The following is a 144,179-nucleotide window of genomic DNA, read 5'->3' on the forward strand; positions in this document are numbered from 1 at the left end:
AGTCGAAGTCCCACATCACAGAGCAGTTTCTCAGAAAGCTTCTTTCCAGATTTCATCTGAGGATATTTCCTTTTTCACCATAGCCCTCTATGGGCTTCCAAATATCACTTTGCCAATTCCACAAGAACTGTCTTAGCGAAAGGCTTCTTGAGGGGAAAGCTGTAACTCTGTGAGATGATTACACAGAACGCAAAGAAGTTTCTCAGAATGCTTCTTTCTCATAGTTATCGGAGGATATTTCCTTTGGCCCTATAGTCTTCAAAGGGATCCGAAATATCTGTTCTCAGATTCCACAGAAATAAGGCTAGCAAAGAGATGCACGAAATACAGATGTAACTCTGTGAGATGAATTAACAGAACACTAAGCAGTTTCTCAGAAAGCTTCTTTCCAGATTTCATCTGAGGATATTTCCTTTTTCACCATAGCCCTCTATGGGCTTCCAAATATCACTTTGCCAAGTCCACAAGAACTGTCTTAGCGAAAGGCTTCTTGAGGGGAAAGCTGTAACTCTGTGAGATGATTTCACAGAACACAAAGAAGTTTCTCAGAAAGCTTCTTTCTCTTTGTTATCGGAGGATATTTCCTTTGGCCCTATAGTTTTCAAAGGGATCCGAAATATCTGTTCTCAGATTCCAAAGAAATAAGGCTAGCAAAGAGATCCACGAAATACAGATGTAACTCTGTGAGATGAATTAACAGAACACTAAGCAGTTTCTCAGAAAGCTTCTTTCCAGATTTCATCTGAGGATATTTCCTTTTTTACCATAGCCCTCTATGGGCTTCCAAATATCACTTTGCCAATTCCACAAGAACTGTCTTAGCGAAAGGCTTCTTGAGGGGAAAGCTGTAACTCTGTGAGATGATTTCACAGAACACAAAGAAGTTTCTCAGAAACCTTCTTTCTGTTTGTTATCGGAGGATATTTCCTTTGGCCCTATAGTCCTCAAAGGGATCCGAAATATCTGTTCTCAGATTCCACAGAAATAAGGCTAGCAAAGAGATCCACGAAATACAGATGTAAATCTGTGAGTGGAAGTCACACCTCACAGAGCAGTTTCTCAGAAAGCTTCTTTCCAGATTTCATCTGAGGATATTTCCTTTTTCACCATAGCCCTCTATGGGCTTACAAATATCACTTGGCCAATTCCACAAGAACTGTCTTAGCGAAAGTCTTCTTGAGGGGAAAGCTGTAACTCTGTGAGATGATTTCACAGAACACAAAGAAGTTTCTCAGAAAGCTTCTTTCTGTTTGTTATCGGAGGATATTTCCTTTGGCCCTATAGTCTTCAAAGGGATCCGAAATATCTGCTCTCAGATTCCACAGAAATAAGGCTAGCAAAGAGATCCACGAAATACAGATGTAACTCCGTGAGATGAATTAACAGAACACTAAGCAGTTTCTCAGAAAGCTTCTTTCCAGATTTCATCTGAGGATATTTCCTTTTTCACCATAGCCCTCTATGGGCTTCCAAATATCACTTTGCCAATTCCACAAGAACTGTCTTAGCGAAAGGCTTCTTTAGTGGAAAGGTGTAACTCTGTGAGATGATTTCACGGAACACAAAGAAGTTTCTCAGAAACCTTCTTTCTGTTTGTTATCGGAGGATATTTCCTTTGGCCCTATAGTCCTCAAAGGGATCCGAAATATCTGTTCTCAGATTCCACAGAAATAAGGCTAGCAAAGAGATCCACGAAATACAGATGTAAATCTGTGAGTGGAAGTCACACCTCACAGAGCAGTTTCTCAGAAAGCTTCTTTCCAGATTTCATCTGAGGATATTTCCTTTTTCACCATAGCCCTCTATGGGCTTACAAATATCACTTGGCCAATTCCACAAGAACTGTCTTAGCGAAAGTCTTCTTGAGGGGAAAGCTGTAACTCTGTGAGATGATTTCACAGAACACAAAGAAGTTTCTCAGAAAGCTTCTTTCTGTTTGTTATCGGAGGATATTTCCTTTGGCCCTATAGTCTTCAAAGGGATCCGAAATATCTGCTCTCAGATTCCACAGAAATAAGGCTAGCAAAGAGATCCACGAAATACAGATGTAACTCCGTGAGATGAATTAACAGAACACTAAGCAGTTTCTCAGAAAGCTTCTTTCCAGATTTCATCTGAGGATATTTCCTTTTTCACCATAGCCCTCTATGGGCTTCCAAATATCACTTTGCCAATTCCACAAGAACTGTCTTAGCGAAAGGCTTCTTTAGTGGAAAGGTGTAACTCTGTGAGATGATTTCACTGAACACAAAGAAGTTTCTCAGAAAGCTTCTTTCTCTTTGTTATCGGAGGATATTTCCTTTGGCCCTATAGTCTTCAAAGGGATCCGAAATATCTGTTCTCAGATTCCACAGAAATAAGGCTAGCAAAGAGGTGCACGAAATACAGATGTAACTCTGTGAGATGAATTAACAGTACACTAAGCAGTTTCTCGGAAAGCTTCTTTCCAGATTTCATCTGAGGATATTTCCTTTTTCACCATAGCCCTCTATGGGCTTCCAAATATCACTTTGCATTTCCAAAAGAACTGTCTTAGCGAAAGGCTTCTTTAGTGGGAAGGTGTAACTCTGTGAGATGATTTCACGGAACACAAAGAAGTTTCTCAGAAAGCTTCTTTCTCTTTGTTATCGGAGGATATTTCCTTTGGCCCTATAGTCTTCAAAGGGATCCGAAATATCTGTTCTCAGATTCCACAGAAATAAGGCTAGCAAAGAGATGCACGAAATACAGATGTAACTCTGTGAGATGAATTAACAGTACATTAAGCAGTTTCTCAGAAAGCTTCTTTCCAGATTTCATCTGAGGATATTTCCTTTTTCACCATAGCCCTCTATGGGCTTCCAAATATCACTTTCCCAATTCCACAAGAACTGTCTTAGCGAAAGGCTTCTTGAGGGGAAAGCTGTAACTCTGTGAGATGATTTCACAGAACACAAAGAAGTTTCTCAGAAAGCTTCTTTCTGTTTGTTATCGGAGGATATTTCCTTTGGCCGTATAGTCTTCAAAGGGTTCCGAAATATCTGTTCTCAGATTCCACAGAAATAAGGCTAGCAAAGAGATCCACGAAATACAGATGTAACTCTGTGAGTCGAAGTCCCACATCACAGAGCAGTTTCTCAGAAAGCTTCTTTCCAGATTTCATCTGAGGATATTTCCTTTTTCACCATAGCCCTCTATGGGCTTCCAAATATCACTTTGCCAATTCCACAAGAACTGTCTTAGCGAAAGGTTTCTTGAGGGGAAAGCTGTAACTCTGTGAGATGATTACACAGAACGCAAAGAAGTTTCTCAGAATGCTTCTTTCTCATTGTTATCGGAGGATATTTCCTTTGGCCCTATAGTCTTCAAAGGGATCCGAAATATCTGTTCTCAGATTCCACAGAAATAAGGCTAGCAAAGAGATGCACGAAATACAGATGTAAATCTGTGAGATGAATTAACAGAACACTAAGCAGTTTCTCAGAGCTTCTTTCCAGATTTCATCTGAGGATATTTCCTTTTTCACCATAGCCCTCTATGGGCTTACAAATATCACTTGGCCAATTCCACAAGAACTGTCTTAGCGAAAGTCTTCTTGAGGGGAAAGCTGTAACTCTGTGAGATGATTTCACAGAACACAAAGAAGTTTCTCAGAAAGCTTCTTTCTGTTTGTTATCGGAGGATATTTCCTTTGGCCCTATAGTCTTCAAAGGGATCCGAAATATCTGCTCTCAGATTCCACAGAAATAAGGCTAGCAAAGAGATCCACGAAATACAGATGTAACTCCGTGAGATGAATTAACAGAACACTAAGCAGTTTCTCCGAAAGCTTCTTTCCAGATTTCATCTGAGGATATTTCCTTTTTCACCATAGCCCTCTATGGGCTTACAAATATCACTTTGCCAATTCCACAAGAACTGTCTTAGCGAAAGGCTTCTTTAGTGGAAAGGTGTAACTCTGTGAGATGATTTCACGGAACCCAAAGAAGTTTCTCAGAAAGCTTCTTTCTCTTTGTTATCGGAGGATATTTCCTTTGGCCCTATAGTCTTCAAAGGGATCCGAAATATCTGTTCTCAGATTCCACAGAAATAAGGCTAGCAAAGAGGTGCACGAAATACAGATGTAACTCTGTGATATGAATTAACAGTACACTAAGCAGTTTCTCGGAAAGCTTCTTTCCAGATTTCATCTGAGGATATTTCCTTTTTCACCATAGCCCTCTATGGGCTTCCAAATATCACTTTCCCAATTCCACAAGAACTGTCTTAGCGAAAGGCTCCTTGAGGGGAAAGCTGTAACTCTGTGAGATGATTTCACAGAACACAAAGAAGTTTCTCAGAAAGGTTCTTTCTGTTTGTTATCGGAGGATATTTCCTTTGCCTCTATAGTCTTCAAAGGGATCCGAAATATCTGTTCTCAGATTCCACAGAAATAAGGCTAGCAAAGAGATGCACGAAATACAGATGTAACCCTGTGAGATGAATTAACAGAACACTAAGCAGTTTCTCAGAAAGCTTCTTTCCAGATTTCATCTGAGGATATTTCCTTTTTCACCATAGCCCTCTATGGGCTTCCAAATATCACTTTGCCAATTCCACAAGAACTGTCTTAGCGAAAGGCTTCTTGAGGGGAAAGCTGTAACTCTGTGAGATGATTTCACAGAACACAAAGAAGTTTCTCAGAAAGCATCTTTTTGTTTGTTATCGGAGGATATTTCCTTTGGCCCTATAGTCTTCAAAGGGATCCGAAATATCTGTTCTCAGATTCCACAGAAATAACGTTAGCAAAGAGATCCACGAAATACAGATGTAACTCTCTGAGTGGAAGTCACACATCACAGAGCAGTTTCTCAGAAAGCTTCTTTCCAGATTTCATCTGAGGATATTTCCTTTTTCACCATAGCCCTCTATGGGCTTCCAAATATCACTTTGCCAATTCCACAGGAACTGTCTTAGCGAAAGGCTTCTTGAGGGGAAAGCTGTAACTCTGTGAGATGATTTCACAGATCACAAAGAAGTTTCTCAGAAAGCTTCTTTCTCTTTGTTATCGGAGGATTTTTCCTTTGGCCCTATAGTCTTCAAAGGGATCCGAAATATCTGTTCTCAGATTCCACAGAAATAAGGCTAGCAAAGAGATGCACGAAATACAGATGTAACTCTGTGAGATGAATTAACAGAACACTAAGCAGTATCTCAGAAAGCTTCTTTCCAGATTTCATCTGAGGATATTTCCTTTTTCACCATAGCCCTCTATGGGCTTCCAAATATCACTTTGCCAATTCCACAAGAACTGTCTTAGCGAAAGGCTTCTTGAGGGGAAAGCTGTAACTCTGTGAGATGAATTCACAGAACACAAAGCAGTTTCTCAGAAAGCTTCTTTCTCATTGTTATCGGAGGATATTTCCTCTGGCCCTATAGTCTTCAAAGGGATCCGAAATATCTGTTCTCAGATTCCAAAGAAAAAAGTCTAGCAAAGAGATGCACGAAATACAGATGTAACTCTGTGAGATGAATTAACAGAACACTAAGCAGTTTCTCAGAAAGCTTCTTTCCAGATTTCATCTGAGGATATTTCCTTTTTCACAGTAGCCCTCTATGGGCTTCCAAATATCACTTTGCCAATTCCACAAGAACTGTCTTAGCGAAAGGCTTCTTGAGGGGAAAGCTGTAACTCTGTGAGATGATTTCACAGATCACAAATAAGTTTCTCAGAAAGCTTCTTTCTCTTTGTTATCGGAGGATATTTCCTTTGGCCCTATAGTCTTCAAAGGGATCCGAAATATCTGTTCTCAGATTCCACAGATATAAGGCTAGCAAAGAGATCCACGAAATACAGATGTAACTCCGTGAGATGAATTAACAGAACACTAAGCAGTTTCTCAGAAAGCTTCTTTCCTGATTTCATCTGAGGATATTTCCTTTTTCAGCATAGCCCTCTATGGGCTTCCAAATATCACTTTGCCAATTCCACAAGAACTGTCTTAGCAAAAGGCCTCTTTAGTGGAAAGGTGTAACTCTGTGAGATGATTTCACGGAACACAAAGAAGTTTCTCAGAAAGCTTCTTTCTCTTTGTTATCGGAGGATATTTCCTTTGGCCCTATAGTCTTCAAAGGGATCCGAAATATCTGTTCTCAGATTCCACAGAAATAAGGCTAGCATAGAGATCCACGAAATAGAGATGTAACTCTGTGAGTCGAAGTCACACATCACAGAGCAATTTCTCAGAAAGCTTCTTTCCACATTTCATCTGAGGATATTTCCTTTTTTACCATAGCCCTCTATGGGTTTCCAAATATCACTTTGCCAATTCCACAAGAACTGTCTTAGCGAAAGGCTTCTTGAGGAGAAAGCTGTAACTCTTTGAGATGAATTCACAGAACACAAAGAAGTTTCTCAGAAAGCTTCTTTCTCATTGTTATCGGAGGATATTTCCTTTGGCCCTATAGTATTCAAAGGGATCCGAAATATCTGTTCTCAGATTCCAAAGAAATAAGGCTAGCAAAGAGATGCACGAAATACAGATGTAACTCTGTGAGATGAATTAACAGAACACTAAGCAGTTTCTCAGAAAGCTTCTTTCCAGATTTCATCTGAGGATATTTCCTTTTTCACCATAGCCCTCTATGGGCTTCCAAATATCACTTTGCCAATTCCACAAGAACTGTCTTAGCGAAAGGCTTCTTGAGGGGAAAGCTGTAACTCTGTGAGATGATTTCACAGATCACAAAGAAGTTTCTCAGAAAGCTTCTTTCTGTTTGTTATCGGAGGATATTTCCTTTGGCCCTATAGTCTTCAAAGGTATCCGAAATATCTGTTCCCACATTCCACAGAAATAAGGCTAGCAAAGAGATCCACGAAATAAAGATGTAACTCCGTGAGATGAATTAACAGAACACTAAGCAGTTTCTCAGAAAGCTTCTTTCCAGATTTCATCTGAGGATATGTCCTTTTTCACCATAGCCCTCTATGGGCTTTCAAATATCACTTTGCCAATTCCACAAGAACTGTCTTAGCGAAAGGCTTCTTGAGGGGAAAGCTGTAACTCTGTGAGATGATTTCACAGATCACAAAGAAGTTTCTCAGAAAGCTTCTTTCTGTTTGTTATCGGAGGATATTTCCTTTGGCCCTATAGTCTTCAAAGGGATCCGAAATATCTGTTCTCAGATTCCACAGAAATAAGGCCGGCAAAGAGATCCACGAAATACAGATGTAACTCCGTGAGATGAATTAACAGAACACTAAGCAGTTTCTGAGAAAGCTTCTTTCCAGATTTCATCTGAGGATATTTCCTTTTTCACCATAGCCCTCTATGGGCTTCCAAATATCACTTTGCCAATTCCACAAGAACTGTCTTAGCGAAAGGCTTCCTTAGTGGAAAGGTTAACTCTGTGAGTTGATTTCACGGAACACAAAGAAGTTTCTCAGAAAGCTTCTTTCTGTTTGTTATCGGAGGATATTTCCTTTGGCCCTATAGTCTTCAAAGGGATCCGAAATATCTGTTCTCAGATTCCACAGAAATAAGACTAGCAAAGAGATCCACGAATTACAGATGTAACTCTGTGAGTCGAAGTCACACATCACAGAGCAGTTTCTCAGAAAGCTTCTTTCCACATTTCATCTGAGGATATTTCCTTTTTCGCCATAGCCCTCTATGTGCTTCCAAATATCACTTTGCCATTTCCACAAGAACTGTCTTAGCGAAAGGCTTCTTGAGGGGAAAGCTGTAACTCTGTGAGATGATTTCACAGAACACAAAGAAGTTTCTCAGAAAGCTTCTTTCTCTTTGTTATCGGAGGATATTTCCTTTGGCCCTATAGTCTTCAAAGGGATCCGAAATATCTGTTCTCAGATTCCACAGAAATAAGGCTACCAAAGAGATCCACGAAATACAGATGTAACTCTGTGAGATGAATTAACAGAACACTAAGTAGTTTCTCAGAAAGATTCTTTCCAGATTTCATCTGAGGATATTTCCTTTTTCACCATACCCCTCTATGGGCTTCCAAATATCACTTTGCCAATTCCACAAGAACTGTCTCAGCGAAAGGCTTCTTGAGGGGAAAGCTGTAACTCTGTGAGATGATTTCACAGAACACAAAGAAGTTTCTCAGAAAGCTTCTTTCTCTTTGTTATCGGAGGATACTTCCTTTGGCCCTATAGTCTTCAAAAGGATCCGAAATATCTGTTCTCAGATTCCACAGAAATAAGGCTAGCAAAGAGATCCACGAAATACAGATGTAACTCTGTGAGTCGAAGTCACACATCACAGAGCAGTTTCTCAGAAAGCTTCTTTCCAGATTTCATCTGAGGATATTTCCTTTTTCACCATAGCCCACTAAGGGCTTCCAAATATCACTTTGCCAATTCCACAAGAACTGCCTTAGCGAAAGGCTTCCTGACGGGAAAGCTGTAACTCTGTGAGATGATTTCACAGGTCACAAAGAAGTTTCTCAGAAGGCCTCTTTCTCATTGTTAAAGGAGGATATTTCCTTTTGCCCTATAGTCTTCAAAGGGTTCCGAAATATCTGTTCTCAGATTCCACAGAAATAAATTTAGCAAAGAGATGCACGAAATACAGATGTAACTCTGTGAGATGAATTAACAGAACACTAAGCAGTTTCTCAGAGGGCTTCTTTCCAGATTTCATCTGAGGATATTTCCTTTTTCACCATAGCCCTCTATGGGCTTCCAAATATCACCTTGCCAATTCCACAAGAACTGTCTTAGCGAAAGGCTTCTTGAGGGGAAAGCTGTAACTCTGTGAGATGATTTCACAGAACACAAAGAAGTTTCTCAGAAAGCTTCTTTCTGTTTGTTATCGGAGGATATTTCCTTTGGCCCTATAGTCTACAAAGGGATCCGAAATATCTGTTCTCAGATTCCACAGAAATAAGGCTAGCAAAGAGATCCACGAAATACAGATGTTACTCCGTGAGATGAATTAACAGAACACTAAGCAGTTTCTCAGAAAGCTTCTTTCCAGATTTCATCTGAGGATATTTCCTTTTTCACCATAGCCCTCTATGGGCTTCCAAATATCACTTTGCCAATTCCACAAGCACTGTCTTAGCGAAAGGCTTCTTTAGTGGAAAGGTGTAACTCTGTGAGATGATTTCACGGAACACAAAGAAGTTTCTCAGAAAGCTTCTTTCTCTTTGTTATCGGAGGATATTTCCTTTGGCCCTATAGTCTTTAAAGGGATCCGAAATATCTGTTCTCAGATTCCACAGAAATAAGGCTAGCAAAGAGATGCACGAAATACAGATGTAACTCTGTGAGATGAATTAACAGTACACTAACCAGTTTCTCAGAAAGCTTCTTTCCAGATTTCATCTGAGGATATTTCCTTTTTCACCATATCCCTCTATGGGCTTCCAAATATCACTTTCCCAATTCCACAAGAACTGTCTTAGCGAAAGGCTTCTTGAGGGGAAAGCTGTAACTCTGTGAGATGATTTCACAGAACACAAAGAAGTTTCTCAGAAAGCTTCTTTCTGTTTGTTATCGGAGGATATTTCCTTTGGCCCTATAGTCTTCAAAGGGATCCGAAATATCTGTTCTCGATTCACAGAAATAAGGCTAGCAAAGAGATCCACGAAATACAGATGTAACTCTGTGAGTCGAAGTCCCACATCACAGAGCAGTTTCTCAGAAAGCTTCTTTCCAGATTTCATCTGAGGATATTTCCTTTTTCACCATAGCCCTCTATGGGCTTCCAAATATCACTTTGCCAATTCCACAAGAACTGTCTTAGCGAAAGGCTTCTTGAGGGGAAAGCTGTAACTCTGTGAGATGATTACACAGAACGCAAAGAAGTTTCTCAGAATGCTTCTTTCTCATAGTTATCGGAGGATATTTCCTTTGGCCCTATAGTCTTCAAAGGGATCCGAAATATCTGTTCTCAGATTCCACAGAAATAAGGCTAGCAAAGAGATGCACGAAATACAGATGTAACTCTGTGAGATGAATTAACAGAACACTAAGCAGTTTCTCAGAAAGCTTCTTTCCAGATTTCATCTGAGGATATTTCCTTTTTCACCATAGCCCTCTATGGGCTTCCAAATATCACTTTGCCAAGTCCACAAGAACTGTCTTAGCGAAAGGCTTCTTGACGGGAAAGCTGTAACTCTGTGAGATGATTTCACAGAACACAAAGAAGTTTCTCAGAAAGCTTCTTTCTCTTTGTTATCGGAGGATATTTCCTTTGGCCCTATAGTTTTCAAAGGGATCCGAAATATCTGTTCTCAGATTCCAAAGAAATAAGGCTAGCAAAGAGATCCACGAAATACAGATGTAACTCTGTGAGATGAATTAACAGAACACTAAGCAGTTTCTCAGAAAGCTTCTTTCCAGATTTCATCTGAGGATATTTCCTTTTTTACCATAGCCCTCTATGGGCTTCCAAATATCACTTTGCCAATTCCACAAGAACTGTCTTAGCGAAAGGCTTCTTGAGGGGAAAGCTGTAACTCTGTGAGATGATTTCACAGAACACAAAGAAGTTTCTCAGAAACCTTCTTTCTGTTTGTTATCGGAGGATATTTCCTTTGGCCCTATAGTCTTCAAAGGGATCCGAAATATCTGTTCTCAGATTCCACAGAAATAAGGCTAGCAAAGAGATCCACGAAATACAGATGTAAATCTGTGAGTGGAAGTCACACCTCACAGAGCAGTTTCTCAGAAAGCTTCTTTCCAGATTTCATCTGAGGATATTTCCTTTTTCACCATAGCCCTCTATGGGCTTACAAATATCACTTCGCCAATTCCACAAGAACTGTCTTAGCGAAAGTCTTCTTGAGGGGAAAGCTGTAACTCTGTGAGATGATTTCACAGAACACAAAGAAGTTTCTCAGAAAGCTTCTTTCTGTTTGTTATCGGAGGATATTTCCTTTGGCCCTATAGTCTTCAAAGGGATCCGAAATATCTGCTCTCAGATTCCACAGAAATAAGGCTAGCAAAGAGATCCACGAAATACAGATGTAACTCCGTGAGATGAATTAACAGAACACTAAGCAGTTTCTCAGAAAGCTTCTTTCCAGATTTCATCTGAGGATATTTCCTTTTTCACCATAGCCCTCTATGGGCTTCCAAATATCACTTTGCCAATTCCACAAGAACTGTCTTAGCGAAAGGCTTCTTTAGTGGAAAGGTGTAACTCTGTGAGATGATTTCACGGAACACAAAGAAGTTTCTCAGAAAGCTTCTTTCTCTTTGTTATCGGAGGATATTTCCTTTGGCCCTATAGTCTTCAAAGGGATCCGAAATATCTGTTCTCAGATTCCACAGAAATAAGGCTAGCAAAGAGGTGCACGAAATACAGATGTAACTCTGTGAGATGAATTAACAGTACACTAAGCAGTTTCTCGGAAAGCTTCTTTCCAGATTTCATCTGAGGATATTTCCTTTTTCACCATAGCCCTCTGTGGGCTTCCAAATATCACTTTGCCATTTCCAAAAGAACTGTCTTAGCGAAAGGCTTCTTTAGTGGGAAGGTGTAACTCTGTGAGATGATTTCACGAAACACAAAGAAGTTTCTCAGAAAGCTTCTTTCTCTTTGTTATCGGAGGATATTTCCTTTGGCCCTATAGTCTTCAAAGGGATCCCAAATATCTGTTCTCAGATTCCACAGAAATAAGGCTAGCAAAGAGATGCACGAAATACAGATGTAACTCTGTGAGATGAATTAACAGTACACTAAGCAGTTTCTCAGAAAGCTTCTTTCCAGATTTCATCTGAGGATATTTCCTTTTTCACCATAGCCCTCTATGGGCTTCCAAATATCACTTTCCCAATTCCACAAGAACTGTCTTAGCGAAAGGCTTCTTGAGGGGAAAGCTGTAACTCTGTGAGATGATTTCACAGAACACAAAGAAGTTTCTCAGAAAGCTTCTTTCTGTTTGTTATCGGAGGATATTTCCTTTGGCCGTATAGTCTTCAAAGGGATCCGAAATATCTGTTCTCAGATTCCACAGAAATAAGGCTAGCAAAGAGATCCACGAAATACAGATGTAACTCTGTGAGTCGAAGTCCCACATCACAGAGCAGTTTCTCAGAAAGCTTCTTTCCAGATTTCATCTGAGGATATTTCCTTTTTCACCATAGCCCTCTATGGGCTTCCAAATATCACTTTGCCAAGTACACAAGAACTGTCTTAGCGAAAGGCTTCTTGAGGGGAAAGCTGTAACTCTGTGAGATGATTACACAGAACGCAAAGAAGTTTCTCAGAATGCTTCTTTCTCATTGTTATCGGAGGATATTTCCTTTGGCCCTATAGTCTTCAAAGGGATCCGAAATATCTCTTCTCAGATTCCACAGAAATAAGGCTAGCAAAGAGATGCACGAAATACAGATGTAACTCTGTGAGATGAATTAACAGAACACTAAGCAGTTTCTCAGAAAGCTTCTTTCCAGATTTCATCTGAGGATATTTCCTTTTTCACCATAGCCCTCTATGGGCTTCCAAATATCACTTTGCCAAGTCCACAAGAACTGTCTTAGCGAAAGGCTTCTTGAGGGGAAAGCTGTAACTCTGTGAGATGATTTCACAGAACACAAAGAAGTTTCTCAGAAAGCTTCTTTCTCTTTGTTATCGGAGGATATTTCCTTTGGCCCTATAGTTTTCAAAGGGATCCGAAATATCTGTTCTCAGATTCCAAAGAAATAAGGCTAGCAAAGAGATCCACGAAATACAGATGTAACTCTGTGAGATGAATTAACAGAACACTAAGCAGTTTCTCAGAAAGCTTCTTTCCAGATTTCATCTGAGGATATTTCCTTTTTTACCATAGCCCTCTATGGGCTTCCAAATATCACTTTGCCAATTCCACAAGAACTGTCTTAGCGAAAGGCTTCTTGAGGGGAAAGCTGTAACTCTGTGAGATGATTTCACAGAACACAAAGAAGTTTCTCAGAAAGCTTCTTTCTCTTTTTTATCGGAGGATATTTCCTTTGGCCCTATAGTCTTCAAAAGGATCCGAAATATCTGTTCTCAGATTCCACAGAAATAAGGCTAGCAAAGAGATCCACGAAATACAGATGTAACTCTGTGAGTCGACGTCACACATCGCAGAGCAGTTTCTCAGAAAGCTTCTTTCCAGATTTCATCTGAGGATATTTCCTTTTTCACCATAGCCCTCTATAGGCTTCCAAATATCACTTTGCGAATTCCACAAGAACTGTCTTAGCGAAAGGCTTCTTGAGGGGAAAGCTGTAACTCTGAGAGATGATTTCACAGAACACAAAGAAGTTTCTCAGTAAGCTTCTTTCTGTTTGTTATCGGAGGATATTTCCTTTGGCCCTATAGTCTTCAAAGGGATCCGAAATATCTGTTCTCAGATTCCACAGAAATAAGGCTAGCAAAGAGATCCACGAAATACAGATGTAACTCTGTGAGATGAATTAACAGAACACTAAGCAGTTTCTCAGAAAGCTTCTTTCCAGATTTCATCTGAGGATATTTCCTTTTTCACCATAGCCCTCTATGGGCTTCCAAATATCACTTTGCCAATTCCACAAGAAATGTCTCAGCGAAAGGCTTCTTGAGGGGAAAGCTGTAACTCTGTGAGATGATTTCACAGAACACAAAGAAGTTTCTCTGAAAGCTTCTTTCTCTTTGTTATCGGAGGATATTTCCTTTGGCCCTATAGTCTTCAAAGGGATCCGAAATATCTGTTCTCAGATTCCACAGAAATAAGGCTAGCAAAGAGATCCACGAAATACAGATGTAACTCTGTGAGATGAATTAACAGAACACTAAGCAGTTTCTCAGAAAGCTTCTTTCCAGATTTCATCAGAGGATATTTCCTTTTTCACCATAGCCCACTAAGGGCTTCCAAATATCACTTTGCCAATTCCACAAGAACTATCTTAGCGAAAGGCTTCTTGAGGGGAAAGCTGTAACTCTGTGAGATGATTTCTCAGGTCACAAAGAAGTTTCTCAAAAACCTTCTTTCTGTTTGTTATCGGAGGATATTTCCTTTGGCCCTATAGTCCTCAAAGGGATCCGAAATATCTGTTCTCAGATTCCACAGAAATAAGGCTAGCAAAGAGATCCACGAAATACAGATGTAAATCTGTGAGTGGAAGTCACACCTCACAGAGGAGTTTCTCAGAAAGCTTCTTTCCAGATTTCATCTGAGGATATTTCCTTTTTCACCATAGCCCTCTATGGGCTTCCAAATATCACTTGGCCAATTCCACAAGAACTGTCTTAGCGAAAGGCTTCTTGAGGGGAAAGCTGTAACTCTGTGAGATGATTTCTCAGGTCACAAAGAAGTTTCTCAGAAAGCCTCTTTCTCATTGTTAAAGGAGGATATTTCCCTTGGCCCTATAGTCTTCAAAGGGATCCGAAATATCTGCTCTCAGATTCCACAGAAATAAGGCTAGCAAAGAGATCCACGAAATACAGATGTAACTCCGTGAGATGAATTAACAGAACACTAAGCAGTTTCTCAGAAAGCTTCTTTCCAGATTTCATCTGAGGATATTTCCTTTTTCACCATAGCCCTCTATGGGCTTGCAAATATCACTTTGCCAATTCCACAAGAACTGTCTTAGCGAAAGGCTTCTTTAGTGGAAAGGTGTAACTCTGTGAGATGATTTCACGGAACCCTAAGAAGTTTCTCAGAAAGCTTCTTTCTCTTTGTTATCGGAGGATATTTCCTTTGGCCCTATAGTCTTCAAAGGGATCCGAAATATCTGTTCTCAGATTCCACAGAAATAAGGCTAGCAAAGAGGTGCACGAAATACAGATGTAACTCTGTGAGATGAATTAACAGTACACTAAGCAGTTTCTCGGAAAGCTTCTTTCCAGATTTCATCTGAGGATATTTCCTTTTTCACCATAGCCCTCTATGGGCTTCCAAATATCACTTTCCCAATTCCACAAGAACTGTCTTAGCGAAAGTCTTCTTGAGGGGAAAGCTGTAACTCTGTGAGATGATTTCACAGAACACAAAGAAGTTTCTCAGTAAGCTTCTTTCTTTTGTTATCGGAGGATATTTCCTTTGGCCCTATGGTCTTTAAAGGGATCCGAAATATCTGTTCTCAGATTCCACAGAAATAAGGCTAGCAAAGAGATGCACGAAATACAGTTGTAACTCTGGGAGATGAATTAACAGAACACTAAGCTGTTTCTCAGAAAGCTTCTTTCCAGATTTCATCTGAGGATATTTCCTTTTTCACCATAGCCCACTAAGGGCTTCCAAATATCACTTTGCCAATTCCACAAGAACTGCCTTAGCGAAAGGCTTCTTGACGGGAAAGCTGTAACTCTGTGAGATGATTTCACAGGTCACAAAGAAGTTTCTCAGAAAGCCTCTTTCTCATTGTTAAAGGAGGATATTTCCTTTGGCCCTATAGTCTTCAAAGGGATCCGAAATATCTGTTCTCAGATTCCACAGAAATAAATTTAGCAAAGAGATGCACGAAATACAGATGTAACTCTGTGAGATGAATTAACAGAACACTAAGCAGTTTCTCAGAGGGCTTCTTTCCATATTTCATCTGAGGATATTTTCTTTTTCACCATAGCCCTCTATGGGCTTCCAAATATCACTTTGCCAATTCCACAAGAACTGTCTTAGCGAAAGGCTTCTTGAGGGGAAAGCTGTAACTCTGTGAGATGATTTCACAGAACACAAAGAAGTTTCTCAGAAAGCTTCTTTCTGTTTGTTATCGGAGGATATTTCCTTTGGCCCTATAGTCTTCAAAGGGATCCGAAATATCTGTTCTCAGATTCCACAGAAATAAGGCTAGCAAAGAGATCCACGAAATACAGATGTAACACCGTGAGATGAATTAACAGAACACTAAGCAGTTTCTCAGAAAGCTTCTTTCCAGATTTCATCTGAGGATATTTCCTTTTTCACCATAGCCCTCTATGGGCTTCCAAATATCACTTTGCCAATTCCACAAGAACTGTCTTAGCGAAAGGCTTCTTTAGTGGAAAGGTGTAACTCTGTGAGATGATTTCACTGAACACAAAGAAGTTTCTCAGAAAGCTTCTTTCTCTTTGTTATCGGAGGATATTTCCTTTGGCCCTATAGTCTTCAAAGGGATCCGAAATATCTGTTCTCAGATTCCACAGAAATAAGGCTAGCAAAGAGATGCACGAAATACAGATGTAACTCTGTGAGATGAATTAACAGTACACTAAGCAGTTTCTCAGAAAGCTTCTTTCCAGATTTCATCTGAGGATATTTCCTTTTTCACCATAGCCCTCCATGGGCTTCCAAATATCACTTTCCCAATTCCACAAGAACTGTCTTAGCGAAAGGCTTCTTGAGGGGAAAGCTGTAACTCTGTGAGATGATTTCACAGAACACAAAGAAGTTTCTCAGAAAGCTTCTTTCTGTTTGTTATCGGAGGATATTTCCTTTGGCCCTATAGTCTTCAAAGGGATCCGAAATATCTGTTCTCAGATTCCACAGAAATAAGGCTAGCAAAGAGATCCACGAAATACAGATGTAACTCTGTGAGTCGAAGTCCCACATCACAGAGCAGTTTCTCAGAAAGCTTCTTTCCAGATTTCATCTAAGGATATTTCCTTTTTCACCATAGCCCTCTATGGGCTTCCAAATATCACTTTGCCAATTCCACAAGAACTGTCTTAGCGAAAGGCTTCTTGAGAGGAAAGCTGTAACTCTGTGAGATGATTTCACAGAACACAAAGAAGTTTCTCAGAATGCTTCTTTCTCATTGTTATCGGAGGGTATTTCCTTTGGCCCTATAGTCTTCAAAGGGATCCGAAATATCTCTTCTCAGATTCCACAGAAATAAGGCTAGCAAAGAGATGCACGAAATACAGATGTAACTCTGTGAGATGAATTAACAGAACACTAAGCAGTTTTTCAGAAAGCTTCTTTCCAGATTTCATCTGAGGATATTTCCTTTTTCACCATAGCCCTCTATGGGCTTCCAAATATCACTTTGCCAAGTCCACAAGAACTGTCTAAGCGAAAGGCTTCTTGAGGGGAAAGCTGTAACTCTGTGAGATGATTTCACAGAACACAAAGAAGTTTCTCAGAAAGCTTCTTTCTCTTTGTTATCGGAGGATATTTCCTTTGGCCTTATAGTTTTCAAAGGGATCCGAAATATCTGTTCTCAGATTCCAAAGAAATAAGGCTAGCAAAGAGATCCACGAAATACAGATGTAACTCTGTGAGATGAATTAACAGAACACTAAGCAGTTTCTCAGAAAGCTTCTTTCCAGATTTCATCTGAGCATATTTCCTTTTTTACCATAGCCCTCTATGGGCTTCCAAATATCACTTTGCCAATTCCACAAGAACTGTCTTAGCGAAAGGCTTCTTGAGGGGAAAGCTGTAACTCTGTGAGATGATTTCACAGAACACAAAGAAGTTTCTCAGAAACCTTCTTTCTGTTTGTTATCGGAGGATATTTCCTTTGGCCCTATAGTCCTCAAAGGGATCCGAAATATCTGTTCTCAGATTCCACAGAAATAAGGCTAGCAAAGAGATCCACGAAATACAGATGTAAATCTGTGAGTGGAAGTCACACCTCACAGAGCAGTTTCTCAGAAAGCTTCTTTCCAGATTTCATCTGAGGATATTTCCTTTTTCACCATAGCCCTCTATGGGCTTCCAAATATCACTTTGCCAATTCCACAAGAACTGTCTCAGCGAAAGGCTTCTTGAGGGGAAAGCTGTAACTCTGTGAGATGATTTCACAGAACACAAAGAAGTTTCTCTGAAAGCTTCTTTCTCTTTGTTATCGGAGGATATTTCCTTTGGCCCTATAGTCTTCAAAGGGATCCGAAATATCTGTTCTCAGATTCCACAGAAATAAGGCTAGCAAAGAGATCCACGAAATACAGATGTAACTCTCTGAGATGAATTAACAGAACACTAAGCAGTTTCTCAGAAAGCTTCTTTACAGATTTCATCTGAGGATATTTCCTTTTTCACCATAGCCCACTAAGGGCTTCCAAATATCACTTTGCCAATTCCACAAGAACTGTCTTAGCGAAAGGCTTCTTGAGGGGAAAGCTGTAACTCTGTGAGATGATTTCTCAGGTCACAAAGAAGTTTCTCAGAAAGCCTCTTTCTCATTGTTAAAGGAGGATATTTCCTTTGGCCCTATAGTCTTCAAAGGGATCCGAAATATCTGTTCTCAGATTCCACAGAAAAGAGGTTAGCAAAGAGATGCACGAAATACAGATGTAACTCTGTGAGATGAATTAACAGAACACTAAGCAGTTTCTCAGAGGGCCTCTTTCCAGATTTCATCTGGGGATATTTTCTTTTTCACCATAGCCCGCTATGGGCTTCCAAATATCACTTTGCCAATTCCACAAGAACTGTCTTAGCGAAAGGCTTCTTGAGGGTAAAGCTGTAACTCTGTGAGATGATTTCACAGAACACAAAGAAGTTTCTCAGAAAGCTTCTTTCTGTTTGTAATCGGAGGATATTTCCTTTGGCCCTATAGTCTTCAAAGGGATCCGAAATATCTGTTCTCAGATTCCAAAGAAATAAGGCTAGCAAAGAGATCCACGAAATACAGATGTAACACCGTGAGATGAATTAACAGAACACTAAGCAGTTTCTCAGAAAGCTTCTTTCCAGATTTCATCTGAGGATATTTCCTTTTTCACCATAGCCCTCTATGGGCTTCCAAATATCACTTTGCCAAGTCCACAAGAACTGTCTTAGCGAAAGGCTTCTTGAGGGGAAAGCTGTAACTCTGTGAGATGATTTCACAGAACACAAAGAAGTTTCTCATAAAGCTTCTTTCTCTTTGTTATCGGAGGATATTTCCTTTGGCCTTATAGTTTTCAAAGGGATCCGAAATATCTGTTCTCAGATTCCAAAGAAATAAGGCTAGCAAAGAGATCCACGAAATACAGATGTAACTCTGTGAGATGAATTAACAGAACACTAAGCAGTTTCTCAGAAAGCTTCTTTCCAGATTTCATCTGAGGATATTTCCTTTTTTACCATAGCCCTCTATGGTCTTCCAAATATCACTTTGCCAATTCCACAAGAACTGTCTTAGCGAAAGGCTTCTTGAGGGGAAAGCTGTAACTCTGAGAGATGATTTCACAGAACACAAAGAAGTTTCTCAGAAACCTTTCTGTTTGTTATCGGAGGATATTTCCTTTGGCCCTATAGTCCTCAAAGGGATCCGAAATATCTGTTCTCAGATTCCACAGAAATAAGGCTAGCAAAGAGATGCACGAAATACAGATGTAAATCTGTGAGTGGAAGTCACACCTCACAGAGCAGTTTCTCAGAAAGCTTCTTTCCAGATTTCATCTGAGGATATTTCCTTTTTCACCATAGCCCTCTATGGGCTTCCAAATATCACTTGGCCAATTCCACAAGAACTGTCTCAGCGAAAGGCTTCTTGAGGGGAAAGCTGTAACTCTGTGAGATGATTTCACAGAACACAAAGAAGTTTCTCTGAAAGCTTCTTTCTCTTTGTTATCGGAGGATATTTCCTTTGGCCCTATAGTCTTCAAAGGGATCCGAAATATCTGTTCTCAGATTCCACAGAAATAAGGCTAGCAAAGAGATGCACGAAATACAGATGTAACTCTGTGAGATGAATTAACAGTACACTAAGCAGTTTCTCAGAAAGCTTCTTTCCAGATTTCATCTGAGGATATTTCCTTTTTCACCATAGCCCTCCATGGGCTTCCAAATATCACTTTCCCAATTCCACAAGAACTGTCTTAGCGAAAGGCTTCTTGAGGGGAATGCTGTAACTCTGTGAGATGATTTCACAGAACACAAAGAAGTTTCTCAGAAAGCTTCTTTCTGTTTGTTATCGGAGGATATTTCCTTTGGCCCTATAGTCTTCAAAGGGATCCGAAATATCTGTTCTCAGATTCCACAGATATAAGGCTACCAAAGAGATCCACGAAATACAGATGTAACTCTGTGAGATGAATTAACAGAACACTAAGTAGTTTCTCAGAAAGATTCTTTCCAGATTTCATCTGAGGATATTTCCTTTTTCACCATAGCCCTCTATGGGCTTCCAAATATCACTTTGCCAATTCCACAAGAACTGTCTCAGCGAAAGGCTTCTTGAGGGGAAAGCTGTAACTCTGTGAGATGATTTCACAGAACACAAAGAAGTTTCTCAGAAAGCTTCTTTCTCTTTGTTATCGGAGGATATTTCCTTTGGCCCTATAGTCTTCAAAAGGATCCGAAATATCTGTTCTCAGATTCCACAGAAATAAGGCTAGCAAAGAGATCCACGAAATACAGATTTAACTCTGTGAGTCGAAGTCACACATCACAGAGCAGTTTCTCAGAAAGCTTCTTTCCAGATTTCATCTGAGGATATTTCCTTTTTCACTATAGCCCTCCATGGGCTTCCAAATATCACTTTCCCAATTCCACAAGAACTGTCTTAGCGAAAGGCTTCTTGAGGGGAAAGCTGTAACTCTGTGAGATGATTTCACAGAACACAAAGAAGTTTCTCAGAAAGCTTCTTTCTGTTTGTTATCGGAGGATATTTCCTTTGGCCCTATAGTCTTCAAAGGGATCCGAAATATCTGTTCTCAGATTCCACAGAAATAAGGCTAGCAAAGAGATCCACGAAATACAGATGTAACTCTGTGAGTCGAAGTCCCACATCACAGAGCAGTTTCTCAGAAAGCTTCTTTCCAGATTTCAACTAAGGATATTTCCTTTTTCACCATAGCCCTCTATGGGCTTCCAAATATCACTTTGCCAATTCCACAAGAACTGTCTTAGCGAAAGGCTTCTTGAGGGGAAAGCTGTAACTCTGTGAGATGATTTCACAGAACACAAAGAAGTTTCTCAGAATGCTTCTTTCTCATTGTTATCGGAGGGTATTTCCTTTGGCCCAATAGTCTTCAAAGGGATCCGAAATATCTCTTCTCAGATTCCACAGAAATAAGGCTAGCAAAGAGATGCACGAAATACAGATGTAACTCTGTGAGATGAATTAACAGAACACTAAGCAGTTTTTCAGAAAGCTTCTTTCCAGATTTCATCTGAGGATATTTCCTTTTTCACCATAGCCCTCTATGGGCTTCCAAATATCACTTTGCCAAGTCCACAAGAACTGTCTTAGCGAAAGGCTTCTTGAGGGGAAAGCTGTAACTCTGTGAGATGATTTCACAGAACACAAAAAAGTTTCTCAGAAACCTTTCTGTTTGTTATCGGAGGATATTTCCTTTGGCCCTATAGTCCTCAAAGGGATCCGAAATATCTGTTCTCAGATTCCACAGAAATAAGGCTAGCAAAGAGATGCACGAAATACAGATGTAAATCTGTGAGTGGAAGTCACACCTCACAGAGCAGTTTCTCAGAAAGCTTCTTTCCAGATTTCATCTGAGGATATTTCCTTTTTCACCATAGCCCTCTATGGGCTTCCAAATATCACTTTGCCAATTCCACAAGAACTGTCTCAGCGAAAGGCTTCTTGAGGGGAAAGCTGTAACTCTGTGAGAGGATTTCACAGAACACAAAGAAGTTTCTCTGAAAGCTTCTTTCTCTTTGTTATCGGAGGATATTTCCTTTGGCCCTATAGTCTTCAAAGGGATCCGAAATATCTGTTCTCCGATTCCACAGAAATAAGGCTAGCAAAGAGATCCACGAAATACAGATGTAACTCTGTGAGATGAATTAACAGAACACTAAGCAGTTTCTCAGAAAGCTTCTTTCCAGATTTCATCTGAGGATATTTCCTTTTTCACCATAGCCCACTAAGGGCTTCCAAATATCACTTGGCCAATTCCACAAGAACTGTCTTAGCGAAAGGCTTCTTGAGGGGAAAGCTGTAACTCTGTGAGATGATTTCTCAGGTCACAAAGAAGTTTCTCAGAAAGCCTCTTTCTCATTGTTAAAGGAGGATATTTCCTTTGGCCCTATAGTCTTCAAAGGGATCCGAAATATCTGTTCTCAGATTCCACAGAAATAAGGTTAGCAAAGAGATGCACGAAATACAGATGTAACTCTGTGAGATGAATTAACAGAACACTAAGCAGTTTCTCAGAGGGCCTCTTTCCAGATTTCATCTGGGGATATTTTCTTTTTCACCATAGCCCGCTATGGGCTTCCAAATATCACTTTGCCAATTCCACAAGAACTGTCTTAGCGAAAGGCTTCTTGAGGGTAAAGCTGTAACTCTGTGAGATGATTTCACAGAACAGAAAGAAGTTTCTCAGAAAGCTTCTTTCTGTTTGTTATCGGAGGATATTTCCTTTGGCCCTATAGTCTTCAAAGGGATCCGAAATATCTGTTCTCAGATTCCACAGAAATAAGGCTACCAAAGAGATCCACGAAATACAGATGTAACTCTGTGAGATGAATTAACAGAACACTAAGTAGTTTCTCAGAAAGATTCTTTCCAGATTTCATCTGAGGATATTTCCTTTTTCACCATAGCCCTCTATGGGCTTCCAAATATCACTTTGCCAATTCCACAAGAACTGTCTCAGCGAAAGGCTTCTTGAGGGGAAAGCTGTAACTCTGTGAGATGATTTCACAGAACACAAAGAAGTTTCTCAGAAAGCTTCTCTCTCTTTTTTATCGGAGGATATTTCCTTTGGCCCTATAGTCTTCAAAAGGATCGGAAATATCTGTTCTCAGATTCCACAGAAATAAGGCTAGCAAAGAGATCCACGAAATACAGATGTAACTCTGTGAGTGGAAGTCACACATCACAGAGCAGTTTCTCAGAAAGCTTCTTTCCAGATTTCATCTGAGGATATTTCCTTTTTCACCATAGCCCTCTATGGGCTTCCAAATATCACTTTGCGAATTCCACAAGAACTGTCTTAGCGAAAGTCTTCTTGAGGGGAAAGCTGTAACTCTGTGAGATGATTTCACAGAACACAAAGAAGTTTCTCAGTAAGCTTCTTTCTCTTTGTTATCGGAGGATATTTCCTTTGGCCCTATGGTCTTTAAAGGGATCCGAAATATCTGTTCTCAGATTCCACAGAAATAAGGCTAGCAAAGAGATGCACGAAATACAGTTGTAACTCTGTTAGATGAATTAACAGAACACTAAGCTGTTTCTCAGAAAGCTTCTTTCCAGATTTCATCTGAGGATATTTCCTTTTTCACCATAGCCCACTAAGGGCTTCCAAATATCACTTTGCCAATTCCACAAGAACTGACTTAGCGAAAGGCTTCTTGACGGGAAAGCTGTAACTCTGTGAGATGATTTCACAGGTCACAAAGAAGTTTCTCAGAAAGCCTCTTTCTCATTGTTAAAGGAGGATATTTCCTTTGGCCCTATAGTCTTCAAAGGGATCCGAAATATCTGTTCTCAGATTCCACAGAAATAAATTTAGCAAAGAGATGCACGAAATACAGATGTAACTCTGTGAGATGAATTAACAGAACACTAAGCAGTTTCTCAGAGGGCTTCTTTCCAGATTTCATCTGAGGATATTTTCTTTTACACCATAGCCCTCTATGGGCTTCCAAATATCACTTTGCCAATTCCACAAGAACTGTCTTAGCGAAAGGCTTCTTGAGGGGAAAGCTGTAACTCTGTGAGATGATTTCACAGAACACAAAGAAGTTTCTCAGAAAGCTTCTTTCTGTTTGTTATCGGAGGATATTTCCTTTGGCCCTATAGTCTTCAAAGGGATCCGAAATATCTGTTCTCAGATTCCACAGAAATAAGGCTAGCAAAGAGATCCACGAAATACAGATGTAACACCGTGAGATGAATTAACAGAACACTAAGCAGTTTCTCAGAAAGCTTCTTTCCAGATTTCATCTGAGGATATTTCCTTTTTCACCATAGCCCTCTATGGGATTCCAAATATCACTTTGCCAATTCCACAAGAACTGTCTTAGCGAAAGGCTTCTTTAGTGGAAAGGTGTAACTCTGTGAGATGATTTCACTGAACACAAAGAAGTTTCTCAGAAAGCTTCTTTCTCTTTGTTATCGGAGGATATTTCCTTTGGCCCTATAGTCTTCAAAGGGATCCGAAATATCTGTTCTCAGATTCCACAGAAATAAGGCTAGCAAAGAGATGCACGAAATACAGATGTAACTCTGTGAGATGAATTAACAGTACACTAAGCAGTTTCTCAGAAAGCTTCTTTCCAGATTTCATCTGAGGATATTTCCTTTTTCACCATAGCCCTCCATGGGCTTCCAAATATCACTTTCCCAATTCCACAAGAACTGTCTTAGCGAAAGGCTTCTTGAGGGGAAAGCTGTAACTCTGTGAGATGATTTCACAGAACACAAAGAAGTTTCTCAGAAAGCTTCTTTCTGTTTGTTATCGGAGGATATTTCCTTTGGCCCTATAGTCTTCAAAGGGATCCGAAATATCTGTTCTCAGATTCCACAGAAATAAGGCTAGCAAAGAGATCCACGAAATACAGATGTAACTCTGTGAGTCGAAGTCCCACATCACAGAGCAGTTTCTCAGAAAGCTTCTTTCCAGATTTCATCTAAGGATATTTCCTTTTTCACCATAGCCCTCTATGGGCTTCCAAATATCACTTTGCCAATTCCACAAGAACTGTCTTAGCGAAAGGCTTCTTGAGGGGAAAGCTGTAACTCTGTGAGATGATTTCACAGAACACAAAGAAGTTTCTCAGAATGCTTCTTTCTCATTGTTATCGGAGGGTATTTCCTTTGGCCCTATAGTCTTCAAAGGGATCCGAAATATCTCTTCTCAGATTCCACAGAAATAAGGCTAGCAAAGAGATGCACGAAATACAGATGTAACTCTGTGAGATGAATTAACAGAACACTAAGCAGTTTTTCAGAAAGCTTCTTTCCAGATTTCATCTGAGGATATTTCCTTTTTCACCATAGCCCTCTATGGGCTTCCAAATATCACTTTGCCAAGTCCACAAGAACTGTCTTAGCGAAAGGCTTCTTGAGGGGAAAGATGTAACTCTGTGAGATGATTTCACAGAACACAAAGAAGTTTCTCAGAAAGCTTCTTTCTCTTTGTTATCGGAGGATATTTCCTTTGGCCCTATAGTTTTCAAAGGGATCCGAAATATCTGTTCTCAGATTCCAAAGAAATAAGGCTAGCAAAGAGATCCACGAAATACAGATGTAACTCTGTGAGATGAATTAACAGAACACTAAGCAGTTTCTCAGAAAGCTTCTTTCCAGATTTCATCTGAGGATATTTCCTTTTTTACCATAGCCCTCTACGGGCTTCCAAATATCACTTTGCCAATTCCACAAGAACTGTCTTAGCGAAAGGCTTCTTGAGGGGAAAGCTGTAACTCTGTGAGATGATTTCACAGAACACAAAGAAGTTTCTCAGAAACCTTCTTTCTGTTTGTTATCGGAGGATATTTCCTTTGGCCCTATAGTCCTCAAAGGGATCCGAAATATCTGTTCTCAGATTCCACAGAAATAAGGCTAGCAAAGAGATCCACGAAATACAGATGTAAATCTGTGAGTGGAAGTCACACCTCACAGAGCAGTTTCTCAGAAAGCTTCTTTCCAGATTTCATCTGAGGATATTTCCTTTTTCATCATAGCCCTCTATGGGCTTCCAAATATCACTTGGCCAATTCCACAAGAACTGTCTTAGCGAAAGTCTTCTTGAGGGGAAAGCTGTAACTCTGTGAGATGATTTCACAGAACACAAAGAAGTTTCTCAGAAAGCTTCTTTCTGTTTGTTATCGGAGGATATTTCCTTTGGCCCTATAGTCTTCAAAGGGATCCGAAATATCTGCTCTCAGATTCCGCAGAAATAAGGCTAGCAAAGAGATCCACGAAATACAGATGTAACTCCGTGAGATGAATTAACAGAACACTAAGCAGTTTCTCAGAAAGCTCCTTTCCAGATTTCATCTGAGGATATTTCCTTTTTCACCATAGCCCTCTATGGGCTTCCAAATATCACTTTGCCAATTCCACAAGAACTGTCTTAGCGAAAGGCTTCTTTAGTGGAAAGGTGTAACTCTGTGAGTTGATTTCACGGAACACAAAGAAGTTTCTCAGAAAGCTTCTTTCTCTTTGTTATCGGAGGATATTTCCTTTGGCCCTATAGTCTTCAAAGGGATCCGAAATATCTGTTCTCAGATTCCACAGAAATAAGGCTAGCAAAGAGGTGCACTAAATACAGATGTAACTCTGTGAGATGAATTAACAGTACACTAAGCAGTTTCTCAGAAAGCTTCTTTCCAGATTTCATCTGAGGATATTTCCTTTTTCACCATAGCCCTCTATGGGCTTCCAAATATCACTTTGCCAATTCCACAAGAACTGTCTTAGCGAAAGGCTCCTTGAGGGGAAAGCTGTAACTCTGTGAGATGATTTCACAGAACACAAGGAAGTTTCTCAGAAAGGTTCTTTCTGTTTGTTATCAGAGGATATTTCCTTTGGCTCTATAGTCTTCAAAGGGATCCGAAATATCTGTTCTCAGATTCCACAGAAATAAGGCCAGCAAAGAGATGCACGAAATACAGATGTAACTCTGTGAGATGAATTAACAGAACACTAAGCAGTTTCTCAGAAAGCTTCTTTCCAGATTTCATCTGAGGATATTTCCTTTTTCACCATAGCCCTCTATGGGCTTCCAAATATCACTTTGCCAATTCCACAAGAACTGTCTTAGCGAAAGGCTTCTTGAGGGGAAAGCTGTAACTCTGTGAGATGATTTCACAGAACACAAAGAAGTTTCTCAGAAAGCATCTTTCTCTTTGTTATCGGAGGATATTTCCTTTGGCCCTATAGTCTTCAAAGGGATCCGAAATATCTGTTCTCAGATTCCACAGAAATAAGGCTAGCAAAGAGATCCACTAAATACAGATGTAACTCTGTGAGTCGAAGTCCCACATCACAGAGCAGTTTCTCGGAAAGCTTCTTTCTAGATTTCATCTGAGGATATTTCCTTTTTCACCATAGCCCTCTATGGGCTTCCAAATATCACTTGGCCAATTCCACAAGAACTGTCTCAGCGAAAGTCTTCTTGAGGGGAAAGCTGTAACTCTGTGAGATGATTTCACAGAACACAAAGAAGTTTCTCTGAAAGCTTCTTTCTCTTTGTTATCGGAGGATATTTCCTTTGGTCCTATAGTCTTCAAAGGGATCCGAAATATCTGTTCTCAGATTTCACAGAAATAAGGCTAGCAAAGAGATCCACGAAATACAGATGTAACTCTGTGAGATGAATTAACAGAACACTAAGCAGTTTCTCAGAAAGCTTCTTTCCAGATTTCATCTGAGGATATTTCCTTTTTCACCATAGCCCACTAAGGGCTTCCAAATATCACTTTGCCAATTCCACAAGAACTGTCTTAGCGAAAGGCTTCTTGAGGGGAAAGCTGTAACTCTCTGAGATGATTTCTCAGGTCACAAAGAAGTTTCTCAGAAAGCCTCTTTCTCATTGTTAAAGGAGGATATTTCCTTTGGCCCTATAGTCTTCAAAGGGATCCGAAATATCTGTTCTCAGATTCCACAGAAATAAGGTTAGCAAAGAGATGCACGAAATACAGATGTAACTCTGTGAGATGAATTAACAGAACACTAAGCAGTTTCTCAGAAAGCTTCTTTCCAGATTTCATCTGAGGATATTTTCTTTTTCACCATAGCCCTCTATGGGCTTCCAAATATCACTTTGCCAATTCCACAAGAACTGTCTTAGCGAAAGGCTTCTTGAGGGGAAAGCTGTAACTCTGTGAGATGATTTCACAGAACACAAAGAAGTTTCTCAGAAAGCTTCTTTCTGTTTGTTATCGGAGGATATTTCCTTTGGCCCTATAGTCTTCAAAGGGATCCGAAATATCTGTTCTCAGATTCCACAGAAATAAGGCTAGCAAAGAGATGCACGAAATACAGATGTAACTCTGTGAGATGAATTAACAGAACACTAGGCAGTTTCTCAGAAAGCTTCTTTCCAGATTTCATCTGAGGATATTTCCTTTTTCACCATAGCCCTCTATGGGCTTCCAAATATCACTTTGCCAATTCCACAAGAACTGTCTTAGCGAAAGGCTTCTTGAGGGGAAAGCTGTAACTCTGTGAGATGATTTCACAGAACACAAAGAAGTATCTCAGAAAGCTTCTTTCTCATTGTTATCGGAGGATATTTCCTTTGGCCCTATAGTCTTCAAAGGGATCCGAAATATCTGATCTCAGATTCCAAAGAAATAAGGCTAGCAAAGAGATGCACGAAATACAGATGTAACTCTGTGAGATGAATTAACAGAGCACTAAGCAGTTTCTCAGAAAGCTTCTTTCCAGATTTCATCTGAGGATATTTCCTTTTTCACCATAGCCCTCTATGGGCTTCCAAATATCACTTTGCCAAGTCCACAAGAACTGTCTTAGCGAAAGGCTTCTTGAGGGGAAAGCTGTAACCCTGTGAGATGATTTCACAGAACACAAAGAAGTTTCTCATTAACTTCTTTCTCTTTATTATCGGAGTATATTTCCTTTGGTCCTATAGTCTTCAAAGGGATCCGAAATATCTGTTCTCAGATTCCACAGCAATAAGGCTAGCAAAGAGATCCACGAAATACAGATGTAACTCTGTGAGTCGAAGTCACACATCACAGAGCAGTTTCTCAGAAAGCTTCTTTCCAGATTTCATCTGAGGATATTTCCTTTTTCACCATAGCCCTCTATGGGCTTCCAAATATCACTTTGCCAATTCCACAAGAACTGTCTTAGCGAAAGGCCTCTTGAGGGGAAAGCTGTAACTCTGTGAGATGATTTCACAGAACACAAAGAAGTTTCTCAGAAAGCTTCTTTCTGTTTGTTATCGGAGGATATTTCCTTTGGCCCTATAGTCTTCAAAGGGATCCGAAATATCTGTTCTCAGATTCCACAGAAATAAGGCTAGCAAAGAGATCCACGAAATACAGATGTAACTCTGTGAGTCGAAGTCCCACATCACAGAGCAGTTTCTCAGAAAGCTTCTTTCCAGATTTCATCTGAGGATATTTCCTTTTTCACCATAGCCCTTTATGGGCTTCCAAATATCCCTTTGCCAATTCCACAAGAACTGTCTTAGCGAAAGGCTTCTTGAGGGGAAAGCTGTAACTCTGTGAGATGATTTCACAGAACACAAAGAAGTTTCTCAGAAAGCTTCTTTCTCTTTGTTATCGGAGGATATTTCCTTTGGCCCTATAGTCTTCCAAGGGATCCGAAATATCTGTTCTCAGATTCCACAGAAATAAGGCTAGCAAAGAGATGCACGAAATACAGATGTAACTCTGGGAGATGAATTAACAGAACACTAAGCAGTTTCTCAGAAAGCTTCTTTCCAGATTTCATCTGAGGATATTTCCTTTTTCACCATAGCCCTCTATGGGCTTCCAAATATCACTTTGCCAATTCCACAAGAACTGTCTTAGCGAAAGGCTTCTTGAGGGGAAAGCTGTAACTCTGTGAGATGATTTCACAGAACACAAAGAAGTTTCTCAGAAAGCTTCTTTCTGTTTGTTATCGGAGGATATTTCCTCTGGCCCTATAGTCTTCAAAGGGATCCGAAATATCTGTTCTCAGATTCCACAGAAATAAGGCTAGCAAAGAGATCCACGAAATACAGATGTAACTCTGTGAGTCGAAGTCCCACATCACAGAGCAGTTTCTCAGAAAGCTTCTTTCCAGATTTCATCTGAGGATATTTCCTTTTTCACCGTAGACCTCTATGGGCTTCCAAATATCACTTTGCCAATTCCACAAGAACTGTCTTAGCGAAAGGCTTCTTGAGGGGAAAGCTGTAACTCTGTGAGATGATTTCACAGAACACAAAGAAGTTTCTCGGAAAGCTTCTTTCTCATTGTTATCGGAGGATATTTCCTTTGTCCCTATAGTCTTCAAAGGGATCCGAAATATCTGATCTCAGATTCCAAAGAAATAAGGCTAGCAAAGAGATGCACGAAATACAGATGTAACTCTGTGAGATGAATTAACAGAGCACTAAGCAGTTTCTCAGAAAGCTTCTTTCCAGATTTCATCTGAGGATATTTCCTTTTTCACCATAGCCCTCTATGGGCTTCCAAATATCACTTTGCCAAGTCCACAAGAACTGTCTTAGCGAAAGGGTTCTTGAGGGGAAAGCTGTAACTCTGTGAGATGATTTCACAGAACACAAAGAAGTTTCTCATTAACTTCTTTCTCTTTGTTATCGGAGGATATTTCCTTTGGTCCTATAGTCTTCAAAGGGATCCGAAATATCTGTTCTCAGATTCCACAGAAATAAGGCTAGCAAAGAGATGCACGAAATACAGATGTAACTCTGTGAGATGAATTAACAGAACACTAAGCAGTTTCTCAGAAAGATTCTTTCCAGATTTCATCTGAGGATATTTCCTTTTTCACCATAGCCGTCTATGGGCTTCCAAATATCACTTTGCCAATTCCACGAGAACTGTCTTAGCGAAAGGCTTCTTGAGGGGAAAGCTGTAACTCTGTGAGATGATTTCACAGAACACAAAGAAGTTTCTCAGAAAGCTTCTTTCTCTTTGTTATCGGAGGATATTTCCTTTGGCCCTATAGTCTTCAAAGGGACCCGAAATATCTGTTCTCAGATTCCAAAGAAATAAGGCTAGCAAAGAGATGCACGAAATACAGATGTAACTCTGTGAGATGAATTAACAGAACACTAAGCAGTTTCTCAGAAAGCTTCTTTCCAGATTTCATCTGAGGATATTTCCTTTTTCACCATAGCCCTCTATGGGCTTCCAAATATCACTTTGCCAATTCCACAAGAACTGTCTTAGCGAAAGGCTTCTTGAGGGGAAAGCTGTAACTCTGTGAGATGATTTCACAGAACACAAAGAAGTTTCTCAGAAAGCTTCTTTCTGTTTGTTAACATAGGATATTTCCTTTGGCCCTATAGTCCTCAAAGCGATCCGAAATATCTGTTCTCAGATTCCACAGAAATAAGGCTAGCAAAGAGATCCACGAAATACAGATGTAAATCTGTGAGTGGAAGTCACACCTCACAGAGCAGTTTCTCAGAAAGCTTCTTTCCAGATTTCATCTGAGGATATTTCCTTTTTCACCATAGCCCTCTATGGGCTTCCAAATATCACTTTTCCAATTCCACAAGAACTGTCTTAGCGAAAGGCTTCTTGAGGGGAAAGCTGTAACTCTGTGAGATGATTTCACAGAACACAAAGAAGTTTCTCAGAAAGCTTCTTTCTCATTGTTATCGGAGGATATTTCCTTTGGCCCTATAGTCTTCAAAGGGATCCGAAATATCTGCTCTCAGATTCCGCAGAAATAAGGCTAGCAAAGAGATCCACGAAATACAGATGTAACTCCGTGAGATGAATTAACAGAACACTAAGCAGTTTCTCAGAAAGCTTCTTTCCAGATTTCATCTGAGGATATTTCCTTTTTCACCATAGCCCTCTATGGGCTTCCACATATCACTTTGCCAATTCCACAAGAACTGTCTTAGCGAAAGGCTTCTTTAGTGGAAAGGTGTAACTCTGTGAGTTGATTTCACGGAACACAAAGAAGTTTCTCAGAAAGCTTCTTTCTCTTTGTTATCGGAGGATATTTCCTTTGGCCCTATAGTCTTCAAAGGGATCCGAAATATCTGTTCTCAGATTCCACAGAAATAAGGCTAGCATAGAGGTGCATGAAATACAGATGTAACTCTGTGAGATGAATTAACAGTACACTAAGCAGTTTCTCAGAAAGCTTCTTTCCAGATTTCATCTGAGGATATTTCCTTTTTCACCATAGCCCTCTATGGGCTTCCAAATATCACTTTGCCAATTCCACAAGAACTGTCTTAGCGAAAGGCTCCTTGAGGGGAAAGCTGTAACTCTGTGAGATGATTTCACAGAACACAAGGAAGTTTCTCAGAAAGGTTCTTTCTGTTTGTTATCGGAGGATATTTCCTTTGGCTCTATAGTCTTCAAAGGGATCCGAAATATCTGTTCTCAGATTCCACAGAAATAAGGCTAGCAAAGAGATGCACGAAATACAGATGTAACTCTGTGAGATGAATTAACAGAACACTAAGCAGTTTCTCAGAAAGCTTCTTTCCAGATTTCATCTGAGGATATTTCCTTTTTTACCATAGCCCTCTATGGGCTTCCAAATATCACTTTGCCAATTCCACAAGAACTGTCTTAGCGAAAGGCTTCTTGAGGGGATGCTGTAACTCTGTGAGATGATTTAACAGAACACAAAGAAGTTTCTCAGAAAGCTTCTTTCTGTTTGTTATCGGAGGATATTTCCTTTGGCCCTATAGTCCTCAAAGGGATCCGAAATATCTGTTCTCAGATTCCACAGAAATAAGGCTAGCAAAGAGGTGCACGAAATACAGATGTAACTCTGTGAGATGAATTAACAGTACACTAAGCAGTTTCTCAGAAAGCTTCTTTCCAGATTTCATCTGAGGATATTTCCTTTTTCACCATAGCCCTCTATGGGCTTCCAAATATCACTTTCCCAATTCCACAAGAACTGTCTTAGCGAAAGGCTTCTTGAGGGGAAAGCTGTAACTCTGTGAGATGATTTCACAGAACACAAAGTAGTTTCTCAGAAAGGTTCTTTCTGTTTGTTATCGGAGGATATTTCCTTTGGCTCTATAGTCTTCAAAGGGATCCGAAATATCTGTTCTCAGATTCCACAGAAATAAGGCTAGCAAAGAGATGCACGAAATACAGATGTAACTCTGGGAGATGAATTAACAGAACACTAAGCAGTTTCTCAGAAAGCTTCTTTCCAGATTTCATCTGAGGATATTTCCTTTTTCACCATAGCCCTCTATGGGCTTCCAAATATCACTTTGCCAATTCCACAAGAACTGTCTTAGCGAAAGGCTTCTTGAGGGGAAAGCTGTAACTCTGTGAGATGATTTCACAGAACACAAAGAAGTTTCTCCGAAAGCTTCTTTCTGTTTGTTATCGGAGGATATTTCCTTTGGCCCTATAGTCTTCAAAGGGATCCGAAATATCTGTTCTCAGATTCCACAGAAATAAGGCTAGCAAAGAGATCCACGAAATACAGATGTAACTCTGTGAGTCGAAGTCCCACATCACAGAGCAGTTTCTCAGAAAGCTTCTTTCCAGATTTCATCTGAGGATATTTCCTTTTTCACCGTAGACCTCTATGGGCTTCCAAATATCACTTTGCCAATTCCACAAGAAGTGTCTTAGCGAAAGGCTTCTTGAGGGGAAAGCTGTAACTCTGTGAGATGATTTCACAGAACACAAAGAAGTTTCTCGGAAAGCTTCTTTCTCATTGTTATCGGAGGATATTTCCTTTGTCCCTATAGTCTTCAAAGGGATCCGAAATATCTGATCTCAGATTCCAAAGAAATAAGGCTAGCAAAGAGATGCACGAAATACAGATGTAACTCTGTGAGATGAATTAACAGAGCACTAAGCAGTTTCTCAGAAAGCTTCTTTCCAGATTTCATCTGAGGATATTTCCTTTTTCACCATAGCCCTCTATGGGCTTCCAAATATCACTTTGCCAAGTCCACAAGAACTGTCTTAGCGAAAGGGTTCTTGAGGGGAAAGCTGTAACTCTGTGAGATGATTTCACAGAACACAAAGAAGTTTCTCATTAACTTCTTTCTCTTTGTTATCGGAGGATATTTCCTTTGGTCCTATAGTCTTCAAAGGGATCCGAAATATCTGTTCTCAGATTCCACAGAAATAAGGCTAGCAAAGAGATGCACGAAATACAGATGTAACTCTGTGAGATGAATTAACAGAACACTAAGCAGTTTCTCAGAAAGATTCTTTCCAGATTTCATCTGAGGATATTTCCTTTTTCACCATAGCCGTCTATGGGCTTCCAAATATCACTTTGCCAATTCCACGAGAACTGTCTTAGCGAAAGGCTTCTTGAGGGGAAAGCTGTAACTCTGTGAGATGATTTCACAGAACACAAAGAAGTTTCTCAGAAAGCTTCTTTCTCTTTGTTATCGGAGGATATTTCCTTTGGCCCTATAGTCTTCAAAGGGACCCGAAATATCTGTTCTCAGATTCCAAAGAAATAAGGCTAGCAAAGAGATGCACGAAATACAGATGTAACTCTGTGAGATGAATTAACAGAACACTAAGCAGTTTCTCAGAAAGCTTCTTTCCAGATTTCATCTGAGGATATTTCCTTTTTCACCATAGCCCTCTATGGGCTTCCAAATATCACTTTGCCAATTCCACAAGAACTGTCTTAGCGAAAGGCTTCTTGAGGGGAAAGCTGTAACTCTGTGAGATGATTTCACAGAACACAAAGAAGTTTCTCAGAAAGCTTCTTTCTGTTTGTTAACATAGGATATTTCCTTTGGCCCTATAGTCCTCAAAGCGATCCGAAATATCTGTTCTCAGATTCCACAGAAATAAGGCTAGCAAAGAGATCCACGAAATACAGATGTAAATCTGTGAGTGGAAGTCACACCTCACAGAGCAGTTTCTCAGAAAGCTTCTTTCCAGATTTCATCTGAGGATATTTCCTTTTTCACCATAGCCCTCTATGGGCTTCCAAATATCACTTTTCCAATTCCACAAGAACTGTCTTAGCGAAAGGCTTCTTGAGGGGAAAGCTGTAACTCTGTGAGATGATTTCACAGAACACAAAGAAGTTTCTCAGAAAGCTTCTTTCTCATTGTTATCGGAGGATATTTCCTTTGGCCCTATAGTCTTCAAAGGGATCCGAAATATCTGCTCTCAGATTCCGCAGAAATAAGGCTAGCAAAGAGATCCACGAAATACAGATGTAACTCCGTGAGATGAATTAACAGAACACTAAGCAGTTTCTCAGAAAGCTTCTTTCCAGATTTCATCTGAGGATATTTCCTTTTTCACCATAGCCCTCTATGGGCTTCCACATATCACTTTGCCAATTCCACAAGAACTGTCTTAGCGAAAGGCTTCTTTAGTGGAAAGGTGTAACTCTGTGAGTTGATTTCACGGAACACAAAGAAGTTTCTCAGAAAGCTTCTTTCTCTTTGTTATCGGAGGATATTTCCTTTGGCCCTATAGTCTTCAAAGGGATCCGAAATATCTGTTCTCAGATTCCACAGAAATAAGGCTAGCATAGAGGTGCATGAAATACAGATGTAACTCTGTGAGATGAATTAACAGTACACTAAGCAGTTTCTCAGAAAGCTTCTTTCCAGATTTCATCTGAGGATATTTCCTTTTTCACCATAGCCCTCTATGGGCTTCCAAATATCACTTTGCCAATTCCACAAGAACTGTCTTAGCGAAAGGCTCCTTGAGGGGAAAGCTGTAACTCTGTGAGATGATTTCACAGAACACAAGGAAGTTTCTCAGAAAGGTTCTTTCTGTTTGTTATCGGAGGATATTTCCTTTGGCTCTATAGTCTTCAAAGGGATCCGAAATATCTGTTCTCAGATTCCACAGAAATAAGGCTAGCAAAGAGATGCACGAAATACAGATGTAACTCTGTGAGATGAATTAACAGAACACTAAGCAGTTTCTCAGAAAGCTTCTTTCCAGATTTCATCTGAGGATATTTCCTTTTTCACCATAGCCCTCTATGGGCTTCCAAATATCACTTTGCCAATTCCACAAGAACTGTCTTAGCGAAAGGCTTCTTGAGGGGAAAGCTGTAACTCTGTGAGATGATTTCACAGAACACAAAGAAGTTTCTCAGAAAGCATCTTTCTCTTTGTTATCGGAGGATATTTCCTTTGGCCCTATAGTCTTCAAAGGGATCCGAAATATCTGTTCTCAGATTCCACAGAAATAAGGCTAGCAAAGAGATCCACTAAATACAGATGTAACGCTGTGAGTCGAAGTCCCACATCACAGAGCAGTTTCTCGGAAAGCTTCTTTCTAGATTTCATCTGAGGATATTTCTTTTTTCACCATAGCCCTCTATGGGCTTCCAAATATCACTTTGCCAATTCCACAAGAACTGACTCAGCGAAAGGCTTCTTGAGGGGAAAGCTGTAACTCTGTGAGATGATTTCACAGAACACAAAGAAGTTTCTCAGAAAGCTTGTTTCTCTTTGTTATCAGAGGATATTTCCTTTGGCCCTATAGTCTTCAAAAGGATCCGAAATATCTGTTCTCAGATTCCACAGAAATAAGGCTAGCAAAGAGATCCACGAAATACAGATGTAACTCTGTGAGATGAATTAACAGAACACTAAGCAGTTTCTCAGAAAGCTTCTTTCCAGATTTCATCTGAGGATATTTCCTTTTTCACCATAGCCCTCTATGGGCTTCCAAATATCACTTTGCCAATTCCACAAGAACTGTCTCAGCGAAAGGCTTCTTGAGGGGAAAGCTGTAACTCTGTGAGATGATTTCACAGAACACAAAGAAGTTTCTCTGAAAGCTTCTTTCTCTTTGTTATCGGAGGATATTTCCTTTGGCCCTATAGTCTTCAAAGGGATCCGAAATATCTGTTCTCAGATTCCACAGAAATAAGGCTAGCAAAGAGATCCACGAAATACAGATGTAACTCTGTGAGATGAATTAACAGAACACTAAGCAGTTTCTCAGAAAGCTTCTTTCCAGATTTCATCTGAGGATATTTCCTTTTTCACCATAGCCCACTAAGGGCTTCCAAATATCACTTTGCCAATTCCACAAGAACTGTCTTAGCGAAAGGCTTCTTGAGGGGAAAGCTGTAACTCTGTGAGATGATTTCTCAGGTCACAAAGAAGTTTCTCAGAAAGCCTCTTTCTCATTGTTAAAGGAGGATATTTCCTTTGGCCCTATAGTCTTCAAAGGGATCCGAAATATCTGTTCTCAGATTCCACAGAAATAAGGTTAGCAAAGAGATGCACGAAATACAGATGTAACTCTGTGAAATGAATTAACAGAACACTAAGCAGTTTCTCAGAGGGCTTCTTTCCAGATTTCATCTGAGGATATTTCCTTTTTCACCATAGCCCTCTATGGGCTTCCAAATATCACTTTGCCAATTCCACAAGAACTGTCTTAGCGAAAGGCTTCTTGAGGGTAAAGCTGTAACTCTGTGAGATGATTTCACAGAACACAAAGAAGTTTCTCAGAAAGCTTCTTTCTGTTTGTTATCGGAGGATATTTCCTTTGGCCCTATAGTCTTCAAAGGGATCCGAAATATCTGTTCTCAGATTCCACAGAAATAAGGCTACCAAAGAGATCCACGAAATACAGATGTAACTCTGTGAGATGAATTAACAGAACACTAAGTAGTTTCTCAGAAAGATTCTTTCCAGATTTCATCTGAGGATATTTCCTTTTTCACCATAGCCCTCTATGGGCTTCCAAATATCACTTTGCCAATTCCACAAGAACTGTCTCAGCGAAAGGCTTCTTGAGGGGAAAGCTGTAACTCTGTGAGATGATTTCACAGAACACAAAGAAGTTTCTCAGAAAGCTTCTTTCTCTTTGTTATCGGAGGATATTTCCTTTGGCCCTATAGTCTTCAAAAGGATCCGAAATATCTGTTCTCAGATTCCACAGAAATAAGGCTAGCAAAGAGATCCACGAAATACAGATGTAACTCTGTGAGTCGAAGTCACACATCACAGAGCAGTTTCTCAGAAAGCTTCTTTCCAGATTTCATCTGAGGATATTTCCTTTTTCACCATAGCCCTCTATGGGCTTCCAAATATCACTTTGCGAATTCCACAAGAACTGTCTTAGCGAAAGTCTTCTTGAGGGGAAAGCTGTAACTCTGTGAGATGATTTCACAGAACACAAAGAAGTTTCTCAGTAAGCTTCTTTCTCTTTGTTATCGGAGGATATTTCCTTTGGCCCTATGGTCTTTAAAGGGATCCGAAATATCTGTTCTCAGATTCCACAGAAATAAGGCTAGCAAAGAGATGCACGAAATACAGTTGTAACTCTGGGAGATGAATTAACAGAACACTAAGCTGTTTCTCAGAAAGCTTCTTTCCAGATTTCATCTGAGGATATTTCCTTTTTCACCAGAGCCCACTAAGGGCTTCCAAATATCACTTTGCCAATTCCACAAGAACTGCCTTAGCGAAAGGCTTCTTGACGGGAAAGCTGTAACTCTGTGAGATGATTTCACAGGTCACAAAGAAGTTTCTCAGAAAGCCTCTTTCTCATTGTTAAAGGAGGATATTTCCTTTGGCCCTATAGTCTTCAAAGGGATCCGAAATATCTGTTCTCAGATTCCACAGAAATAAATTTAGCAAAGAGATGCACGAAATACGGATGTAACTCTGTGAGATGAATTAACAGAACACTAAGCAGTTTCTCAGAGGGCTTCTTTCCAGATTTCATCTGAGGATATTTTCTTTTTCACCATAGCCCTCTATGGGCTTCCAAATATCACTTTGCCAATTCCACAAGAACTGTCTTAGCGAAAGGCTTCTTGAGGGGAAAGCTGTAACTCTGTGAGATGATTTCACAGAACACAAAGAAGTTTCTCAGAAAGCTTCTTTCTGTTTGTTATCGGAGGATATTTCCTTTGGCCCTATAGTCTTCAAAGGGATCCGAAATATCTGTTCTCAGATTCCACAGAAATAAGGCTAGCAAAGAGATCCACGAAATACAGATGTAACACCGTGAGATGAATTAACAGAACACTAAGCAGTTTCTCAGAAAGCTTCTTTCCAGATTTCATCTGAGGATATTTCCTTTTTCACCATAGCCCTCTATGGGCTTCCAAATATCACTTTGCCAATTCCACAAGAACTGTCTTAGCGAAAGGCTTCTTTAGTGGAAAGGTGTAACTCTGTGAGATGATTTCACTGAACACAAAGAAGTTTCTCAGAAAGCTTCTTTCTCTTTGTTATCGGAGGATATTTCCTTTGGCCCTATAGTCTTCAAAGGGATCCGAAATATCTGTTCTCAGATTCCACAGAAATAAGGCTAGCAAAGAGATGCACGAAATACAGATGTAACTCTGTGAGATGAATTAGCAGTACACTAAGCAGTTTCTCAGAAAGCTTCTTTCCAGATTTCATCTGAGGATATTTCCTTTTTCACCATAGCCCTCCATGGGCTTCCAAATATCACTTTCCCAATTCCACAAGAACTGTCTCAGCGAAAGGCTTCTTGAGGGGAAAGCTGTAACTCTGTGAGATGATTTCACAGAACACAAAGAAGTTTCTCAGAAAGCTTCTTTCTGTTTGTTATCGGAGGATATTTCCTTTGGCCCTATAGTCTTCAAAGGGATCCGAAATATCTGTTCTCAGATTCCACAGAAATAAGGCTAGCAAAGAGATCCACGAAATACAGATGTAACTCTGTGAGTCGAAGTCCCACATCACAGAGCAGTTTCTCAGAAAGCTTCTTTCCAGATTTCATCTAAGGATATTTCCTTTTTCACCATAGCCCTCTATGGGCTTCCAAATATCACTTTGCCAATTCCACAAGAACTGTCTTAGCGAAAGGCTTCTTGAGGGGAAAGCTGTAACTCTGTGAGATGATTTCACAGAACACAAAGAAGTTTCTCAGAATGCTTCTTTCTCATTGTTATCGGAGGGTATTTCCTTTGGCCCTATAGTCTTCAAAGGGATCCGAAATATCTCTTCTCAGATTCCACAGAAATAAGGCTAGCAAAGAGATGCACGAAATACAGATGTAACTCTGTGAGATGAATTAAGAGAACACTAAGCAGTTTTTCAGAAAGCTTCTTTCCAGATTTCATCTGAGGATATTTCCTTTTTCACCATAGCCCTCTATGGGCTTCCAAATATCACTTTGCCAAGTCCACAAGAACTGTCTTAGCGAAAGGCTTCTTGAGGGGAAAGCTGTAACTCTGTGAGATGATTTCACGGAACACAAAGAAGTTTCTCAGAAAGCTTCTTTCTCTTTGTTATCGGAGGATATTTCCTTTGGCTTTATAGTTTTCAAAGGGATCCGAAATATCTGTTCTCAGATTCCAAAGAAATAAGGCTAGCAAAGAGATCCACGAAATACAGATGTAACTCTGTGAGATGAATTAACAGAACACTAAGCAGTTTCTCAGAAAGCTTCTTTCCAGATTTCATCTGAGGATATTTCCTTTTTTACCATAGCCCTCTATGGGCTTCCAAATATCACTTTGCCAATTCCACAAGAACTGTCTTAGCGAAAGGCTTCTTGAGGGGAAAGCTGTAACTCTGTGAGATGATTTCACAGAACACAAAGAAGTTTCTCAGAAACCTTCTTTCTGTTTGTTATCGGAGGATATTTCCTTTGGCCCTATAGTCCTCAAAGGGATCCGAAATATCTGTTCTCAGATTCCACAGAAATAAGGCTAGCAAAGAGATCCACGAAATACAGATGTAAATCTGTGAGTGGAAGTCACACCTCACAGAGCAGTTTCTCAGAAAGCTTCTTTCCAGATTTCATCTGAGGATATTTCCTTTTTCACCATAGCCCTCTATGGGCTTCCAAATATCACTTTGCCAATTCCACAAGAACTGTCTCAGCGAAAGGCTTCTTGAGGGGAAAGCTGTAACTCTGTGAGATGATTTCACAGAACACAAAGAAGTTTCTCTGAAAGCTTCTTTCTCTTTGTCATCGGAGGATATTTCCTTTGGCCCTATAGTCTTCAAAGGGATCCGAAATATCTGTTCTCAGATTCCACAGAAATAAGGCTAGCAAAGAGATCCACGAAATACAGATGTAACTCTGTGAGATGAATTAACAGAACACTAAGCAGTTTCTCAGAAAGCTTCTTTCCAGATTTCATCTGAGGATATTTCCTTTTTCACCACAGCCCACTAAGGGCTTCCAAATATCACTTTGCCAATTCCACAAGAACTGTCTTAGCGAAAGGCTTCTTGAGGGGAAAGCTGTAACTCTGTGAGATGATTTCTCAGGTCACAAAGAAGTTTCTCAGAAAGCCTCTTTCTCATTGTTAAAGGAGGATATTTCCTTTGGCCCTATAGTCTTCAAAGGGATCCGAAATATCTGTTCTCAGATTCCACAGAAATAAGGTTAGCAAAGAGATGCACGAAATACAGATGTATCTCTGTGAGATGAATTAACAGAACACTAAGCAGTTTCTCAGAGGGCCTCTTTCCAGATTTCATCTGGGGATATTTTCTTTTTCACCATAGCCCTCTATGGGCTTCCAAATATCACTTTGCCAATTCCACAAGAACTGTCTTAGCGAAAGGCTTCTTGAGGGTAAAGCTGTAACTCTGTGAGATGATTTCACAGAACACAAAGAAGTTTCTCAGAAAGCTTCTTTCTGTTTGTTATCGGAGGATATTTCCTTTGGCCCTATAGTCTTCAAAGGGATCCGAAATATCTGTTCTCAGATTCCACAGAAATAAGGCTACCAAAGAGATCCACGAAATACAGATGTAACTCTGTGAGATGAATTAACAGAACACTAAGTAGTTTCTCAGAAAGATTCTTTCCAGATTTCATCTGAGGATATTTCCTTTTTCACCATAGCCCTCTATGGGCTTCCAAATATCACTTTGCCAATTCCACAAGAACTGTCTCAGCGAAAGGCTTCTTGAGGGGAAAGCTGTAACTCTGTGAGATGATTTCACAGAACACAAAGAAGTTTCTCAGAAAGCTTCTTTCTCTTTGTTATCGGAGGATATTTCCTTTGGCCCTATAGTCTTCAAAAGGATCCGAAATATCTGTTCTCAGATTCCACAGAAATAAGGCTAGCAAAGAGATCCACGAAATACAGATGTAACTCTGTGAGTCGAAGTCACACATCACAGAGCAGTTTCTCAGACAGCTTCTTTCCAGATTTCATCTGAGGATATTTCCTTTTTCACCATAGCCCTCTATGGGCTTCCAAATATCACTTTGCGAATTCCACAAGAACTGTCTTAGCGAAAGTCTTCTTGAGGGGAAAGCTGTAACTCTGTGAGATGATTTCACAGAACACAAAGAAGTTTCTCAGTAAGCTTCTTTCTCTTTGTTATCGGAGGATATTTCCTTTGGCCCTATGGTCTTTAAAGGGATCCGAAATATCTGTTCTCAGATTCCAAAGAAATAAGGCTAGCAAAGAGATCCACGAAATACAGATGTAACTCTGTGAGATGAATTAACAGAACACTAAGCAGTTTCTCAGAAAGCTTCTTTCCAGATTTCATCTGAGGATATTTCCTTTTTTACCATAGCCCTCTACGGGCTTCCAAATATCACTTTGCCAATTCCACAAGAACTGTCTTAGCGAAAGGCTTCTTGAGGGGAAAGCTGTAACTCTGTGAGATGATTTCACAGAACACAAAGAAGTTTCTCAGAAACCTTCTTTCTGTTTGTTATCGGAGGATATTTCCTTTGGCCCTATAGTCCTCAAAGGGATCCGAAATATCTGTTCTCAGATTCCACAGAAATAAGGCTAGCAAAGAGATCCACGAAATACAGATGTAAATCTGTGAGTGGAAGTCACACCTCACAGAGCAGTTTTTCAGAAAGCTTCTTTCAAGATTTCATCTGAGGATATTTCCTTTTTCACCATAGCCCTCTATGGGCTTCCAAATATCACTTGGCCAATTCCACAAGAACTGTCTTAGCGAAAGTCTTCTTGAGGGGAAAGCTGTAACTCTGTGAGATGATTTCACAGAACACAAAGAAGTTTCTCAGAAAGCTTCTTTCTGTTTGTTATCGGAGGATATTTCCTTTGTCCCTATAGTCTTCAAAGGGATCCGAAATATCTGCTCTCAGATTCCGCAGAAATAAGGCTAGCAAAGAGATCCACGAAATACAGATGTAACTCCGTGAGATGAATTAACAGAACACTAAGCAGTTTCTCAGAAAGATTCTTTCCAGATTTCATCTGAGGATATTTCCTTTTTCACCATAGCCCTCTATGGGCTTCCAAATATCACTTTGCCAATTCCACAAGAACTGTCTTAGCGAAAGGCTTCTTTAGTGGAAAGGTGTAACTCTGTGAGTTGATTTCACGGAACACAAAGAAGTTTCTCAGAAAGCTTCTTTCTCTTTGTTATCGGAGGATATTTCCTTTGGCCCTATAGTCTTCAAAGGGATCCGAAATATCTGTTCTCAGATTCCACAGAAATAAGGCTAGCAAAGAGGTGCACGAAATACAGATGTAACTCTGTGAGATGAATTAACAGTACACTAAGCAGTTTCTCAGAAAGCTTCTTTCCAGATTTCATCTGAGGATATTTCCTTTTTCACCATAGCCCTCTATGGGCTTCCAAATATCACTTTGCCAATTCCACAAGAACTGTCTTAGCGAAAGGCTCCTTGAGGGGAAAGCTGTAACTCTGTGAGATGATTTCACAGAACACAAGGAAGTTTCTCAGAAAGGTTCTTTCTGTTTGTTATCAGAGGATATTTCCTTTGGCTCTATAGTCTTCAAAGGGATCCGAAATATCTGTTCTCAGATTCCACAGAAATAAGGCTAGGAAAGAGATGCACGAAATACAGATGTAACTCTGTGAGATGAATTAACAGAACACTAAGCAGTTTCTCAGAAAGCTTCTTTCCAGATTTCATCTGAGGATATTTCCTTTTTCACCATAGCCCTCTATGGGCTTCCCAATATCACTTTGCCAATTCCACAAGAACTGTCTTAGCGAAAGGCTTCTTGAGGGGAAAGCTGTAACTCTGTGAGATGATTTCACAGAACACAAAGAAGTTTCTCAGAAAGCATCTTTCTCTTTGTTATCGGAGGATATTTCCTTTGGCCCTATAGTCTTCAAAGGGATCCGAAATATCTGTTCTCAGATTCCACAGAAATAAGGCTAGCAAAGAGATCCACTAAATACAGATGTAACTCTGTGAGTCGAAGTCCCACATCACAGAGCAGTTTCTCGGAAAGCTTCTTTCTAGATTTCATCTGAGGATATTTCCTTTTTCACCATAGCCCTCTATGGGCTTCCAAATATCACTTGGCCCATTCCACAAGAACTGTCTCAGCGAAAGTCTTCTTGAGGGGAAAGCTGTAACTCTGTGAGATGATTTCACAGAACACAAAGAAGTTTCTCTGAAAGCTTCTTTCTCTTTGTTATCGGAGGATATTTCCTTTGGTCCTATAGTCTTCAAAGGGATCCGAAATATCTGTTCTCAGATTTCACAGAAATAAGGCTAGCAAAGAGATCCACGAAATACAGATGTAACTCTGTGAGATGAATTAACAGAACACTAAGCAGTTTCTCAGAAAGCTTCTTTCCAGATTTCATCTGAGGACATTTCCTTTTTCACCATAGCCCACTAAGGGCTTCCAAATATCACTTTGCCAATTCCACAAGAACTGTCTTAGCGAAAGGCTTCTTGAGGGGAAAGCTGTAACTCGGTGAGATGATTTCTCAGGTCACAAAGAAGTTTCTCAGAAAGCCTCTTTCTCATTGCTAAAGGAGGATATTTCCTTTGGCCCTATAGTCTTCAAAGGGATCCGAAATATCTGTTCTCAGATTCCACAGAAATAAGGTTAGCAAAGAGATGCACGAAATACAGATGTAACTCTGTGAGATGAATTAACAGAACACTAAGCAGTTTCTCAGAGGGCTTCTTTCCAGATTTCATCTGAGGATATTTTCTTTTTCACCATAGCCCTCTATGGGCTTCCAAATATCACTTTGCCAATTCCACAAGAACTGTCTTAGCGAAAGGCTTCTTGAGGGGAAAGCTGTAACTCTGTGAGATGATTTCACAGAACACAAAGAAGTTTCTCAGAAAGCTTCTTTCTGTTTGTTATCGGAGGATATTTCCTTTGGCCCTATAGTCTTCAAAGGGATCCGAAATATCTGTTCTCAGATTCCACAGAAATAAGGCTAGCAAAGAGATGCACGAAATACAGATGTAACTCTGTGAGATGAATTAACAGAACACTAAGCAGTTTCTCAGAAAGCTTCTTTCCAGATTTCATCTGAGGATATTTCCTTTTTCACCATAGCCCTCTATGGGCTTCCAAATATCACTTTGCCAATTCCACAAGAACTGTCTTAGCGAAAGGCTTCTTGAGGGGAAAGCTGTAACTCTGTGAGATGATTTCACAGAACACAAAGAAGTTTCTCAGAAAGCTTCTTTCTGTTTGTTATCGGAGGATATTTCCTTTGGCCCTATAGTCTTCAAAGGGATCCGAAATATCTGTTCTCAGATTCCACAGAAATAAGGCTAGCAAAGAGATCCACGAAATACAGATGTAACTCCGTGAGATGAATTAACAGAACACTAAGCAGTTTCTCAGAAAGCTTCTTTCCAGATTTCATCTGAGGATATTTCCTTTTTCACCATAGCCCTCCATGGGCTTCCAAATATCACTTTCCCAATTCCACAAGAACTGTCTTAGCGAAAGGCTTCTTTAGTGGAAAGGTGTAACTCTGTGAGATGATTTCACGGAACACAAATAAGTTTCTCAGAAAGCTTCTTTCTCTTTGTTATCGGAGGATATTTCCTTTGGCCCTATAGTCTTCAAAGGGATCCGAAATATCTGTTCTCAGATTCCACAGAAATAAGGCTAGCAAAGAGATGCACGAAATACAGATGTAACTCTGTGAGATGAATTAACAGTACACTAAGCAGTTTCTCAGAAAGCTTCTTTCCAGATTTCATCTGAGGATATTTCCTTTTTCACCTTAGCCCTCTATGGGATTCCAAATATCACTTTCCCAATTCCACAAGAACTGTCTTAGCGAAAGACTTCTTGAGGGGAAAGCTGTAACTCTGTGAGATGATTTCACAGAACACAAAGAAGTTTCTCAGAAAGCTTCTTTCTGTTTGTTATCGGAGGATATTTCCTTTGGCTCTATAGTCTTCAAAGGGATCCGAAATATCTGTTCTCAGATTCCACAGAAATAAGGCTAGCAAAGAGATGCATGAAATACAGATGTAACTCTGGGAGATGAATTAACAGAACACTAAGCAGTTTCTCAGAAAGCTTCTTTCCAGATTTCATCTGAGGATATTTCCTTTTTCACGATAGCCCTCTATGGGCTTCCAAATATCACTTTGCCAATTCCACAAGAACTGTCTTAGCGAAAGGCTTCTTGAGGGGAAAGCTGTTACTCTGTGAGAAGATTTCACAGAACACAAAGAAGTTTCTCAGAAAGCTTCTTTCTCTTTGTTATCGGAGGATATTTCCTTTGGCCCTCTAGTCTTCAAAGGAATCCGAAATATCTGTTCTCAGATTCCAAAGAAATAAGGCTAGCAAAGAGATCCACGAAATACAGATATATCTCTGTGAGTTGAATTAACAGAACACTAAGCAGTTTCTCAGAAAGCTTCTTTCCAGATTTCATCTGAGGATATTTCCTTTTTCACCATAGCCCTCTATGGGCTTCCAAATATCACTTGGCCAATTCCACAAGAACTGTCTTAGCGAAAGGCTTCTTGAGGGGAAAGCTGTAACTCTGTGAGATGATTTCACAGAACACAAAGAAGTTTCTCAGAAAGCTTCTTTCTCTTTGTTATCGGAGGATATTTCCTTTGGCCCTATAGTCTTCTAAGGGATCCGAAATATCTGCTCTCAGATTCCACAGAAATAAGGCTAGCAAAGAGATCCACGAAATACAGATGTAACTCCGTGAGATGAATTAACAGAACACTAAGCAGTTTCTCAGAAAGCTTCTTTCCAGATTTCATCTGAGGATATTTCCTTTTTCACCATAGCCCTCTATGGGCTTCCAAATATCACTTTGCCAATTCCACAAGAACTGTCTTAGCGAAAGGCTTCTTTAGTGGAAAGGTGTAACTCTGTGAGATGATTTCACGGAACACAAATAAGTTTCTCAGAAAGCTTCTTTCTCTTTGTTATCGGAGGATATTTCCTTTGGCCCTATAGTCTTCAAAGGGATCCGAAATATCTGTTCTCAGATTCCACAGAAATAAGGCTAGCAAAGAGATGCACGAAATACAGATGTAACTCTGTGAGATGAATTAACAGTACACTAAGCAGTTTCTCAGAAAGCTTCTTTCCAGATTTCATCTGAGGATATTTCCTTTTTCACCTTAGCCCTCTATGGGATTCCAAATATCACTTTCCCAATTCCACAAGAACTGTCTTAGCGAAAGACTTCTTGAGGGGAAAGCTGTAACTCTGTGAGATGATTTCACAGAACACAAAGAAGTTTCTCAGAAAGCTTCTTTCTGTTTGTTATCGGAGGATATTTCCTTTGGCTCTATAGTCTTCAAAGGGATCCGAAATATCTGTTCTCAGATTCCACAGAAATAAGGCTAGCAAAGAGATGCATGAAATACAGATGTAACTCTGGGAGATGAATTAACAGAACACTAAGCAGTTTCTCAGAAAGCTTCTTTCCAGATTTCATCTGAGGATATTTCCTTTTTCACGATAGCCCTCTATGGGCTTCCAAATATCACTTTGCCAATTCCACAAGAACTGTCTTAGCGAAAGGCTTCTTGAGGGGAAAGCTGTAACTCTGTGAGATGATTTCACAGAACACAAAGAAGTTTCTCAGAAAGCTTCTTTCTCTTTGTTATCGGAGGATATTTCCTTTGGCCCTCTAGTCTTCAAAGGAATCCGAAATATCTGTTCTCAGATTCCAAAGAAATAAGGCTAGCAAAGAGATCCACGAAATACAGATATATCTCTGTGAGATGAATTAACAGAACACTAAGCAGTTTCTCAGAAAGCTTCTTTCCAGATTTCATCTGAGGATATTTCCTTTTTCACCATAGCCCTCTATGGGCTTCCAAATATCACTTGGCCAATTCCACAAGAACTGTCTTAGCGAAAGGCTTCTTGAGGGGAAAGCTGTAACTCTGTGAGATGATTTCACAGAACACAAAGAAGTTTCTCAGAAAGCTTCTTTCTCTTTGTTATCGGAGGATATTTCCTTTGGCCCTATAGTCTTCTAAGGGATCCGAAATATCTGCTCTCAGATTCCACAGAAATAAGGCTAGCAAAGAGATGCACGAAATACAGATGTAACTTTGGGAGATGAATTAACAGAACACTAAGCAGTTTCTCAGAAAGCTTCTTTCCAGATTTCATCTGAGGATATTTCCTTTTTCACGATAGCCCTCTATGGGCTTCCAAATATCACTTTGCCAATTCCACAAGAACTGTCTTAGCGAAAGGCTTCTTTAGTGGAAAGGTGTAACTCTGTGAGATGATTTCACGGAACACAAAGAAGTTTCTCAGAAAGCTTCTTTCTCTTTGTTATCGGAGGATATTTCCTTTGGCCCTATAGTCTTCAAAGGGATCCGAAATATCTGTTCTCAGATTCCACAGAAATAAGGCTAGCAATGAGGTGCACGAAATACAGATGTAACTCTGTGAGATGAATTAACAGTACACTAAGCAGTTTCTCAGAAAGCTTCTTTCCAGATTTCATCTGAGGATATTTCCTTTTTCACCATAGCCCTCTATGGGCTTCCAAATATCACTTTGCCAATTCCACAAGAACTGTCTTAGCGTAAGGCTTCTTGAGGGGAAAGCTGTAACTCTGTGAGATGATTTCACAGAACACAAAGAAGTTTCTCAGAAAGCTTCTTTCTGTTTGTTATCGGAGGATATTTCCTTTGGCCCTATAGTCTTCAAAGGGATCCAAAATATCTGTTCTCAGATTCCACAGAAATAAGGCTAGCAAAGAGATCCACGAAATACAGATGTAAATCTGTGAGTCGAAGTCCCACATCACAGAGCAGTTTCTCAGAAAGCTTCTTTCCAGATTTCATCTGAGGATATTTCCTTTTTCACCATAGCCCTCTATGGGCTTCCAAATATCACTTTGCCAATTCCACAAGAACTGTCTTAGCGAAAGGCTTCTTGAGGGGAAAGCTGTAACTCTGTGAGATGATTTCACAGAACACAAAGAAGTTTCTCAGAAAGCTTCTTTCTCATTGTTATCGGAGGATATTTCCTTTGGCCCTATAGTCTTCAAAGGGATCCGAAATATCTGATCTCAGATTCCAAAGAAATAAGGCTAGCAAAGAGATGCACGAAATACAGATGTAACTCTGTGAGATGAATTAACAGAGCACTAAGCAGTTTCTCAGAAAGCTTCTTTCCAGATTTCATCTGAGGATATTTCCTTTTTCACCATAGCCCTCTATGGGCTTCCAAATATCACTTTGCCAAGTACACAAGAACTGTCTTAGCGAAAGGCTTCTTGAGGGGAAAGCTGTAACTCTGTGAGATGATTTCACAGAACACAAAGAAGTTTCTCATTAACTTCTTTCTCTTTGTTATCGGAGGATATTTCCTTTGGTCCTATAGTCTTCAAAGGGATCCGAAATATCTGTTCTCAGATTCCACAGAAATAAGGCTAGCAAAGAGATGCACGAAATACAGATGTAACTCTGTGAGATGAATTAACAGAACACTAAGCAGTTTCTCAGAAAGATTCTTTCCAGATTTCATCTGAGGATATTTCCTTTTTCACCATAGCCCCCTATGGGCTTCCAAATATCACTTTGCCAATTCCACAAGAACTGTCTTAGCGAAAGGCTTCTTGAGGGGAAAGCTGTAACTCTGTGAGATGATTTCACAGAACACAAAGAAGTTTCTCAGAAAGCTTCTTTCTCTTTGTTATAGGAGGATATTTCCTTTGGCCCTATAGTCTTCAAAGGGATCCGAAATATCTGTTCTCAGATTCCAAAGAAATAAGGCTAGCAAAGAGATGCACGAAATAGAGATGTAACTCTGTGAGATGAATTAACAGAACACTAAGCAGTTTCTCAGAAAGCTTCTTTCCAGATTTCATCTGAGGATATTTCCTTTTTCACCATAGCCCTCTATGGGCTTCCAAATATCACTTTGCCAATTCCACAAGAACTGTCTTAGCGAAAGGCTTCTTGAGGTGAAAGCTGTAACTCTGTGAGATGATTTCACAGAACACAAAGAAGTTTCTCAGAAAGCTTCTTTCTGTTTGTTATCATAGGATATTTCCTTTGGCCCTATAGTCCTCAAAGCGATCCGAAATATCTGTTCTCAGATTCCACAGAAATAAGGCTAGAAAAGAGATCCACGAAATACAGATGTAAATCTGTGAGTGGAAGTCACACCTCACAGAGCAGTTTCTCAGAAAGCTTCTTTCTGGATTTCATCTGAGGATATTTCCTTTTTCACCACAGCCCTCTATGGGCTTCCAAATATCACTTTGCCAATTCCACAAGAACTGTCTTAGCGAAAGGCTTCTTGAGGGGAAGCTGTAACTCTGTGAGATGATTTAACAGAACACAAAGAAGTTTCTCAGAAAGCTTCTTTCTCTTTGTTATCGGAGGATATTTCCTTTGGCCCTCTAGTCTTCAAAGGGATCCGAAATATCTGTTCTCAGATTCCACAGAAATAAGGCTAGCAAAGAGATGCACGAAATACAGATGTAACTCTGTGAGATGAATTAACAGTACACTAAGCAGTTTCTCAGAAAGCTTCTTTCCAGATTTCATCTGAGGATATTTCCTTTTTCACCTTAGCCCTCTATGGACTTCCAAATATCACTTTCTCAATTCCACAAGAACTGTCTTAGCGAAAGGCTTCTTGAGGGGAAAGCTGTAACTCTGTGAGATGATTTCACAGAACACAAAGAAGTTTCTCAGAAAGCTTCTTTCTGTTTGTTATCGGAGGATATTTCCTTTGGCTCTATAGTCTTCAAAGGGATCCGAAATATCTGTTCTCAGATTCCACAGAAATAAGGCTAGCAAAGAGATGCACGAAATACAGATGTAACTTTGGGAGATGAATTAACAGAACACTAAGCAGTTTCTCAGAAAGCTTCTTTCCAGATTTCATCTGAGGATATTTCCTTTTTCACGATAGCCCTCTATGGGCTTCCAAATATCACTTTGCCAATTCCACAAGAACTGTCTTAGCGAAAGGCTTCTTGAGGGGAAAGCTGTAACTCTGTGAGATGATTTCACAGAACACAAAGAAGTTTCTCAGAAAGCTTCTTTCTCTTTGTTATCGGAGGATATTTCCTTTGGCCCTCTAGTCTTCAAAGGAATCCGAAATATCTGTTCTCAGATTCCAAAGAAATAAGGCTAGCAAAGAGATCCACGAAATACAGATGTAACTTTGGGAGATGAATTAACAGAACACTAAGCAGTTTCTCAGAAAGCTTCTTTCCAGATTTCATCTGAGGATATTTCCTTTTTCACCATAGCCCTCTATGGGCTTCCAAATATCACTTGGCCAATTCCACAAGAACTGTCTTAGCGAAAGGCTTCTTGAGGGGAAAGCTGTAACTCTGTGAGATGATTTCACAGAACAGAAAGAAGTTTCTCAGAAAGCTTCTTTCTCTTTGTTATCGGAGGATATTTCCTTTGGCCCTATAGTCTTCTAAGGGATCCGAAATATCTGCTCTCAGATTCCACAGAAATAAGGCTAGCAAAGAGATGCACGAAATACAGATGTAACTCCGTGAGATGAATTAACAGAACACTAAGCAGTTTCTCAGAAAGCTTCTTTCCAGATTTCATCTGAGGATATTTCCTTTTTCACCATAGCCCTCTATGGGCTTCCAAATATCACTTTGCCAATTCCACAAGAACTGTCTTAGCGAAAGGCTTCTTTAGTGGAAAGGTGTAACTCTGTGAGATGATTTCACGGAACACAAAGAAGTTTCTCAGAAAGCTTCTTTCTCTTTGTTATCGGAGGATATTTCCTTTGGCCCTATAGTCTTCAAAGGGATCCGAAATATCTGTTCTCAGATTCCACAGTAATAAGGCTAGCAAAGAGGTGCACGAAATACAGATGTAACTCTGTGAGATGAATTAACAGTACACTAAGCAGTTTCTCAGAAAGCTTCTTTCCAGATTTCATCTGAGGATATTTCCTTTTTCACCAGAGCCCTCTATGGGCTTCCAAATATCACTTTCCCAATTCCACAAGAACTGTCTTAGCGAAAGGCTTCTTGAGGGGAAAGCTGTAACTCTGTGAGATGATTTCACAGAACACAAAGAAGTTTCTCAGAAAGGTTCTTTCTGTTTGTTATCGGAGGATATTTCCTTTGGCCCTATAGTCTTCAAAGGGATCCAAAATATCTGTTCTCAGATTCCACAGAAATAAGGCTAGCAAAGAGATCCACGAAATACAGATGTAAATCTGTGAGTCGAAGTCCCACATCACAGAGCAGTTTCTCAGAAAGCTTCTTTCCAGATTTCATCTGAGGATATTTCCTTTTTCACCATAGCCCTCTATGGGCTTCCAAATATCACTTTGCCAATTCCACAAGAACTGTCTTAGCGAAAGGCTTCTTGAGGGGAAAGCTGTAACTCTGTGAGATGATTTCACAGAACACAAAGAAGTTTCTCAGAAAGCTTCTTTCTCATTGTTATCGGAGGATATTTCCTTTGGCCCTATAGTCTTCAAAGGGATCCGAAATATCTGATCTCAGATTCCAAAGAAATAAGGCTAGCAAAGAGATGCACGAAATACAGATGTAACTCTGTGAGATGAATTAACAGAACACTAAGCAGTTTCTCAGAAAGCTTCTTTCCAGATTTCATCTGAGAATATTTCCTTTTTCACCATAGCCCTCTATGGGCTTCCAAATATCACTTTGCCAAGTCCACAAGAACTGTCTTAGCGAAAGGCTTCTTGAGGGGAAAGCTGTAACTCTGTGAGATGATTTCACAGAACACAAAGAAGTTTCTCATTAACTTCTTTCTCTTTGTTATCGGAGTATATTTCCTTTGGTCCTATAGTCTTCAAAGGGATCCGAAATATCTGTTCTCAGATTCCACAGCAATAAGGCTAGCAAAGAGATCCACGAAATACAGATGTAACTCTGTGAGTCGAAGTCACACATCACAGAGCAGTTTCTCAGAAAGCTTCTTTCCAGATTTCATCTGAGGATATTTCCTTTTTCACCATAGCCCTCTATGGGCTTCCAAATATCACTTTGCCAATTCCACAAGAACTGTCTTAGCGAAAGGCCTCTTGAGGGGAAAGCTGTAACTCTGTGAGATGATTTCACAGAACACAAAGAAGTTTCTCAGAAAGCTTCTTTCTGTTTGTTATCGGAGGATATTTCCTTTGGCCCTATAGTCTTCAAAGGGATCCGAAATATCTGTTCTCAGATTCCACAGAAATAAGGCTAGCAAAGAGATCCACGAAATACAGATGTAACTCTGTGAGTCGAAGTCCCACATCACAGAGCAGTTTCTCAGAAAGCTTCTTTCCAGATTTCATCTGAGGATATTTCCTTTTTCACCATAGCCCTTTATGGGCTTCCAAATATCCCTTTGCCAATTCCACCAGAACTGTCTTAGCGAAAGGCTTCTTGAGGGGAAAGCTGTAACTCTGTGAGATGATTTCACAGAACACAAAGAAGTTTCTCAGAAAGCTTCTTTCTCTTTGTTATCGGAGGATATTTCCTTTGGCCCTATAGTCTTCAAAGGGATCCGAAATATCTGATCTCAGATTCCAATGAAATAAGGCTAGCAAAGAGATCCAGGAAATACAGATGTAACTCTGTGAGATGAATTAACAGAACACTAAGCAGTTTCTCAGAAAGCTTCTTTCCAGATTTCATCTGAGGATATTTCCTTTTTTACCATAGCCCTCTATGGGCTTCCAAATATCACTTTGCCAATTCCACAAGAACTGTCTTAGCGAAAGGCTTCTTGAGGGGATGCTGTAACTCTGTGAGATGATTTAACAGAACACAAAGAAGTTTCTCAGAAAGCTTCTTTCTGTTTGTTATCGGAGGATATTTCCTTTGGCCCTATAGTCCTCAAAGGGATCCGAAATATCTGTTCTCAGATTCCACAGAAATAAGGCTAGCAAAGAGATCCACGAAATACAGATGTAAATCTGTGAGTGGAAGTCACACCTCACAGAGCAGTTTCTCAGAAAGCTTCTTTCCAGATTTCATCTGAGGATATTTCCTTTTTCACCGTAGCCCTCTATGGGCTTCCAAATATCACTTGGCCAATTCCACAAGAACTGTCTTAGCGAAAGGCTTCTTGAGGGGAAAGCTGTAACTCTGTGAGATGATTTCACAGAACAGAAAGAAGTTTCTCAGAAAGCTTCTATCTCTTTGTTATCGGAGGATATTTCCTTTGGCCGTATAGTCTTCTAAGGGATCCGAAATATCTGCTCTCAGATTCCACAGAAATAAGGCTAGCAAAGAGATCCACGAAATACAGATGTAATTCCGTGAGATGAATTAACAGAACACTAAGCAGTTTCTCAGAAAGCTTCTTTCCAGATTTCATCTGAGGATATTTCCTTTTTCACCATAGCCCTCTATGGGCTTCCAAATATCACTTTGCCAATTCCACAAGAACTGTCTTAGCAAAAGGCTTCTTTAGTGGAAAGGTGTAACACTGTGAGATGATTTCACGGAACACAAAGAAGTTTCTCAGAAAGCTTCTTTCTCTTTGTTATCGGAGGATATTTCCTTTGGCCCTATAGTCTTCAAAGGGATCCGAAATATCTGTTCTCAGATTCCACAGAAATAAGGCTAGCAAAGAGGTGCACGAAATACAGATGTAACTCTGTGAGATGAATTAACAGTACACTAAGCAGTTTCTCAGAAAGCTTCTTTCCAGATTTCATCTGAGGATATTTCCTTTTTCACCATAGCCCTCTATGGGCTTCCAAATATCACTTTCCCAATTCCACAAGAACTGTCTTAGCGAAAGGCTTCTTGAGGGGAAAGCTGTAACTCTGTGAGATGATTTCACAGAACACAAAGTAGTTTTTCAGAAAGGTTCTTTCTGTTCGTTATCGGAGGATATTTCCTTTGGCTCTATAGTCTTCAAAGGGATCCGAAATATCTGTTCTCAGATTCCACAGAAATAAGGCTAGCAAAGAGATGCACGAAATACAGATGTAACTCTGGGAGATGAATTAACAGAACACTAAGCAGTTTCTCAGAAAGCTTCTTTCCAGATTTCATCAGAGGATATTTCCTTTTTCACCATAGCCCTCTATGGGCTTCCAAATATCACTTTGCCAATTCCACAAGAACTGTCTTAGCGAAAGGCTTCTTGAGGGGAAAGCTGTAACTCTGTGAGATGATTTCACAGAACACAAAGAAGTTTCTCAGAAAGCTTCTTTCTGTTTGTTATCGGAGGATATTTCCTTTGGCCCTATAGTCTTCAAAGGGATCCGAAATATCTGTTCTCAGATTCCACAGAAATAAGGCTAGCAAAGAGATCCACGAAATACAGATGTAACTCTGTGAGTCGAAGTCCCACATCACAGAGCAGTTTCTCAGAAAGCTTCTTTCCAGATTTCATCTGAGGATATTTCCTTTTTCACCATAGACCTCTATGGGCTTCCAAATATCACTTTGCCAATTCCACAAGAACTGTCTTAGCGAAAGGCTTCTTGAGGGGAAAGCTGTAACTCTGTGAGATGATTTCACAGAACACAAAGAAGTTTCTCGGAAAGCTTCTTTCTCATTGTTATCGGAGGATATTTCCTTTGGCCCTATAGTCTTCAAAGGGATCCGAAATATCTGATCTCAGATTCCAAAGAAATAAGGCTAGCAAAGAGATGCACGAAATACAGATGTAACTCTGTGAGATGAATTAACAGAGCACTAAGCAGTTTCTCAGAAAGCTTCTTTCCAGATTTCATCTGAGGATATTTCCTTTTTCACCATAGCCCTCTATGGGCTTCCAAATATCACTTTGCCAAGTCCACAAGAACTGTCTTAGCGAAAGGCTTCTTGAGGGGAAAGCTGTAACTCTGTGAGATGATTTCACAGAACACAAAGAAGTTTCTCATTAACTTCTTTCTCTTTGTTATCGGAGGATATTTCCTTTGGTCCTATAGTCTTCAAAGGGATCCGAAATATCTGTTCTGAGATTCCACAGAAATAAGGCTAGCAAAGAGATGCACGAAATAGAGATGTAACTCTGTGAGATGAATTAACAGAACACTAAGCAGTTTCTCAGAAAGATTCTTTCCAGATTTCATCTGAGGATATTTCCTTTTTCACCATAGCCGTCTATGGGCTTCCAAATATCACTTTGCCAATTCCACGAGAACTGTCTTAGCGAAAGGCTTCTTGAGGGGAAAGCTGTAACTGTGTGAGATGATTTCACAAAACACAAAGAAGTTTCTCAGTAAGCTTCTTTCTCTTTGTTATCGGAGGATATTTCCTTTGGCACTATAGTCTTCAAAGGGATCCGAAATATCTGTTCTCAGATTCCACAGAAATAAGGCTAGCAAAGAGATGCACGAAATACAGATGTAACTCTGTTAGATGAATTAACAGAACACTAAGCAGTTTCTCAGAAAGATTCTTTCCAGATTTCATCTGAGGATATTTCCTTTTTCACCATAGCCCCCTATGGGCTTCCAAATATCACTTTGCCAATTCCACAAGAACTGTCTTAGCGAAAGGCTTCTTGAGGGGAAAGCTGTAACTCTGTGAGATGATTTCACAGAACACAAAGAAGTTTCTCAGAAAGCTTCTTTCTCTTTGTTATCGGAGGATATTTCCTTTGGCCCTATAGTCTTCAAAGGGACCCGAAATATCTGTTCTCAGATTCCAAAGAAATAAGGCTAGCAAAGAGATGCACGAAATACAGATGTAACTCTGTGAGATGAATTAACAGAACAGTAAGGAGTTTCTCAGAAAGCTTCTTTCCAGATTTCATCTGAGGATATTTCCTTTTTCACCTTAGCCCTCTATGGGCTTCCAAATATCACTTTGCCAATTCCACAAGAACTGTCTTAGCGAAAGGCTTCTTGAGGGGAAAGCTGTAACTCTGTGAGATGATTTCACAGAACACAAAGAAGTTTCTCAGAAAGCTTCTTTCTGTTTGTTATCATAGGATATTTCCTTTGGCCCTATAGTCCTCAAAGCGATCCGAAATATCTGTTCTCAGATTCCACAGAAATAAGGCTAGCAAAGAGATCCACGAAATACAGATGTAAATCTGTGAGTGGAAGTCACACCTCACAGAGCAGTTTCTCAGAAAGCTTCTTTCCAGATTTCATCTGAGGATATTTCCTTTTTCACCATAGCCCTCTATGGGCTTCCAAATATCACTTTGCCAATTCCACAAGAACTGTCTTAGCGAAAGGCTTCTTGAGGGGAAAGCTGTAACTCTGTGAGATGATTTCACAGAACACAAAGAAGTTTCTCAGAAAGCTTCTTTCTCATTGTTATCGGAGGATATTTCCTTTGGCCCTATAGTCTTCAATGGGATCCGAAATATCTGCTCTCAGATTCCGCAGAAATAAGGCTAGCAAAGAGATCCACGAAATACAGATGTAACTCCGTGAGATGAATTAACAGAACACTAAGCAGTTTCTCAGAAAGCTTCTTTCCAGATTTCATCTGAGGATATTTCCTTTTTCACCATAGCCCTCTATGGGCTTCCAAATATCACTTTGCCAATTCCACAAGAACTGTCTTAGCGAAAGGCTTCTTTAGTGGAAAGGTGTAACTCTGTGAGTTGATTTCACGGAACACAAAGAAGTTTCTCAGAAAGCTTCTTTCTCTTTGTTATCGGAGGATATTTCCTTTGGCCCTATAGTCTTCAAAGGGATCCGAAATATCTGTTCTCAGATTCCACAGAAATAAGGCTAGCAAAGAGGTGCACGAAATACAGATGTAACTCTGTGAGATGAATTAACAGTACACTAAGCAGTTTCTCAGAAAGCTTCTTTCCAGATTTCATCTGAGGATATTTCCTTTTTCACCATAGCCCTCTATGGGCTTCCAAATATCACTTTGCCAATTCCACAAGAACTGTCTTAGAGAAAGGCTCCTTGAGGGGAAAGCTGTAACTCTGTGAGATGATTTCACAGAACACAAGGAAGTTTCTCAGAAAGGTTCTTTCTGTTTGTTATCGGAGGATATTTCCTTTGGCTCTATAGTCTTCAAAGGGATCCGAAATATCTGTTCTCAGGTTCCACAGAAATAAGGCTAGCAAAGAGATGCACGAAATACAGATGTAACTCTGTGAGATGAATTAACAGAACACTAAGCAGTTTCTCAGAAAGCTTCTTTCCAGATTTCATCTGAGGATATTTCCTTTTTCACCATAGCCCTCTATGGGCTTCCAAATATCACTTTGCCAATTCCACAAGAACTGTCTTAGCGAAAGGCTTCTTGAGGGGAAAGCTGTAACTCTGTGAGATGATTTCACAGAACACAAAGAAGTTTCTCAGAAAGCATCTTTCTCTTTGTTATCGGAGGATATTTCCTTTGGCCCTATAGTCTTCAAAGGGATCCGAAATATCTGTTCTCAGATTCCACAGAAATAAGGCTAGCAAAGAGATCCACTAAATACAGATGTAACTCTGTGAGTCGAAGTCCCACATCACAGAGCAGTTTCTCGGAAAGCTTCTTTCTAGATTTCATCTGAGGATATTTCCTTTTTCACCATAGCCCTCTATGGGCTTCCAAATATCACTTGGCCAATTCCACAAGAACTGTCTCAGCGAAAGTCTTCTTGAGGGGAAAGCTGTAACTCTGTGAGATGATTTCACAGAACACAAAGAAGTTTCTCTGAAAGCTTCTTTCTCTTTGTTATCGGAGGATATTTCCTTTGGTCCTATAGTCTTCAAAGAGATCCGAAATATCTGTTCTCAGATTCCACAGAAATAAGGCTAGCAAAGAGATCCACGAAATACAGATGTAACTCTGTGAGATGAATTAACAGAACACTAAGCAGTTTCTCAGAAAGCTTCTTTCCAGATTTCATCTGAGGATATTTCCTTTTTCACCATAGCCCACTAAGGGCTTCCAAATATCACTTTGCCAATTCCACAAGAACTGTCTTAGCGAAAGGCTTCTTGAGGGGAAAGCTGTAACTCTGTGAGATGATTTCTCAGGTCACAAAGAAGTTTCTCAGAAAGCCTCTTTCTCATTGTTAAAGGAGGATGTTTCCTTTGGCCCTATAGTCTTCAAAGGGATCCAAAATATCTGTTCTCAGATTCCACAGAAATAAGGTTAGCGAAGAGATGCACGAAATACAGATGTAACTCTGTGAGATGAATTAACAGAACACTAAGCAGTTTCTCAGAGGGCTTCTTTCCAGATTTCATCTGAGGATATTTTCTTTTTCACCATAGCCCTCTATGGGCTTCCAAATATCACTTTGCCAATTCCACAAGAACTGTCTTAGTGAAAGGCTTCTTGAGGGGAAAGCTGTAACTCTGTGAGATGATTTCACAGAACACAAAGAAGTTTCTCAGAAAGCTTCTTTCTGTTTGTTATCGGAGGATATTTCCTTTGGCCCTATAGTCTTCAAAGGGATCCGAAATATCTGTTCTCAGATTCCACAGAAATAAGGCTAGCAAAGAGATGCACGAAATACAGATGTAACTCTGTGAGATGAATTAACAGAACACTAAGCAGTTTCTCAGAAAGCTTCTTTCCAGATTTCATCTGAGGATATTTCCTTTTTCACCATAGCCCTCTATGGGCTTCCAAATATCACTTTGCCAATTCCACAAGAACTGTCTTAGCGAAAGGCTTCTTGAGGTGAAAGCTGTAACTCTGTGAGATGATTTCACAGAACACAAAGAAGTTTCTCAGAAAGCTTCTTTCTGTTTGTTATCATAGGATATTTCCTTTGGCCCTATAGTCCTCAAAGCGATCCGAAATATCTGTTCTCAGATTCCACAGAAATAAGGCTAGAAAAGAGATCCACGAAATACAGATGTAAATCTGTGAGTGGAAGTCACACCTCACAGAGCAGTTTCTCAGAAAGCTTCTTTCTGGATTTCATCTGAGGATATTTCCTTTTTCACCACAGCCCTCTATGGGCTTCCAAATATCACTTTGCCAATTCCACAAGAACTGTCTTAGCGAAAGGCTTCTTGAGGGGAAAGCTGTAACTCTGTGAGATGATTTCACAGAACACAAAGAAGTTTCTCAGAAAGCTTCTTTCTCTTTGTTATCGGAGGATATTTCCTTTGGCCCTCTAGTCTTCAAAGGTATCCGAAATATCTGTTCTCAGATTCCACAGAAATAAGGCTAGCAAAGAGATGCACGAAATACAGATGTAACTCTGTGAGATGAATTAACAGTACACTAAGCAGTTTCTCAGAAAGCTTCTTTCCAGATTTCATCTGAGGATATTTCCTTTTTCACCTTAGCCCTCTATGGACTTCCAAATATCACTTTCCCAATTCCACAAGAACTGTCTTAGCGAAAGGCTTCTTGAGGGGAAAGCTGTAACTCTGTGAGATGATTTCACAGAACACAAAGAAGTTTCTCAGAAAGCTTCTTTCTGTTTGTTATCGGAGGATATTTCCTTTGGCTCTATAGTCTTCAAAGGGATCCGAAATATCTGTTCTCAGATTCCACAGAAATAAGGCTAGCAAAGAGATGCACGAAATACAGATGTAACTTTGGGAGATGAATTAACAGAACACTAAGCAGTTTCTCAGAAAGCTTCTTTCCAGATTTCATCTGAGGATATTTCCTTTTTCACGATAGCCCTCTATGGGCTTCCAAATATCACTTTGCCAATTCCACAAGAACTGTCTTAGCGAAAGGCTTCTTGAGGGGAAAGCTGTAACTCTGTGAGATGATTTCACAGAACACAAAGAAGTTTCTCAGAAAGCTTCTTTCTCTTTGTTATCGGAGGATATTTCCTTTGGCCCTCTAGTCTTCAAAGGGATCCGAAATATCTGTTCTCAGATTCCAAAGAAATAAGGCTAGCAAAGAGATCCACGAAATACAGATATATCTCTGTGAGATGAATTAACAGAACACTAAGCAGTTTCTCAGAAAGCTTCTTTCCAGATTTCATCTGAGGATATTTCCTTTTTCACCATGGCCCTCTATGGGCTTCCAAATATCACTTGGCCAATTCCACAAGAACTGTCTTAGCGAAAGGCTTCTTGAGGGGAAAGCTGTAACTCTGTGAGATGATTTCACAGAACAGAAAGAAGTTTCTCAGAAAGCTTCTTTCTCTTTGTTATCGGAGGATATTTCCTTTGGCCCTATAGTCTTCTAAGGGATCCGAAATATCTGCTCTCAGATTCCACAGAAATAAGGCTAGCAAAGAGATGCACGAAATACAGATGTAACTCCGTGAGATGAATTAACAGAACACTAAGCAGTTTCTCAGAAAGCTTCTTTCCAGATTTCATCTGAGGATATTTCCTTTTTCACCATAGCCCTCTATGGGCTTCCAAATATCACTTTGCCAATTCCACAAGAACTGTCTTAGCGAAAGGCTTCTTTAGTGGAAAGGTGTAACTCTGTGAGATGATTTCACGGAACACAAAGAAGTTTCTCAGAAAGCTTCTTTCTCTTTGTTATCGGAGGATATTTCCTTTGGCCCTATAGTCTTCAAAGGGATCCGAAATATCTGTTCTCAGATTCCACAGTAATAAGGCTAGCAAAGAGGTGCACGAAATACAGATGTAACTCTGTGAGATGAATTAACAGTACACTAAGCAGTTTCTCAGAAAGCTTCTTTCCAGATTTCATCTGAGGATATTTCCTTTTTCACCATAGCCCTCTATGGGCTTCCAAATATCACTTTCCCAATTCCACAAGAACTGTCTTAGCGAAAGGCTTCTTGAGGGGAAAGCTGTAACTCTGTGAGATGATTTCACAGAACACAAAGAAGTTTCTCAGAAAGGTTCTTTCTGTTTGTTATCGGAGGATATTTCCTTTGGCCCTATAGTCTTCAAAGGGATCCAAAATATCTGTTCTCAGATTCCACAGAAATAAGGCTAGCAAAGAGATCCACGAAATACAGATGTAAATCTGTGAGTCGAAGTCCCACATCACAGAGCAGTTTCTCAGAAAGCTTCTTTCCAGATTTCATCTGAGGATATTTCCTTTTTCACCATAGCCCTCTATGGGCTTCCAAATATCACTTTGCCAATTCCACAAGAACTGTCTTAGCGAAAGGCTTCTTGAGGGGAAAGCTGTAACTCTGTGAGATGATTTCACAGAACACAAAGAAGTTTCTCAGAAAGCTTCTTTCTCATTGTTATCGGAGGATATTTCCTTTGGCCCTATAGTCTTCAAAGGGATCCGAAATATCTGATCTCAGATTCCAAAGAAATAAGGCTAGCAAAGAGATGCACGAAATACAGATGTAACTCTGTGAGATGAATTAACAGAGCACTAAGCAGTTTCTCAGAAAGCTTCTTTCCAGATTTCATCTGAGGATATTTCCTTTTTCACCATAGCCCTCTATGGGCTTCCAAATATCACTTTGCCAAGTCCACAAGAACTGTCTTAGCGAAAGGCTTCTTGAGGGGAAAGCTGTAACTCTGTGAGATGATTTCACAGAACACAAAGAAGTTTCTCATTAACTTCTTTCTCTTTGTTATCGGAGTATATTTCCTTTGGTCCTATAGTCTTCAAAGGGATCCGAAATATCTGTTCTCAGATTCCACGGCAATAAGGCTAGCAAAGAGATCCACGAAATACAGATGTAACTCTGTGAGTCGAAGTCACACATCACAGAGCAGTTTCTCAGAAAGCTTCTTTCCAGATTTCATCTGAGGATATTTCCTTTTTCACCATAGCCCTCTATGGGCTTCCAAATATCACTTTGCCAATTCCACAAGAACTGTCTTAGCGAAAGGCCTCTTGAGGGGAAAGCTGTAACTCTGTGAGATGATTTCACAGAACACAAAGAAGTTTCTCAGAAAGCTTCTTTCTGTTTGTTATCGGAGGATATTTCCTTTGGCCCTATAGTCTTCAAAGGGATCCGAAATATCTGTTCTCAGATTCCACAGAAATAAGGCTAGCAAAGAGATCCACGAAATACAGATGTAACTCTGTGAGTCGAAGTCCCACATCACAGAGCAGTTTCTCAGAAAGCTTCTTTCCAGATTTCATCTGAGGATATTTCCTTTTTCACCGTAGCCCTTTATGGGCTTCCAAATATCCCTTTGCCAATTCCACCAGAACTGTCTTAGCGAAAGGCTTCTTGAGGGGAAAGCTGTAACTCTGTGAGATGATTTCACAGAACACAAAGAAGTTTCTCAGAAAGCTTCTTTCTCTTTGTTATCGGAGGATATTTCCTTTGGCCCTATAGTCTTCAAAGGGATCGGAAATATCTGATCTCAGATTCCAATGAAATAAGGCTGGCAAAGAGATCCAGGAAATACAGATGTAACTCTGTGAGATGAATTAACAGAACACTAAGCAGTTTCTCAGAAAGCTTCTTTCCAGATTTCATCTGAGGATATTTCCTTTTTTACCATAGCCCTCTATGGGCTTCCAAATATCACTTTGCCAATTCCACAAGAACTGTCTTAGCGAAAGGCTTCTTGAGGGGATGCTGTAACTCTGTGAGATGATTTAACAGAACACAAAGAAGTTTCTCAGAAAGCTTCTTTCTGTTTGTTATCGGAGGATATTTCCTTTGGCCCTATAGTCCTCAAAGGGATCCGAAATATCTGTTCTCAGATTCCACAGAAATAAGGCTAGCAAAGAGATCCACGAAATACAGATGTAAATCTGTGAGTGGAAGTCACACCTCACAGAGCAGTTTCTCAGAAAGCTTCTTTCCAGATTTCATCTGAGGATATTTCCTTTTTCACCGTAGCCCTCTATGGGCTTCCAAATATCACTTGGCCAATTCCACAAGAACTGTCTTAGCGAAAGGCTTCTTGAGGGGAAAGCTGTATCTCTGTGAGATGATTTCACAGAACAGAAAGAAGTTTCTCAGAAAGCTTCTATCTCTTTGTTATCGGAGGATATTTCCTTTGGCCGTATAGTCTTCTAAGGGATCCGAAATATCTGCTCTCAGATTCCACAGAAATAAGGCTAGCAAAGAGATCCACGAAATACAGATGTAATTCCGTGAGATGAATTAACAGAACACTAAGCAGTTTCTCAGAAAGCTTCTTTCCAGATTTCATCTGAGGATATTTCCTTTTTCACCATAGCCCTCTATGGGCTTCCAAATATCACTTTGCCAATTCCACAAGAACTGTCTTAGCGAAAGGCTTCTTTAGTGGAAAGGTGTAACACTGTGAGATGATTTCACGGAACACAAAGAAGTTTCTCAGAAAGCTTCTTTCTCTTTGTTATCGGAGGATATTTCCTTTGGCCCTATAGTCTTCAAAGGGATCCGAAATATCTGTTCTCAGATTCCACAGAAATAAGGCTAGCAAAGAGGTGCACGAAATACAGATGTAACTCTGTGAGATGAATTAACAGTACACTAAGCAGTTTCTCAGAAATCTTCTTTCCAGATTTCATCTGAGGATATTTCCTTTTTCACCATAGCCCTCTATGGGCTTCCAAATATCACTTTCCCAATTCCACAAGAACTGTCTTAGCGAAAGGCTTCTTGAGGGGAAAGCTGTAACTCTGTGAGATGATTTCACAGAACACAAAGTAGTTTTTCAGAAAGGTTCTTTCTGTTCGTTATCGGAGGATATTTCCTTTGGCTCTATAGTCTTCAAAGGGATCCGAAATATCTGTTCTCAGATTCCACAGAAATAAGGCTAGCAAAGAGATGCACGAAATACAGATGTAACTCTGGGAGATGAATTAACAGAACACTAAGCAGTTTCTCAGAAAGCTTCTTTCCAGATTTCATCAGAGGATATTTCCTTTTTCACCATAGCCCTCTATGGGCTTCCAAATATCACTTTGCCAATTCCACAAGAACTGTCTTAGCGAAAGGCTTCTTGAGGGGAAAGCTGTAACTCTGTGAGATGATTTCACAGAACACAAAGAAGTTTCTCAGAAAGCTTCTTTCTGTTTGTTATCGGAGGATATTTCCTTTGGCCCTATAGTCTTCAAAGGGATCCGAAATATCTGTTCTCAGATTCCACAGAAATAAGGCTAGCAAAGAGATCCACGAAATACAGATGTAACTCTGTGAGTCGAAGTCCCACATCACAGAGCAGTTTCTCAGAAAGCTTCTTTCCAGATTTCATCTGAGGATATTTCCTTTTTCACCATAGACCTCTATGGGCTTCCAAATATCACTTTGCCAATTCCACAAGAACTGTCTTAGCGAAAGGCTTCTTGAGGGGAAAGCTGTAACTCTGTGAGATGATTTCACAGAACACAAAGAAGTTTCTCGGAAAGCTTCTTTCTCTTTGTTATCGGAGGATATTTCCTTTGGCCCTATAGTCTTCAAAGGGATCCGAAATATCTGATCTCAGATTCCAAAGAAATAAGGCTAGCAAAGAGATGCACGAAATACAGATGTAACTCTGTGAGATGAATTAACAGAGCACTAAGCAGTTTCTCAGAAAGCTTCTTTCCAGATTTCATCTGAGGATATTTCCTTTTTCACCATAGCCCTCTATGGGCTTCCAAATATCACTTTGCCAAGTCCACAAGAACTGTCTTAGCGAAAGGCTTCTTGAGGGGAAAGCTGTAACTCTGTGAGATGATTTCACAGAACACAAAGAAGTTTCTCATTAACTTCTTTCTCTTTGTTATCGGAGGATATTTCCTTTGGTCCTATAGTCTTCAAAGGGATCCGAAATATCTGTTCTCAGATTCCACAGAAATAAGGCTAGCAAAGAGATGCACGAAATAGAGATGTAACTCTGTGAGATGAATTAACAGAACACTAAGCAGTTTCTCAGAAAGATTCTTTCCAGATTTCATCTGAGGATATTTCCTTTTTCACCATAGCCGTCTATGGGCTTCCAAATATCACTTTGCCAATTCCACGAGAACTGTCTTAGCGAAAGGCTTCTTGAGGGGAAAGCTGTAACTGTGTGAGATGATTTCACAAAACACAAAGAAGTTTCTCAGTAAGCTTCTTTCTCTTTGTTATCGGAGGATATTTCCTTTGGCACTATAGTCTTCAAAGGGATCCGAAATATCTGTTCTCAGATTCCACAGAAATAAGGCTAGCAAAGAGATGCACGAAATACAGATGTAACTCTGTTAGATGAATTAACAGAACACTAAGCAGTTTCTCAGAAAGCTTCTTTCCAGATTTCATCTGAGGATATTTCCTTTTTCACCATAGCCCCCTATGGGCTTCCAAATATCACTTTGCCAATTCCACAAGAACTGTCTTAGCGAAAGGCTTCTTGAGGGGAAAGCTGTAACTCTGTGAGATGATTTCACAGAACACAAAGAAGTTTCTCAGAAAGCTTCTTTCTCTTTGTTATCGGAGGATATTTCCTTTGGCCCTATAGTCTTCAAAGGGACCCGAAATATCTGTTCTCAGATTCCAAAGAAATAAGGCTAGCAAAGAGATGCACGAAATACAGATGTAACTCTGTGAGATGAATTAACAGAACACTAAGCAGTTTCTCAGAAAGCTTCTTTCCAGATTTCATCTGAGGATATTTCCTTTTTCACCTTAGCCCTCTATGGGCTTCCAAATATCACTTTGCCAATTCCACAAGAACTGTCTTAGCGAAAGGCTTCTTGAGGGGAAAGCTGTAACTCTGTGAGATGATTTCACAGAACACAAAGAAGTTTGTCAGAAAGCTTCTTTCTGTTTGTTATCATAGGATATTTCCTTTGGCCCTATAGTCCTCAAAGCGATCCGAAATATCTGTTCTCAGATTCCACAGAAATAAGGCTAGCAAAGAGATCCACGAAATACAGATGTAAATCTGTGAGTGGAAGTCACACCTCACAGAGCAGTTTCTCAGAAAGCTTCTTTCCAGATTTCATCTGAGGATATTTCCTTTTTCACCATAGCCCTCTATGGGCTTCCAAATATCACTTTGCCAATTCCACAAGAACTGTCTTAGCGAAAGGCTTCTTGAGGGGAAAGCTGTAACTCTGTGAGATGATTTCACAGAACACAAAGAAGTTTCTCAGAAAGCTTCTTTCTCATTGTTATCGGAGGATATTTCCTTTGGCCCTATAGGCTTCAAAGGGATCCGAAATATCTGCTCTCAGATTCCGCAGAAATAAGGCTAGCAAAGAGATCCACGAAATACAGATGTAACTCCGTGAGATGAATTAACAGAACACTAAGCAGTTTCTCAGAAAGCTTCTTTCCAGATTTCATCTGAGGATATTTCCTTTTTCACCATAGCCCTCTATGGGCTTCCAAATATCACTTTGCCAATTCCACAAGAACTGTCTTAGCGAAAGGCTTCTTTAGTGGAAAGGTGTAACTCTGTGAGTTGATTTCACGGAACACAAAGAAGTTTCTCAGAAAGCTTCTTTCTCTTTGTTATCGGAGGATATTTCCTTTGGCCCTATAGTCTTCAAAGGGATCCGAAATATCTGTTCTCAGATTCCACAGAAATAAGGCTAGCAAAGAGGTGCACGAAATAGAGATGTAACTCTGTGAGATGAATTAACAGTACACTAAGCAGTTTCTCAGAAAGCTTCTTTCCAGATTTCATCTGAGGATATTTCCTTTTTCACCATAGCCCTCTATGGGCTTCCAAATATCACTTTGCCAATTCCACAAGAACTGTCTTAGCGAAAGGCTCCTTGAGGGGAAAGCTGTAACTCTGTGAGATGATTTCACAGAACACAAGGAAGTTTCTCAGAAAGGTTCTTTCTGTTTGTTATCGGAGGATATTTCCTTTGGCTCTATAGTCTTCAAAGGGATCCGAAATATCTGTTCTCAGATTCCACAGAAATAAGGCTAGCAAAGAGATGCACGAAATACAGATGTAACTCTGTGAGATGAATTAACAGAACACTAAGCAGTTTCTCAGAAAGCTTCTTTCCAGATTTCATCTGAGGATATTTCCTTTTTCACCATAGCCCTCTATGGGCTTCCAAATATCACTTTGCCAATTCCACAAGAACTGTCTTAGCGAAAGGCTTCTTGAGGGGAAAGCTGTAACTCTGTGAGATGATTTCACAGAACACAAAGAAGTTTCTCAGAAAGCATCTTTCTCTTTGTTATCGGAGGATATTTCCTTTGGCCCTATAGTCTTCAAAGGGATCCGAAATATCTGTTCTCAGATTCCACAGAAATAAGGCTAGCAAAGAGATCCACTAAATACAGATGTAACTCTGTGAGTCGAAGTCCCACATCACAGAGCAGTTTCTCGGAAAGCTTCTTTCTAGATTTCATCTGAGGATATTTCCTTTTTCACCATAGCCCTCTATGGGCTTCCAAATATCACTTGGCCAATTCCACAAGAACTGTCGCAGCGAAAGTCTTCTTGAGGGGAAAGCTGTAACTCTGTGAGATGATTTCACAGAACACAAAGAAGTTTCTCTGAAAGCTTCTTTCTCTTTGTTATCGGAGGATATTTCCTTTGGTCCTATAGTCTTCAAAGAGATCCGAAATATCTGTTCTCAGATTCCACAGAAATAAGGCTAGCAAAGAGATCCACGAAATACAGATGTAACTCTGTGAGATGAATTAACAGAACACTAAGCAGTTTCTCAGAAAGCTTCTTTCCAGATTTCATCTGAGGATATTTCCTTTTTCACCATAGCCCACTAAGGGCTTCCAAATATCACTTTGCCAATTCCACAAGAACTGTCTTAGCGAAAGGCTTCTTGAGGGGAAAGCTGTAACTCTGTGAGATGATTTCTCAGGTCACAAAGAAGTTTCTCAGAAAGCCTCTTTCTCATTGTTAAAGGAGGATGTTTCCTTTGGCCCTATAGTCTTCAAAGGGATCCGAAATATCTGTTCTCAGATTCCACAGAAATAAGGTTAGCGAAGAGATGCACGAAATACAGATGTAACTCTGTGAGATGAATTAACAGAACACTAAGCAGTTTCTCAGAGGGCTTCTTTCCAGATTTCATCTGAGGATATTCTCTTTTTCACCATAGCCCTCTATGGGCTTCCAAATATCACTTTGCCAATTCCACAAGAACTGTCTTAGTGAAAGGCTTCTTGAGGGGAAAGCTGTAACTCTGTGAGATGATTTCACAGAACACAAAGAAGTTTCTCAGAAAGCTTCTTTCTGTTTGTTATCGGAGGATATTTCCTTTGGCCCTATAGTCTTCAAAGGGATCCGAAATATCTGTTCTCAGATTCCACAGAAATAAGGCTAGCAAAGAGATGCACGAAATACAGATGTAACTCTGTGAGATGAATTAACAGAACACTAAGCAGTTTCTCAGAAAGCTTCTTTCCAGATTTCATCTGAGGATATTTCCTTTTTCACCATAGCCCTCTATGGGCTTCCAAATATCACTTTGCCAATTCCACAAGAACTGTCTTAGCGAAAGGCTTCTTGAGGTGAAAGCTGTAACTCTGTGAGATGATTTCACAGAACACAAAGAAGTTTCTCAGAAAGCTTCTTTCTGTTTGTTATCATAGGATATTTCCTTTGGCCCTATAGTCCTCAAAGCGATCCGAAATATCTGTTCTCAGATTCCACAGAAATAAGGCTAGAAAAGAGATCCACGAAATACAGATGTAAATCTGTGAGTGGAAGTCACACCTCACAGAGCAGTTTCTCAGAAAGCTTCTTTCTGGATTTCATCTGAGGATATTTCCTTTTTCACCACAGCCCTCTATGGGCTTCCAAATATCACTTTGCCAATTCCACAAGAACTGTCTTAGCGAAAGGCTTCTTGAGGGGAAAGCTGTAACTCTGTGAGATGATTTCACAGAACACAAAGAAGTTTCTCAGAAAGCTTCTTTCTCTTTGTTATCGGAGGATATTTCCTTTGGCCCTCTAGTCTTCAAAGGGATCCGAAATATCTGTTCTCAGATTCCACAGAAATAAGGCTAGCAAAGAGATGCACGAAATACAGATGTAACTCTGTGAGATGAATTAACAGTACACTAAGCAGTTTCTCAGAAAGCTTCTTTCCAGATTTCATCTGAGGATATTTCCTTTTTCACCTTACCCCTCTATGGACTTCCAAATATCACTTTCCCAATTCCACAAGAACTGTCTTAGCGAAAGGCTTCTTGAGGGGAAAGCTGTAACTCTGTGAGATGATTTCACAGAACACAAAGAAGTTTCTCAGAAAGCTTCTTTCTGTTTGTTATCGGAGGATATTTCCTTTGGCTCTATAGTCTTCAAAGGGATCCGAAATATCTGTTCTCAGATTCCACAGAAATAAGGCTAGCAAAGAGATGCACGAAATACAGATGTAACTTTGGGAGATGAATTAACAGAACACTAAGCAGTTTCTCAGAAAGCTTCTTTCCAGATTTCATCTGAGGATATTTCCTTTTTCACGATAGCCCTCTATGGGCTTCCAAATATCACTTTGCCAATTCCACAAGAACTGTCTTAGCGAAAGGCTTCTTGAGGGGAAAGCTGTAACTCTGTGAGATGATTTCACAGAACACAAAGAAGTTTCTCAGAAAGCTTCTTTCTCTTTGTTATCGGAGGATATTTCCTTTGGCCCTCTAGTCTTCAAAGGGATCCGAAATATCTGTTCTCAGATTCCAAAGAAATAAGGCTAGCAAAGAGATCCACGAAATACAGATATATCTCTGTGAGATGAATTAACAGAACACTAAGCAGTTTCTCAGAAAGCTTCTTTCCAGATTTCATCTGAGGATATTTCCTTTTTCACCATGGCCCTCTATGGGCTTCCAAATATCACTTGGCCAATTCCACAAGAACTGTCTTAGCGAAAGGCTTCTTGAGGGGAAAGCTGTAACTCTGTGAGATGATTTCACAGAACAGAAAGAAGTTTCTCAGAAAGCTTCTTTCTGTTTGTTATCGGAGGATATTTCCTTTGGCCCTATAGTCTTCTAAGGGATCCGAAATATCTGCTCTCAGATTCCACAGAAATAAGGCTAGCAAAGAGATCCACGAAATACAGATGTAACTCCGTGAGATGAATTAACAGAACACTAAGCAGTTTCTCAGAAAGCTTCTTTCCAGATTTCATCTGAGGATATTTCCTTTTTCACCATAGCCCTCTATGGGCTTCCAAATATCACTTTGCCAATTCCACAAGAACTGTCTTAGCGAAAGGCTTCTTTAGTGGAAAGGTGTAACTCTGTGAGATGATTTCACGGAACACAAAGAAGTTTCTCAGAAAGCTTCTTTCTCTTTGTTATCGGAGGATATTTCCTTTGGCCCTATAGTCTTCAAAGGGATCCGAAATATCTGTTCTCAGATTACACAGTAATAAGGCTAGCAAAGAGGTGCACGAAATACAGATGTAACTCTGTGAGATGAATTAACAGTACACTAAGCAGTTTCTCAGAAAGCTTCTTTCCAGATTTCATCTGAGGATATTTCCTTTTTCACCATAGCCCTCTATGGGCTTCCAAATATCACTTTCCCAATTCCACAAGAACTGTCTTAGCGAAAGGCTTCTTGAGGGGAAAGCTGTAACTCTGTGAGATGATTTCACAGAACACAAAGAAGTTTCTCAGAAAGGTTCTTTCTGTTTGTTATCGGAGGATATTTCCTTTGGCCCTATAGTCTTCAAAGGGATCCAAAATATCTGTTCTCAGATTCCACAGAAATAAGGCTAGCAAAGAGATCCAGGAAATACAGATGTAAATCTGTGAGTCGAAGTCCCACATCACAGAGCAGTTTCTCAGAAAGCTTCTTTCCAGATTTCATCTGAGGATATTTCCTTTTTCACCATAGCCCTCTATGGGCTTCCAAATATCACTTTGCCAATTCCACAAGAACTGTCTTAGCGAAAGGCTTCTTGAGGGGAAAGCTGTAACTCTGTGAGATGATTTCACAGAACACAAAGAAGTTTCTCAGAAAGCTTCTTTCTCATTGTTATCGGAGGATATTTCCTTTGGCCCTATAGTCTTCAAAGGGATCCGAAATATCTGATCTCAGATTCCAAAGAAATAAGGCTAGCAAAGAGATGCACGAAATACAGATGTAACTCTGTGAGATGAATTAACAGAGCACTAAGCAGTTTCTCAGAAAGCTTCTTTCCAGATTTCATCTGAGGATATTTCCTTTTTCACCATAGCCCTCTATGGGCTTCCAAATATCACTTTGCCAAGTCCACAAGAACTGTCTTAGCGAAAGGCTTCTTGAGGGGAAAGCTGTAACTCTGTGAGATGATTTCACAGAACACAAAGAAGTTTCTCATTAACTTCTTTCTCTTTGTTATCGGAGTATATTTCCTTTGGTCCTATAGTCTTCAAAGGGATCCGAAATATCTGTTCTCAGATTCCACAGCAATAAGGCTAGCAAAGAGATCCACGAAATACAGATGTAACTCTGTGAGTCGAAGTCACACATCACAGAGCAGTTTCTCAGAAAGCTTCTTTCCAGATTTCATCTGAGGATATTTCCTTTTTCACCATAGCCCTCTATGGGCTTCCAAATATCACTTTGCCAATTCCACAAGAACTGTCTTAGCGAAAGGCCTCTTGAGGGGAAAGCTGTAACTCTGTGAGATGATTTCACAGAACACAAAGAAGTTTCTCAGAAAGCTTCTTTCTGTTTGTTATCGGAGGATATTTCCTTTGGCCCTATAGTCTTCAAAGGGATCCGAAATATCTGTTCTCAGATTCCACAGAAATAAGGCTAGCAAAGAGATCCACGAAATACAGATGTAACTCTGTGAGTCGAAGTCCCACATCACAGAGCAGTTTCTCAGAAAGCTTCTTTCCAGATTTCATCTGAGGATATTTCCTTTTTCACCATAGCCCTTTATGGGCTTCCAAATATCCCTTTGCCAATTCCACCAGAACTGTCTTAGCGAAAGGCTTCTTGAGGGGAAAGCTGTAACTCTGTGAGATGATTTCACAGAACACAAAGAAGTTTCTCAGAAAGCTTCTTTCTCTTTGTTATCGGAGGATATTTCCTTTGGCCCTATAGTCTTCAAAGGGATCCGAAATATCTGATCTCAGATTCCAATGAAATAAGGCTGGCAAAGAGATCCAGGAAATACAGATGTAACTCTGTGAGATGAATTAACAGAACACTAAGCAGTTTCTCAGAAAGCTTCTTTCCAGATTTCATCTGAGGATATTTCCTTTTTTACCATAGCCCTCTATGGGCTTCCAAATATCACTTTGCCAATTCCACAAGAACTGTCTTAGCGAAAGGCTTCTTGAGGGGATGCTGTAACTCTGTGAGATGATTTAACAGAACACAAAGAAGTTTCTCAGAAAGCTTCTTTCTGTTTGTTATCGGAGGATATTTCCTTTGGCCCTATAGTCCTCAAAGGGATCCGAAATATCTGTTCTCAGATTCCACAGAAATAAGGCTAGCAAAGAGATCCACGAAATACAGATGTAAATCTGTGAGTGGAAGTCACACCTCACAGAGCAGTTTCTCAGAAAGCTTCTTTCCAGATTTCATCTGAGGATATTTCCTTTTTCACCGTAGCCCTCTATGGGCTTCCAAATATCACTTGGCCAATTCCACAAGAACTGTCTTAGCGAAAGGCTTCTTGAGGGGAAAGCTGTAACTCTGTGAGATGATTTCACAGAACAGAAAGAAGTTTCTCAGAAAGCTTCTATCTCTTTGTTATCGGAGGATATTTCCTTTGGCCGTATAGTCTTCTAAGGGATCCGAAATATCTGCTCTCAGATTCCACAGAAATAAGGCTAGCAAAGAGATCCACGAAATACAGATGTAATTCCGTGAGATGAATTAACAGAACACTAAGCAGTTTCTCAGAAAGCTTCTTTCCAGATTTCATCTGAGGATATTTCCTTTTTCACCATAGCCCTCTATGGGCTTCCAAATATCACTTTGCCAATTCCACAAGAACTGTCTTAGCGAAAGGCTTCTTTAGTGGAAAGGTGTAACACTGTGAGATGATTTCACGGAACACAAAGAAGTTTCTCAGAAAGCTTCTTTCTCTTTGTTATCGGAGGATATTTCCTTTGGCCCTATAGTCTTCAAAGGGATCCGAAATATCTGTTCTCAGATTCCACAGAAATAAGGCTAGCAAAGAGGTGCACGAAATACAGATGTAACTCTGTGAGATGAATTAACAGTACACTAAGCAGTTTCTCAGAAAGCTTCTTTCCAGATTTCATCTGAGGATATTTCCTTTTTCACCATAGCCCTCTATGGGCTTCCAAATATCACTTTCCCAATTCCACAAGAACTGTCTTAGCGAAAGGCTTCTTGAGGGGAAAGCTGTAACTCTGTGAGATGATTTCACAGAACACAAAGTAGTTTCTCAGAAAGGTTCTTTCTGTTCGTTATCGGAGGATATTTCCTTTGGCTCTATAGTCTTCAAAGGGATCCGAAATATCTGTTCTCAGATTCCACAGAAATAAGGCTAGCAAAGAGATGCACGAAATACAGATGTAACTCTGGGAGATGAATTAACAGAACACTAAGCAGTTTCTCAGAAAGCTTCTTTCCAGATTTCATCAGAGGATATTTCCTTTTTCACCATAGCCCTCTATGGGCTTCCAAATATCACTTTGCCAATTCCACAAGAACTGTCTTAGCGAAAGGCTTCTTGAGGGGAAAGCTGTAACTCTGTGAGATGATTTCACAGAACACAAAGAAGTTTCTCAGAAAGCTTCTTTCTGTTTGTTATCGGAGGATATTTCCTTTGGCCCTATAGTCTTCAAAGGGATCCGAAATATCTGTTCTCAGATTCCACAGAAATAAGGCTAGCAAAGAGATCCACGAAATACAGATGTAACTCTGTGAGTCGAAGTCCCACATCACAGAGCAGTTTCTCAGAAAGCTTCTTTCCAGATTTCATCTGAGGATATTTCCTTTTTCACCATAGACCTCTATGGGCTTCCAAATATCACTTTGCCAATTCCACAAGAACTGTCTTAGCGAAAGGCTTCTTGAGGGGAAAGCTGTAACTCTGTGAGATGATTTCACAGAACACAAAGAAGTTTCTCGGAAAGCTTCTTTCTCATTGTTATCGGAGGATATTTCCTTTGGCCCTATAGTCTTCAAAGGGATCCGAAATATCTGATCTCAGATTCCAAAGAAATAAGGTTAGCAAAGAGATGCACGAAATACAGATGTAACTCTGTGAGATGAATTAACAGAGCACTAAGCAGTTTCTCAGAAAGCTTCTTTCCAGATTTCATCTGAGGATATTTCCTTTTTCACCATAGCCCTCTATGGGCTTCCAAATATCACTTTGCCAAGTCCACAAGAACTGTCTTAGCGAAAGGCTTCTTGAGGGGAAAGCTGTAACTCTGTGAGATGATTTCACAGAACACAAAGAAGTTTCTCATTAACTTCTTTCTCTTTGTTATCGGAGGATATTTCCTTTGGTCCTATAGTCTTCAAAGGGATCCGAAATATCTGTTCTGAGATTCCACAGAAATAAGGCTAGCAAAGAGATGCACGAAATAGAGATGTAACTCTGTGAGATGAATTAACAGAACACTAAGCAGTTTCTCAGAAAGATTCTTTCCAGATTTCATCTGAGGATATTTCCTTTTTCACCATAGCCGTCTATGGGCTTCCAAATATCACTTTGCCAATTCCACGAGAACTGTCTTAGCGAAAGGCTTCTTGAGGGGAAAGCTGTAACTGTGTGAGATGATTTCACTAAACACAAAGAAGTTTCTCAGTAAGCTTCTTTCTCTTTGTTATCGGAGGATATTTCCTTTGGCACTATAGTCTTCAAAGGGATCCGAAATATCTGTTCTCAGATTCCACAGAAATAAGGCTAGCAAAGAGATGCACGAAATACAGATGTAACTCTGTTAGATGAATTAACAGAACACTAAGCAGTTTCTCAGAAAGATTCTTTCCAGATTTCATCTGAGGATATTTCCTTTTTCACCATAGCCCCCTATGGGCTTCCAAATATCACTTTGCCAATTCCACAAGAACTGTCTTAGCGAAAGGCTTCTTGAGGGGAAAGCTGTAACTCTGTGAGATGATTTCACAGAACACAAAGAAGTTTCTCAGAAAGCTTCTTTCTCTTTGTTATCGGAGGATATTTCCTTTGGCCCTATAGTCTTCAAAGGGACCCGAAATATCTGTTCTCAGATTCCAAAGAAATAAGGCTAGCAAAGAGATGCACGAAATACAGATGTAACTCTGTGAGATGAATTAACAGAACACTAAGCAGTTTCTCAGAAAGCTTCTTTCCAGATTTCATCTGAGGATATTTCCTTTTTCACCTTAGCCCTCTATGGGCTTCCAAATATCACTTTGCCAATTCCACAAGAACTGTCTTAGCGAAAGGCTTCTTGAGGGGAAAGCTGTAACTCTGTGAGATGATTTCACAGAACACAAAGAAGTTTCTCAGAAAGCTTCTTTCTGTTTGTTATCATAGGATATTTCCTTTGGCCCTATAGTCCTCAAAGCGATCCGAAATATCTGTTCTCAGATTCCACAGAAATAAGGCTAGCAAAGAGATCCACGAAATACAGATGTAAATCTGTGAGTGGAAGTCACACCTCACAGAGCAGTTTCTCAGAAAGCTTCTTTCCAGATTTCATCTGAGGATATTTCCTTTTTCACCATAGCCCTCTATGGGCTTCCAAATATCACTTTGCCAATTCCACAAGAACTGTCTTAGCGAAAGGCTTCTTGAGGGGAAAGCTGTAACTCTGTGAGATGATTTCACAGAACACAAAGAAGTTTCTCAGAAAGCTTCTTTCTCATTGTTATCGGAGGATATTTCCTTTGGCCCTATAGTCTTCAAAGGGATCCGAAATATCTGCTCTCAGATTCCGCAGAAATAAGGCTAGCAAAGAGATCCACGAAATACAGATGTAACTCCGTGAGATGAATTAACAGAACACTAAGCAGTTTCTCAGAAAGCTTCTTTCCAGATTTCATCTGAGGATATTTCCTTTTTCACCATAGCCCTCTATGGGCTTCCAAATATCACTTTGCCAATTCCACAAGAACTGTCTTAGCGAAAGGCTTCTTTAGTGGAAAGGTGTAACTCTGTGAGATGATTTCACGGAACACAAAGAAGTTTCTCAGAAAGCTTCTTTCTCTTTGTTATCGGAGGATATTTCCTTTGGCCCTATAGTCTTCAAAGGGATCCGAAATATCTGTTCTCAGATTCCACAGAAATAAGGCTAGCAAAGAGGTGCACGAAATACAGATGTAACTCTGGGAGATGAATTAACAGTACACTAAGCAGTTTCTCAGAAAGCTTCTTTCCAGATTTCATCTGAGGATATTTCCTTTTTCACCATAGCCCTCTATGGGCTTCCAAATATCACTTTGCCAATTCCACAAGAACTGTCTTAGCGAAAGGCTCCTTGAGGGGAAAGCTGTAACTCTGTGAGATGATTTCACAGAACACAAGGAAGTTTCTCAGAAAGGTTCTTTCTGTTTGTTATCGGAGGATATTTCCTTTGGCTCTATAGTCTTCAAAGGGATCCGAAATATCTGTTCTCAGATTCCACAGAAATAAGGCTAGCAAAGAGATGCACGAAATACAGATGTAACTCTGTGAGATGAATTAACAGAACACTAAGCAGTTTCTCAGAAAGCTTCTTTCCAGATTTCATCTGAGGATATTTCCTTTTTCACCATAGCCCTCTATGGGCTTCCAAATATCACTTTGCCAATTCCACAAGAACTGTCTTAGCGAAAGGCTTCTTGAGGGGAAAGCTGTAACTCTGTGAGATGATTTCACAGAACACAAGGAAGTTTCTCAGAAAGGTTCTTTCTGTTTGTTATCGGAGGATATTTCCTTTGGCTCTATAGTCTTCAAAGGGATCCGAAATATCTGTTCTCAGATTCCACAGAAATAAGGCTAGCAAAGAGATGCACGAAATACAGATGTAACTCTGTGAGATGAATTAACAGAACACTAAGCAGTTTCTCAGAAAGCTTCTTTCCAGATTTCATCTGAGGATATTTCCTTTTTCACCATAGCCCTCTATGGGCTTCCAAATATCACTTTGCCAATTCCACAAGAACTGTCTTAGCGAAAGGCTTCTTGAGGGGAAAGCTGTAACTCTGTGAGATGATTTCACAGAACACAAAGAAGTTTCTCAGAAAGCATCTTTCTCTTTGTTATCGGAGGATATTTCCTTTGGCCCTATAGTCTTCAAAGGGATCCGAAATATCTGTTCTCAGATTCCACAGAAATAAGGCTAGCAAAGAGATCCACTAAATACAGATGTAACTCTGTGAGTCGAAGTCCCACATCACAGAGCAGTTTCACGGAAAGCTTCTTTCTAGATTTCATCTGAGGATATTTCCTTTTTCACCATAGCCCTCTATGGGCTTCCAAATATCACTTGGCCAATTCCACAAGAACTGTCTCAGCGAAAGTCTTCTTGAGGGGAAAGCTGTAACTCTGTGAGATGATTTCACAGAACACAAAGAAGTTTCTCTGAAAGCTTCTTTCTCTTTGTTATCGGAGGATATTTCCTTTGGTCCTATAGTCTTCAAAGAGATCCGAAATATCTGTTCTCAGATTCCACAGAAATAAGGCTAGCAAAGAGATCCACGAAATACAGATGTAACTCTGTGAGATGAATTAACAGAACACTAAGCAGTTTCTCAGAAAGCTTCTTTCCAGATTTCATCTGAGGATATTTCCTTTTTCACCATAGCCCTCTATGGGCTTCCAAATATCACTTTGCCAATTCCACAAGAACTGTCTTAGCGAAAGGTTTCTTGAGGGGAAAGCTGTAACTCTGTGAGATGATTTCACAGAACACAAAGAAGTTTCTCAGAAAGCTTCTTTCTGTTTGTTATCGGAGGATATTTCCTTTGGCCCTATAGTCTTCAAAGGGATCCGAAATATCTGTTCTCAGATTCCACAGAAATAAGGCTAGCAAAGAGATCCACGAAATACAGATGTAACTCCGTGAGATGAATTAACAGAACACTAAGCAGTTTCTCAGAAAGCTTCTTTCCAGATTTCATCTGAGGATATTTCCTTTTTCACCATAGCCCTCCATGGGCTTCCAAATATCACTTTGCCAATTCCACAAGAACTGTCTTAGCGAAAGGCTTCTTTAGTGGAAAGGTGTAACTCTGTGAGATGATTTCACGGAACACAAATAAGTTTCTCAGAAAGCTTCTTTCTCTTTGTTATCGGAGGATATTTCCTTTGGCCCTATAGTCTTCAAAGGGATCCGAAATATCTGTTCTCAGATTCCAAAGAAATAAGGCTAGCAAAGAGATCCACGAAATACAGATATATCTCTGTGAGATGAATTAACAGAACACTAAGCAGTTTCTCAGAAAGCTTCTTTCCAGATTTCATCTGAGGATATTTCCTTTTTCACCATAGCCCTCTATGGGCTTCCAAATATCACTTTGCCAATTCCACAAGAACTGTCTTAGCGAAAGGCTTCTTGAGGGGAAAGCTGTAACTCTGTGAGATGATTTCACAGAACACAAAGAAGTTTCTCAGAAAGCTTCTTTCTCTTTGTTATCGGAGGATATTTCCTTTGGCCCTCTAGTCTTCAAAGGAATCCGAAATATCTGTTCTCAGATTCCAAAGAAATAAGGCTAGCAAAGAGATCCACGAAATACAGATATATCTCTGTGAGATGAATTAACAGAACACTAAGCAGTTTCTCAGAAAGCTTCTTTCCAGATTTCATCTGAGGATATTTCCTTTTTCACCATAGCCCTCTATGGGCTTCCAAATATCACTTGGCCAATTCCACAAGAACTGTCTTAGCGAAAGGCTTCTTGAGGGGAAAGCTGTAACTCTGTGAGATGATTTCACAGAACAGAAAGAAGTTTCTCAGAAAGCTTCTTTCTCTTTGTTATCGGAGGATATTTCCTTTGGCCCTATAGTCTTCTAAGGGATCCGAAATATCTGCTCTCAGATTCCACAGAAATAAGGCTAGCAAAGAGATCCACGAAATACAGATGTAAATCTGTGAGTCGAAGTCCCACATCACAGAGCAGTTTCTCAGAAAGCTTCTTTCCAGATTTCATCTGAGGATATTTCCTTTTTCACGATAGCCCTCTATGGGCTTCCAAATATCACTTTGCCAATTCCACAAGAACTGTCTTAGCGAAAGGCTTCTTGAGGGGAAAGCTGTAACTCTGTGAGATGATTTCACAGAACACAAAGAAGTTTCTCAGAAAGCTTCTTTCTCATTGTTATCGGAGGATATTTCCTTTGGCCCTATAGTCTTCAAAGGGATCCGAAATATCTGTTCTCAGATTCCACAGAAATAAGGCTAGCAAAGAGATGCACGAAATACAGATGTAACTCTGTGAGATGAATTAACAGAACACTAAGCAGTTTCTCAGAAAGATTCTTTCCAGATTTCATCTGAGGATATTTCCTTTTTCACCATAGCCGTCTATGGGCTTCCAAATATCACTTTGCCAATTCCACGAGAACTGTCTTAGCGAAAGGCTTCTTGAGTGGAAAGCTGTAACTGTGTGAGATGATTTCACAAAACACAAAGAAGTTTCTCAGTAAGCTTCTTTCTGTTTGTTATCATAGGATATTTCCTTTGGCCCTATAGTCCTCAAAGCGATCCGAAATATCTGTTCTCAGATTCCACAGAAATAAGGCTAGCAAAGAGATCCACGAAATACAGATGTAAATCTGTGAGTGGAAGTCACACCTCACAGAGCAGTTTCTCAGAAAGCTTCTTTCTGGATTTCATCTGTGGATATTTCCTTTTTCACCACAGCCCTCTATGGGCTTCCAAATATCACTTTGCCAATTCCACAAGAACTGTCTTAGCGAAAGGCTTCTTGAGGGGAAAGCTGTAACTCTGTGAGATGATTTCACAGAACACAAAGAAGTTTCTCAGAAAGCTTCTTTCTCTTTGTTATCGGAGGATATTTCCTTTGGCCCTCTAGTCTTCAAAGGGATCCGAAATATCTGTTCTCAGATTCCACAGAAATAAGGCTAGCAAAGAGATGCACGAAATACAGATGTAACTCTGGGAGATGAATTAACAGTACACTAAGCAGTTTCTCAGAAAGCTTCTTTCCAGATTTCATCTGAGGATATTTCCTTTTTCACCATAGCCCTCTATGGGCTTCCAAATATCACTTTCCCAATTCCACAAGAACTGTCTTAGCGAAAGGCTTCTTGAGGGGAAAGCTGTAACTCTGTGAGATGATTTCACAGAACACAAAGTAGTTTCTCAGAAAGGTTCTTTCTGTTCGTTATCGGAGGATATTTCCTTTGGCTCTATAGTCTTCAAAGGGATCCGAAATATCTGTTCTCAGATTCCACAGAAATAAGGCTAGCAAAGAGATGCACGAAATACAGATGTAACTCTGGGAGATGAATTAACAGAACACTAAGCAGTTTCTCAGAAAGCTTCTTTCCAGATTTCATCAGAGGATATTTCCTTTTTCACCATAGCCCTCTATGGGCTTCCAAATATCACTTTGCCAATTCCACAAGAACTGTCTTAGCGAAAGGCTTCTTGAGGGGAAAGCTGTAACTCTGTGAGATGATTTCACAGAACACAAAGAAGTTTCTCAGAAAGCTTCTTTCTGTTTGTTATCGGAGGATATTTCCTTTGGCCCTATAGTCTTCAAAGGGATCCGAAATATCTGTTCTCAGATTCCACAGAAATAAGGCTAGCAAAGAGATCCACGAAATACAGATGTAACTCTGTGAGTCGAAGTCCCACATCACAGAGCAGTTTCTCAGAAAGCTTCTTTCCAGATTTCATCTGAGGATATTTCCTTTTTCACCATAGACCTCTATGGGCTTCCAAATATCACTTTGCCAATTCCACAAGAACTGTCTTAGCGAAAGGCTTCTTGAGGGGAAAGCTGTAACTCTGTGAGATGATTTCACAGAACACAAAGAAGTTTCTCGGAAAGCTTCTTTCTCATTGTTATCGGAGGATATTTCCTTTGGCCCTATAGTCTTCAAAGGGATCCGAAATATCTGATCTCAGATTCCAAAGAAATAAGGCTAGCAAAGAGATGCACGAAATACAGATGTAACTCTGTGAGATGAATTAACAGAGCACTAAGCAGTTTCTCAGAAAGCTTCTTTCCAGATTTCATCTGAGGATATTTCCTTATTCACCATAGCCCTCTATGGGCTTCCAAATATCACTTTGCCAAGTCCACAAGAACTGTCTTAGCGAAAGGCTTCTTGAGGGGAAAGCTGTAACTCTGTGAGATGATTTCACAGAACACAAAGAAGTTTCTCATTAACTTCTTTCTCTTTGTTATCGGAGGATATTTCCTTTGGTCCTATAGTCTTCAAAGGGATCCGAAATATCTGTTCTGAGATTCCACAGAAATAAGGCTAGCAAAGAGATGCACGAAATAGAGATGTAACTCTGTGAGATGAATTAACAGAACACTAAGCAGTTTCTCAGAAAGATTCTTTCCAGATTTCATCTGAGGATATTTCCTTTTTCACCATAGCCGTCTATGGGCTTCCAAATATCACTTTGCCAATTCCACGAGAACTGTCTTAGCGAAAGGCTTCTTGAGGGGAAAGCTGTAACTGTGTGAGATGATTTCACAAAACACAAAGAAGTTTCTCAGTAAGCTTCTTTCTCTTTGTTATCGGAGGATATTTCCTTTGGCACTATAGTCTTCAAAGGGATCCGAAATATCTGTTCTCAGATTCCACAGAAATAAGGCTAGCAAAGAGATGCACGAAATACAGATGTAACTCTGTTAGATGAATTAACAGAACACTAAGCAGTTTCTCAGAAAGCTTCTTTCCAGATTTCATCTGAGGATATTTCCTTTTTCACCATAGCCCTCCATGGGCTTCCAAATATCACTTTGCCAATTCCACAAGAACTGTCTTAGCGAAAGGCTTCTTTAGTGGAAAGGTGTAACTCTGTGAGATGATTTCACGGAACACAAATAAGTTTCTCAGAAAGCTTCTTTCTCTTTGTTATCGGAGGATATTTCCTTTGGCCCTATAGTCTTCAAAGGGATCCGAAATATCTGTTCTCAGATTCCAAAGAAATAAGGCTAGCAAAGAGATCCACGAAATACAGATATATCTCTGTGAGATGAATTAACAGAACACTAAGCAGTTTCTCAGAAAGCTTCTTTCCAGATTTCATCTGAGGATATTTCCTTTTTCACCATAGCCCTCTATGGGCTTCCAAATATCACTTTGCCAATTCCACAAGAACTGTCTTAGCGAAAGGCTTCTTGAGGGGAAAGCTGTAACTCTGTGAGATGATTTCACAGAACACAAAGAAGTTTCTCAGAAAGCTTCTTTCTCTTTGTTATCGGAGGATATTTCCTTTGGCCCTCTAGTCTTCAAAGGAATCCGAAATATCTGTTCTCAGATTCCAAAGAAATAAGGCTAGCAAAGAGATCCACGAAATACAGATATATCTCTGTGAGATGAATTAACAGAACACTAAGCAGTTTCTCAGAAAGCTTCTTTCCAGATTTCATCTGAGGATATTTCCTTTTTCACCATAGCCCTCTATGGGCTTCCAAATATCACTTGGCCAATTCCACAAGAACTGTCTTAGCGAAAGGCTTCTTGAGGGGAAAGCTGTAACTCTGTGAGATGATTTCACAGAACAGAAAGAAGTTTCTCAGAAAGCTTCTTTCTCTTTGTTATCGGAGGATATTTCCTTTGGCCCTATAGTCTTCTAAGGGATCCGAAATATCTGCTCTCAGATTCCACAGAAATAAGGCTAGCAAAGAGATCCACGAAATACAGATGTAAATCTGTGAGTCGAAGTCCCACATCACAGAGCAGTTTCTCAGAAAGCTTCTTTCCAGATTTCATCTGAGGATATTTCCTTTTTCACCATAGCCCTCTATGGGCTTCCAAATATCACTTTGCCAATTCCACAAGAACTGTCTTAGCGAAAGGCTTCTTGAGGGGAAAGCTGTAACTCTGTGAGATGATTTCACAGAACACAAAGAAGTTTCTCAGAAAGCTTCTTTCTCATTGTTATCGGAGGATATTTCCTTTGGCCCTATAGTCTTCAAAGGGATCCGAAATATCTGATCTCAGATTCCAAAGAAATAAGGCTAGCAAAGAGATGCACGAAATACAGATGTAACTCTGTGAGATGAATTAACAGAGCACTAAGCAGTTTCTCAGAAAGCTTCTTTCCAGATTTCATCTGAGGATATTTCCTTTTTCACCATAGCCCTCTATGGGCTTCCAAATATCACTTTGCCAAGTCCACAAGAACTGTCTTAGCGAAAGGCTTCTTGAGGGGAAAGCTGTAACTCTGTGAGATGATTTCACAGAACACAAAGAAGTTTCTCATTAACTTCTTTCTCTTTGTTATCGGATGATATTTCCTTTGGTCCTATAGTCTTCAAAGGGATCCGAAATATCTGTTCTCAGATTCCACAGAAATAAGGCTAGCAAAGAGATGCACGAAATACAGATGTAACTCTGTGAGATGAATTAACAGAACACTAAGCAGTTTCTCAGAAAGATTCTTTCCAGATTTCATCTGAGGATATTTCCTTTTTCACCATAGCCGTCTATGGGCTTCCAAATATCACTTTGCCAATTCCACGAGAACTGTCTTAGCGAAAGGCTTCTTGAGGGGAAAGCTGTAACTGTGTGAGATGATTTCACAAAACACAAAGAAGTTTCTCAGTAAGCTTCTTTCTGTTTGTTATCATAGGATATTTCCTTTGGCCCTATAGTCCTCAAAGCGATCCGAAATATCTGTTCTCAGATTCCACAGAAATAAGGCTAGCAAAGAGATCCACGAAATACAGATGTAAATCTGTGAGTGGAAGTCACACCTCACAGAGCAGTTTCTCAGAAAGCTTCTTTCTGGATTTCATCTGTGGATATTTCCTTTTTCACCACAGCCCTCTATGGGCTTCCAAATATCACTTTGCCAATTCCACAAGAACTGTCTTAGCGAAAGGCTTCTTGAGGGGAAAGCTGTAACTCTGTGAGATGATTTCACAGAACACAAAGAAGTTTCTCATTAACTTCTTTCTCTTTGTTATCGGAGGATATTTCCTTTGGTCCTATAGTCTTCAAAGGGATCCGAAATATCTGTTCTGAGATTCCACAGAAATAAGGCTAGCAAAGAGATGCACGAAATAGAGATGTAACTCTGTGAGATGAATTAACAGAACACTAAGCAGTTTCTCAGAAAGATTCTTTCCAGATTTCATCTGAGGATATTTCCTTTTTCACCATAGCCGTCTATGGGCTTCCAAATATCACTTTGCCAATTCCACGAGAACTGTCTTAGCGAAAGGCTTCTTGAGGGGAAAGCTGTAACTGTGTGAGATGATTTCACAAAACACAAAGAAGTTTCTCAGTAAGCTTCTTTCTCTTTGTTATCGGAGGATATTTCCTTTGGCACTATAGTCTTCAAAGGGATCCGAAATATCTGTTCTCAGATTCCACAGAAATAAGGCTAGCAAAGAGATGCACGAAATACAGATGTAACTCTGTTAGATGAATTAACAGAACACTAAGCAGTTTCTCAGAAAGCTTCTTTCCAGATTTCATCTGAGGATATTTCCTTTTTCACCATAGCCCTCCATGGGCTTCCAAATATCACTTTGCCAATTCCACAAGAACTGTCTTAGCGAAAGGCTTCTTTAGTGGAAAGGTGTAACTCTGTGAGATGATTTCACGGAACACAAATAAGTTTCTCAGAAAGCTTCTTTCTCTTTGTTATCGGAGGATATTTCCTTTGGCCCTATAGTCTTCAAAGGGATCCGAAATATCTGTTCTCAGATTCCAAAGAAATAAGGCTAGCAAAGAGATCCACGAAATACAGATATATCTCTGTGAGATGAATTAACAGAACACTAAGCAGTTTCTCAGAAAGCTTCTTTCCAGATTTCATCTGAGGATATTTCCTTTTTCACCATAGCCCTCTATGGGCTTCCAAATATCACTTTGCCAATTCCACAAGAACTGTCTTAGCGAAAGGCTTCTTGAGGGGAAAGCTGTAACTCTGTGAGATGATTTCACAGAACACAAAGAAGTTTCTCAGAAAGCTTCTTTCTCTTTGTTATCGGAGGATATTTCCTTTGGCCCTCTAGTCTTCAAAGGAATCCGAAATATCTGTTCTCAGATTCCAAAGAAATAAGGCTAGCAAAGAGATCCACGAAATACAGATATATCTCTGTGAGATGAATTAACAGAACACTAAGCAGTTTCTCAGAAAGCTTCTTTCCAGATTTCATCTGAGGATATTTCCTTTTTCACCATAGCCCTCTATGGGCTTCCAAATATCACTTGGCCAATTCCACAAGAACTGTCTTAGCGAAAGGCTTCTTGAGGGGAAAGCTGTAACTCTGTGAGATGATTTCACAGAACAGAAAGAAGTTTCTCAGAAAGCTTCTTTCTCTTTGTTATCGGAGGATATTTCCTTTGGCCCTATAGTCTTCTAAGGGATCCGAAATATCTGCTCTCAGATTCCACAGAAATAAGGCTAGCAAAGAGATCCACGAAATACAGATGTAAATCTGTGAGTCGAAGTCCCACATCACAGAGCAGTTTCTCAGAAAGCTTCTTTCCAGATTTCATCTGAGGATATTTCCTTTTTCACCATAGCCCTCTATGGGCTTCCAAATATCACTTTGCCAATTCCACAAGAACTGTCTTAGCGAAAGGCTTCTTGAGGGGAAAGCTGTAACTCTGTGAGATGATTTCACAGAACACAAAGAAGTTTCTCAGAAAGCTTCTTTCTCATTGTTATCGGAGGATATTTCCTTTGGCCCTATAGTCTTCAAAGGGATCCGAAATATCTGATCTCAGATTCCAAAGAAATAAGGCTAGCAAAGAGATGCACGAAATACAGATGTAACTCTGTGAGATGAATTAACAGAGCACTAAGCAGTTTCTCAGAAAGCTTCTTTCCAGATTTCATCTGAGGATATTTCCTTTTTCACCATAGCCCTCTATGGGCTTCCAAATATCACTTTGCCAAGTCCACAAGAACTGTCTTAGCGAAAGGCTTCTTGAGGGGAAAGCTGTAACTCTGTGAGATGATTTCACAGAACACAAAGAAGTTTCTCATTAACTTCTTTCTCTTTGTTATCGGATGATATTTCCTTTGGTCCTATAGTCTTCAAAGGGATCCGAAATATCTGTTCTCAGATTCCACAGAAATAAGGCTAGCAAAGAGATGCACGAAATACAGATGTAACTCTGTGAGATGAATTAACAGAACACTAAGCAGTTTCTCAGAAAGATTCTTTCCAGATTTCATCTGAGGATATTTCCTTTTTCACCATAGCCGTCTATGGGCTTCCAAATATCACTTTGCCAATTCCACGAGAACTGTCTTAGCGAAAGGCTTCTTGAGGGGAAAGCTGTAACTGTGTGAGATGATTTCACAAAACACAAAGAAGTTTCTCAGTAAGCTTCTTTCTGTTTGTTATCATAGGATATTTCCTTTGGCCCTATAGTCCTCAAAGCGATCCGAAATATCTGTTCTCAGATTCCACAGAAATAAGGCTAGCAAAGAGATCCACGAAATACAGATGTAAATCTGTGAGTGGAAGTCACACCTCACAGAGCAGTTTCTCAGAAAGCTTCTTTCTGGATTTCATCTGTGGATATTTCCTTTTTCACCACAGCCCTCTATGGGCTTCCAAATATCACTTTGCCAATTCCACAAGAACTGTCTTAGCGAAAGGCTTCTTGAGGGGAAAGCTGTAACTCTGTGAGATGATTTCACAGAACACAAAGAAGTTTCTCAGAAAGCTTCTTTCTCTTTGTTATCGGAGGATATTTCCTTTGGCCCTCTAGTCTTCAAAGGGATCCGAAATATCTGTTCTCAGATTCCACAGAAATAAGGCTAGCAAAGAGATGCACGAAATACAGATGTAACTCTGGGAGATGAATTAACAGAACACTAAGCAGTTTCTCAGAAAGCTTCTTTCCAGATTTCATCTGAGGATATTTCCTTTTTCACGATAGCCCTCTATGGGCTTCCAAATATCACTTTGCCAATTCCACAAGAACTGTCTTAGCGAAAGGCTTCTTGAGGGGAAAGCTGTAACTCTGTGAGATGATTTCACAGAACACAAAGAAGTTTCTCAGAAAGCTTCTTTCTCTTTGTTATCGGAGGATATTTCCTTTGGCCCTCTAGTCTTCAAAGGAATCCGAAATATCTGTTCTCAGATTCCAAAGAAGTAAGGCTAGCAAAGAGATCCACGAAATACAGATATATCTCTGTGAGATGAATTAACAGAACACTAAGCAGTTTCTCAGAAAGCTTCTTTCCGGATTTCATGTGAGGATACTTCCTTTGTCACCATAGCCCTCTATGGGCTTCCAAATATCACTTTGCCAATTCCACAAGAACTGTCTTAGCGAAAGGCTTCTTGAGGGGAAAGCTGTAACTCTGTGAGATGATTTCACAGAACACAAAGAAGTTTCTCAGAAAGCTTCTTTCTCTTTGTTATCGGAGGATATTTCCTTTGGCCCTATAGTCTTCAAAGGGATCCGAAATATCTGTTCTCAGATTCCACAGAAATAAGGCTAGCAAAGAGGTGCACGAAATACAGATGTAACTCTGTGAGATGAATTAACAGTACACTAAGCAGTTTCTCAGAAAACTTCTTTCCAGATTTCATCTGAGGATATTTCCTTTTTCACCATAGCCCTCTATGGGCTTCCAAATATCACTTTCCCAATTCCACAAGAACTGTCTTAGCGAAAGGCTTCTTGAGGGGAAAGCTGTAACTCTGTGAGATGATTTCACAGAACACAAAGTAGTTTCTCAGAAAGGTTCTTTCTGTTTGTTATCGGAGGATATTTCCTTCGGCTCTATAGTCTTCAAAGGGATCCGAAATATCTGTTCTCAGATTCCACAGAAATAAGGCTAGCAAAGAGATGCACGAAATACAGATGTAACTCTGTGAGATGAATTAACAGAACACTAAGCAGTTTCTCAGAAAGCTTCTTTCCAGATTTCATCTGAGGATATTTCCTTTTTCACCATAGCCCTCTATGGGCTTCCAAATATCACTTTGCCAATTCCACAAGAACTGTCTTAGCGAAAGACTTCTTGAGGGGAAAGCTGTAACTCTGTGAGATGATTTCACAGAACACAAAGAAGTTTCTCAGAAAGCTTCTTTCTGTTTGTTATCGGAGGATATTTCCTTTGGCCCTATAGTCTTCAAAGGGATCCGAAATATCTGTTCTCAGATTCCACAGAAATAAGGCTAGCAAAGAGATCCACGAAATACAGATGTAACTCTGTGAGTCGAAGTCCCACATCACAGAGCAGTTTCTCAGAAAGCTTCTTTCCAGATTTCATCTGAGGATATTTCCTTTTTCACCATAGACCTCTATGGGCTTCCAAATATCACTTTGCCAATTCCACAAGAACTGTCTTAGCGAAAGGCTTCTTGAGGGGAAAGCTGTAACTCTGTGAGACGATTTCACAGAACACAAAGAAGTTTCTCGGAAAGCTTCTTTCTCATTGTTATCGGAGGATATTTCCTTTGGCCCTATAGTCTTCAAAGGGATCCGAAATATCTGATCTCAGATTCCAAAGAAATAAGGCTAGCAAAGAGATGCACGAAATACAGATGTAACTCTGTGAGATGAATTAACAGAGCACTAATCAGTTTCTCAGAAAGCTTCTTTCCAGATTTCATCTGAGGATATTTCCTTTTTCACCATAGCCCTCTATGGGCTTCCAAATATCACTTTGCCAAGTCCACAAGAACTGTCTTAGCGAAAGGCTTCTTGAGGGGAAAGCTGTAACTCTGTGAGATGATTTCACAGAACACAAAGAAGTTTCTCATTAACTTCTTTCTCTTTGTTATCGGAGGATATTTCCTTTGGTCCTATAGTCTTCAAAGGGATCCGAAATATCTGTTCTGAGATTCCACAGAAATAAGGCTAGCAAAGAGATGCACGAAATAGAGATGTAACTCTGTGAGATGAATTAACAGAACACTAAGCAGTTTCTCAGAAAGATTCTTTCCAGATTTCATCTGAGGATATTTCCTTTTTCACCATAGCCGTCTATGGGCTTCCAAATATCACTTTGCCAATTCCACGAGAACTGTCTTAGCGAAAGGCTTCTTGAGGGGAAAGCTGTAACTGTGTGAGATGATTTCACAAAACACAAAGAAGTTTCTCAGTAAGCTTCTTTCTCTTTGTTATCGGAGGATATTTCCTTTGGCACTATAGTCTTCAAAGGGATCCGAAATATCTGTTCTCAGATTCCACAGAAATAAGGCTAGCAAAGAGATGCACGAAATACAGATGTAACTCTGTGAGATGAATTAACAGAACACTAAGCAGTTTCTCAGAAAGATTCTTTCCAGATTTCATCTGAGGATATTTCCTTTTTCACCATAGCCCCCTATGGGCTTCCAAATATCACTTTGCCAATTCCACAAGAACTGTCTTAGCGAAAGGCTTCTTGAGGGGAAAGCTGTAACTCTGTGAGATGATTTCACAGAACACAAAGAAGTTTCTCAGAAAGCTTCTTTCTCTTTGTTATCGGAGGATATTTCCTTTGGCCCTATAGTCTTCAAAGGGACCCGAAATATCTCTTCTCAGATTCCAAAGAAATAAGGCTAGCAAAGAGATGCCCGAAATACAGATGTAACTCTGTGAGATGAATTAACAGAACACTAAGCAGTTTCTCAGAAAGCTTCTTTCCAGATTTCATCTGAGGATATTTCCTTTTTCACCATAGCCCTCTATGGGCTTCCAAATATCACTTTGCCAATTCCACAAGAACTGTCTTAGCGAAAGGCTTCTTGAGGGGAAAGCTGTAACTCTGTGAGATGATTTCACAGAACACAAAGAAGTTTCTCAGAAAGCTTCTTTCTGTTTGTTATCATAGGATATTTCCTTTGGCCCTATAGTCCTCAAAGCGATCCGAAATATCTGTTCTCAGATTCCACAGAAATAAGGCTAGCAAAGAGATCCACGAAATACAGATGAAAATCTGTGAGTGGAAGTCACACCTCACAGAGCAGTTTCTCAGAAAGCTTCTTTCCAGATTTCATCTGAGGATATTTCCTTTTTCACCATAGCCCTCTATGGGCTTCCAAATATCACTTTTCCAATTCCACAAGAACTGTCTTAGCGAAAGGCTTCTTGAGGGGAAAGCTGTAACTCTGTGAGATGATTTCACAGAACACAAAGAAGTTTCTCAGAAAGCTTCTTTCTCATTGTTATCGGAGGATATTTCCTTTGGCCCTATAGTCTTCAAAGGGATCCGAAATATCTGTTCTCAGATTCCACAGAAATAAGGCTAGCAAAGAGATGCACGAAATACAGATGTACCTCTTTGAGATGAATTAACAGAACACTAAGCAGTTTCTCAGAAAGCTTCTTTCCAGATTTCATCTGAGGATATTTCCTTTTTCACCATAGCCCTCTATGGGCTTCCAAATATCACTTTGCCAAGTCCACAAGAAGTGTCTTAGCGAAAGGCTTCTTGAGGGGAAAGCTGTAACTCTGTGAGATGATTTCACAGAACACGAAGAAGTTTCTCAGAAAGCTTCTTTCTGTTTGTTATCGGAGGATATTTCCTTTGGCTCTATACTCTTCAAAGGGATCCGAAATATCTGTTCTCAGATTCCACAGAAATAAGGCTAGCAAAGAGATCCACGAAATACAGATGTAACTCTGTGAGATGAATTAACAGAACACTAAGCAGTTTCTCAGAAAGCTTCTTTCCAGATTTCATCTGAGGATATTTCTTTTTTCACCATAGCCCTCTATGGGCTTCCAAATATCACTTTGCCAATTCCACAAGAACTGTCTTAGCGAAAGGCTTCTTGAGGTGAAAGCTGTACCTCTGTGAGATGATTTCACAGATCACAAAGAAGTTTCTCAGAACGCTTCTTTCTCTTTATTATCGGAGGATATTTCCTTTGGCCCTATAGTCTTCAAGGGGATCCGAAATATCTCTTCTCATATTCCACAGAAATAAGGCTAGCAAAGAGATCCAGGAAATACAGATGTAACTCATTGAGATGAATTAACAGAACACTATCCAGTTTCTCAGAAAGCTTCTTTCCAGATTTCATCTGAGGATATTTCCTTTTTCACCATAGCCCTCTATGGGCTTCCAAATATCACTTTGCCAATTCCACAAGAACTGTCTTAGCGAAAGGCTTCTTGAGTGGAAAGGTGTAACTCTGTGAGATGATTTCACGGAACACAAAGAAGTTTCTCAGAAAGCTTCTTTCTCTTTGTTATCGGAGGATATTTCCTTTGGCCCTATAGTCTTCAAAGGGATCCGAAATATCTGTTCTCAGATTCCACAGAAATAAGGCTAGCAAAGAGATGCACGAAATACAGATGTAACTCGGTGAGATGTATTAACAGTACACTAAGCAGTTTCTCAGAAAGCTTCTTTCCAGATTTCATCTGAGGATATTTACTTTTTCACTATAGCCCTCTATGGGCTTCCAAATATCACTTTGCCAATTCCACAAGAACTGTCTTAGCGAAAGGCTCCTTGAGGGGAAAGCTGTAACTCTGTGAGATGATTTCACAGAACACAAAGAAGTTTCCCAGAAAGCTTCTTTCTGTTTGTTATCGGAGGATATTTCCTTTGGCTCTATAGTCTTCAAAGGGATCCGAAATATCTGTTCTCAGATTCCACAGAAATAAGGCTAGCAAAGAGATCCACGAAATACAGATGTAACTCTGTGAGATGAATTAACAGAACACTAAGCAGTTTCTCAGAAAGCTTCTTTCCAGATTTCATCTGAGGATATTTCCTTTTTCACCATAGCCCTCTATGGGCTTCCAAATATCACTTTGCCAATTCCACAAGAACTGTCTTAGCGAAAGACTTCTTGAGGGGAAAGCTGTAACTCTGTGAGATGATTTCACAGAACACAAAGAAGTTTCTCAGAAAGCTTCTTTCTGTTTGTTATCGGAGGATATTTCCTTTGGCCCTATAGTCTTCAAAGGGATCCGAAATATCTGTTCTCAGATTCCACAGAAATAAGGCTAGCAAAGAGATCCACGAAATACAGATGTAACTCTGTGAGTCGAAGTCCCACATCACAGAGCAGTTTCTCAGAAAGCTTCTTTCCAGATTTCATCTGAGGATATTTCCTTTTTCACCATAGACCTCTATGGGCTTCCAAATATCACTTTGCCAATTCCACAAGAACTGTCTTAGCGAAAGGCTTCTTGAGGGGAAAGCTGTAACTCTGTGAGATGATTTCACAGAACACAAAGAAGTTTCTCGGAAAGCTTCTTTCTCATTGTTATCGGAGGATATTTCCTTTGGCCCTATAGTCTTCAAAGGGATCCGAAATATCTGATCTCAGATTCCAAAGAAATAAGGCTAGCAAAGAGATGCACGAAATACAGATGTAACTCTGTGAGATGAATTAACAGAACACTAAGCAGTTTCTCAGAAAGATTCTTTCCAGATTTCATCTGAGGATATTTCCTTTTTCACCATAGCCCCCTATGGGCTTCCAAATATCACTTTGCCAAGTCCACAAGAACTGTCTTAGCGAAAGGCTTCTTGAGGGGAAAGCTGTAACTCTGTGAGATGATTTCACAGAACACAAAGAAGTTTCTCAGAAAGCTTCTTTCTCTTTGTTATCGGAGGATATTTCCTTTGGCCCTATAGTCTTCAAAGGGATCCGAAATATCTGTTCTCAGATTCCACAGAAATAAGGCTAGCAAAGAGATGCACGAAATACAGATGTAACTCTGTGAGATGAATTAACAGAACACTAAGCAGTTTCTCAGAAAGATTCTTTCCAGATTTCATCTGAGGATATTTCCTTTTTCACCATAGCCCCCTATGGGCTTCCAAATATCACTTTGCCAATTCCACAAGAACTGTCTTAGCGAAAGGCTTCTTGAGGGGAAAGCTGTAACTCTGTGAGATGATTTCACAGAACACAAAGAAGTTTCTCAGAAAGCTTCTTTCTCTTTGTTATCGGAGGATATTTCCTTTGGCCCTATAGTCTTCAAAGGGATCCGAAATATCTGTTCTCAGATTCCACAGAAATAAGGCTAGCAAAGAGATGCACGAAATACAGATGTAACTCTGTGAGATGAATTAACAGAACACTAAGCAGTTTCTCAGAAAGATTCTTTCCAGATTTCATCTGAGGATATTTCCTTTTTCACCATAGCCGTCTATGGGCTTCCAAATATCACTTTGCCAATTCCACGAGAACTGTCTTAGCGAAAGGCTTCTTGAGGGGAAAGCTGTAACTGTGTGAGATGATTTCACAAAACACAAAGAAGTTTCTCAGTAAGCTTCTTTCTGTTTGTTATCATAGGATATTTCCTTTGGCCCTATAGTCCTCAAAGCGATCCGAAATATCTGTTCTCAGATTCCACAGAAATAAGGCTAGCAAAGAGATCCACGAAATACAGATGTAAATCTGTGAGTGGAAGTCACACCTCACAGAGCAGTTTCTCAGAAAGCTTCTTTCCATATTTCATCTGAGGATATTTCCTTTTTCACCATAGCCCTCTATGGGCTTCCAAATATCACTTTGCCAATTCCACAAGAACTGTCTTAGCGAAAGGCTTCTTGAGGTGAAAGCTGTACCTCTGTGAGATGATTTCACAGATCACAAAGAAGTTTCTCAGAACGCTTCTTTCTCTTTATTATCGGAGGATATTTCCTTTGGCCCTATAGTCTTCAAGGGGATCCGAAATATCTCTTCTCATATTCCACAGAAATAAGGCTAGCAAAGAGATCCAGGAAATACAGATGTAACTCATTGAGATGAATTAACAGAACACTATCCAGTTTCTCAGAAAGCTTCTTTCCAGATTTCATCTGAGGATATTTCCTTTTTCACCATAGCCCTCTATGGGCTTCCAAATATCACTTTGCCAATTCCACAAGAACTGTCTTAGCGAAAGGCTTCTTGAGTGGAAAGGTGTAACTCTGTGAGATGATTTCACGGAACACAAAGAAGTTTCTCAGAAAGCTTCTTTCTCTTTGTTATCGGAGGATATTTCCTTTGGCCCTATAGTCTTCAAAGGGATCCGAAATATCTGTTCTCAGATTCCACAGAAATAAGGCTAGCAAAGAGATGCACGAAATACAGATGTAACTCGGTGAGATGTATTAACAGTACACTAAGCAGTTTCTCAGAAAGCTTCTTTCCGGATTTCATCTGAGGATATTTACTTTTTCACTATAGCCCTCTATGGGCTTCCAAATATCACTTTGCCAATTCCACAAGAACTGTCTTAGCGAAAGGCTCCTTGAGGGGAAAGCTGTAACTCTGTGAGATGATTTCACAGAACACAAAGAAGTTTCCCAGAAAGCTTCTTTCTGTTTGTTATCGGAGGATATTTCCTTTGGCTCTATAGTCTTCAAAGGGATCCGAAATATCTGTTCTCAGATTCCACAGAAATAAGGCTAGCAAAGAGATCCACGAAATACAGATGTAACTCTGTGAGATGAATTAACAGAACACTAAGCAGTTTCTCAGAAAGCTTCTTTCCAGATTTCATCTGAGGATATTTCCTTTTTCACCATAGCCCTCTATGGGCTTCCAAATATCACTTTGCCAATTCCACAAGAACTGTCTTAGCGAAAGACTTCTTGAGGGGAAAGCTGTAACTCTGTGAGATGATTTCACAGAACACAAAGAAGTTTCTCAGAAAGCTTCTTTCTGTTTGTTATCGGAGGATATTTCCTTTGGCCCTATAGTCTTCAAAGGGATCCGAAATATCTGTTCTCAGATTCCACAGAAATAAGGCTAGCAAAGAGATCCAAGAAATACAGATGTAACTCTGTGAGTCGAAGTCCCACATCACAGAGCAGTTTCTCAGAAAGCTTCTTTCCAGATTTCATCTGAGGATATTTCCTTTTTCACCATAGACCTCTATGGGCTTCCAAATATCACTTTGCCAATTCCACAAGAACTGTCTTAGCGAAAGGCTTCTTGAGGGGAAAGCTGTAACTCTGTGAGATGATTTCACAGAACACAAAGAAGTTTCTCGGAAAGCTTCTTTCTCATTGTTATCGGAGGATATTTCCTTTGGCCCTATAGTCTTCAAAGGGATCCGAAATATCTGATCTCAGATTCCAAAGAAATAAGGCTAGCAAAGAGATGCACGAAATACAGATGTAACTCTGTGAGATGAATTAACAGAACACTAAGCAGTTTCTCAGAAAGATTCTTTCCAGATTTCATCTGAGGATATTTCCTTTTTCACCATAGCCCCCTATGGGCTTCCAAATATCACTTTGCCAAGTCCACAAGAACTGTCTTAGCGAAAGGCTTCTTGAGGGGAAAGCTGTAACTCTGTGAGATGATTTCACAGAACACAAAGAAGTTTCTCAGAAAGCTTCTTTCTCTTTGTTATCGGAGGATATTTCCTTTGGCCCTATAGTCTTCAAAGGGATCCGAAATATCTGTTCTCAGATTCCACAGAAATAAGGCTAGCAAAGAGATGCACGAAATACAGATGTAACTCTGTGAGATGAATTAACAGAACACTAAGCAGTTTCTCAGAAAGATTCTTTCCAGATTTCATCTGAGGATATTTCCTTTTTCACCATAGCCCCCTATGGGCTTCCAAATATCACTTTGCCAATTCCACAAGAACTGTCTTAGCGAAAGGCTTCTTGAGGGGAAAGCTGTAACTCTGTGAGATGATTTCACAGAACACAAAGAAGTTTCTCAGAAAGCTTCTTTCTCTTTGTTATCGGAGGATATTTCCTTTGGCCCTATAGTCTTCAAAGGGATCCGAAATATCTGTTCTCAGATTCCACAGAAATAAGGCTAGCAAAGAGATGCACGAAATACAGATGTAACTCTGTGAGATGAATTAACAGAACACTAAGCAGTTTCTCAGAAAGATTCTTTCCAGATTTCATCTGAGGATATTTCCTTTTTCACCATAGCCGTCTATGGGCTTCCAAATATCACTTTGCCAATTCCACGAGAACTGTCTTAGCGAAAGGCTTCTTGAGGGGAAAGCTGTAACTGTGTGAGATGATTTCACAAAACACAAAGAAGTTTCTCAGTAAGCTTCTTTCTGTTTGTTATCATAGGATATTTCCTTTGGCCCTATAGTCCTCAAAGCGATCCGAAATATCTGTTCTCAGATTCCACAGAAATAAGGCTAGCAAAGAGATCCACGAAATACAGATGTAAATCTGTGAGTGGAAGTCACACCTCACAGAGCAGTTTCTCAGAAAGCTTCTTTCTGGATTTCATCTGTGGATATTTCCTTTTTCACCACAGCCCTCTATGGGCTTCCAAATATCACTTTGCCAATTCCACAAGAACTGTCTTAGCGAAAGGCTTCTTGAGGGGAAAGCTGTAACTCTGTGAGATGATTTCACAGAACACAAAGAAGTTTCTCAGAAAGCTTCTTTCTCTTTGTTATCGGAGGATATTTCCTTTGGCCCTCTAGTCTTCAAAGGGATCCGAAATATCTGTTCTCAGATTCCACAGAAATAAGGCTAGCAAAGAGATGCACGAAATACAGATGTAACTCTGGGAGATGAATTAACAGAACACTAAGCAGTTTCTCAGAAAGCTTCTTTCCAGATTTCATCTGAGGATATTTCCTTTTTCACGATAGCCCTCTATGGGCTTCCAAATATCACTTTGCCAATTCCACAAGAACTGTCTTAGCGAAAGGCTTCTTGAGGGGAAAGCTGTAACTCTGTGAGATGATTTCACAGAACACAAAGAAGTTTCTCAGAAAGCTTCTTTCTCTTTGTTATCGGAGGATATTTCCTTTGGCCCTCTAGTCTTCAAAGGAATCCGAAATATCTGTTCTCAGATTCCAAAGAAGTAAGGCTAGCAAAGAGATCCACGAAATACAGATATATCTCTGTGAGATGAATTAACAGAACACTAAGCAGTTTCTCAGAAAGCTTCTTTCCGGATTTCATGTGAGGATACTTCCTTTGTCACCATAGCCCTCTATGGGCTTCCAAATATCACTTTGCCAATTCCACAAGAACTGTCTTAGCGAAAGGCTTCTTGAGGGGAAAGCTGTAACTCTGTGAGATGATTTCACAGAACACAAAGAAGTTTCTCAGAAAGCTTCTTTCTCTTTGTTATCGGAGGATATTTCCTTTGGCCCTATAGTCTTCAAAGGGATCCGAAATATCTGTTCTCAGATTCCAAAGAAATAAGGCTAGCAAAGAGGTGCACGAAATACAGATGTAACTCTGTGAGATGAATTAACAGTACACTAAGCAGTTTCTCAGAAAACTTCTTTCCAGATTTCATCTGAGGATATTTCCTTTTTCACCATAGCCCTCTATGGGCTTCCAAATATCACTTTCCCAATTCCACAAGAACTGTCTTAGCGAAAGGCTTCTTGAGGGGAAAGCTGTAACTCTGTGAGATGATTTCACAGAACACAAAGTAGTTTCTCAGAAAGGTTCTTTCTGTTTGTTATCGGAGGATATTTCCTTTGGCTCTATAGTCTTCAAAGGGATCCGAAATATCTGTTCTCAGATTCCACAGAAATAAGGCTAGCAAAGAGATGCACGAAATACAGATGTAACTCTGTGAGATGAATTAACAGAACACTAAGCAGTTTCTCAGAAAGCTTCTTTCCAGATTTCATCTGAGGATATTTCCTTTTTCACCATAGCCCTCTATGGGCTTCCAAATATCACTTTGCCAATTCCACAAGAACTGTCTTAGCGAAAGACTTCTTGAGGGGAAAGCTGTAACTCTGTGAGATGATTTCACAGAACACAAAGAAGTTTCTCAGAAAGCTTCTTTCTGTTTGTTATCGGAGGATATTTCCTTTGGCCCTATAGTCTTCAAAGGGATCCGAAATATCTGTTCTCAGATTCCACAGAAATAAGGCTAGCAAAGAGATCCACGAAATACAGATGTAACTCTGTGAGTCGAAGTCCCACATCACAGAGCAGTTTCTCAGAAAGCTTCTTTCCAGATTTCATCTGAGGATATTTCCTTTTTCACCATAGACCTCTATGGGCTTCCAAATATCACTTTGCCAATTCCACAAGAACTGTCTTAGCGAAAGGCTTCTTGAGGGGAAAGCTGTAACTCTGTGAGATGATTTCACAGAACACAAAGAAGTTTCTCGGAAAGCTTCTTTCTCATTGTTATCGGAGGATATTTCCTTTGGCCCTATAGTCTTCAAAGGGATCCGAAATATCTGATCTCAGATTCCAAAGAAATAAGGCTAGCAAAGAGATGCACGAAATACAGATGTAACTCTGTGAGATGAATTAACAGAGCACTAATCAGTTTCTCAGAAAGCTTCTTTCCAGATTTCATCTGAGGATATTTCCTTTTTCACCATAGCCCTCTATGGGCTTCCAAATATCACTTTGCCAAGTCCACAAGAACTGTCTTAGCGAAAGGCTTCTTGAGGGGAAAGCTGTAACTCTGTGAGATGATTTCACAGAACACAAAGAAGTTTCTCATTAACTTCTTTCTCTTTGTTATCGGAGGATATTTCCTTTGGTCCTATAGTCTTCAAAGGGATCCGAAATATCTGTTCTGAGATTCCACAGAAATAAGGCTAGCAAAGAGATGCACGAAATAGAGATGTAACTCTGTGAGATGAATTAACAGAACACTAAGCAGTTTCTCAGAAAGATTCTTTCCAGATTTCATCTGAGGATATTTCCTTTTTCACCATAGCCGTCTATGGGCTTCCAAATATCACTTTGCCAATTCCACGAGAACTGTCTTAGCGAAAGGCTTCTTGAGGGGAAAGCTGTAACTGTGTGAGATGATTTCACAAAACACAAAGAAGTTTCTCAGTAAGCTTCTTTCTCTTTGTTATCGGAGGATATTTCCTTTGGCACTATAGTCTTCAAAGGGATCCGAAATATCTGTTCTCAGATTCCACAGAAATAAGGCTAGCAAAGAGATGCACGAAATACAGATGTAACTCTGTGAGATGAATTAACAGAACACTAAGCAGTTTCTCAGAAAGATTCTTTCCAGATTTCATCTGAGGATATTTCCTTTTTCACCATAGCCCCCTATGGGCTTCCAAATATCACTTTGCCAATTCCACAAGAACTGTCTTAGCGAAAGGCTTCTTGAGGGGAAAGCTGTAACTCTGTGAGATGATTTCACAGAACACAAAGAAGTTTCTCAGAAAGCTTCTTTCTCTTTGTTATCGGAGGATATTTCCTTTGGCCCTATAGTCTTCAAAGGGACCCGAAATATCTCTTCTCAGATTCCAAAGAAATAAGGCTAGCAAAGAGATGCACGAAATACAGATGTAACTCTGTGAGATGAATTAACAGAACACTAAGCAGTTTCTCAGAAAGCTTCTTTCCAGATTTCATCTGAGGATATTTCCTTTTTCACCATAGCCCTCTATGGGCTTCCAAATATCACTTTGCCAATTCCACAAGAACTGTCTTAGCGAAAGGCTTCTTGAGGGGAAAGCTGTAACTCTGTGAGATGATTTCACAGAACACAAAGAAGTTTCTCAGAAAGCTTCTTTCTGTTTGTTATCATAGGATATTTCCTTTGGCCCTATAGTCCTCAAAGCGATCCGAAATATCTGTTCTCAGATTCCACAGAAATAAGGCTAGCAAAGAGATCCACGAAATACAGATGAAAAGCTGTGAGTGGAAGTCACACCTCACAGAGCAGTTTCTCAGAAAGCTTCTTTCCAGATTTCATCTGAGGATATTTCCTTTTTCACCATAGCCCTCTATGGGCTTCCAAATATCACTTTTCCAATTCCACAAGAACTGTCTTAGCGAAAGGCTTCTTGAGGGGAAAGCTGTAACTCTGTGAGATGATTTCACAGAACACAAAGAAGTTTCTCAGAAAGCTTCTTTCTCATTGTTATCGGAGGATATTTCCTTTGGCCCTATAGTCTTCAAAGGGATCCGAAATATCTGTTCTCAGATTCCACAGAAATAAGGCTAGCAAAGAGATGCACGAAATACAGATGTACCTCTTTGAGATGAATTAACAGAACACTAAGCAGTTTCTCAGAAAGCTTCTTTCCAGATTTCATCTGAGGATATTTCCTTTTTCACCATAGCCCTCTATGGGCTTCCAAATATCACTTTGCCAAGTCCACAAGAAGTGTCTTAGCGAAAGGCTTCTTGAGGGGAAAGCTGTAACTCTGTGAGATGATTTCACAGAACACGAAGAAGTTTCTCAGAAAGCTTCTTTCTGTTTGTTATCGGAGGATATTTCCTTTGGCTCTATACTCTTCAAAGGGATCCGAAATATCTGTTCTCAGATTCCACAGAAATAAGGCTAGCAAAGAGATCCACGAAATACAGATGTAACTCTGTGAGATGAATTAACAGAACACTAAGCAGTTTCTCAGAAAGCTTCTTTCCAGATTTCATCTGAGGATATTTCTTTTTTCACCATAGCCCTCTATGGGCTTCCAAATATCACTTTGCCAATTCCACAAGAACTGTCTTAGCGAAAGGCTTCTTGAGGTGAAAGCTGTACCTCTGTGAGATGATTTCACAGATCACAAAGAAGTTTCTCAGAACGCTTCTTTCTCTTTATTATCGGAGGATATTTCCTTTGGCCCTATAGTCTTCAAGGGGATCCGAAATATCTCTTCTCATATTCCACAGAAATAAGGCTAGCAAAGAGATCCAGGAAATACAGATGTAACTCCTTGAGATGAATTAACAGAACACTATCCAGTTTCTCAGAAAGCTTCTTTCCAGATTTCATCTGAGGATATTTCCTTTTTCACCATAGCCCTCTATGGGCTTCCAAATATCACTTTGCCAATTCCACAAGAACTGTCTTAGCGAAAGGCTTCTTGAGTGGAAAGGTGTAACTCTGTGAGATGATTTCACGGAACACAAAGAAGTTTCTCAGAAAGCTTCTTTCTCTTTGTTATCGGAGGATATTTCCTTTGGCCCTATAGTCTTCAAAGGGATCCGAAATATCTGTTCTCAGATTCCACAGAAATAAGGCTAGCAAAGAGATGCACGAAATACAGATGTAACTCGGTGAGATGTATTAACAGTACACTAAGCAGTTTCTCAGAAAGCTTCTTTCCGGATTTCATCTGAGGATATTTACTTTTTCACTATAGCCCTCTATGGGCTTCCAAATATCACTTTGCCAATTCCACAAGAACTGTCTTAGCGAAAGGCTCCTTGAGGGGAAAGCTGTAACTCTGTGAGATGATTTCACAGAACACAAAGAAGTTTCCCAGAAAGCTTCTTTCTGTTTGTTATCGGAGGATATTTCCTTTGGCTCTATAGTCTTCAAAGGGATCCGAAATATCTGTTCTCAGATTCCACAGAAATAAGGCTAGCAAAGAGATCCACGAAATACAGATGTAACTCTGTGAGATGAATTAACAGAACACTAAGCAGTTTCTCAGAAAGCTTCTTTCCAGATTTCATCTGAGGATATTTCCTTTTTCACCATAGCCCTCTATGGGCTTCCAAATATCACTTTGCCAATTCCACAAGAACTGTCTTAGCGAAAGACTTCTTGAGGGGAAAGCTGTAACTCTGTGAGATGATTTCACAGAACACAAAGAAGTTTCTCAGAAAGCTTCTTTCTGTTTGTTATCGGAGGATATTTCCTTTGGCCCTATAGTCTTCAAAGGGATCCGAAATATCTGTTCTCAGATTCCACAGAAATAAGGCTAGCAAAGAGATCCACGAAATACAGATGTAACTCTGTGAGTCGAAGTCCCACATCACAGAGCAGTTTCTCAGAAAGCTTCTTTCCAGATTTCATCTGAGGATATTTCCTTTTTCACCATAGACCTCTATGGGCTTCCAAATATCACTTTGCCAATTCCACAAGAACTGTCTTAGCGAAAGGCTTCTTGAGGGGAAAGCTGTAACTCTGTGAGATGATTTCACAGAACACAAAGAAGTTTCTCGGAAAGCTTCTTTCTCATTGTTATCGGAGGATATTTCCTTTGGCCCTATAGTCTTCAAAGGGATCCGAAATATCTGATCTCAGATTCCAAAGAAATAAGGCTAGCAAAGAGATGCACGAAATACAGATGTAACTCTGTGAGATGAATTAACAGAGCACTAATCAGTTTCTCAGAAAGCTTCTTTCCAGATTTCATCTGAGGATATTTCCTTTTTCACCATAGCCCTCTATGGGCTTCCAAATATCACTTTGCCAAGTCCACAAGAACTGTCTTAGCGAAAGGCTTCTTGAGGGGAAAGCTGTAACTCTGTGAGATGATTTCACAGAACACAAAGAAGTTTCTCATTAACTTCTTTCTCTTTGTTATCGGAGGATATTTCCTTTGGTCCTATAGTCTTCAAAGGGATCCGAAATATCTGTTCTGAGATTCCACAGAAATAAGGCTAGCAAAGAGATGCACGAAATAGAGATGTAACTCTGTGAGATGAATTAACAGAACACTAAGCAGTTTCTCAGAAAGATTCTTTCCAGATTTCATCTGAGGATATTTCCTTTTTCACCATAGCCGTCTATGGGCTTCCAAATATCACTTTGCCAATTCCACGAGAACTGTCTTAGCGAAAGGCTTCTTGAGGGGAAAGCTGTAACTGTGTGAGATGATTTCACAAAACACAAAGAAGTTTCTCAGTAAGCTTCTTTCTCTTTGTTATCGGAGGATATTTCCTTTGGCACTATAGTCTTCAAAGGGATCCGAAATATCTGTTCTCAGATTCCACAGAAATAAGGCTAGCAAAGAGATGCACGAAATACAGATGTAACTCTGTGAGATGAATTAACAGAACACTAAGCAGTTTCTCAGAAAGATTCTTTCCAGATTTCATCTGAGGATATTTCCTTTTTCACCATAGCCCCCTATGGGCTTCCAAGTATCACTTTGCCAATTCCACAAGAACTGTCTTAGCGAAAGGCTTCTTGAGGGGAAAGCTGTAACTCTGTGAGATGATTTCACAGAACACAAAGAAGTATCTCAGAAAGCTTCTTTCTCTTTGTTATCGGAGGATATTTCCTTTGGCCCTATAGTCTTCAAAGGGACCCGAAATATCTCTTCTCAGATTCCAAAGAAATAAGGCTAGCAAAGAGATGCACGAAATACAGATGTAACTCTGTGAGATGAATTAACAGAACACTAAGCAGTTTCTCAGAAAGCTTCTTTCCAGATTTCATCTGAGGATATTTCCTTTTTCACCATAGCCCTCTATGGGCTTCCAAATATCACTTTGCCAATTCCACAAGAACTGTCTTAGCGAAAGGCTTCTTGAGGGGAAAGCTGTAACTCTGTGAGATGATTTCACAGAACACAAAGAAGTTTCTCAGAAAGCTTCTTTCTGTTTGTTATCATAGGATATTTCCTTTGGCCCTATAGTCCTCAAAGCGATCCGAAATATCTGTTCTCAGATTCCACAGAAATAAGGCTAGCAAAGAGATCCACGAAATACAGATGAAAATCTGTGAGTGGAAGTCACACCTCACAGAGCAGTTTCTCAGAAAGCTTCTTTCCAGATTTCATCTGAGGATATTTCCTTTTTCACCATAGCCCTCTATGGGCTTCCAAATATCACTTTTCCAATTCCACAAGAACTGTCTTAGCGAAAGGCTTCTTGAGGGGAAAGCTGTAACTCTGTGAGATGATTTCACAGAACACAAAGAAGTTTCTCAGAAAGCTTCTTTCTCATTGTTATCGGAGGATATTTCCTTTGGCCCTATAGTCTTCAAAGGGATCCGAAATATCTGTTCTCAGATTCCACAGAAATAAGGCTAGCAAAGAGATGCACGAAATACAGATGTACCTCTTTGAGATGAATTAACAGAACACTAAGCAGTTTCTCAGAAAGCTTCTTTCCAGATTTCATCTGAGGATATTTCCTTTTTCACCATAGCCCTCTATGGGCTTCCAAATATCACTTTGCCAAGTCCACAAGAAGTGTCTTAGCGAAAGGCTTCTTGAGGGGAAAGCTGTAACTCTGTGAGATGATTTCACAGAACACGAAGAAGTTTCTCAGAAAGCTTCTTTCTGTTTGTTATCGGAGGATATTTCCTTTGGCTCTATACTCTTCAAAGGGATCCGAAATATCTGTTCTCAGATTCCACAGAAATAAGGCTAGCAAAGAGATCCACGAAATACAGATGTAACTCTGTGAGATGAATTAACAGAACACTAAGCAGTTTCTCAGAAAGCTTCTTTCCAGATTTCATCTGAGGATATTTCTTTTTTCACCATAGCCCTCTATGGGCTTCCAAATATCACTTTGCCAATTCCACAAGAACTGTCTTAGCGAAAGGCTTCTTGAGGTGAAAGCTGTACCTCTGTGAGATGATTTCACAGATCACAAAGAAGTTTCTCAGAACGCTTCTTTCTCTTTATTATCGGAGGATATTTCCTTTGGCCCTATAGTCTTCAAGGGGATCCGAAATATCTCTTCTCATATTCCACAGAAATAAGGCTAGCAAAGAGATCCAGGAAATACAGATGTAACTCCTTGAGATGAATTAACAGAACACTATCCAGTTTCTCAGAAAGCTTCTTTCCAGATTTCATCTGAGGATATTTCCTTTTTCACCATAGCCCTCTATGGGCTTCCAAATATCACTTTGCCAATTCCACAAGAACTGTCTTAGCGAAAGGCTTCTTGAGTGGAAAGGTGTAACTCTGTGAGATGATTTCACGGAACACAAAGAAGTTTCTCAGAAAGCTTCTTTCTCTTTGTTATCGGAGGATATTTCCTTTGGCCCTATAGTCTTCAAAGGGATCCGAAATATCTGTTCTCAGATTCCACAGAAATAAGGCTAGCAAAGAGATGCACGAAATACAGATGTAACTCGGTGAGATGTATTAACAGTACACTAAGCAGTTTCTCAGAAAGCTTCTTTCCGGATTTCATCTGAGGATATTTACTTTTTCACTATAGCCCTCTATGGGCTTCCAAATATCACTTTGCCAATTCCACAAGAACTGTCTTAGCGAAAGGCTCCTTGAGGGGAAAGCTGTAACTCTGTGAGATGATTTCACAGAACACAAAGAAGTTTCCCAGAAAGCTTCTTTCTGTTTGTTATCGGAGGATATTTCCTTTGGCTCTATAGTCTTCAAAGGGATCCGAAATATCTGTTCTCAGATTCCACAGAAATAAGGCTAGCAAATAGATCCACGAAATACAGATGTAACTCTTTGAGATGAATTAACAGAACACTAAGCAGTTTCTCAGAAAGCTTCTTTCCAGATTTCATCTGAGGATATTTCCTTTTTCACCATAGCCCTCTAAGGGCTTCCAAATATCACTTTGCCAATTCCACAAGAACTGTCTTAGCGAAAGGCTTCTTGAGGGGAAAGCTGTAACTCTGTGAGATGATTTCACAGAATACAAAGAAGTTTCTCAGAAAGCTTCTTTCTCTTTGTTATCGGAGGATATTTCCTTTTGCCCTATAGTCTTCAAAGGAATCCGAAATATCTGTTCTCAGATTCCAAAGAAATAAGGCTAGCAAAGAAATCCACGAAATGCAGATATAACGCTGTGAGATGAATTAACAGAACACTAAGCAGTTTCTCAGAAAGCTTCTTTCCAGATTTCATCTGAGGATATTTCCTTTTTCACCATAGCCCTCTATGGGCTTCCAAATATCACTTTGCCAATTCCACAAGAACTGTTTTAGGGAAAGGCTTTTGAGGGGAAAGCGGTAACTCTGTGAGATGATTTCACAGATCACAAAGAAGTTTCTCAGAACGCTTCTTTCTATTTGTTATCGGAGGATATTTCCTTTGGCTCTATAGTCTTCAAAGGGATCCGAAATATCTGTTCTCAGATTCCACAGAAATAAGGCTAGCAAAGAGATCCACGAAATACAGATGTAACTCTGTGAGTGGAAGTCACACATCACAGAGCAGTTTCTCAGAAAGCTTCTTTCTAGATTTCATCTGAGGATATTTCCGTTTTCACCATAGCCCTCTATGGGCTTCCAAATATCACTTGGCCAATTCCACAAGAACTGTCTTAGCGAAAGGCTTCTTGAGGGGAAAGCTGTAACTCTGTGAGATGATTTCACAGAACACAAAGAAGTTTCTCAGAAAGCTTCTTTCTCTTTGTTATCGGAGGATATTTCCTTTGGCCGTATAGTCTTCAAAGGGATCCGAAATATCTGTTCTCAGATTCCAAAGAAACAAGGCTAGCAAAGAGATCCAGGAAATACAGATGTAACACTGTGAGATGAATTAACGGAACGCTAATCAGTTTCTCAGAAAGCTTCTTTCCAGATTTCATCTGAGGATATTTCCTTTTTCACCATAGCCCTCAATGGGCTTCCAAATATCACTTTGCCTATTCCACAAGAACTGTCTTAGCGAAAGGCTTCTTGAGGGGAAAGTTGTAACTCTGTGAGATGATTTCACAGAACACAAAGATGTTTCTCAGAAAGCTTCTTTCTGTTTGTTATCGGAGGATATTTCCTTTGGCCCTATAGTCTTCAAAGGGATCCGAAATATCTGTTCTCAGATTCCACAGAAATAAGGCTTGCAAAGAGATCCACGAAGTACAGATGTAACTCTGTGAGTGGAAGTCACACATCACAGAGCAGTTTCTCAGAAAGCTTCTTTCCAGATTTCATCTGAGGATATTTCCTTTTTCACCATAGCCCTCTATGGGCTTCCAAATATCACTTTGCCAATTCCACAAGAACTGTCTTAGCGAAAGGCTTCTTGAGGGGAAAGCTGTAACTCTGTGAGATGATTTCACAGAACACAAAGAAGTTTCTCAGTAAGCTTCATTCTCTTTGTTATCGGAGGATATTTCCTTTGGCCCTATAGTCTTCAAAGGGATCCGAAATATCTGTTCTCAGATTCCACAGAAATAAGGCTAGCAAAGAGATGCACGAAATACAGATGTAACTCTGTGAGATGAATTAACAGAACACTAAGCAGTTTCTCAGAAAGTTTCTTTCCAGATTTCATCTGAGGATATTTCCTTTTTCACCATAGCCCTCTATGGGCTTCCAAATATCACTTTGCCAATTCCACAAGAACTGTCTTAGCGAAAGGCTTCTTGAGGGGAAAGCTGTAACTCTGTGAGATGATTTCACAGAACACAAAGAAGTTTCTCAGAAAGCTTCTTTCTCTTTGTTATCGGAGGATATTTCCTTTGGCCCTATAGTCTTCAAAGTGATCCGAAATATCTGTTCTCAGATTCCACAGAAATAAGGCTAGCAAAGAGATCCACGAAATACAGATGTAACTCTGTGAGTGGAAGTCACACATCACAGAGCAGTTTCTCAGAAAGCTTCTTTCCAGATTTCATCTGAGGATATTTCCTTTTTCACCATAGCCCTCTATGGGCTTCCAAATATCACTTTTCCAAGTCCACAAGAACTGTCTTAGCGAAAGGCTTCTTGAGGGGTAAGCTGTAACTCTGTGAGATGATTTCACGGAACACAAAGAAGTTTCTCAGTAAGCTTCATTCTCTTTGTTATCGGAGGATATTTCCTTTGGCCCTATAGTCTTCAAAGGGATCCGAAATATCTGTTCTCAGATTCCACAGAAATAAGGCTAGCAAAGAGATCCACAAAATACAGATGTAACTCTCTGAGATGAATTAAGAGAACACTAAGCAGTTTCTCAGAAAGCTTCTTTCCAGATTTCATCTGAGGATATTTCCATTTTCACCATAGCCCTCTATGGGCTTCCAAATATCACTTTGCCAATTCCACAAGAACTGTTTTACCGAAAGGCTTCTTGAGGTGAAAGCTGTAACTCTGTGAGATGATTTCACAGATCACAAAGAAGTTTCTCAGAAAGCTTCTTGCTTTTTGTTATCGGAGGATATTTCCTTTGGCCCTATAGTCTTCAAAGGGATCCGAAATATCTGTTCTCAGATTCCACAGAAATAAGGCTAGCAAAGAGATCCACGAAATACAGATGTAACTCTGTGAGTGGAAGTCACACATCACAGAGCAGTTTCTCAGAAAGCTTCTTTACAGATTTCATCTGAGGATATTTCCTTTTTCAACATAGCCCTCTATGGGCTTCCAAATATCACTTTGCCAATTCCACAAGAACTGTCGCAGCGAAAGGCTTCTTGAGGGGAAAGTTGTAACTCTGTGAGATGATTTCACAGATCACAAAGAAGTTTCTCAGAAAGCTTCTTTCTCTTTGTTATCGGAGGATGTTTCCTTTGGCCCTATAGTCTTCAAAGGGATCTGAAATATCTGTTCTCAGATTCCACAGAAATAAGGCTAGCAAATAGATGCACGAAATACAGATGTAACTCTGTGAGATGAATTAACAGAACCCTAAGCATTTTCTCAGAAAGCTTCTTTCCAGATTTCATCTGAGGATATTTCCTTTTTCACCATAGCCCTCTATGGGCTTCCAAATATCACTTTGCCAATTCCACAAGAACTGTCTTAGCGAAAGGCTTCTTGAGGGGAAAACTGTAGTTCTGTGATATGATTTCACAGAACACAAAGAAGTTTCTCAGAAATCTTCTTTCTCTTTGTTATCGGAGGATATTTCCTTTGGCCCTATAGTCTTCAAAGGGATCCGAAATATCTGCTCCCAGATTCCACAGAAATAAGGCTAGCAAAGAGATCCACGAAATACAGATGTAACTCTGTGAGTGGAAGTCACACATCACAGAGCAGTTTCTCAGAAAGCTTCTTTCCAGATTTCATCTGAGGATATTTCCTTTTTCACCATAGCCCTCTATGGGCTTCCAAATATCACTTTGCCAATTCCACAAGAACTGTCTTAGCGAAAGGCTTCTTGAGGGGAAAGCTGTAACTCTGTGAGATGATTTCACAGAACACAAAGAAGTTTCTCAGAAAGCTTCTTTCTGTTTGTTATCGGAGGATATTTCCTTTGGCTCTATAGTCTTCAAAGGGATCCGAAATATCTGTTCTCAGATTGCACAGAAATAAGGCTAGCAAAGAGATCCACGAAATACAGATGTAACTCTGTGAGATGGATTATCAGAACACTAAGCAGTTTCTCAGAAAGCTTCTTTCCAGATTTCATCTGAGGATATTTCCTTTTTCACCATAGCCCTCTATGGGCTTCCAAATATCACTTTGCCAATTCCACAAGAACTGTCTTAGCGAAAGGCGTCTTGAGAGGAAAGCTGTAACTCTGTGAGATGATTTCACAGATCACAAAGAAGTTTCTCAGAACGCTTCTTTCTCTTTGTTATCGGAGGATGTTTCCTTTGGCCCTATAGTCTTCAAAGGGATCCGAAATATCTCTTCTCAGATTCCACAGAAATAAGGCTAGCAAAGAGATCCACGAAATACAGATGTAACTCCTTGAGATGAATTAACAGAACACTAAGCAGTTTCTCAGAAAGCTTCTTTCCAGATTCCATCTGAGGATATTTCCTTTTTCACCAGCCCTCTATGGGCTTCCAAATATCACTTTGCCAATTCCACAAGAACTGTCTTAGCGAAAGGGTTCTTTAGTGGAAAGGTGTAACTCTGTGAGATGATTTCACGGAACACAAAGAAGTTTCTCAGAAAGCTTCTTTCTCTTTGTTATCGGAGGATATTTCCTTTGGCCCTATAGTCTTCCAAGGGATCCGAAATATCTGTTCTCAGATTCCACAGAAATAAGGCTAGCAAAGAGATGCACGAAATACAGATGTAACTCTGTGAGATGAATTAACAGTACACTAAGCAGTTTCTCAGAAAGCTTCTTTCCAGATTTCATCTGAGGATATTTCCTTTTTCACCATAGCCCTCTATGGGCTTCCAAATATCACTTTGCCAATTCCACAAGAACTGTCTTAGCGAAAGGCTTCTTGAGGGGAAAGATGTAACTCTTTGAGATGATTTCACAGATCACAAAGAAGTTTCTCAGAAAGCTTCTTTCTGTTTGTTATCGGAGGATATTTCTTTTGGCTCTATAGTCTTCAAAGGGATCCGAAATATCTGTTCTCAGATTCCACAGAAATAAGGCTAGGAAAGAGATCCACGAAATACATTTGTAACTATTTGAGATGAATTAACAGAACACTAAGCAGTTTCTCAGAAAGCTTCTTTCCAGATTTCATCTGAGGATATTTCCTTTTTCACCATAGCCCTCTATGGGCTTCCAAATATCACTTTGCCAATTCCACAAGAACTGCCTTACCGAAAGGCTTATTGAGGGGAAAGCTGTATCTCTGTGAGATGATTTCACAAAACACAAAGAAGTTTCTCAGTAAGCTTTTTTCTCTTTGCTATCGGAGGATATTTCCTTTGGCCCTATAGTCTTCAAAGGGATCCGAAATATCTGTTTTCAGATTCCACAGAAATAAGGCTAGCAAAGAGATGCACGAAATACAGATGTAACTCTGTGAGATGAATTAACAGAACACTAAGCAGTTTCTCAAAAAGCTTCTTTCCAGATTTCATCTGAGGATATTTCCTTTTTCACCATAGCCCTCTATGGGCTTCCAAATATCACTTTGCCAAGTCCACAAGAACTGTCTTAGCGAAAGGCTTTTTGAGGGGAAAGCTGTAACTCTGTGAGATGATTTCACAGAACACAAAGAAGTTTCTCAGAAAGCTTCTTTCTGTTTGTTATCGGAGGATATTTCCTTTGGCTCTATAGTCTTCAAAGGGATCCGAAATATCTGTTCTCAGATTCCACAGAAATAAGTCTAGCAAAGAGATCCACGAAATACAGATGTAACTCTCTGAGTGGAAGTCACACATCACAGAGCAATTTCTCAGAAAGCTTCTTTCTAGATTTCATCTGAGGATATTTCCGTTTTCACCATAGCCCTCTATGGGCTTCCAAATATCACTTTGCCAATTCCACAAGAACTGTTTTAGGGAAAGGCTTTTGAGGGGAAAGCGGTAACTCTGTGAGATGATTTCACAGATCACAAAGAAGTTTCTCAGAAAGCTTCTTTCTATTTGTTATCGGAGGATATTTCCTTTGGCTCTATAGTCTTCAAAGGGATCCGAAATATCTGTTCTCAGATTCCACAGAAATAAGGCTAGCAAAGAGATCCACGAAATACAGATGTAACTCTGTGAGATGAATTAACAGAACCCTAAGCAGTTTCTCAGAAAGCTTATTTCCAGATTTCATCTGAGGATATTTCCTTTTTCACCATAGCCCTCTATGGGCTTCCAAATATCACTTTGCCAATTCCCCAAGAACTGTCTTAGCGAAAGGCTTCTTGAGGGGAAAGTTGTAACTCTGTGAGATGATTTCACAGAACACAAAGAACTTTCTCAGAAAGCTTCTTTCTCTTTGTTATCGGAGGATATTTCCTTTGGCCCTATAGTCTTCAAAGGGATCCGAAATATCTCTTCTCAGATTCCACAGAAATAAGGCTAGCAAAGAGATGCACGAAATACAGATGTAACTCTGTGAGATGAATTAACAGAACACTAAGCAGTTTCTCAGAAAGCTTCTTTCCAGATTTCATCTGAGGATATTTCCTTTTTCACCATAGCCCTCTATGAGCTTCCAAATATCACTTTGCCAATTCCACAAGTACTGTCTTAGCGAAAGGCTTCTTGAGGGGAAAGCTGTAACTCTGTGAGATGATTTCACAGAACACAAACAAGTTTCTCAGAAGGCTTCTTTCTGTTTGTTGTCGGAGGATATTTCCTTTGGCCCTATAGTCTTCAAAGGGATCCGAAATATCTGTTCTCAGATTCCACAGAAATAAGGCTAGCAAAGAGATCCACGAAATACAGATGTAACTCCGTGAGATTAATTAACAGAACACTAAGCAGTTTCTCAGAAAGCTTCTTTCCAGATTTAATCTGAGGATATTTCCTTTTTCACCATAGCCCTCTATGGGCTTCCAAATATCACATGGCGAATTCCACAAGAACTGTCTTAGCGAAAGGCTTCTTGAGTGGAAAGGTGTAACTCTGTGAGATGATTTCACAGAACACAAATAAGTTTCTCAGAAAGCTTCTTTCTCTTTGTTATCGGAGGTTATTTCCTTTGGCCCTATAGTCTTCAAAGGGATCCGAAATATCTGTTCTCAGATTCCACAGAAATAAGTCTAGCAAAGAGATCCACGAAATACAGATGTAACTCTGTGAGTGGAAGTCACACATCACAGAGCAGTTTCTCAGAAAGCTTCTTTCTAGATTTCATCTGAGGATATTTCCGTTTTCACCATAGCCCTCTATGGGCTTCCAAATATCACTTAGCCAATTCCACAAGAACTGTCTTAGCGAAAGGCTTCTTGAGGGGAAAGCTGTAACTCTGTGAGATGATTTCTCAGATCACAAAGAAGTTTCTCAGAAAGCAACTTTCTCTTTGTTATCGGAGGATATTTCCTTTGGCCCTATAGTCTTCAAAGGGATCCGAAATATCTGTTCTCAGATACCACAGAAATAAGGCTAGCAAAGAGATGCACGATATACAGATGTAACTCTGTGAGATGAATTAACAGAACACTAAGCAGTTTCTCAGAGAGCTTCTTTCCAGATTTCATCTGAGGATATTTCCTTTTTCACCATAGCCCTCTATGGGCTTCCAAATATCACTTTGCCAATTCCACAAGAACTGTCTTACCGAAAGGCTTATTGAAGGGAAATCTGTATCTCTGTGAGATGATTTCACAAAACACAAAGAAGTTTCTCAGTAAGCTTTTTTCTCTTTGTTATCGGAGGATATTTCCTTTGGCCCTATAGTCTTCAAAGGGATCCGAAATATCTGTTCTCAGATTCCACAGAAATAAGGCTAGCAAAGATATGCACGAAATACAGATGTAACACTGTGAGATGAATTAACAGAATACTAAGCAGTTTCTCAGAAAGCTTCTTTCCAGATTTCATCTGAGGATATTTCCTTTTTCACCATAGCCCTCTATGGGCTTCCAAATATCACTTTGCCAATTCCACAAGAACTGTCTTAGCGAAAGGCTTCTTGAGGGGAAGGCTGTAACTCTGTGAGATGATTTCACAGAACACAAAGAAGTTTCGCAGAAAGCTTCTTTCTCTTTGTTATCGGAGGATATTTCCTTTGGCCCTATAGTCTTCAAAGGGATCCGAAATATCTGCTCTCAGATTCCACAGAAATAAGGCTAGCAAAGAGATGCACGAAATACAGATGTAACTCTGTGAGATGAATTAACAGAACACTAAGCAGTTTCTCAGAAAGCTTCTTTCCAGATTTCATCTGAGGATACTTTCTTTTTCACCATAGCCCTCTATGGGCTTCCAAATATCACTTTGCCAATTCCACAAGAACTGTCTTAGCGAAAGGCTTCTTAAGAGGAAAGCTGTAACTCTGTGAGATGATTTCACAGAACACAAAGAAGTTTCTCAGTAAGCTTCTTTCTCTTTGTTATCGGAGGATATTTCCTTTGACCCTATAGTCTTCAAAGGGATCCGACATATCTGTTCTCAGATTCCACAGAAATAAGGCTAGCAAAGAGATCCACGAAATACAGATGTAACTCTGTGAGTGGAAGTCACACATCACAGAGCAGTTTCTCAGAAAGCTTCTTTCCAGATTACATCTGAGCATATTTCCTTTTTCACCATAGCCCTATATGGGCTTCCAAATATCACTTTGCCAATTTCACAAGAACTGTCTTAGCGAAAGGCTTCTTGAGGGGAAAGCTGTAACTCTGTGAGATGATTTCACAGAACACATGGAAGTTTCTCAGTAAGCTTCTTTCTATTTGTTATCGGAGGATATTTCCTTTGGCCCTATAGTCTTCAAAGGGATCCGAAATATCTGTTCTCAGATTCCACGGAAATAAGGCTAGCAAAGAGATCCACGAAATACAGATGTAACTCTGTGAGTGGAAGTCACACTTCACAGAGCAGTTTCTCAGAAAGCTTCTTTCCGGATTTCATCTGAGGATATTTCCTTTTTCACCATAGCCCTCTATGGGCTTCCAAATATCACTTTGCCAATTCCACAAGAACTGCCTTACCGAAAGGCTTATTGAGGGGAAAGCTGTATCTCTGTGAGATGATTTCACAAAACACAAATAAGTTTCTCAGTAAGCTTTTTTCTCTTTGTTATCGGAGGATATTTCCTTTGGCCCTATAGTCTTCAAAGGGAACCGAAATATCTGTTCTCAGATTCCACAGAAATAAGGCTAGCAAAGAGATCCACGAAATACAGATGTAACTCTTTGAGATGAATTAACAGAACACTAAGCAGTTTCTCAGAAAGCTTCTTTCCAGATTTCATCTGAGGATATTTCCTTTTTCACCATAGCCCTCTATGGGCTTCCAAATATCACTTTGCCAATTCCACAAGAACTGTCTTAGCGAAAGGCTTCTTGAGGGGAAAGCTGTAACTCTGTGAGATGATTTCACAGAATACAAAGAAGTTTCTCAGAAAGCTTCTTTCTCTTTGTTATCGGAGGATATTTCCTTTGGCCCTATAGTCTTCAAAGGAATCCGAAATATCTGTTCTCAGATTCCAAAGAAATAAGGCTAGCAAAGAGATCCACGAAATACAGATATAACTCTGTGAGTGGAAGTCACACATCACAGAGCAGTTTCTCAGAAAGCTTCTTTACAGATTACATCTGAGGATATTTCCTTTTTCACCATAGCCCTCTATGGGCTTCCAAATATCACTTTGCCAATTCCAAAAGAACTGTCTTAGCAAAAGGCTTCTTGAGGGGAAAGCTGTAACTCTGTGAGATGATTTCACAGATCACAAAGAAGTTTCTCAGAAAGCTTCTTTCTCTTTGTTATCGGAGGATGTTTCCTTTGGCCCTATAGTCTTCAAAGGGATCCGAAATATCTGTTCTCAGATTCCACAGAAATAAGGCTAGCAAAGAGATGCAGGAAATACAGATGTAACTCTGTGAGATGAATTAACAGAACCCTAAGCAGTTTCTCAGAAAGCTTATTTCCAGATTTCATCTGAGGATATTTCCTTTTTCACCATAGCCCTCTATGGGCTTCCAAATATCACTTTGCCAATTCCACAACAACTGTCTTAGCGAAAGGCTTCTTGAGGGGAAAGCTGAAACTCTGTGAGATGATTTCACAGAACACAAAGAAGTTTCTCAGAAAGCTTCTTTCTCTTTGTTATCGGAGGATATTTCCTTTGGCCCTATAGTCTTCAAAGGGATCCGAAATATCTGTTCTCAGATTCCACAGAAATAAGGCCAGCAAAGAGATGCACGAAATACAGATGTAACTCTGTGAGATGAATTAACAGAACACTAAGCAGTTTCTCAGAAAGCTTCTTTCCAGATTTCATCTGAGGATATTTCCTTTTTCACCATAGCCCTCTATGGGCTTCCAAATATCACTTTGCAAATTCCACAAGTACTGTCTTAGCGAAAGGCTTCTTGAGGGGAAAGCTGTAACTCTGTGAGATGATTTCACAGAACACAAACAAGTTTCTCAGAAAGCTTCTTTCTGTTTGTTGTCGGCGGATATTTCCTTTGGCCCTATAGTCTTCAAAGGGATCCGAAATATCTGTTCTCAGATTCCACAGAAATAAGGCTAGCAAAGAGATGCACGATATACAGATGTAACTCTGTGAGATGAATTAACAGAACACTAAGCAGTTTCTCAGAGAGCTTCTTTCCAGATTTCATCTGAGGATATTTCCTTTTTCACCATAGCCCTCTATGGGCTTCCAAATATCACTTTGCCAATTCCACAAGAACTGTCTTACCAAAAGGCTTATTGAGGGGAAAGCTGTATCTCTGTGAGATGATTTCACAAAACACAAAGAAGTTTCTCAGTAAGCTTTTTTCTCTTTGTTATCGGAGGATATTTCCTTTGGCCCTTTAGTCTTCAAAGGGATCCGAAATATCTGTTCTGAGAATCCAAAGAAATAAGGCTAGCAAAGATATGCACGAAATACAGATGTAACTCTGTGAGATGAATTAACAGAATACTAAGCAGTTTCTCAGAAAGCTTCTTTCCAGATTTCATCTGAGGATATTTCCTTTTTCACCATAGCCCTCTATGGGCTTCCAAATATCACTTTGCCAATTCCACAAGAACTGTCTTAGCGAAAGGCTTCTTGAGGGGAAGGCTGTAACTCTGTGAGATGATTTCACAGAACACAAAGAAGTTTCGCAGAAAGCTTCTTTCTCTTTGTTATCGGAGGATATTTCCTTTGGCCCTATAGTCTTCAAAGGGATCCGAAATATCTGTTCTCAGATTCCACAGAAATAAGGCTAGCAAAGAGATGCACGAAATACAGATGTAACTCTGTGAGATGAATTAACAGAACACTAAGCAGTTTCTCAGAAAGCTTCTTTCCAGATTTCATCTGAGGATATTTTCTTTTTCACCATAGCCCTCTATGGGCTTCCAAATATCACTTTGCCAATTCCACAAGAACTGTCTTAGCGAAAGGCTTCTTAAGAGGAAAGCTGTAACTCTGTGAGATGATTTCACAGAACACAAACAAGTTTCTCAGTAAGCTTCTTTCTCTTTTTTATCGGAGGATATTTCCTTTGACCCTATAGTCTTCAAAGGGATCCGACATATCTGTTCTCAGATTCCACAGAAATAAGGCTAGCAAAGAGATCCACGAAATACAGATGTAACTCTGTGAGTGGAAGTCACACATCACAGAGCAGTTTCTCAGAAAGCTTCTTTCCAGATTACATCTGAGCATATTTCCGTTTTCACCATAGCCCTCTATGGGCTTCCAAATATCACTTTGCAAATTCCACAAGAACTGTCTTAGCGAAAGGCTTCTTGAGGGGAAAGCTGTAACTCTGTGAGATGATTTCACAGAACACATGGAAGTTTCTCAGTAAGCTTCTTTCTATTTGTTATCGGAGGATATTTCCTTTGGCCCTATAGTCTTCAAAGGGATCCGAAATATCTGTTCTCAGATTCCACGGAAATAAGGCTAGCAAAGAGATCCACGAAATACAGATGTAACTCTGTGAGTGGAAGTCACACTTCACAGAGCAGTTTCTCAGAAAGCTTCTTTCCAGATTTCATCTGAGGATATTTCCTTTTTCACCATAGCCCTCTATGGTCTTCCAAATATCACTTTGCCAATTCCACAAGAACTGTCTTAGGGAAAGGCTTCTTGAGGGGAAAGCTGTAACTCTGAGAGATGATTTCACAGAACACAAAGAAGTTTCTCAGAAAGCTTCTTTCTCTTTGTTATCGGAGGATATTTCCTTTGGCCCTATAGACTTCAAAGGGATCCGAAATATCTGTTCTCAGATTCCACAGATATAAGGCTTGCAAAGAGATCCACGAAATACAGATGTAACTCTGTGAGATGAATTAACAGAACAGTAAGCAGTTTCTCAGAAAGCTTCTTTCCAGATTTCATCTGAGGATATTTCCTATTTCACCATAGCCCTCTATGGGCTTCCACATATCACTTTGCCAATTCCACAAGAACTGTCTTAGCGAAAGGCTTCTTGAGAGGAAAGCTGTAACTCTGTGAGATGATTTCACAGAACACAAAGAAGTATCTCAGAAACCTTCTTTCTCTTTGTTATCAGAGGATATTTCCTTTGGCCCTATAGTCTTCAAAGGGATCCGAAATATCTGTTCTCAGATACCACAGAAATAAGGCTAGCAAAGAGATCCACGAAATACAGATGTAAATCTGTGAGTGGAAGTCACACATCACAGAGCAGTTTCTCAGAAAGCTTCTTTCCAGATTTCATCTGAGGATATTTCCTTTTTCACCATAGCCCTCTATGGGCTTCCAAATATCACTTTGCCAATTCCACAAGAACTGTCTTAGCGAAAGGCTTCTTGAGGGGAAAGCTGTAACTCTGTGAGATGATTTCACAGAACACAAAGAAGTTTCTCAGTAAGCTTCTTTCTATTTGTTATCGGAGGATATTTCCTTTGGCCCTATAGTCTTCAAAGGGATCCGAAATATCTGTTCTCAGTTTCCACAGAAATAAGGCTAGCAAAGAGATCCAAGAAATACAGATGTAACTCTGTGAGTGGAAGTCACACTTCACAGAGCAGTTTCTCAGAAAGCTTCTTTCCAGATTTCATCTGAGGATATTTCCTTTTTCACCATAGCCCTCTATGGGCTTCCAAATATCACTTTGCCAATTCCACAAGAACTGTCTTAGCGAAAGGCTTCTTGAGGGGAAAGCTGTAACTCTGTGAGATGATTTCACAGAACACAAAGAAGTTTCTCAGAAAGCTTCTTTCTGTTGTTATCGGAGGATATTTCCTTTGGCCCTATAGTCTTCAAAGGGATCCGAAATATCTGTTCTCAGATTCCACAGAAATAAGGCTAGCAAAGAGATCCACGAAATACAGATGTAACTCTGTAAGTGGAAGTCACACATCACAGAACAGTTTCTCAGAAAGCTTCTTTCCAGATTTCATCTGAGGATATTTCCTTTTTTAACCATAGCACTCTATGGGCTTCCAAATATCACTTTGCCAATTCCACAAGAACTGTCTTAGCGAAAGGCTTCTTGAGGGGAAAGGTGTAACTCTGAGAGATGATTTCACAGAACACAAAGAAGTTTCTCAGAAAGCTTCTTTCTCTTTGTTATCGGAGGATATTTCCTTTGGCCCTATAGTCTTCAAAGGGATCCGAAATATCTGTTCTCAGATTCCACAGAAATAAGGCTTGAAAAGAGATCCAGGAAATACAGATGTAACTCTGTGAGATGAATTAACAGAACAGTAAGCAGTTTCTCAGAAAGCTTGTTTCCAGATTTCATCTGAGGATATTTCCTTTTTCACCATAGCCCTCTATGGGCTTCCACATATCACTTTGCCAATTCCACAAGAACTGTCTTAGCGAAAGGCTTCTTGAGAGGAAAGCTGTAACTCTGTGAGATGATTTCACAGAACACAAAGAAGTATCTCAGAAAGCTTCTTTCTCTTTGTTATCGGAGGATATTTCCTTTGGCCCTATAGTCTTCAAAGGGATCCGAAATATCTGTTCTCAGATACCACAGAAATAAGGCTAGCAAAGAGATCCACGAAATACAGATGTAACTCTCTGAGTGGAAGTCACATCACAGAGCAGTTTCTCAGAAAGCTTCTTTCCAGATTTCATCTGAGGATATTACCTTTTTCACCATAGCCCTCTATGGGCTTCCAAATATCCCTTTGCCAATTCCACAAGAACTGTCTTAGCGAAAGGCTTCTTGAGGGGAAAGCTGTAACTCTGTGAGGTGATTTCACAGAAAACAAAGAAGTTTCTCAGAAAGCTTGTTTCTATTTGTTATCGGAGGATATTTCCTTTGGCCCTATAGACTTCAAAGGGATCCGAAATATCTGTTCTCAGATTCCACAGAAATAAGGCTAGCAAAGAGATGCACGAAATACAGATGTAACTCTGTGAGATGAATTAACAGAACACTAAGCAGTTTCTCAGAAAGCTTCTTTCCAGATTTCATCTGAGGATATTTCCTTTTTCACCATAGCCCTCTATGGGCTTCCAAATATCACTTTGCCAATTCCACAAGAACTGTCTTAGCGAAAGTCTTCTTGAGGGGAAAGCTGTAACTCTGAGAGATGATTTCACAGAACACAAAGAAGTTTCTCAGAAAGCTTCTTTCTCTTTGTTATCGGAGGATATTTCCTTTCGCCCTATAGTCTTCAAAGGGATCCGAAATATCTGTTCTCAGATTCCACAGAAATAAGGCTAGCAAAGAGATGCACGAAATACAGATGTAACTCTGTGAGATGAATTAACAGAACACTAAGCAGTTTCTCAGAAAGCTTCTTTCCAGATTTCATCTGAGGATATTTCCTTTTTCACCATAGCCCTCTATGGGCTTCCAAATATCACTTTGCCAATTCCACAAGAACTGTCTTAGCGAAAGGCTTCTTGAGGGGAAAGCTGTAACTCTGTGAGATGATTTCACAAAACACAAAGTAGTTTCTCAGTAAGCTTCTTTCTCTTTGTTATCGGAGGATATTTCCTTTGGCCCTTTAGTCTTTAAAGGGATCCGAAATATCTGTTCTCAGATTCCACAGAAATAAGGCTAGCAAAGAGATCCACGAAATACAGATGTAACTCTGTGAGTGGAAGTCACACATCACAGAGCAGTTTCTCAGAAAGCTTCTTTCCAGATTACATCTGAACATATTTCCTTTTTCACCATAGCCCTCTATGGGCTTCCAAATATCACTTTGCCAATTCCACAAGAACTGTCTTAGCGAAAGGCTTCTTGAGGGGAAAGCTGTAACTCTGTGAGATGATTTCACAGAACACAGAGAAGTTTCTCACTAAGCTTCTTTCTATTTGTTATCGGAGGATATTTCCTTTGGCCCTATAGTCTTCAAAGGGATCCGAAATATCTGTTCTCAAATTCCACGGAAATAAGGCTAGCAAAGAGATCCACGAAATACAGATGTAACTCTGTGAGTGGAAGTCACACTTCACAGAGCAGTTTCTCAGAAAGCTTCTTTCCAGATTTCATCTGAGGATATTTCCTTTTTCACCATAGCCCTCTAAGGGCTTCCAAATATCACTTTGCCAATTCCACAAGAACTGTCTTAGCGAAAGGCTTCTTGAGGGGAAAGCTGTAACTCTGTGAGATGATTTCACAGAACACAAAGAATTTTCTCAGAAAGCTTCTTTCTGTTTGTTATCGGAGGATATTTCCTTTGGCCCTATTGTCTTCAAAGGGATCCGAAATATCTGTTCTCAGATTCCACAGAAATAAAGCTAGCAAAGAGATCCACGAAATACAGATGTAACTCTGTGAGATGAATTAACAGAACACTAAGCAGTTTCTCAGAAAGCTTCTTTCCAGATTTCATCTGAGGATATTTCCTTTTTCACCATAGCCCTCTATGGGCTTCCAAATATCACTTTGCCAATTCCACAAGAACTGTCTTAGCGAAAGGCTTCTTGAGGGGAAAGCTGTAACTCTGAGAGATGATTTCACAGAACACAAAGAAGTTTCTCAGAAAGCTTCTTTCTCTTTGTTATCAGAGGATATTTCCTTTGGCCCTATAGTCTTCAAAGGGATCCGAAATATCTGTTCTCAGATTCCACAGATATAAGGCTTGCAAAGAGATGCACGAAATACAGATGTAACTCTGTGAGATGAATTAACAGAACAGTAAGGAGTTTCTCAGAAAGCTTCTTTCCAGATTTCATCTGAGGATATTTCCTTTTTCACCATAGCCCTCTATGGGCTTCCACATATCACTTTGCCAATTCCACAAGAACTGTCTTAGCGAAAGACTTCTTGCGAGGAAAGCTGTAACTCTGTGAGATGATTTCACAGAACACAAAGAAGTATCTCAGAAACCTTCTTTCTCTTTGTTATCGGAGGATATTTCCTTTGGCCCTATAGACTTCAAAGGGATCCGAAATATCTGTTCTCAGATACCACAGAAATAAGTCTAGCAAAGAGATCCACGAAATACAGATGTAAATCTGTGAGTGGAAGTCACACATCACAGAGCAGTTTCTCAGAAAGCTTCTTTCCAGATTTCATCTGAGGATATTTCCTTTTTCACCATAGCCCTCTATGGGCTTCCAAATATCACTTTGCCAATTCCACAAGAACTGTCTTAGCGAAAGGCTTCTTGAGGGGAAAGCTGTAACTCTGTGAGATGATTTCACAGAACACAAAGAAGTTTCTCAGTAAGCTTCTTTCTATTTGTTATCGGAGGATATTTCCTTTGGCCCTATAGTCTTCAAAGGGATCCGAAATATCTGTTCTCAGATTCCACAGAAATAAGGCTAACAAAGAGATCCACGAAATACAGATGTAACTCTATGAGTGGAAGTCACACTTCACAGAGCAGTTTCTCAGAAAGCTTCTTTCCAGATTTCATCTGAGGATATTTCCTTTTTCACCATAGCCCTCTATGGGCTTCCAAATATCACTTTGCCAATTCCACAAGAACTGTCTTAGCGAAAGGCTTCTTGAGGGGAAAGCTGTAACTCTGAGAGATGATTTCACAGAACACAAAGAAGTTTCTCAGAAAGCTTCTTTCTCTTTGTTATCGGAGGATATTTCCTTTGGCCCTATAGTCTTCAAAGGGATCTGAAATATCTGTTCTCAGATTCCACAGAAATAAGGTTTGCAAATAGATCCACGAAATACAGACGTAACTCTGTGAGATGAATTAACAGAACACTAAGCAGTTTCTCAGAAAGCTTCTTTCCAGATTTCATCTGAGGATATTTCCTTTTTCACCATAGCCCGCTATGGGCTTCCACATGTCACTTTGCCAATTCCACAAGAACAGTCTTAGCGAAAGGCTTCTCGAGAGGAAAGCTGTAACTCTGTGAGATGATTTCACAGAACACAAAGAAGTATCTCAGAAAGCTTCTTTCTCTTTGTTATCGGAGGATATTTCCTTTGGCCCTATAGTCGTCAAAGGGATCCGAAATATGTGTTCTCAAATACCACAGAAATAAGGCTAGCAAAGAGATCCACGAAATACAGATGTAACTCTGTGAGTGGAAGTCACACATCACAGAGCAGTTTCTCAGAAAGCTTCTTTCCAGATTTCATCTGAGGATATTTCCTTTTTCACCATAGCCTTCTATGGGCTTCCAAATATCACTTTGCCAATTCCACAAGAACTGTCTTAGCGAAAGGCTTCTTGAGGGGAAAGCTGTAACTCTGTGAGATGATTTCACAGAACACAAAGAAGTTTCTCAGTAAGCTTCTTTCTATTTGTTATCGGAGGATATTTCCTTTGGCCCTATAGTCTTCAAAGGGATCCTAAATATCTGTTCTCAGATTCCACAGAAATAAGGCTAGCAAAGAGATCCACGAAATACAGATGTAACTCTGTGAGTGGAAGTCACACTTCACAGAGCAATTTCTCAGAAAACTTCTTTCCAGATTTCATCTGAGGATATTTCCTTTTTCACCATAGCCCTCTATGGGCTTCCAAATATCACTTTGCCAATTCCACAAGAACTGTCTTAGCGAAAGGCTTCTTGAGGGGAGAGATGTAACTCTGTGAGATGATTTCACAGAACACAAAGAAGTTTCTCAGAAAGGTTCTTTCTGTTTGTTATCGGAGGATATTTCCTTTGGCCCTATAGTCTTCAAAGGGATCCGAAATATCTGTTCTCAGATTCCACAGAAATAAGGCTAGCAAAGAGATCCACGAAATACAGATGTAACTCTGTGAGATGAATTAACAGAACACTAAGCAGTTTCTCAGAAAGCTTCTTTCCAGATTTCATCTGAGGACATTTCCTTTTTCACCATAGCCTCTATGGGCTTCCAAATATCACTTTGCCAATTCCACAAGAACTGTCTTAGCGAAAGGCTTCTTGAGGGGAAAGCTGTAACTCTGAGAGATGATTTCACAGAACACAAAGAAGTTTCTCAGAAAGCTTCTTTCTCTTTGTTATCGGAGGATATTTCCTTTGGCCCTATAGTCTTCAAAGGGATCCGAAATATCTGTTCTCAGATTCCACAGAAAAAATGCTTGCAAAGAGATACACGAAATACAGATGTAACTCTGTGAGATGAATTAACAGAACACTAAGCAGTTTCTCAGAAAGCTTCTTTCCAGATTTCATCTGAGGATATTTCCTTTTTCACCATAGCCCTCTAGGGGGTTCCACATATCACTTTGCCAATTCCACAAGAACTGTCTTAGCGAAAGGCTTCTTGAGAGGAAAGCTGTAACTCTGTGAGATGATTTCACAGAACACAAAGAAGTATCTCAGAAAGCTTCTTTCTCTTTGTTATCGGAGGATATTTCCTTTGGCCCTATAGTCTTCAAAGGGATCCGAAATATCTGTTCTCAGATACCACAGAAATAAGGCTAGCAAAGACATCCACGAAATACAGATGTAACTCTGTGAGTGGAAGTCACACATCACAGAGCAGTTTCTCAGAAAGCTTCTTTCCAGATTTCATCTGAGGATATTTCCTTTTTCACCATAGCCCTCTATGGGCTTCCAAATATCACTTTGCCAATTCCACAAGAACTGTGTTAGCGAAAGGCTTCTTGAGGGGAAAGCTGTAACTCTGTGAGATGATTTCACAGAACACAAAGAAGTTTCTCAGTAAGCTTCTTTCTATTTGTTATCGGAGGATATTTCCTTTGGCCCTATAGTCTTCAAAGGGATCCGAAATATCTGTTCTCAGATTCCACAGAAATAAGGCTAGCAAAGAGATCCACGAAATACAGATGTAACTCTGTGAGTGGAAGTCACACTTCACAGAGCAGTTTCTCAGAAAGCTTCTTTCCAGATTTCATCTGATGATATTTCCTTTTTCACCATAGCCCTCTATGGGCTTCCAAATATCACTTTGCCAATTCCACAAGTACTGTCTTAGAGAAAGGCTTCTTGAGGGGAAAGCTGTAACTCTGTGAGATGATTTCACAGAACACAAAGAAGTTTCTCAGAAAGCTTCTTTCTCTTTGTTATCGGAGGATATTTCCTTTGGCCCTATAGTCTTCAAAGGGATCCGAAATATCTGTTCTCAGATTTCACAGAAATAAGGCTAGCAAAGAGATGCACGAAATACAGATGTAACTCTGTGTGATGAATTAACAGAACACTAAGCAGTTTCTCAGAAAGCTTCTTTCCAGATTTCATCTGAGGATATTTCCTTTTTCACCATAGCCCTCTATGGGCTTCCAAATATCACTTTGCCAATTCCACAAGAACTGTCTTAGCGAAAGGCTTCTTGAGGGGAAAGCTGTAACTCTGAGAGATGATTTCACAGAACACAAAGAAGTTTCTCAGAAAGCTTCTTTCTCTTTGTTATCGGAGGATATTTCCTTTGGCCCTATAGTCTTCAAAGGGATCTGAAATATCTGTTCTCAGATTCCACAGAAATAAGGCTTGCAAAGAGATCCACGAAATACAGATGTAACTCTGTGAGATGAATTAACATAACACTAAGCAGTTTCTCAGAAAGCTTCTTTCCAGATTTCATCTGAGGATATTTCCTTTTTCACCATAGCCCTCTATGGGCTTCCACATATCACTTTGCCAATTCCACAAGAACTGTCTTAGCGAAAGGCTTCTTGAGAGAAAAGCTGTAACTCTGTGAGATGATTTCACAGAACACAAAGAAGTATCTCAGAAAGCTTCTTTCTCTTTGTTATCGGAGGATATTTCCTTTGGCCCTATAGTCTTCAAAGGGATCCGAAATATCTGTTCTCAGATTCCACAGAAATAAGGCTAGCAAAGAGATCCACGAAATACAGATGTAACTCTGTGAGTGGAAGTCACACATCACAGAGCAGTTTCTCAGAAAGCTTCTCCAGATTTCATCTGAGGATATTTCCTTTTTCACCATTGCCCTCTATGGGCTTCCAAATATCTCTTTGCCAATTCCACAAGAACTATCTTAGCGAAAGGCTTCTTGAGGGGAAAGCTGTAACTCTGTGAGATGATTTCACAGAACACAAAGAAGTTTCTCAGTAAGCTTCTTTCTGTTTGTTATCGGAGGATATTTCCTTTGGCCCTATAGTCTTCAAAGGGATCCGAAATATCTGTTCTCAGATTCCACAGAAATAAGGCTAGCAAAGAGATCCATGAAATACAGATGTAACTCTGTGAGATGAATTAACAGAACACTAAGCAGTTTCTCAGAAAGCTTCTTTCCAGATTTCATCTGAGGATATTTCCGTTTTCACCATAGCCCTCTAAGGGCTTCCAAATATCACTTTGCCAATTCCACAAGAACTGTCTTAGCGAAAGGCTTCTTGAGGGGAAAGCTGTAACTCTGTGAGATGATATCACAGAACACAAAGAAGTTTCTCAGAAAGCTTCTTTCTGTTTGTTATCGGAGGATATTTCCTTTGGCCCTATAGTCTTCAAAGGGATCCGAAATATCTGTTCTCAGATTCCACAGAAATAAGGCTAGCAAAGAGATCCACGAAATACAGATGTAACTCTGTGAGATGAATTAACAGAACACCAAGCAGTTTCTCAGAAAGCTTCTTTCCAGATTTCATCTGAGGATATTTCCTTTTGCAATTTAGCCCTCTATGGGCTTCCAAATATCAGTTTGCCAATTCCACAAGAACTGTCTTAGCGAAAGGCTTCTGGAGGGGAAAGCTGTAACTCTCTGAGATGATTTCACAGATCACAAAGAAGTTTCTCAGAAAGATTCTTTCTGCTTGTTATTGGAGGATATTTCCTTTGGCCCTATAGTCTTCAAAGGGATCTGAAATATCTGTTCTCAGATTCCACAGAAATAAGACTTGCAAAGAGATCCACGAAATACAGATGTAACTCTGTGAGATGAATTAACAGAACACTAAGCAGTTTCTCAGAAAGCTTCTTTCCAGATTTCATCTGAGGATATTTCCTTTTTCACCATAGCCCTCTATGGGCTTCCACATATCACTTTGCCAATTCCACAAGAACTGTCTTAGCGAAAGGCTTCTTGAGAGGAAAGCTGTAACTCTGTGAGATGATTTCACAGAACACAAAGAAGTATCTCAGAAACCTTCTTTCTCTTTGTTATCAGAGGATATTTCCTTTGGCCCTATAGTCTTCAAAGGGATCCGAAATATCTGTTCTCAGATTCCACAGAAATAAGGCTAGCAAAGAGATCCACGAAACACAGATGTAACTCTGTGAGTGGAAGTCACACATCACAGAGTAGTTTCTCAGAAAGCTTCTTTCCAGATTTCATCTGAGGATATTTCCTTTTTCAACATAGCCCTCTATGGGCTTCCAAATATCACTTTGCCAATTCCACAAGAACTGTCTTAGCGAAAGGCTTCTTGAGGGGAAAGCTGTAACTCTGTGAGATGATTTCACAGAACACAAAGAAGTTTCTCAGTAAGCTTCTTTCTATTTGTTATCGGAGGATATTTCCTTTGGCCCTATAGTCTTCAAAGGGATCCGAAATATCTGTTCTCAGAATCCACAGAAATAAGGCTAGCAAAGAGATCCACGAAATACAGATGTAACTCTGTGAGTGGAAGTCACACTTCACAGAGCAGTTTCTCAGAAAGCTTCTTTCCAGATTTCATCTGAGGATATTTCCTTTTTCACCATAGCCCTCTATGGGCTTCCAAATATCACTTTGCCAATTCCACAAGAACTATCTTAGCGAAAGGCTTCTTGAGGTGAAAGCTGTAAATCTGAGAGATGATTTCACAGAACACAAAGAAGTTTCTCAGTAAGCTTCTTTCTCTTTGTTATCGGAGGATATTTCCTTTGGCCCTATAATCTTCAAAGGGATCTGAAATATCTGTTCTCAGATTCCACAGAAATAAGACTTGCAGAGAGATCCACGAAATACAGATGTAACTCTGTGAGATGAATTAACAGAACACTAAGCAGTTTCTCAGAAAGCTTCTTTCCAGATTTCATCTGAGGATATTTCCTTTTTCACCATAGCCCTCTAGGGGCTTCCACATATCACTTTGCCAATTCCACAAGAACTGTCTTAGCGAAAGGCTTCATGAGAGGAAAGCTGTAACTCTGCGAGATGATTTCACAGAACACAAAGAAGTTTCTCAGAAAGCTTCTTTCTGTTTGTTATCGGAGGATATTTTCTTTGGCCCCATAGTCTTCAAAGGGATCCGAAATATCTGTTTTCAGATTCCACAGAAATAAGGCTATCAAAGAGATCCACGAAATACAGATGTAACTCTGTGAGATGAATCAGCAGAACACTAAGCAGTTTCTCAGAAAGCTTCTTTCCAGATTTCATCTGAGGATATTTCCTTTTTCACCATAGCCCTCTAAGGGCTTCCAAATATCACTTTACTAATTCCACAAGAACTGTCTTAGCGAAAGGCTTCTTGAGGGGAAAGCTGTAACTCTGTGAGATGATTTCACAGAACACAAAGAAGTTTCTCAGAAAGCTTCTTTCTCTTTGTTATCGGAGGATATTTCCTTTGGCCCTATAGTCTTCAAAGGGATCCGAAATATCTGTTCTCAGATTTCACAGAAATAAGGCTAGCAAAGAGGTACACGAAATACAGATGTAACTCTGTGAGAAGAATTAACAGAACACTAAGCAGTTTCTCAGAAAGCTTCTTTCCAGATTTCACCTGAGGATATTTCCTTTGTCACCATAGCCCTGTATGGGCTTCCAAATATCACTTTGCCAATATCACAAGAACTGTCTTAGCGAAAGGCTTCTTGAGGGGAAAGCTGTAACTCTGAGAGATGATTTCACAGAACACAAAGAAGTTTCTCAGAAAGCTTCTTTCTCTTTGTTATCGGAGGATATTTCCTTTGGCCCTATAGTCTTCAAAGGGATCCGAAATATCTGTTCTCAGATACCACAGAAATAAGGCTAGCAAAGAGATGCACGAAATACAGATGTAACTCTGTGAGTGGAAGTCACACATCACAGAGCAGTTTCTCAGAAAGCTTCTTTCCAGATTTCATCTGAGGATATTTCCTTTTTCACCATAGCCCTCTATGGGCTTCCAAATATCACTTTGCCAATTCCACAAGAACTGTCTTAGCGAAAGGCTTCTTGAGTGGAAAGCTTTAACTCTGTGAGATGATTTCACAGAACACAAAGAAGTTTCTCAGTAAGCTTCTTTATATTTGTTATCGGAGGATATTTCCTTTGGTCCTATAGTCTTCAAAGGGATCCGAAATATCTGTTCTCAGATTCCACAGAAATAAGGCTAGCAAAGAGATCCACGAAATACAGATGTAACTCTGTGAGTGGAAGTCACAATTCACAGAGCAGTTTCTCAGAAAGCTTCTTTCCAGATTTCATCTGAGGATATTTCCTTTTTCACTATAGCCCTCTATGGGCTTCCAAATATCACTTTGCCAATTCCACAAGAACTGTCTTATCGAAAGGCTTCTTGAGGGGAAAGCTGTAACTCTGTGAGATGATTTCACAGAACACAAAGAAGTATCTCAGAAAGCTTCTATCTCTTTGTTATCGGAGGATATATCGTTTGGCCCTATAGTCTTCAAAAGGATCCAAAATATCTGTTCTCAGATTCCACAGAAATAAGGCTAGCAAAGAGATCCACGAAATACAGATGTTACTCTCTGAGATGAATTAACAGAACACTAAGCAGTTTCTCAGAAAGCTTCTTTCCAGATTTCATCTGAGGATATTTCCTTTTTCACCATAGCCCTCTATGGGCTTCCAAATATCACTTTGCCAATTCCACAAGAACTGTCTTAGCGAAAGGCTTCTTGAGGGGAAAGCTGTAACTCTGTGAGATGATTTCGCAGAACACTAAGAAGTTTCTCAGTAAGTTTCTTTCTATTTGTTATCGGAGGATATTTCCTTTGGCCCTATAGTCTTCAAAGGGATCCGAAATATCTGTTCTCAGATTCCACAGAAATAAGGCTAGCAAAGAGATCCACGAAATACAGATGTAACTCTGTGAGTGGAAGTCACACTTCACAGAGCAGTTTCTCAGAAATCTTCTTTCCAGATTTCATCTGAGGATATTTCCTTTTTCACCATAGACCTATAAGGGCTTCCAAATATCACTTTGCCAATTCCAGAAAAACTGTCTTAGGGAAAGGCTTCTTGAGGGGAAAGCTGTAACTCTGTGAGATGATTTCACAGAACACAAAGAAGTTTCTCAGAAAGCTTCTTTCTGTTTGTTATCGGAGGATATTTCTTTGGCCCTATAGTCTTCAAAGGGATCCGAAATATCTGTTCTCAGATCCCACAGATATAAGGCTTGAAAAGAGATCCACGAAATACAGATGTAACTCTGTGAGTGGAAGTCACACATCACAGAGCAGTTTCTCAGAAAGCTTCTTTCCAGATTTCATCTGAGGATATTTCCTTTTTCACCATAGCCCTCTATGGGCTTCCAAATATCACTTTGCCAATTCCACAAGAACTGTCTTAGCGAAAGGCTTCTTGAGGGGAAAGCTGTAACTCTGTGAGATGATTTCACAGAACACAAAGAAGTTTCTCAGAAAGCTTCTTTCTGTTTGTTATCGGAGGATATTTCCTTTGGCCCTATAGTTTTCAAAGGGATCCGAAATATCTGTTCTCAGATTCCACAGAAATAAGGCTAGCAAAGAGATCCACGAAATACAGATGTAACTCTGTGAGATGAATTAACAGAACACTAAGCAGTTTCTCAGGAATCTTCTTTCCAGATTTCATCTGAGGATATTTCCTTTTTCACCATAGCCCTCTATGGGCTTCCAAATATCACTTTGCCAATTCCACAAGAACTGTCTTAGCTAAAGGCTTCTTGAGGGGAAAGCTGTAACTCTGTGAGATGATTTCACAGAACACAAAGAAGTTTCTCAGAAAGCTTCTTTCTGTTTGTTATCGGAGGATATTTTCTTTGGCCCCATAGTCTTCAAAGGGATCCGAAATATCTGTTCTCAGATTCCACAGAAATAAGGCTAGCAAAGAGATCCACGAAATACAGATGTAACTCTGTGAGATGAATCAACAGAACACTAAGCAGTTTCTCAGAAAGCTTCTTTCCAGATTTCATCTGAGGATATTTCGTTTTTCACCATAGCCCTCTAAGGGCTTCCAAATATCACTTTACAAATTCCACAAGAACTGTCTTAGCGAAAGGCTTCTTGAGGGGAAAGCTGTAACTCTGTGAGATGATTTCACAGAACACAAAGAAGTTTCTCAGAAAGCTTCTTTCTGTTTGTTATCGGAGGATATTTCTTTGGCCCTATAGTCTTCAAAGGGATCCGAAATATCTGTTCTCAGATTCCACAGAAATAAGGCTTGAAAAGAGATCCACGAAATACAGATGTAACTCTGTGAGTGGAAGTCACACATCACAGAGCAGTTTCTCAGAAAGCTTCTTTCCATATTTCATCTGAGGATATTTCCTATTTCACAATAGCCCTCTATGGGCTTCCAAATATCACTTTGCCAATTCCACAAGAACTGTCTTAGCGAAAGGCTTCTTGAGGGGAAAGCTGTAACTCTGTGAGATGATTTCACAGAACACAAAGAAGTTTCTCAGAAAGCTTCTTTCTCATTGTTATCGGAGGATATTTCCTTTGGCCCTATAGTCTTCAAAGGGATCCGAAATATCTGTTCTCAGATACCACAGAAATAAGGCTAGCAAAGAGATCCACGAAATACAGATGTAAATCTGTGAGTGGAAGTCACACATCACAGAGCAGTTTCTCAGAAAGCTTCTTTCCAGATTTCATCTGAGGATATTTCCTTTTTCACCATAGCCCTCTATGGGCTTCCAAATATCACTTTGCCAATTCCACAAGAACTGTCTTAGCGAAAGGCTTCTTGAGGGGAAAGCTGTAACTCTGTGAGATGATTTCACAGAACACAAAGAAGTTTCTCAGTAAGCTTCTTTCTATTTGTTATCGGAGGATATTTCCTTTGGCCCTATAGTCTTCAAAGGGATCCGAAATATCTGTTCTCAGTTTCCACAGAAATAAGGCTAGCAAAGAGATCCAAGAAATACAGATGTAACTCTGTGAGTGGAAGTCACACTTCACAGAGCAGTTTCTCAGAAAGCTTCTTTCCAGATTTCATCTGAGGATATTTCCTTTTTCACCATAGCCCTCTATGGGCTTCCAAATATCACTTTGCCAATTCCACAAGAACTGTCTTAGCGAAAGGCTTCTTGAGGGGAAAGCTGTAACTCTGTGAGATGATTTCACAGAACACAAAGAAGTTTCTCAGAAAGCTTCTTTCTGTTTGTTATCGGAGGATATTTCCTTTGGCCCTATAGTCTTCAAAGGGATCCGAAATATCTGTTCTCAGATTCCACAGAAATAAGGCTAGCAAAGAGATCCACGAAATACAGATGTAACTCTGTAAGTGGAAGTCACACATCACAGAACAGTTTCTCAGAAAGCTTCTTTCCAGATTTCATCTGAGGATATTTCCTTTTTTAACCATAGCACTCTATGGGCTTCCAAATATCACTTTGCCAATTCCACAAGAACTGTCTTAGCGAAAGGCTTCTTGAGGGGAAAGGTGTAACTCTGAGAGATGATTTCACAGAACACAAAGAAGTTTCTCAGAAAGCTTCTTTCTCTTTGTTATCGGAGGATATTTCCTTTGGCCCTATAGTCTTCAAAGGGATCCGAAATATCTGTTCTCAGATTCCACAGAAATAAGGCTTGAAAAGAGATCCACGAAATACAGATGTAACTCTGTGAGATGAATTAACAGAACAGTAAGCAGTTTCTCAGAAAGCTTGTTTGCAGATTTCATCTGAGGATATTTCCTTTTTCACCATAGCCCTCTATGGGCTTCCACATATCACTTTGCCAATTCCACAAGAACTGTCTTAGCGAAAGGCTTCTTGAGAAGAAAGCTGTAACTCTGTGAGATGATTTCACAGAACACAAAGAAGTATCTCAGAAAGCTTCTTTCTCTTTGTTATCGGAGGATATTTCCTTTGGCCCTATAGTCTTCAAAGGGATCCGAAATATCTGTTCTCAGATACCACAGAAATAAGGCTAGCAAAGAGATCCACGAAATACAGATGTAACTCTCTGAGTGGAAGTCACATCACAGAGCAGTTTCTCAGAAAGCTTCTTTCCAGATTTCATCTGAGGATATTTCCTTTTTCACCATAGCCCTCTATGGGCTTCCAAATATCCCTTTGCCAATTCCACAAGAACTGTCTTAGCGAAAGGCTTCTTGAGGGGAAAGCTGTAACTCTGTGAGGTGATTTCACAGAAAACAAAGAAGTTTCTCAGAAAGCTTCTTTCTATTTGTTATCGGAGGATATTTCCTTTGGCCCTATAGACTTCAAAGGGATCCGAAATATCTGTTCTCAGATTCCACAGAAATAAGGCTAGCAAAGAGATGCACGAAATACAGATGTAACTCTGTGAGATGAATTAACAGAACACTAAGCAGTTTCTCAGAAAGCTTCTTTCCAGATTTCATCTGAGGATATTTCCTTTTTCACCATAGCCCTCTATGGGCTTCCAAATATCACTTTGCCAATTCCACAAGAACTGTCTTAGCGAAAGTCTTCTTGAGGGGAAAGCTGTAACTCTGAGAGATGATTTCACAGAACACAAAGAAGTTTCTCAGAAAGCTTCTTTCTCTTTGTTATCGGAGGATATTTCCTTTCGCCCTATAGTCTTCAAAGGGATCCGAAATATCTGTTCTCAGATTCCACAGAAATAAGGCTAGCAAAGAGATGCACGAAATACAGATGTAACTCTGTGAGATGAATTAACAGAACACTGAGCAGTTTCTCAGAAAGCTTCTTTCCAGATTTCATCTGAGGATATTTCCTTTTTCACCATAGCCCTCTATGGGCTTCCAAATATCACTTTGCCAATTCCACAAGAACTGTCTTAGCGAAAGGCTTCTTGAGGGGAAAGCTGTAACTCTGTGAGATGATTTCACAAAACACAAAGTAGTTTCTCAGTAAGCTTCTTTCTCTTTGTTATCGGAGGATATTTCCTTTGGCCCTTTAGTCTTTAAAGGGATCCGAAATATCTGTTCTCAGATTCCACAGAAATAAGGCTAGCAAAGAGATCCACGAAATACAGATGTAACTCTGTGAGTGGAAGTCACACATCACAGAGCAGTTTCTCAGAAAGCTTCTTTCCAGATTACATCTGAGCATATTTCCTTTTTCACCATAGCCCTCTATGGGCTTCCAAATATCACTTTGCCAATTCCACAAGAACTGTCTTAGCGAAAGGCTTCTTGAGGGGAAAGCTGTAACTCTGTGAGATGATTTCACAGAACACAGAGAAGTTTCTCACTAAGCTTCTTTCTATTTGTTATCGGAGGATATTTCCTTTGGCCCTATAGTCTTCAAAGGGATCCGAAATATCTGTTCTCATATTCCACGGAAATAAGGCTAGCAAAGAGATCCACGAAATACAGATGTAACTCTGTGAGTGGAAGTCACACTTCACAGAGCAGTTTCTCAGAAAGCTTCTTTCCAGATTTCATCTGAGGATATTTCCTTTTTCACCATAGCCCTCTATGGGCTTCCAAATATCACTTTGCCAATTCCACAAGAACTGTCTTAGCGAAAGGCTTCTTGAGGGGAAAGCTGTAACTCTGTGAGATGATTTCACAGAACACAAAGAAGTTTCTCAGAAAGCTTCTTTCTGTTTGTTATCGGAGGATATTTCCTTTGGCCCTATAGTCTTCAAAGGGATCCGAAATATCTGTTCTCAGATTCCACAGAAATAAGGCTAGCAAAGAGATCCACGAAATACAGATGTAACTCTGTGAGTGGAAGTCACACATCACAGAGCAGTTTCTCAGAAAGCTTCTTTCCAGATTTCATCTGAGGATATTTCCTTTTTCACCATAGCCCTCTAAGGGCTTCCAAATATCACTTTGCCAATTCCACAAGAACTGTCTTAGCGAAAGGCTTCTTGAGGGGAAAGCTGTAACTCTGTGAGATGATTTCACAGAACACAAAGAATTTTCTCAGAAAGCTTCTTTCTGTTTGTTATCGGAGGATATTTCCTTTGGCCCTATTGTCTTCAAAGGGATCCGAAATATCTGTTCTCAGATTCCACAGAAATAAAGCTAGCAAAGAGATCCACGAAATACAGATGTAACTCTGTGAGATGAATTAACAGAACACTAAGCAGTTTCTCAGAAAGCTTCTTTCCAGATTTCATCTGAGGATATATCCTTTTTCACCATAGCCCTCTATGGGCTTCCAAATATCACTTTGCCAATTCCACAAGAACTGTCTTAGCGAAAGGCTTCTTGAGGGGAAAGCTGTAACTCTGAGAGATGATTTCACAGAACACAAAGAAGTTTCTCAGAAAGCTTCTTTCTCTTTGTTATCAGAGGATATTTCCTTTGGCCCTATAGTCTTCAAAGGGATCCGAAATATCTGTTCTCAGATTCCACAGATATAAGGCTTGCAAAGAGATCCACGAAATACAGATGTAACTCTGTGAGATGAATTAACAGAACAGTAAGGAGTTTCTCAGAAAGCTTCTTTCCAGATTTCATCTGAGGATATTTCCTTTTTCACCATAGCCCTCTATGGGCTTCCACATATCACTTTGCCAATTCCACAAGAACTGTCTTAGCGAAAGACTTCTTGCGAGGAAAGCTGTAACTCTGTGAGATGATTTCACAGAACACAAAGAAGTATCTCAGAAACCTTCTTTCTCTTTGTTATCGGAGGATATTTCCTTTGGCCCTATAGACTTCAAAGGGATCCGAAATATCTGTTCTCAGATACCACAGAAATAAGGCTAGCAAAGAGATCCACGAAATACAGATGTAAATCTGTGAGTGGAAGTCACACATCACAGAGCCGTTTCTCAGAAAGCTTCTTTCCAGATTTCATCTGAGGATATTTCCTTTTTCACCATAGCCCTCTATGGGCTTCCAAATATCACTTTGCCAATTCCACAAGAACTGTCTTAGCGAAAGGCTTCTTGAGGGGAAAGCTGTAACTCTGTGAGATGATTTCACAGAACACAAAGAAGTTTCTCAGTAAGCTTCTTTCTATTTGTTATCGGAGGATATTTCCTTTGGCCCTATAGTCTTCAAAGGGATCCGAAATATCTGTTCTCAGATTCCACAGAAATAAGGCTAGCAAAGAGATCCACGAAATACAGATGTAACTCTGTGAGTGGAAGTCACACTTCACAGAGCAGTTTCTCAGAAAACTTCTTTCCAGATTTCATCTGAGGATATTTCCTTTTTCACCATAGCCCTCTATGGGCTTCCAAATATCACTTTGCCAATTCCACAAGAACTGTCTTAGCGAAAGGCTTCTTGAGGGGAGAGATGTAACTCTGTGAGATGATTTCACAGAACACAAAGAAGTTTCTCAGAAAGGTTCTTTCTGTTTGTTATCGGAGGATATTTCCTTTGGCCCTATAGTCTTCAAAGGGATCCGAAATATCTGTTCTCAGATTCCACAGAAATAAGGCTAGCAAAGAGATCCACGAAATACAGATGTAACTCTGTGAGATGAATTAACAGAACACTAAGCAGTTTCTCAGAAAGCTTCTTTCCAGATTTCATCTGAGGACATTTCCTTTTTCACCATAGCCTCTATGGGCTTCCAAATATCACTTTGCCAATTCCACAAGAACTGTCTTAGCGAAAGGCTTCTTGAGGGGAAAGCTGTAACTCTGAGAGATGATTTCACAGAACACAAAGAAGTTTCTCAGAAAGCTTCTTTCTCTTTGTTATCGGAGGATATTTCCTTTGGCCCTATAGTCTTCAAAGGGATCCGAAATATCTGTTCTCAGATTCCACAGAAAAAATGCTTGCAAAGAGATACACGAAATACAGATGTAACTCTGTGAGATGAATTAAGAGAACACTAAGCAGTTTCTCAGAAAGCTTCTTTCCAGATTTCATCTGAGGATATTTCCTTTTTCACCATAGCCCTCTAGGGGGTTCCACATATCACTTTGCCAATTCCACAAGAACTGTCTTAGCGAAAGGCTTCTTGAGAGGAAAGCTGTAACTCTGTGAGATGATTTCACAGAACACAAAGAAGTATCTCAGAAAGCTTCTTTCTCTTTGTTATCGGAGGATATTTCCTTTGGCCCTATAGTCTTCAAAGGGATCCGAAATATCTGTTCTCAGATACCACAGAAATAAGGCTAGCAAAGAGATCCACGAAATACAGATGTAACTCTGTGAGTGGAAGTCACACATCACAGAGCAGTTTCTCAGAAAGCTTCTTTCCAGATTTCATCTGAGGATATTTCCTTTTTCACCATAGCCCTCTATGGGCTTCCAAATATCACTTTGCCAATTCCACAAGAACTGTGTTAGCGAAAGGCTTCTTGAGGGGAAAGCTGTAACTCTGTGAGATGATTTCACAGAACACAAAGAAGTTTCTCAGTAAGCTTCTTTCTATTTGTTATCGGAGGATATTTCCTTTGGCCCTATAGTCTTCAAAGGGATCCGAAATATCTGTTCTCAGATTCCACAGAAATAAGGCTAGCAAAGAGATCCACGAAATACAGATGTAACTCTGTGAGTGGAAGTCACACTTCACAGAGCAGTTTCTCAGAAAGCTTCTTTCCAGATTTCATCTGATGATATTTCCTTTTTCACCATAGCCCTCTATGGGCTTCCAAATATCACTTTGCCAATTCCACAAGTACTGTCTTAGAGAAAGGCTTCTTGAGGGGAAAGCTGTAACTCTGTGAGATGATTTCACAGAACACAAAGAAGTTTCTCAGAAAGCTTCTTTCTCTTTGTTATCGGAGGATATTTCCTTTGGCCCTATAGTCTTCAAAGGGATCCGAAATATCTGTTCTCAGATTTCACAGAAATAAGGCTAGCAAAGAGATGCACGAAATACAGATGTAACTCTGTGTGATGAATTAACAGAACACTAAGCAGTTTCTCAGAAAGCTTCTTTCCAGATTTCATCTGAGGATATTTCCTTTTTCACCATAGCCCTCTATGGGCTTCCAAATATCACTTTGCCAATTCCACAAGAACTGTCTTAGCGAAAGGCTTCTTGAGGGGAAAGCTGTAACTCTGAGAGATGATTTCACAGAACACAAAGAAGTTTCTCAGAAAGCTTCTTTCTCTTTGTTATTGGAGGATATTTCCTTTGGCCCTATAGTCTTCAAAGGGATCTGAAATATCTGTTCTCAGATTCCACAGAAATAAGGCTTGCAAAGAGATCCACGAAATACAGATGTAACTCTGTGAGATGAATTAACATAACACTAAGCAGTTTCTCAGAAAGCTTCTTTCCAGATTTCATCTGAGGATATTTCCTTTTTCACCATAGCCCTCTATGGGCTTCCACATATCACTTTGCCAATTCCACAAGAACTGTCTTAGCGAAAGGCTTCTTGAGAGAAAAGCTGTAACTCTGTGAGATGATTTCACAGAACACAAAGAAGTATCTCAGAAAGCTTCTTTCTCTTTGTTATCGGAGGATATTTCCTTTGGCCCTATAGTCTTCAAAGGGATCCGAAATATCTGTTCTCAGATTCCACAGAAATAAGGCTAGCAAAGAGATCCACGAAATACAGATGTAACTCTGTGAGTGGAAGTCACACATCACAGAGCAGTTTCTCAGAAAGCTTCTTTCCAGATTTCATCTGAGGATATTTCCTTTTTCACCATAGCCCTCTATGGGCTTCCAAATATCACTTTGCCAATTCCACAAGAACTGTCTTAGCGAAAGGCTTCTTGAGGGGAAAGCTGTAACTCTGTGAGATGATTTCACAGAACACAAAGAAGTTTCTCAGAAAGCTTCTTTCTGTTTGTTATCGGAGGATATTTCCTTTGGCCCTATAGTTTTCAAAGGGATCCGAAATATCTGTTCTCAGATTCCACAGAAATAAGGCTAGCAAAGAGATCCACGAAATACAGATGTAACTCTGTGAGATGAATTAACAGAACACTAAGCAGTTTCTCAGGAATCTTCTTTCCAGATTTCATCTGAGGATATTTCCTTTTTCACCATAGCCCTCTATGGGCTTCCAAATATCACTTTGCCAATTCCACAAGAACTGTCTTAGCTAAAGGCTTCTTGAGGGGAAAGCTGTAACTCTGTGAGATGATTTCACAGAACACAAAGAAGTTTCTCAGAAAGCTTCTTTCTGTTTGTTATCGGAGGATATTTTCTTTGGCCCCATAGTCTTCAAAGGGATCCGAAATATCTGTTCTCAGATTCCACAGAAATAAGGCTAGCAAAGAGATCCACGAAATACAGATGTAACTCTGTGAGATGAATCAACAGAACACTAAGCAGTTTCTCAGAAAGCTTCTTTCCAGATTTCATCTGAGGATATTTCGTTTTTCACCATAGCCCTCTAAGGGCTTCCAAATATCACTTTACAAATTCCACAAGAACTGTCTTAGCGAAAGGCTTCTTGAGGGGAAAGCTGTAACTCTGTGAGATGATTTCACAGAACACAAAGAAGTTTCTCAGAAAGCTTCTTTCTGTTTGTTATCGGAGGATATTTCTTTGGCCCTATAGTCTTCAAAGGGATCCGAAATATCTGTTCTCAGATTCCACAGAAATAAGGCTTGAAAAGAGATCCACGAAATACAGATGTAACTCTGTGAGTGGAAGTCACACATCACAGAGCAGTTTCTCAGAAAGCTTCTTTCCATATTTCATCTGAGGATATTTCCTATTTCACAATAGCCCTCTATGGGCTTCCAAATATCACTTTGCCAATTCCACAAGAACTGTCTTAGCGAAAGGCTTCTTGAGGGGAAAGCTGTAACTCTGTGAGATGATTTCACAGAACACAAAGAAGTTTCTCAGAAAGCTTCTTTCTCATTGTTATCGGAGGATATTTCCTTTGGCCCTATAGTCTTCAAAGGGATCCGAAATATCTGTTCTCAGATACCACAGAAATAAGGCTAGCAAAGAGATCCACGAAATACAGATGTAAATCTGTGAGTGGAAGTCACACATCACAGAGCAGTTTCTCAGAAAGCTTCTTTCCAGATTTCATCTGAGGATATTTCCTTTTTCACCATAGCCCTCTATGGGCTTCCAAATATCACTTTGCCAATTCCACAAGAACTGTCTTAGCGAAAGGCTTCTTGAGGGGAAAGCTGTAACTCTGTGAGATGATTTCACAGAACACAAAGAAGTTTCTCAGTAAGCTTCTTTCTATTTGTTATCGGAGGATATTTCCTTTGGCCCTATAGTCTTCAAAGGGATCCGAAATATCTGTTCTCAGTTTCCACAGAAATAAGGCTAGCAAAGAGATCCAAGAAATACAGATGTAACTCTGTGAGTGGAAGTCACACTTCACAGAGCAGTTTCTCAGAAAGCTTCTTTCCAGATTTCATCTGAGGATATTTCCTTTTTCACCATAGCCCTCTATGGGCTTCCAAATATCACTTTGCCAATTCCACAAGAACTGTCTTAGCGAAAGGCTTCTTGAGGGGAAAGCTGTAACTCTGTGAGATGATTTCACAGAACACAAAGAAGTTTCTCAGAAAGCTTCTTTCTGTTTGTTATCGGAGGATATTTCCTTTGGCCCTATAGTCTTCAAAGGGATCCGAAATATCTGTTCTCAGATTCCACAGAAATAAGGCTAGCAAAGAGATCCACGAAATACAGATGTAACTCTGTAAGTGGAATTCACACATCACAGAACAGTTTCTCAGAAAGCTTCTTTCCAGATTTCATCTGAGGATATTTCCTTTTTTAACCATAGCACTCTATGGGCTTCCAAATATCACTTTGCCAATTCCACAAGAACTGTCTTAGCGAAAGGCTTCTTGAGGGGAAAGGTGTAACTCTGAGAGATGATTTCACAGAACACAAAGAAGTTTCTCAGAAAGCTTCTTTCTCTTTGTTATCGGAGGATATTTCCTTTGGCCCTATAGTCTTCAAAGGGATCCGAAATATCTGTTCTCAGATTCCACAGAAATAAGGCTTGAAAAGAAATCCACGAAATACAGATGTAACTCTGTGAGATGAATTAACAGAACAGTAAGCAGTTTCTCAGAAAGCTTGTTTGCAGATTTCATCTGAGGATATTTCCTTTTTCACCATAGCCCTCTATGGGCTTCCACATATCACTTTGCCAATTCCACAAGAACTGTCTTAGCGAAAGGCTTCTTGAGAAGAAAGCTGTAACTCTGTGAGATGATTTCACAGAACACAAAGAAGTATCTCAGAAAGCTTCTTTCTCTTTGTTATCGGAGGATATTTCCTTTGGCCCTATAGTCTTCAAAGGGATCCGAAATATCTGTTCTCAGATACCACAGAAATAAGGCTAGCAAAGAGATCCACGAAATACAGATGTAACTCTCTGAGTGGAAGTCACATCACAGAGCAGTTTCTCAGAAAGCTTCTTTCCAGATTTCATCTGAGGATATTTCCTTTTTCACCATAGCCCTCTATGGGCTTCCAAATATCCCTTTGCCAATTCCACAAGAACTGTCTTAGCGAAAGGCTTCTTGAGGGGAAAGCTGTAACTCTGTGAGGTGATTTCACAGAAAACAAAGAAGTTTCTCAGAAAGCTTCTTTCTATTTGTTATCGGAGGATATTTCCTTTGGCCCTATAGACTTCAAAGGGATCCGAAATATCTGTTCTCAGATTCCACAGAAATAAGGCTAGCAAAGAGATGCACGAAATACAGATGTAACTCTGTGAGATGAATTAACAGAACACTAAGCAGTTTCTCAGAAAGCTTCTTTCCAGATTTCATCTGAGGATATTTCCTTTTTCACCATAGCCCTCTATGGGCTTCCAAATATCACTTTGCCAATTCCACAAGAACTGTCTTAGCGAAAGTCTTCTTGAGGGGAAAGCTGTAACTCTGAGAGATGATTTCACAGAACACAAAGAAGTTTCTCAGAAAGCTTCTTTCTCTTTGTTATCGGAGGATATTTCCTTTCGCCCTATAGTCTTCAAAGGGATCCGAAATATCTGTTCTCAGATTCCACAGAAATAAGGCTAGCAAAGAGATGCACGAAATACAGATGTAACTCTGTGAGATGAATTAACAGAACACTGAGCAGTTTCTCAGAAAGCTTCTTTCCAGATTTCATCTGAGGATATTTCCTTTTTCACCATAGCCCTCTATGGGCTTCCAAATATCACTTTGCCAATTCCACAAGAACTGTCTTAGCGAAAGGCTTCTTGAGGGGAAAGCTGTAACTCTGTGAGATGATTTCACAAAACACAAAGTAGTTTCTCAGTAAGCTTCTTTCTCTTTGTTATCGGAGGATATTTCCTTTGGCCCTTTAGTCTTTAAAGGGATCCGAAATATCTGTTCTCAGATTCCACAGAAATAAGGCTAGCAAAGAGATCCACGAAATACAGATGTAACTCTGTGAGTGGAAGTCACACATCACAGAGCAGTTTCTCAGAAAGCTTCTTTCCAGATTACATCTGAGCATATTTCCTTTTTCACCATAGCCCTCTATGGGCTTCCAAATATCACTTTGCCAATTCCACAAGAACTGTCTTAGCGAAAGGCTTCTTGAGGGGAAAGCTGTAACTCTGTGAGATGATTTCACAGAACACAGAGAAGTTTCTCACTAAGCTTTTTTCTATTTGTTATCGGAGGATATTTCCTTTGGCCCTATAGTCTTCAAAGGGATCCGAAATATCTGTTCTCATATTCCACGGAAATAAGGCTAGCAAAGAGATCCACGAAATACAGATGTAACTCTGTGAGTGGAAGTCACACTTCACAGAGCAGTTTCTCAGAAAGCTTCTTTCCAGATTTCATCTGAGTATATTTCCTTTTTCACCATAGCCCTCTAAGGGCTTCCAAATATCACTTTGCCAATTCCACAAGAACTGTCTTAGCGAAAGGCTTCTTGAGGGGAAAGCTGTAACTCTGTGAGATGATTTCACAGAACACAAAGAATTTTCTCAGAAAGCTTCTTTCTGTTTGTTATCGGAGGATATTTCCTTTGGCCCTATTGTCTTCAAAGGGATCCGAAATATCTGTTCTCAGATTCCACAGAAATAAAGCTAGCAAAGAGATCCACGAAATACAGATGTAACTCTGTGAGATGAATTAACAGAACACTAAGCAGTTTCTCAGAAAGCTTCTTTCCAGATTTCATCTGAGGATATATCCTTTTTCACCATAGCCCTCTATGGGCTTCCAAATATCACTTTGCCAATTCCACAAGAACTGTCTTAGCGAAAGGCTTCTTGAGGGGAAAGCTGTAACTCTGAGAGATGATTTCACAGAACACAAAGAAGTTTCTCAGAAAGCTTCTTTCTCTTTGTTATCAGAGGATATTTCCTTTGGCCCTATAGTCTTCAAAGGGATCCGAAATATCTGTTCTCAGATTCCACAGATATAAGGCTTGCAAAGAGATCCACGAAATACAGATGTAACTCTGTGAGATGAATTAACAGAACACTAAGCAGTTTCTCAGAAAGCTTCTTTCCAGATTTCATCTGAGGATATTTCCTTTTTCACCATAGCCCTCTATGGGCTTCCACATATCACTTTGCCAATTCCACAAGAACTGTCTTAGCGAAAGACTTCTTGCGAGGAAAGCTGTAACTCTGTGAGATGATTTCACAGAACACAAAGAAGTATCTCAGAAACCTTCTTTCTCTTTGTTATCGGAGGATATTTCCTTTGGCCCTATAGACTTCAAAGGGATCCGAAATATCTGTTCTCAGATACCACAGAAATAAGGCTAGCAAAGAGATCCACGAAATACAGATGTAAATCTGTGAGTGGAAGTCACACATCACAGAGCCGTTTCTCAGAAAGCTTCTTTCCAGATTTCATCTGAGGATATTTCCTTTTTCACCATAGCCCTCTATGGGCTTCCAAATATCACTTTGCCAATTCCACAAGAACTGTCTTAGCGAAAGGCTTCTTGAGGGGATAGCTGTAACTCTGTGAGATGATTTCACAGAACACAAAGAAGTTTCTCAGTAAGCTTCTTTCTATTTGTTATCGGAGGATATTTCCTTTGGCCCTATAGTCTTCAAAGGGATCCGAAATATCTGTTCTCAGATTCCACAGAAATAAGGCTAGCAAAGAGATCCACGAAATACAGATGTAACTCTGTGAGTGGAAGTCACACTTCACAGAGCAGTTTCTCAGAAAACTTCTTTCCAGATTTCATCTGAGGATATTTCCTTTTTCACCATAGCCCTCTATGGGCTTCCAAATATCACTTTGCCAATTCCACAAGAACTGTCTTAGCGAAAGGCTTCTTGAGGGGAGAGATGTAACTCTGTGAGATGATTTCACAGAACACAAAGAAGTTTCTCAGAAAGGTTCTTTCTGTTTGTTATCGGAGGATATTTCCTTTGGCCCTATAGTCTTCAAAGGGATCCGAAATATCTGTTCTCAGATTCCACAGAAATAAGGCTAGCAAAGAGATCCACGAAATACAGATGTAACTCTGTGAGATGAATTAACAGAACACTAAGCAGTTTCTCAGAAAGCTTCTTTCCAGATTTCATCTGAGGACATTTCCTTTTTCACCATAGCCTCTATGGGCTTCCAAATATCACTTTGCCAATTCCACAAGAACTGTCTTAGCGAAAGGCTTCTTGAGGGGAAAGCTGTAACTCTGAGAGATGATTTCACAGAACACAAAGAAGTTTCTCAGAAAGCTTCTTTCTCTTTGTTATCGGAGGATATTTCCTTTGGCCCTATAGTCTTCAAAGGGATCCGAAATATCTGTTCTCAGATTCCACAGAAAAAATGCTTGCAAAGAGATACACGAAATACAGATGTAACTCTGTGAGATGAATTAAGAGAACACTAAGCAGTTTCTCAGAAAGCTTCTTTCCAGATTTCATCTGAGGATATTTCCTTTTTCACCATAGCCCTCTAGGGGGTTCCACATATCACTTTGCCAATTCCACAAGAACTGTCTTAGCGAAAGGCTTCTTGAGAGGAAAGCTGTAACTCTG

The sequence above is a fragment of the Macaca nemestrina genome, chromosome X, assembly GCF_043159975.1.
Source record: "Macaca nemestrina isolate mMacNem1 chromosome X, mMacNem.hap1, whole genome shotgun sequence".
Lineage (NCBI taxonomy): Eukaryota > Metazoa > Chordata > Mammalia > Primates > Cercopithecidae > Macaca > Macaca nemestrina.